The 127,355-nt window shown below is 36.2% G+C and overlaps 11 protein-coding genes and 1 pseudogene across 24 annotated transcripts; 5 read left to right on the forward strand and 7 right to left on the reverse strand.

Moving 5' to 3' along the window:
- Positions 1-4,883: 4,883 nt before the first annotated feature.
- Positions 4,884-13,601, reverse strand: LOC126752538 (ubiquitin carboxyl-terminal hydrolase CYLD). Of its 3 annotated transcripts, XM_050463425.1 has the most exons (11): positions 13,320-13,498; positions 12,565-13,121; positions 11,229-12,243; positions 7,349-7,640; positions 7,108-7,277; positions 6,892-7,046; positions 6,612-6,830; positions 6,306-6,540; positions 5,631-5,772; positions 5,356-5,552; positions 4,884-5,297 (listed from the first exon to the last, which is right to left on the reverse strand). In XM_050463425.1, the coding sequence occupies exons 2-11, from the start codon at positions 13,075-13,077 to the stop codon at positions 5,104-5,106; spliced, it is 3,132 nt and encodes a 1,043-aa protein (XP_050319382.1). In that variant the 5' UTR covers positions 13,078-13,121; positions 13,320-13,498; the 3' UTR covers positions 4,884-5,103. The 3 variants fall into 3 exon arrangements, with proteins under 3 accessions (XP_050319382.1, XP_050319384.1, XP_050319383.1); XM_050463427.1 differs by lacking the exon at positions 12,565-13,121 and having other exon boundaries at positions 13,412-13,601; XM_050463426.1 differs by lacking the exon at positions 12,565-13,121 and having other exon boundaries at positions 13,320-13,497.
- Positions 13,602-14,012: 411 nt separating this feature from the next.
- LOC126752622 (mitogen-activated protein kinase ERK-A) lies at positions 14,013-20,781 on the forward strand. The gene is made up of 7 exons (XM_050463559.1): positions 14,013-14,401; positions 14,635-14,761; positions 14,874-14,984; positions 15,046-15,180; positions 15,933-16,217; positions 16,299-16,487; positions 16,550-20,781. Exons 1-7 carry the CDS (start codon positions 14,154-14,156, stop codon positions 16,673-16,675), a joined length of 1,221 nt encoding a protein of 406 aa, XP_050319516.1. The 5' UTR covers positions 14,013-14,153; the 3' UTR covers positions 16,676-20,781.
- An 8,121-nt stretch (positions 20,782-28,902) lies between these two features.
- LOC126753677 (E3 ubiquitin-protein ligase Ufd4) lies at positions 28,903-49,216 on the reverse strand. 6 transcript variants are annotated; one of them, XM_050465352.1, is made up of 12 exons: positions 48,848-49,216; positions 47,716-47,787; positions 46,399-46,538; positions 44,555-46,301; positions 43,739-44,006; positions 43,275-43,490; positions 42,785-42,820; positions 35,512-39,036; positions 35,008-35,273; positions 33,003-34,190; positions 31,930-32,945; positions 28,903-31,113 (listed from the first exon to the last, which is right to left on the reverse strand). In XM_050465352.1, exons 3-12 carry the CDS (start codon positions 46,536-46,538, stop codon positions 30,831-30,833), a joined length of 8,685 nt encoding a protein of 2,894 aa, XP_050321309.1. In that variant the 5' UTR covers positions 47,716-47,787; positions 48,848-49,216; the 3' UTR covers positions 28,903-30,830. The 6 variants fall into 6 exon arrangements, with proteins under 6 accessions (XP_050321309.1, XP_050321310.1, XP_050321307.1 ...); XM_050465353.1 differs by having other exon boundaries at positions 35,020-35,273; positions 43,275-43,493; positions 48,848-49,215; XM_050465350.1 differs by having other exon boundaries at positions 43,275-43,493; positions 48,848-49,215.
- Positions 49,217-49,621: 405 nt separating this feature from the next.
- Positions 49,622-51,375, forward strand: LOC126753679 (uncharacterized). Its single transcript, XM_050465356.1, has one exon. The coding sequence runs from the start codon at positions 50,061-50,063 to the stop codon at positions 51,003-51,005; it is 945 nt and encodes a 314-aa protein (XP_050321313.1). The 5' UTR covers positions 49,622-50,060; the 3' UTR covers positions 51,006-51,375.
- A 700-nt stretch (positions 51,376-52,075) lies between these two features.
- On the reverse strand, positions 52,076-53,434 carry LOC126753680 (uncharacterized; annotated as a pseudogene).
- Positions 53,435-54,546: 1,112 nt separating this feature from the next.
- Positions 54,547-57,972, forward strand: LOC126752048 (malate dehydrogenase, cytoplasmic). The gene is made up of 2 exons (XM_050462587.1): positions 54,547-54,691; positions 56,734-57,972. The coding sequence occupies exons 1-2, from the start codon at positions 54,689-54,691 to the stop codon at positions 57,730-57,732; spliced, it is 1,002 nt and encodes a 333-aa protein (XP_050318544.1). The 5' UTR covers positions 54,547-54,688; the 3' UTR covers positions 57,733-57,972.
- Positions 57,973-58,880: 908 nt separating this feature from the next.
- Positions 58,881-60,336, reverse strand: LOC126752049 (ubiquitin thioesterase otubain-like). The gene is made up of 3 exons (XM_050462588.1): positions 60,164-60,336; positions 59,739-60,038; positions 58,881-59,673 (listed from the first exon to the last, which is right to left on the reverse strand). Exons 1-3 carry the CDS (start codon positions 60,239-60,241, stop codon positions 59,266-59,268), a joined length of 786 nt encoding a protein of 261 aa, XP_050318545.1. The 5' UTR covers positions 60,242-60,336; the 3' UTR covers positions 58,881-59,265.
- Positions 60,337-60,599: 263 nt separating this feature from the next.
- LOC126753066 (REPTOR-binding partner) lies at positions 60,600-61,704 on the forward strand. The gene is made up of 4 exons (XM_050464191.1): positions 60,600-60,776; positions 61,118-61,199; positions 61,266-61,387; positions 61,457-61,704. Exons 1-4 carry the CDS (start codon positions 60,732-60,734, stop codon positions 61,556-61,558), a joined length of 351 nt encoding a protein of 116 aa, XP_050320148.1. The 5' UTR covers positions 60,600-60,731; the 3' UTR covers positions 61,559-61,704.
- A 3,817-nt stretch (positions 61,705-65,521) lies between these two features.
- Positions 65,522-68,319, reverse strand: LOC126753693 (titin). The gene is made up of 4 exons (XM_050465369.1): positions 68,232-68,319; positions 68,073-68,128; positions 67,571-67,993; positions 65,522-67,294 (listed from the first exon to the last, which is right to left on the reverse strand). The coding sequence occupies exons 1-4, from the start codon at positions 68,317-68,319 to the stop codon at positions 65,522-65,524; spliced, it is 2,340 nt and encodes a 779-aa protein (XP_050321326.1).
- Positions 68,320-74,443: 6,124 nt separating this feature from the next.
- LOC126751971 (uncharacterized) lies at positions 74,444-105,997 on the reverse strand. Of its 7 annotated transcripts, none has more exons than XM_050462469.1 (10): positions 105,796-105,997; positions 104,218-105,156; positions 99,653-99,775; positions 86,061-86,539; positions 80,644-80,746; positions 79,270-79,408; positions 78,861-79,176; positions 78,280-78,789; positions 77,011-77,223; positions 74,444-75,616 (listed from the first exon to the last, which is right to left on the reverse strand). In XM_050462469.1, exons 4-10 carry the CDS (start codon positions 86,205-86,207, stop codon positions 75,392-75,394), a joined length of 1,653 nt encoding a protein of 550 aa, XP_050318426.1. In that variant the 5' UTR covers positions 86,208-86,539; positions 99,653-99,775; positions 104,218-105,156; positions 105,796-105,997; the 3' UTR covers positions 74,444-75,391. The 7 variants fall into 7 exon arrangements, with proteins under 7 accessions (XP_050318426.1, XP_050318428.1, XP_050318424.1 ...); XM_050462471.1 differs by having other exon boundaries at positions 104,218-104,283; positions 105,709-105,997; XM_050462467.1 differs by having other exon boundaries at positions 105,709-105,997.
- Positions 105,998-113,568: 7,571 nt separating this feature from the next.
- LOC126752383 (SWI/SNF-related matrix-associated actin-dependent regulator of chromatin subfamily A containing DEAD/H box 1 homolog) lies at positions 113,569-117,715 on the reverse strand. The gene is made up of 8 exons (XM_050463128.1): positions 117,415-117,715; positions 117,154-117,317; positions 116,499-117,094; positions 116,067-116,399; positions 115,730-115,997; positions 115,268-115,414; positions 114,909-115,208; positions 113,569-114,845 (listed from the first exon to the last, which is right to left on the reverse strand). The coding sequence occupies exons 1-8, from the start codon at positions 117,554-117,556 to the stop codon at positions 114,225-114,227; spliced, it is 2,571 nt and encodes an 856-aa protein (XP_050319085.1). The 5' UTR covers positions 117,557-117,715; the 3' UTR covers positions 113,569-114,224.
- A 2,566-nt stretch (positions 117,716-120,281) lies between these two features.
- LOC126752486 (3-ketoacyl-CoA thiolase, mitochondrial) lies at positions 120,282-124,994 on the forward strand. Its single transcript, XM_050463304.1, has 6 exons — positions 120,282-120,430; positions 121,165-121,331; positions 123,651-124,223; positions 124,293-124,493; positions 124,556-124,710; positions 124,776-124,994. The coding sequence occupies exons 1-6, from the start codon at positions 120,412-120,414 to the stop codon at positions 124,855-124,857; spliced, it is 1,197 nt and encodes a 398-aa protein (XP_050319261.1). The 5' UTR covers positions 120,282-120,411; the 3' UTR covers positions 124,858-124,994.
- Positions 124,995-127,355: the final 2,361 nt, after the last annotated feature.

The following is a 127,355-nucleotide window of genomic DNA, read 5'->3' on the forward strand; positions in this document are numbered from 1 at the left end:
TGCCACTCGGAAGATTGCCTCTTTGTCTCGGAATCATACTCAAAGATCCATGACTCGTCACCTGTTCTTCATCATATCAAACGTCTCTGTCGCAGATTTACCGAGTTTTACACAGAATTTAATCGCGTACCTCTACTCTAACGAACGTTACATTTTCGGCTTGCACCACTCACAGAAACACGTCTCGCGAAAATGTTTGTTCTGACTCTCCACGGGCTCAGAGACAACTGACCAGCCGCTCGTTCGTTAGCTAGGAATGCCCTCTCCCGAATTCAGTTCAGTCGCGGCGGAAGAAAATCAGTCTTATTATTTTGCGGGCAAACCCTACAGAACCATGATTAATGACTTTTTTGTGTCTAAATTGGAGAATATTGATGTGGACGACGAGACTGCGATATATGCCATACAACCCATGAAACAATCAATTTGTTGTATTAAACTTTTGTTGAGCGCACTATTTTGCATTGTGAGTCTGTGATCATGTCATGTGAAATCGCTTTTCTACGCAGATAAGCCCGAGGCGATTATAGGAAGAGAATATTCGACGAGTTATTGCTGACATTTGGACCTCTCGCCATATATTTATTCGATTAAACGTAAACTCTGTTAATCAAACCGGAAAGGAATCTTCATATGAGGTTCAATAGCCCTTCAAAGCGGAATTTAAACAAAGAGGCCTTCTAACAGTAATATCATACCCACAAATATTAATATCATGAACAGTGTGAGCTAAGTGGTTATTTTCAGAATAGCTATTCTTTGTCACAAGCCATTTGTACTTCCCCCAAATATGGCCTATGCACATCAAATTTCAAAAGTCAATTGCTCTCACCTTAGTAAAGCAAGTGTTACTCGCAGCCTCTCTCTGCTACAGCAAGCTTTTAAACATGTGTTTTCGGCATTAAATTTCAATGAATGTTACTCATACACACTAAATTACTCTTACTCTCTTGCGCTTTGCTTCTCATCTGATGGAGTTGCTCATTACCAGCACCGTAACTGGCGCCCATAGACTATGTGGCGCTAAACTGTTGTGTCCTTCAAGCACCAGCCATCACCAAACAACCAGCTAACCAGTTACATGTTGCTATAATCAAACGAGTAGGGAAACTCCCCACTTATCGTTAAGTGACTCTCCGTTGAGAATGCAGCAATTCGCTCTTTTGTGTTTATTTGTATAGATGAGATTGTTTACATTTCTGCTTTACATTGTGTCGCTTTTGTTGTTGTTGTGGGTGGTGTACAGTGCGTATGAGTAACATTATTTTAAGCGCCGCTTGTTCTTTCATTTTTATATGCGTGTGGAGGAGTTTCTTTCTTAACGTATTTTAATTTTTAAAACTTCAGCTAATAAATATAAGGATTTATGCTGATTTTCGTTTGCATTAAACCCGTTTACTAATAATTATTATATTATTAATTATCATGATACGTAATGTTGAGATACCAATAAGACAAAAACCGCTCGAAGTAATGAAAATATGGCTGCTGTTCAGGCAAGTGTTGCTGAAGGCCGCAATTTGTCGATTTCAAGAAGTTCTCAAGAATTTGGACTATCTCAAACTACAACGTGATGGAGTTTCAGAAAGGACTTGGGCTCGCATCCGTATAAAATTGTTCTCACTCAAGAACTGAAGCCATCTGACTACCGTAAAAGTCGTGAATTTGCTGATTTTGCCTTGAAACAAGTTGAAAACGATAACTATTTTTTTAAGAAAATCATATTCTCCGATGAGTCTCACTTTCATCTGAGTGATGGTGTAAATAAACAAAACTGTAGCTTCTGGTGCGAAGAAAATACACAAATTATTTATGAACAACCATTACATTCACCTAAATTGACAGTTTGGAGTGGTTTTCGATCTGGTGGAATCATCGGTCCGTACTGCTTTCGAAATGTTGCTGGCGACACCGTTACTGTCAATGAAGAGCGGTATAGAGCAATGATAACCAACTTTGCATAGACGCAATTGGAAGTTGATCTTGATAACACTTGGTTCCAACAAGAAGATCTTTGGAGATTCGATTTCAAGAAATTTTGACATTGAATGGCCTCGAAGAAGTTGTGATTTAACACCATTAGACTACTTCTTATGGGGTTAGTTGAAGTCATTGGTCTTTAACAATAAACCAGACCCGCTTCAAGCTTTAGAAGTCAATTATGAACGTGCTATTGTGGCATATAGTATGACTTAATTTAGTGAAAAAAATACTCGAAAATTTATTTCATCGAATTGGTGCCTGCAAAAGAAGTCGTTAAGGCCATTTGAATGATGTCATATTCAAAACTTAATTCTATCGATTGTACTTCACACTAAATAAAAGACATTTGAATTTCAATAACAATTAGTGCATTTTTCAATTACCTTCAGAAGGATTAAAATCAGATCTATTGGTCTATAGTCGCTCAAATAAAAGATGACTGCTTTGACCAGCTTCGGTATGAATACGACCCTCGCCGCTCTCCAACGGATAGATATACAATATAGTTGAGCCAAAAAAATCCTTCGTTTATTCTGATCAGGTAAGGTTCCAGCGCTGTTGTTACATTCTCCATCATGGCTGGAAGAATACAGTCCATACCAGGAGGTTTAAAAGGTTCGAGGCCGTTGATTGCCCAAAGTATTTTGTTCTCCATTATGATATTGGTGGGGACGTACTCTACGCTATCTCCTACAGGTTGGAGATTTATAACGTTCGTACAACCTGGAAATTGCGGTTTCACCAGATCTACCAGTGATTTGTCACTGCGAACAGAGCACTCTCTACATGTTTGTGTGGTAGCCTAAGAGTAGTCGGGTGGTTGGATAATAAGTTTCCAATCGCAGCTACCTCGATTGTGTTTTATAACTTCCCACAAAAGCTCTTCCATGACTCCTTCTTGGTTTTGCGAATTTAATTTTTTATTTTATATTCCCTCTAGCAGGACTCGACCGTCTGGTTCAATTGAAAAGTTCCGTAATACTACGCCTAAGTGATTCGAGCTCTATCTTCCATCAAGGTGGCCTCGTGCCGGGCGATGTAATACGCTTTTTTGAGAATGTTGGTGAGTATGATCTTAAGATCTCGTAGCTTGAAAAAAATTTCAGAAGGAGTTGGAGATTTGAGAGACAAGGAAACTTGTTTATATTCTTGAATTTAAAAGCAAAATATCCCTGTTTTTCTTCAAGCAAGTTCACACAGCCTACTCAATATCAGAAATTAATAGACAATCCATTCCTACATGATCACATTGCCTTACCTCGTGAATGCCAATGAGACAGAGTCCAGTTAGGACGCCTGTCATTGCGGTCATGTGTACCTTGCTAAAAGCTAGCAATTCAATGCACCTTTTACGTTCCACTCTGGGTCAGAAGACCTTGGTGATGAGATGATGACAAGTGATTTGTCCAGCGCTCGAATACGCGAAGACAAGGGAGCCCAATTTGGGTAAGGGTGCCTTTCCCTGCAAGCTCATCGATTTCACAATGTCCAACGTTTCCTCTGTGACCAGACACCCAGACAATATGGATGCTATTGCTAATGTGGTCATGCACTCCTTAACGAGCTTTGAACTTGCTGCTACCTTGTTGGATCCCACTTCTGTTTGAAAGACACTACAGTGATCTGGGAACTTGACACAATAGTTGATTGAGAGCTCACGGCAGAAGACTCTCCCACCAAACTTCCTTGACCTTGAGCTTCGATCCATCCGTGAGACAGCTCACTGCGCCACTTCTCCAGCGGCTCCATCCCTCACGCATATTTCTGCACTTCGGACTACGACAGGATGTCTCTTAATGTCTCCCATCCAACACCTGCATAGTGAGGCCCGTATGCTCCCAGTTAAGGAGCATAAAGAACTCCTTTCGAAGCAATTTCTGCTGGGGTACAGTCCTCCTAGGAGCATCAAGACGTTATTCCTGAACTACGTCGACGACATCAAACAACACGCCGACCAGACTTCGGACGCAACTAACTTCCGACAAGCACTGACAGCCATTCAAAGTGGAGCTATTAACACCTTCACCGACTTCCTCTCAGTGAATAGCGTACTTGGAATCAAACCACCACCCATTGCAGGGAGAGCTCGAGTTGCCGCGAGAAACGAGGGTCACTCCATTCTGGATACTGTGGCAGGTTCAACTGCTACTTATCCAGAATCGATCTTGCCATATCATATATACATATGTCCAAGGTGTAACGACTCCCCGCATGACACTAGCCACCTCTTTGCATGCCCTGCTAACCCAATACATCCGACATCCTTCTCCCTGTGGTCTTCTTCTTCTTCTTCTTAATTGGCGTAGACACCGCTTACGCGATTATAGCCGAGTTAACAACAGCGCGCCAGTCGTTTCTCCTTTTCGCTACGTGGCGCCAATTGGATATTCCAAGCGTAGCCAGGTCCTTCTCCACTTGGTCCTTCCAACGGAGTGGAGGTCTTCCTCTTCCTCTGCTTCCCCCGGCGGGTACAGCGTCGAATACTTTCAGAGCTGGAGTGTTTTCGTCCATTCGGACAACATGACCTAGCCAGCGTAGCCGCTGTCTTTTAATTCGCTGAACTATGTCAATGTCGTCGTATATCTCGTACAGCTCATCGTTCCATCGAATGCGACATTCGCCGTGGCCAACGCGCAAAGGACCATAAATCTTTCGCAGAACTTTTCTCTCGATCGCAACGTCGACATCATCGTCCAAGCCTCTGCACCATATAGCAGGACGGGAATTATGAGCGACTTATAGAGTTTGGCTTTTGTTCGTCGAGAGAGGACTTTACCCCGTGGAAACAGCGCGTTTCCTGGGCTTACTATCCTAACGGAGATTGATACCTGTTACAACAACAACAAAGACATTTAGTACGAAGTTTTTTTAACACCCAGAAGGAAACTTCGGAGAACCTATAAAATAGATATTTACTTCATTTTATTAATTTAACTTGTATGTATGAATATTGTTAAATATAAATTTTTGTTGTTGGTGTCATTTCATGCAAAACAATACATTATTAATATGATATATGCGCTTATGTAGGTATATCAAATATACTTATGTAAAGAAATAAAACTAAAATTTAGTTAAGTATGTACTTTTAAAGCTGTCTGTCTGATTGCACTCTCCTCGTTAGCGATACATCATCACATCTGTGCTCTGATACATGCACATGTAGGCATCACAGAAGAGTCGCTTCGCATGTTCCGGCAACATTTTGTCATTTGTCGATGTCTCATTGACAACGCGGGCGCCCTCCTCCGACAGCCACAGCGGCAAGTCGGGAACGGTGATCATTTCCGGTATATTGTAGCCATTTTTCTCGCCTGCAATTTGTCTTATATTTAGTCCCACATGCTTCAATATTAAATATATTACAGTTACCTTTACGATCAGCCATGGAATCGAAAAAACACCAAGGCGCATCTGGACCCGAACCGGCTTTTACGAAAGCGACATAATGTGAAGTTTCTATGCAGACAACAGCAAATAATTCCATATATAAACGCGGCACATTCATGTGATCGGCCATTATACGGAAATCTTGCGGCACAGACAATTTCTTTGGAGTATGATTTGTTCTAAAAACATAATGAGAAAACGATGGCGCAATGAGATAGACTGAAAATTATGTATGTTTGAGCAAAATTGTGAAATACCTGCGTGCATGCATATGTACAGTATCACAGCATTTGAGACAAAATGCTGTGCTCTCCAGGCCAACGCCACCTTGCAAAACACCATAGCAATCGCGGCACTCATACTCGGCTAACTTGCCACATACGGAGCATTGGCGGGGAGCTAGCGGAAGATAGCAATTAAGTTATACAATTAGCGTAGTGAAAACAACAAGAAAAAATTTAAAACACAAATAAGAAAATTTTTCATCAAAGAACTGAGCTTTCCTCGGTCACTTTGTATGACAGCTATATGCTATAGTGGGCCGATGCTAACAATTTGTTCGGAAGTGGTAGCATATCTTTGGACAATAAGCCATGCCAAATTTCGAGAAGATTACTTGTGAAGTTAAAAAGTTTTTAATTTAAGAACTTTACTTGGATCGGTCAGTTTATATGACAACTATATGCTACAGTGGTCCTATATCGGCGACTACGACAAATGAGCAGCTTCATGGCGTGAAAAAGACGTGTGGAAAATTTCAGAATGACAACGCAAAAACTCAGGAACTAATTCGCGTATACAGACAGACCTTCGGATATTGCTAAATCGACTCAGCTTGGTATGCCGATCAATTATATATATATACATCTATTTCTTTACGTCTAAAAATATATTATATAAATGCTATAAATGCCAGATATAGTCATACGTACAGTCCTCAATGATATCGGTGACATCCAGCAGCTGTGAGGGCAGAATCCTCGGATACATTTTGAAATTTTTGCCGAACCGCGGCATTTGTATAATCAAACATGACGGCACTTCCTTCAGTTTAATATCGGATGAATGAAAACTCTGCTCGAATAGTTGTTGTACTGTGGGGAAACACAAATGTTCATCCTTTTCCACGAACAGCTGATAGAAGTAGGCATCCTGACCCGAACTCAGCTAAAAAATTAAAGGAAAATTTTGAAATTTTTGTAAAAAATAAATAAAATTTAAATACTGCAAGTGGATACCTTCAAAAAGGGTTCTACACGCATTATTTGCGCCAACAAACTATTAAGAAATTCTTCTGGATCTTTCTCTTCACTGGTCAGACCACTAACGGAGCTAAGCTTGTCTAACAGCTGGCGTAATTTCATGACACGATCGGCGCGCACGAACACATTTTTACGCAGCGGATTAACGATCTCTTCGCGCAATACCTTTTGTACCTCCATATAGTTGGGAATATCCTAGAGGGCGTAAATAATAATTATTATAAGCACAACGGTGTTGAGCAATTTCAATATTTACATCAGCTTCTGGCGGTCGGAAAAGCAACGAATCGAAGACCGGCGTGAAAGTGAACATAGCAAATAATGTTGCGTCCAGATAACAGGAATTATGATGTCCTTGTATACCTTTAAACTTGCCACAATTTTCCTCCAGCTCCTCCAGACTTTTGATTTCTGTAAAATATTTTATACATATAGTGAGTTTTATTATAACTGGACATATTTTTAAACTCACTTAACGGTGCAACAGCGCCTGGCACCGACGGACACTCCACTTGTCCGAACATTTTGGAATCGGTCGGTATATTTGCAGCAGCCTTGCCATCCAACTCAATGAAGCGTCGATCCGTGCAACAACGATCAGAAGTGACAAAAAGTGCGCGACCGTCATGACATTTGAAATAACTGTGAAATTTTGCGTATAGCAAAAATTGTAAATATTTTATTGCATACAAATTTATTTTATGCTCCCCTACCGCACGCCTTTGTAAGTGCCATTTGTGGTCGGCAATGTACGATCGTCCTGATCCTCTTCCAGCTCCACACCAACCATTATTTGTTTTCGTCCCTGCGCTGTGCCAATCCAACGTATAACACCGTATAAGTTCTCTGACGCCTCTGGTATTGACACCTCTACCATGGAACCAACACCTAATGCGGTATCTGGTATATCTTGCAAGGGCGTATATTTTACCAAATCCACTTCGGCCGGCGTGTCGATATCAACCAAATTGTCATACACTGGCGAATCACGGGCATTAGCATATTCTGCAAAATCAAAAGTAGAAGTGGAAAAAGGCAAATAAACTTTTGAACTCTAATACTCTAAACTCTTACAGTAAGTTATAAATAAATCAACTTATAAAGAAATAGATCAACAACCTGGTGAGGCATTCGGTGTACAGTTGTATGGCACGCTTGGCCCAGACGCGAACAATTCCAATACAGTTAAGGGTATATTATTGTAAAGTGAAGTGTCACTGGGACTTAACGAACTGGTGCTTTGTGTTTCCATAATTAAATAATCAATTTAATAATAATAATTGTGAACTAGAACAAAAAAACAAGACCAAAATGTAAACACTGTCAACGAGCAGCAGTACTATTTATACCAAAACCGCACAAACATCTGAAAGGTGCCATCAAATGTTGTGCACTCTGTATTAGAATGGATATAAATATGTCAGAGCAGCGTGTAAAAAAGATTCGAAACTATTGGTATTCGGTTGAGTTGAAAGATTTGAAATGATCAGGAATAACCCAGTATTTTTACGGAATATAAATATATAAGAAATTTAAGTGCTTACATTAAAAAAATATTAATTAAAAGTATAAGTAAAAAAATAGAATATATTAAAAAATAAAATTATGTATAAAATAAATTAAATAAAAATATTAAAATATAATATTAATAATTAAATAAACTAAATTAAGAAATAAAATAATGAAATAAGATAAATTAAGAAATAAAATCAATTTATATTGTATATAAATATGCAAATAAAGAAAGTACAGAAATTACAGAAAGTATTAATACAAAATATAATAAATGAACTAAATTTTATTCCATACAGTGATGCAAATAATTCATTAAAATTCATTAAAATAACATTTGAATATTTTTTTTGTAATCACGAATATTTAAATACAATTATTTTATAAATTTCTAAGACAAAACGGATTAAAAATTTTTATTTATAATTGAAATAATATCTGATTTTTTTTTGCAATCATGAAAATCTTACATAAAATTAAATTATTATTAATATTATATACAAATAAATTTTTTATATTATTTTGTAGGTAATTAATTAAAATTAATATTTAAATTGTTAAGCCAAAATTAATAATTTAAATAACATTTGAGTTTATTTAGTTTTATTTTGTAGTACCGAAAATCTTAAATAAATTTTAAATTTCTAAACCTAAATAACAGATTAAAAAATTTAATATAATGGTTGAAACAAACCGTTATTTAGAAATTTAAAAATTAATTTTGATTAAGATAACAAAGTAAATAAAATGTAATTGATAACATTTGAATCAATTATTTTTTAAATATCTCAATAACGGTTTGAGACATTAATTTTTAATGCCAAATACTATACAGGATTGAAAAATAATAAACAAAAAACATTTGAAAATTCGAGTTGAAAACTACAAATGACATTCTAATTAATATTTTAAATAAAAATTCAAATTGAGATTTGAATCCCTCGTATCGGTTTGAAAAATACAAAATTATAATTTATTAATAAAAGAAACTTATCTAAAATTTCAATTTTTCGCTTTTATGTATATATTGGTTAAATTTTGAAAAACAAAACTTATTTTTAATAAAATATCAACTAGTTCACCACTTTTTGTCTTATTTAATTATAGTGTTTCAGTTAGAAATACATACATAGTTGTGTAAATCTTTCTTTATTTTAACCTCTTTTATTCCGGCTTTTAATTTGAAAAATAATTTTTTATTGTTGCTCCAAATTTTAAATAAAAAAATATTTTCTCAGTTTTTAATTCCTTTTGGGAATCTAATAATAAAAATGTAAATTAAAAATTAAATTTTCATTTTTTTAATCAGAAACAATTTCAACGAAAATTATATTTTACATTTTTAATCCCAAAATCAGATAATGCAGTTTTAAATTAAATATTTTGTCAGTTGTCAATACCGATTTCGGGATTAAAAATTGTAAAATAATTTTAAATTTTTACCTTAAAAGTGAGTAAGAAAAATTTAAATTAAGAGCTAAATTTTCAATTTTTAATAATTTAATAAAAAAAATAAATTTTGATTTTTATCAAAAATAATTGGATTGAAATTAAAATTGCTATTTTTTATCTCAAAAACTGAAAACTTAATTTTGAATCACACAATTAGAATTAAAAAATCTATGTATGTATATATGGTTTTGGTTAACTAAATAATTCACAAACCCGGTGTATGATGTCACAAAAATTTTTCTGAATTAATTACATATGTACATTATATGTACATACATTAAAAAAAAAAAAAAAAAAACAAGAAAAAAGTCAACTTCCGTTGCAGAAAAATAAGGAAATTGATTTAATAGTTCAGTTTGTATGGCAGCTATATGTATGCTATAGTGGTCCGATATCAGCGGCTCCGACAAATGACCAGCTGCTTTGGAAGAAAAAAACATGCTCAAAATTTCAGTTCGATATCTTAAAAACTGAAGGACTAGTTCGCGTATATACAGGCAGACAAACGGACGAAAGACAAATTTTTAATTTTTAAACCCAAACGTTGTGGATAAAAAATTAGAAATCTAATTTTACATGCCATCGGGATTAAAAAATAAATATCTAATGTTTAATCCAAAATTTTTTAATTAAAAAATTTGCAACCTTGAATGGATTAAATCATTTTGACCTTTTTTTTAATTTATTGAAAATTTTCGTTACATTTTATCAATTTTTTTCAATTTCTCTTTTTTTTAATCTACCAAAAACTAAATTTTGAAACAAGGGTGACCTAATAGGAAATATAGCCAAAAATAAAATATGTACATACATATGTAGCTAATAAAAAAATTGTTAGTTATATTTCGAACAAACTATAAAATAAACGAATTTTCTCTATGATTGAAACTAAAAAAAAAGCGATTGTGTTTGAATTACCTTAAATTGAAAATTTTCAATATATACATATGTATGTATGTAAAAAAATTTTAAGCCAAAAATATATTTAAATTAATAATCATAATAATTGTCACAAAATTTAATTATTATAGTATTAATTATTACACAATTATAATTCTGAATGTCCAATAAACATGAAAAAGTAAATATAGTTCAAAAATTGTTTGCCATTAGAATAATACTACATCACTAACCAGCTGGTTTGTGCTAAAAATAGCTTTTTGAAAACAGTTTCTAAATAGGTGTACATAAGTATATACATACATATGTATGTATGGAAACTACAAATGGTTTTGTTTAAAGGGCTGCGTGCATAAACGTCAATTAAACAAGAAAAAAAAACCAAAAGAATTAACTGTTTTAATTACGCATAAAAATAATTTAGTAAATAAATTGGTTTTTCGAAATTTAATTAATTCACTCGTCTATGGAGTTATTAAAGTGTTAATTTTATAAATTTTATCTTGCAGTTCAAACAGTGTTAATAGCTCTATGCTTTTTCGAAAGTTTATTGTACCTAAGAAGAATTCAATTGTCTTCTCGCACATAGATAGACATTAGAAGGAATTAGAATATATATATTTTTCTGTTTGTTATGTTTATACTTAAAAAAAAACAAGAAAGTAAATTATTGCATTGTTAAAAAAAAATCGTACAAAAATCAAACGCTTTACAATGCTAAATACTTACTATTTGTTCCGATGCTGTCGCTTGCCTGCTCACCGCCAATATAACCATCCATAGCAACATTGCCGGGAGTCTTAATGCCACCAAAGTGTGTCAGTGGATTTGGTGATTTATTACGTACACTCTTTATTTGCACTGAATCGATGTTAGCGTTAGCAGTTGTGTGCTGTTGTTTCGGCGGTTGCTTATTATTTAGTATACTAGCTGCGCCTCCCGCATTGATTGGCCAATTGCTACCCAATAATTCAGCCAAATCAACCTCTTGTTGCATTTTTTTGTCCACCACAATAACGTTCGACTCATTTTTCGTAGACTCACGTATATCGGCACGATCAATAACAATTATATCGCGATCTTCCATACTCATTAGATTTAATGGGTGCACCACAGTACCACTAGCGGCATCCTTACTATTACCAACATCTACACTGTTTGCTGGAGCAGCGGGCGGATGTCGGTGCTTTAATATTCCTACCGGTGCTGCTGTAGTTGCAGTTGATGTTGATGCTGTTGTACCACGTTGCCTTTCCAAGCTACGTTCATAATTTTCAATACTTTGCTTGTATTCATCACTTTCTAACGATATAATTTGATTACCGTTATCTAACTCATCCAAATTTTTCGGTTTATTACTGTCCCGCTCCATTTCGTGGTGTTGGCTGAAATCAAGCCCACCGTTTGGAACTAGTTTATTGTCTTCAGCAATTGGAGAACTTGGAATGTCATAAAATTGTGAAGTGGCTACCTTCTTTTTTGGTTTCTTTTGTCTGCGCAAAGAGTTTGTGTTGCTGCCGCCACCACCACCACCGTTCGCACAAGTCGATGGTACAATAGCAGTACGTACTTTGGTTAGAGTCTCTCCGATGATATTTTGCATAGAAAACTTTTTCTTAACCTCACTTGGTAGCTGCAATAGATTATCGGCTGTTGAGAATATGGATAGTGTCGGATCACATTGCATGTATTTTATTGAGTAAGGAATATCCTCGGACTGTGGTGAGAAGCCGCTGTCTAAGTGCTATAATAAAATATTATATTTTTATATGATAATATGCATAGTATAATCGTATCTCTTCCTATAAAATTTAATAATTAACTTATATTTAAACTAATACTTTTATAATGCACAGTCTTGGGATGTAGGTTTCTTTTTCTTCAATTGTATAAATTATATTTAAATATTCCTTGTTTTAGTTTATATTATGTAAAAAGATAAAGGTAGATATATAAAATCATAGCCCAAATGTACCATTAATAGAAATCAATATTATTACTAGCATATATGTAATTCCTTTCGTGTGTGTGAATTATCATACACAATCAAATTCACATTTCATACCAGCAACTCCAGACCGAAGATATAACCAACGGGATAAAGTTCAGCGACGTTGCCAATGTATCGTATGATGCAGTCGTAGAATGTCGATTTTTTTCCAAACGACGCACCGGAGACACGCACTAAATCATTCTTTTTCAAGTATATTATCCATTTACAATGTTCAACCTTCTTTACCAACTGTAATCGCCGTTCTGGTTCCATTATGGCAATTACATATGGCCACAACGCCTCACTCACTTTTAACAAATTTTCTTGTGGACATTCATAAAGATTTTCATATATCGGTTCCTGACGCACCAGGTCAAGAATTTGTACTGTACTAAATTTTCTGGAGCCTGCAACTTCTACTGGCGTTTGACTTTGATACATTTTTATGAGTGTTCCACCCACCATAGGAAATGTTTGTACTTCAGAAGGACGATCACAGGGCACTTCAGCAGAAATATGCATTCGCATCTCAGTTGTACGTGTTAGGATGGCAAATTTGGAGTAGATCGGAGGTTTTTGATCCATTGTTTTTAGTTTTAGTTACTTTCAATAAGTTAACTGGAGTACAACTAAAATTGAGACAAATTTTTTCAAATAAAAAATGAAAAGGAGAAAACGAAATCAGTTGAAAAATGAAGAAATAGTGGTTCGGGCAATTAGAAAGTGGAAAAAATGATATGAGCTGAATTATACGATTTTTATGAAAGCGGGGAATCACATATTAATTTAATTAAGTTCACCAACATCACTTTTATAAATTTACTCACTTCACTATATTCTACTGTCGTCAAGTTTGTTTTCCTCTTGTAAATTGCAAATATATACCGCTTTTTACATTACTTCAAATTGTTTTATTTACCTTATCATGGATTAAAGATAATAAAAACAGAAAATTCACGTCATTGATGAGTAAGGCCAATAAACAGCTGTTTTCAAGCAAGTGAACGCTATTTGTTTTTAAATAGAAGAGGTTGAATATACGTGTGTAAAGAATAAATATAACATGGTGAGCCCATGGAAGCTTTTCTAAATAAAAAGATGAAGTAAATATTTTATCACAATTATCGGATTGCAGAATATAAACAATTTACAACAAATATGAAAAATTGGGAAAATTTAGTTTGCCAAAATTACTGAATAAAAGATTTTAAATCCTGATTAATATAATGTTTTTTTAATATATAAAAACATTTTTTAAATAAAAAAAAAAACAAAAACGTAATTTTAATTCATTTTTACGTTTTATATTTTCTAATGATGATAGCTAGAATACATATATATTTTCATAGTGAAAAAGCTAAAATCGTAATATGCAGAATGATTGCATGTAAATGTAATTTCTCGAAAATCATTAACGTCAGATATTGTCAATACAACACTGCTTGCGAAAGTCACTAAAGCATGTGGTGAAAATGAATGGCTGTTCGAAAAGTATGTTAAGAAAATCAACCCGAACCTGCCAACTGGTGGTGACGAATTTCGCTTAACATTTTTTCAATACACATAATTGTGCGTATACATACGTATAGTAGCGCACTGCGTCGCATAATTTTTGTGAATTTTACGCTTTTTTAATAAATCGCACCGGAACAAGCGCGTATATGGCAGAGGCGGCAAGTAGCACACAGTCCACCACCGGTCCAATTGGTGGAAACAATGGTGCAGTTCCGGCTGCAAAAAACGCTGCTGCTGCAGCGGTCCCTGGCAATGCCAATAGTAATGCAGCGTCGACGGCTGTGAACGCCACCTCGAATCCTAATGCGGAAGTCATACGGTCACAAATTTTTGAAGTTGGACCTCGCTACAGGGACTTAACTTATATTGGCGAAGGTGCCTACGGTATGGTAGTGTAAGTATTACAAGTATTAATATTTGCTCAATTAATTCAATAATTCTTCACTGCATTAACCTCATACCCGAAATCCCTGCGAAGGCACAGGGTGTGGCTAATGTGAAAGCAAAAAAAAATCACAAAGTGGTATCAACAGGCCCAAGCTGTCACACCATATATCTGCATATTTTGTTATTTTCGCTTTGATTATTAACATTTTATCTAAAATTGTTTTTTTTTTATCTACACAGGTCGGCACTGGACACATTAACAAATATAAAAGTTGCTATAAAAAAAATTTCGCCATTCGAGCATCAAACCTATTGTCAGCGCACGTTGAGAGAAATCAAAATTTTAACCCGCTTTAAACATGAAAATGTGAGTAAGCAATCCCAGGTTGCTATTTCTACCCATAATGCCTCACCACCACACAGTTTTATTTGTAAAATGATTACTAATCACTCGTTTTCTTTTTGTTGTTATTTTGTAGATAATTGATATTCGAGATATATTGCGTGTAGATAGCATAGAACAGATGAGAGATGTATATATTGTACAGTGTTTAATGGAGACTGATCTTTACAAACTACTTAAAACTCAGGTATGTATTAAGACAATTATACTTTAAGTATCACTACTTATTTTATTTTATATATTTACAGAGGCTTAGCAATGATCACATTTGTTATTTCCTTTACCAAATATTGCGAGGTTTGAAGTACATTCATTCGGCGAATGTATTACATCGTGATTTGAAGCCCAGCAATCTATTGCTGAATACCACTTGTGATCTTAAAGTGAGTAAAATTAATATTTTTAATGTATTGCATTTAATATTGCAAAGGTTTTGAGTTAGTTATGAAATATTTATATCCTGACTAGGGTGTCTTAAGTTTGCCTCAGAAGGACATCCTATAATATATATATAATAGATCAATGTGAGCTGAGTCCATTTAGTTGTGTCTGTCCGTCTGTATGTAACCTGAACTAGTCGTGCAGTTTTTTTAGATATCGACTTGTAATTGTGCACAGGTCTTTTCTTTCCAAAAAAAAACCGGTCATTAGTCGGAATTACCGATATTGGACCAATATACTTATAACTGCCATAGAAACTGAATGATCAAATTCAAGTCCATGCATGGAAATCTTTTCTTTTTTAAGTGTATTATAGCTTGGGTGCAACCGAAGTTTACGTTTTTTTTTTCTTATTGGTTCAGAGTTGTGGCTGTTTAATTGCGACTAGATGTTTAAATATTGACAACTCGGCATTTTATACGTATAGACTGGTTCGCTAATATTAAAGTATATTAGCAACAATAAAAAAGTAATAATATTTTGACTGCAAATTAGATTTCATTACATTATACAATCATCCGCGAATTTATTGATTCAGCCAATTTTGCCATACAAAATATTTGTCTTTACAAAAGGGATTTTATTTATTCATTACGTCATAACAATTTTATATTGCAAAGATTATTGCTTATATGTATATATGTACATATATATATATATATATACTTTAATAAATTTCTCTCCAAACCCGCAGATTTGCGATTTTGGTTTGGCACGTGTGGCCGATCCGGATCACGATCATACTGGCTTCTTGACAGAATACGTCGCAACAAGATGGTACCGCGCTCCCGAGATAATGCTTAACTCAAAAGGTTATACAAAATCGATCGATATATGGTCGGTTGGTTGCATATTGGCGGAGATGCTTAGCAATCGTCCCATATTTCCAGGCAAGCACTATCTGGATCAATTAAATCATATTTTAGGCGTATTAGGATCACCTTCAAAAGAAGATTTAGAGTGCATTATAAATGAAAAGGTAAGTAGCAGGAGTATTTTACTTGATATATTTAATTTACAAAAAAAAAAATCTATATATGTATGTATTAATATTTGACAGGCTCGTAATTATTTGGAATCACTGACTTTCAAGCCAAAAGTACCATGGTCACGACTGTTCCCCAATGCTGATCCGCTAGCCTTGGATTTATTGGGCAAAATGTTGACGTTTAATCCGCATAATCGAATACCCGTTGAACAAGCGTTGGCCCATCCATACTTAGAACAGTATTACGATCCGGGCGATGAGGTATGTAAAAATTTTTAGAGTTTATAAATAAAATTCATTATAAAAAATTGTAATTTGTTTAGCCTGTTGCGGAGGTGCCTTTCAGCATCAGCATGGAGCTGGACGATCTTCCAAAAGAAACCTTAAAAACATTGATTTTTGAGGAAACACTTAAATTTAAGGAACGGCAACCAGATCAAGCGGTATAAATATTAATTAGTGTGTATAGTTTTCGATGGCGCTTAAGACACAGTGCATTTAAGTAAAAGAAAAAACATTAAAAAGTCTAAAAAAAAATAAAAACAAATCTATAAAAGAGCCATTTCATCAGTCATCCAGTCAGCCGGCTAAATGCGCGAAAACGTGGTTAATTGTTGAGTCAGACATTCGTAAACAACGCTTGCTGAGCATGCTTAGTGCACTCAGTCAGCCAATCAATTAAGCATACAAATTAACTTTCTCTAAGGCACGTTGCCGTTAATTTTTGGCATATTTTCATTGTGATTCTCGTTACATATACATATATATAAATTGCACTCTTCATCTTCGTCGTGGTCGTGGTCGTCATATAAAATTATTTTCTAAACTAATAAGATAAATCAAGTATTTTAAATGTTTTCCTGTGTTGTAAACATTGTTCTTACATACAATAGTAATACCTATAACTTACGAGCATTCAGCAAATGAAGTAAAACAAGCATAAGTAGTTACAAAAGTACGTAAATTTTATATCAAAATTCCATTTACCATTTAAAAAAGTTGTTTCTTCATTAGCAAATTCTATACATAAAAGAGAAAAATAATAATAAAACAAACATAATAATGCATTAAAAGTGAACGTTTTTTCCGTTTTATGCGGCTAAATTGTTGAGTGTCGACGAAAATAAATTTAGAAAAATCATAACAATAATATGTGAATATTATTAAATTAGCCAAAAAAACATTAATACAACAAATTTAAATAGTAAAAGGCGATACAAAGAATACTACAAATACAAGCAGCAGATGCACGAGAAGCAACCAGCGTATATAAAAAATGTGAATAAATTAAAAAAAAAATAAATAAAAAGCGAACGTTTATGTCTAGTAGAATTTACGTATTACATTTTTTTCGCTATTTGTGCACATATTTATATTTTAGAGTTTGGAAAGAAATAAAAAACAAATTCTTGCAGAAAACTACATAGTGAAATTAAACTAAAAATGGTAAATCCCGTAAATTTAATAAAAAAGAGAAAATAAATAAAAACAAAAAATGATAACAAAAAGACAAAAAATGAAGATTGCTTTAAGGTAATAAGATAAGAGTGATCGCAAAAGGCATACACATCATCATTTGATATGCGTAAAGAATGTAGTAGTGTATAAAAAATAAATAAATACAAATCAAATTCTATGCAATGGTTTTTTGAACACATAAATATGTTAATATTTGTATAAACTATACGTTTTTTAATACCATTCTATGCTGTAGCAAACTCCCCAACTTGGACTCGTTAAAAAATCAATGTACCGAGTATTATATAAATACATACATATGTAGATGACATATACATATATTACATATACATATATACAGTTGTAATAACTTTAATTACTAATTTATTTAATTAAAGTGTTGTTGTGGTCTGTGCAAACAACAAATTTAAGTCATAATATAAGATAATTTCCAAAGTTCTTAAAATTAACTTCTTAACTTTTGTAAAACTCAACCGCGACACTATATTACTAATAAGTGACACCACAGTATTAAAGGCATTCTTCAAAAACACCGTTCTAACTCTGCATATTTTGAAAACATAGATAAAATACTTGAGTTTTAGCTGTTTGTGCTGTAACTGCAACTTTTTTTGGTCTAAAATTGTAGCAAGTTTTTGGTAAAAGAAATATATTAGTATTTGGTTATGTAAAAAATAAAAGAAATTAGCTTAACAGTCACCATGGAAGCTCACAAATTTTGCTATTTAAACAACTTCAAGTTGTTGTAAAATAAAATATTAAGTTTGCCACGAAGCTGGTAATACCCAAAAGGGAGTTCTATAAAGTATGTATATAAATAATCAACGTGACGAGCTAAGTCCATTTAGCCATAACCATCTGTCCGTCTGTATATATTCAAACTAATCCCTCAGTTTTTGAGATATTGATCTGAAATTACGCATACGTCCTTTACAGCTCAAGAAGCTGTTCATTTTTGTGTTGCAATCGTCGATAAGAAACTACTATAGTATAGCTTATTCTTGTATGGAAAATTATTATATTGGAGAAGGTCTCCTCGCGAAATTTAGCATAGATTATTGCTTAAAGCAACGCTATAATATTCGAAATTAGATTTTTTTGATTTTAGATCGAACTACATACAAACTAATCAGTCCAAATCAGGTTGTTGTATGGATTTTTTTTTATTTCAGAAGATGTCTTCAAACTTAAAAATTATTGTCTAAAACAACGCTACAATATCCAAAAAAAAATGTCAGCTCGGACCACTACAGCATATACATACATAGCTGCCATACAAACTAACCGTTCTTGTTCTTGTAAAGAACATTTCTGTATTTGTGGAGGGTATTTTATCGGTGCTACCCGAGTTAACGACTTTTCTTGTATTTATGTTTAAATATACATACATACATACATATGTGGTGCTTTTCGTATAGTAATTATAAGATTGTAAGCAATTACTAAACAAGTTGTATGCCAAATTACTTTCAAGAAACGTGAAATTATTAATAAATCAACAACTATTACTTAAATTTCGCAATACAATTTAATTTTTATTTGTTTGCTACTGTATGTAATTATGTATGTAGTATCTACATTTGTAAAAATAAACAGTGTTAGAACTGTTTCGATTAGTAGGCGTTTTTGCAACCAATATCAGTGCTTTTATTTAAGTTTTTTTCTTAAGCATTATTTCTCACACTTTGATTGTATTGTATTTTTAGCGCGTATAGTTCTTGTGTAAACATATACATACATACATATATACAAGCTTACGTGTGGTTATTATTTTGTAAGAATTTAATGAAAAATAATCAGATCTCAAACGTATAGAAACCACAATTGAAAGCAAACACACTTGCGTATAGACAAATATACATAATGACATGTATAACGGTATATATTACATTAGCGTTATTGTTGCTGTTTGCCTAAGTACCTTATTGATGTGCGTGCTGCCAGCAATATTGCTCGCATTTGTATTCTCTTAGTTTGTATTGTATTTTATTTTTTCTTAATTGTCCAGTGTCACTTTATATCGCGGTTTGTTGTCTTTGTGGTGGATGCGCCTATGCTTTTCGCTACAACCAATATATACATAGAACTATATTTTTCTGTTTATGAGATCAAGTAATGAATTACTTCAAACTAAATTTTCATACATCATTAAATAAATACATATGTATGTCATGTTGTAAGAATCCAATGTATGTTTGTACTACGTAAAACTGTAGGTCGTAGGCATTTACATGAATACATTCATACATTACAATAAAAACAAAGGAGAATACACATAGAACGACGTATACATATATGTATGTAACATATTTACCAAGTTGATTTTTTTTTTCTCATATGTGCTCTGAAGCTTCAGTTTTTGCACTAAAAAAGTTGAAGTTACGCGTGAAATGTACTGTATTCATATAGTACACCTTGTCGTATGAGCAACACAGAATGTATAAATCCCTTTCATGAATACTCGGGTCATTTCATGCATTGTATAACTTGTAAAGCAATATTTTTATGAAAAAATAAAAACCGTTTTAGTAGAGCGGAAAGTAAAGAGATTATTCCCGTTTGATCCTTAGTATTAGGGCAAAAATTAAAACTTCAGTGGCAGTTTGCAAAACAAACAATCAACTTGGGAAATAACGGACACCCTAAAGTACATATACATACATATAATATATGCATATATCTATATATTTGCTTTAACTAACATGTGTATATGCAAACATACATACATATATGGAGTTTTACGTGTAAACATTAAAATTAATATATTGATTTAACTGATCTAAAACATTTTATTATAATTGCCACTTTGCTTACAGTTTGTAGTTTTACATATTACCATAATATTATTGAACGCAAACATTTTTATTCATATATACATATTGATAAATATTTTACATATTTAAGTTTTTAATTGATAAACATTGAAAAAATGCTGGAATCTGTACAAATTATCAGCAGTTATTTGGAAATATTTACATATGTACATATTGCGATACGTAAGACATGTTGCGCGAAAATTAAGCTAAAGCAACAAATAATAAAAACATTTAAATACATAATTTTTCGAAAAACTAAATTTTTTATTTCTTCTTTGTTTCCAAAAAATAGATTTCGACTACAATACCAAACATTTTTTTTTATTTTTTTTTTATATTTATTACTATTATTTTTAAATATGCTTTAGGTGAAAAAAAGTTGAAATTATTACCTAAATAATTTTTTGTTAGGGCTGTATTTGCAACTATTAAATAATGATGATTTATGAGCATTCAGCATCAAAAAAATTATTGTTGAAAAAAAAATTAATTGCAAATACATGTGTTAAAATGATTTGGCTAAAATTATAGCGACTGCCGCTGTTTACTGGCTATTTCCGTGTATTTTTTTACAAGAAACAGTTGGCGACAGTCATGTATGTATCTGATTTGTGTGATCACAAGGACTGCACCAAAACAGTATTTAATTAACGCTTTACTTTAATACATTTTTTAAATTTTAACAATTCCTCGAATTTTTTAATTGCAACATTTTTTCTCAATTTCTAATCCAGCATGTTTGGAATTTGAAATTCAATATTATTTGCTCAATTTTAATTATTGAATTTAAAAAAAACTTTCAAATTTCCAAAACTAAATTTTTCATTTCACAAATTCGGAATTAGAAATTGAAAAGCTAATTTGAATCAAAATTTTGTTTTAATTAAATAATTTGCAACCCTGATGATCACTAACGGTAAATATTCAATAATAATTTCACAATATAGCAGCTATTTTGTGTAAACTTATTTAATTCCAAAATTTGTCAAATCTTGAGTGGAAAATGGTATAAACTTGAAATAAAATGAATATTTTGTTTTTTTCAGCTTGAAGAATTCTCTATTGTATTAATAAGATTTTTCTATCTTCTCATAAAAAATTTAAAAGCAAGTCTCTAAATTTGGTTATTATTGGTGAAATGGGGAAACTGTTCCAAGTTATATTAGCTGTACTATTGCATTATTTGCTTAGGGAAGACATCTTAGGTTCTCTAGACATTAATTACATTTATTACTTAACTTGCTCTTCAATTATCCAACTTCATTGTTTATTATAATGACAGGTCTCCACTTTCTTTTCGCTAGTCAAGTGCAGTTAATTACTGTTAATATTGTTGTAGCGTTTCGCAAGACCGTGGTTTTTCGGTTAACAAATATGCTAACGGTCTGGGAAATGCAGTTGAGGCCTCGAGAACCAGATCTCACATATGTAGGTAGCTACGTAGACCCGGGCGCCAAGGGCACGGTAAAGCAATGTTTCTGAAAAACTTAAGGCTTTGACCAAGGCCACTTACAAATTGTCGGTATATTTTTGCGAATTTTGATGTTTAATTCTTTTTTCTCTATCTAAGAAATGGAGTACAAGAGACAAGCTTATGCAGAAGTTAGGTTACCTACAAGTGGCAATCTTTCATTAATCTCTCTTTTTTCTATATAAACTCTTTACTATATACAAAGTACTGCTTAGTCCGTAAAGAATCGAAGTGTTAACATTGCGTGCCAATACAATGTCTACAATTCATAGCAATTTATTAGACACAATAGCAAGACTGCCATATTCTGTTCAATATTTTAGTACATGATTAACACTACGTGAATTTCGAATTCATATTCAAAAACTCCAAATTTATAAAAAAAAAACTTTCAAATATCGGTTATTTGGTTGGTCACTGGCACTCGGAGCCTGTTCCTCAACCGAGTGCAGATATTTCTGACATGAATTTGTGTTTCAAAATCGATCAGTCAATCTGAGTCTGAAAGCTAATGGAATCCGCAATTTTTTCAGTTAATTTCGTAGCACAAATAAGAGTAGAAGAATAATTCTTTTTACTTCAGTTGCAAAAGTCGTCTATGAAATAGAATTAGAATAGAATTTCTTGCGAAGCTACTGCTGATTTTGCTTGCACCGAAGATCAATTTTTTTTTATAAGAGAGTAACGGTTTGATGTGTTTACCCAACCAAAAAGCAGTTATTTACAAGTTCACAATATAACAACAATTTCTAGAAAAAATAGTTATAGTGAATATGTCCGCCTAACTTAACCTCAAAATATTCTGCGTTGCAGCTGTTTAAAATTTATTCAGTTCAGTTCGTTATTTTCTTAAAAACATACTAATACCCTTTCGATTACTATAAAAATATAAAAAAAAAATAATAAATAGTCGCATGCTTACTGATCGACGTATGTATGTACGTATGAAGAATTGAAAAATTTAATATTAAACAATTAGACACATGTGTACATATATACAAATTACAACAATAGGACAATGAATCACTTAAATGTGCCCTTCTAAAATTTATATCAAACATATTTAGCAATATCCTTAAAATCTGAAAATTCTATAAGCGCGTGGATATGATGATTAGATTTTAGTTAATAAATAAAATAAATATATCGCTAATAAATTTATAACTTACATATTATACTGCTGTGGTAAAGTGCGAAATTAATGGATATGGGTTTAAATATACATATGTATGTACATACATATGTATGTAATGTGGAGAATTATAATTTAACAATTAAAAAGCAAGCATACCTTATTCTCTGTAATGATTTTTAGTTAAATTTAGAAGAATGTATTTTCAAATATTAATAAGTGAATACCGAAAAAGAATCAAATGTGACAATTGTACACTTACATAACAGACACACTGTAGTTTATTATCTACTATTCGATTACTGTACGGTATTGTATGTATTGCATTGTATTTTAATCTTTTTGATGTTAATTTACTTCAATCAATAAAATAAAATATCTAAAGCAGATAGAAAACAAAACGTATAGAAAATCATCTTTTCTTTCGGAATTGAAACAAGAAAAAACATTAACTTTCGCTGCACCGAAGCTACCTGTAGGGTGATCCATTAAGAGGTTTCTTACTTTTTTAAAGAAAAAACACAAAAACTTCAAATTTAATAGGGAATGTTTATTATCATTCGAAAGAACAAGCTTTGACATTTATTTTTTTTTTTTTTTTGAAGATTATCTCTTTTAAATATTGGACGCTGCTACGTCTCATATAGTCCATCCGTTAAGGTAGTAGGCTGGTAACTTATGCCTATTTGAATGACTTATTTAGAGTGTGGTTTTTTGTAGGAAAATATAAATGAATTATCTTGAATATTTAGAGTGTTTTTATTTACATATTGAAAATATAAAAAAAATTTATTTGAAAAAATTTAATACTTTATTCTATTATTACTATTGTCACTCGAAGTTGGAACCTCAATAAAAATGCACGTAGGTGGCCCGGGTGATTTTGACTCTTGATGTTATCTGAAATCAAATATTCTGGTTTATTCTTATTCAATAGACATGTCATTCTGGTCGGAACTACTGAAGTTAAATTTCAAGGGTAAATAATAAAATGGCGGACTTTGAAAAAGAGTCCTTTTATTTTAGCAAAGAAAGGGTTGTAAAATAAAAAGTTAGTGGTAAAAAAATTCTCGTTAGTACGAGGGCTGCTATATATATTTCTGGCCTAATCATGAAAATAGGAATATTTATCAACGAAAATGGTTTTATTGTTTTTCAAAATATTCTCCATCAAGACTTATACACTTTTGCATGCGCTCAAACCAATTTTCGAAGCACTTTTTCCACTCCGATTGAGACACCTCCAAAACATGGTTTTTGAATGCTTCAACAGCATCTTCTGGCGACGAAAATCGTTGACCACGCATTATTTTTTTGATGTGTGGGAATAAAAAGAAGTCATTGGGTGCCAAGTCAGGGCTGTACGGCGGATGACCCATCAATTCGACGTTTTGGCCGGTCAAAAAGGCGTTGGTTTGAGCCGATGTGTGAGAGCTCGCATTGTCATGGTGCACAATGATTCGTCTTCTCTTGTTCGTTTTTCGAATTTCTCCGAAGACTTCAGGCAAACAAATGGTGGTGTACCACTCAGAATTGACCAACGAGAACTATAAGTGTGTAGAACAGCCTGTTAAAATTTGAAAGCAATCGGTTCAGTAGAAAAAAAGTTAGAACCCGGGCCGACCAGAAAAACAATGTTTTGAGAAAAACGCGTTTAAAGTTCAACAACTCCGAGAGAGAGGACTCCGAGGCGCTCTAGGAAACTCGTTATAACTCCCGAAATATTTCGAATTTCTGTCTGAAATTTTCACAGTATATTCTCAAGACTTTCTAATTAAGCAGAAAACATTTTTTCGATTTTTTGAACCCAAGTTACAAAACCTTAAGTCCCATTTGCGATGACTTGTTCGAGCATTTCGACTGGTAACTGGCGAATGACACGCGTGATGTGCCTGAATCGAAGCGGGATTATCCGCATAGACCTTAGATTTTACATATCTCCACAGGAAAAGTCTAACAGTGTTATATCACATGTTCTTGTTGGCAAATCGACCGACCCGAAACGTGAAATTATCTGCTCACCGAAGTGTTCTCTCAGGAAATCCATTTATTGATGTGGTGTGTGGGAAGTGAAGTCGTCTTGTTGAAACCAAATGTCGCCGAGATCACGGGCTTCAATTTCAGGCATGAAATAGTCGGTTATCATGGCACGATAATGGTCGCCATTGACGGTTATGTTCTCACTGGTAACATTTTATGTATATGAAATACTTATCTGAATGAAATGGCAGCTCTTAAATTTCTTCAGGTTGCTCTCACCCCATCAAGCCAGAAATGGGACTCATCGCTGAAAAAAAATTTGCCTCGAGAACGTCGGATGTGCTTGCAAGTTTTCAAGAGCCCTTAGATCGAAGCAATGTTGCATGTGAAGGTTGAGCGGCTTCAGGTATTGCACAAGCTGTATTTTGTATGCTTCAATTTAAGATCTCGACGTAAAGCCAAGTCGTTACCTACGTCGCCCGAGTCGTTGCAAACGGCACCGAATCGACTATTCACGGTCTTCGTGTACAGCTACGGTTGCTATATTTCTTCACTGCGTGCTGGACGTGGTCTATTCGGTCAAATAATATCAAATAACGAATGCTGGGTCTCAAGATGGCTGATGGTGTTGCGAATAGTATATTGACCATAAGTTGAGTAAAGCGCACGAAACACATATTTTATAGAACGTGAATTTTCGTAATAAAGTTGAACGATTTGAACAAAAATAACATAACATCTTGAGAGGACTCACGCGTAATCTGTCAAAAAAAGGCCATTGAAAATAGTACCTCTACTGGATTGTCCGCTTTTTTAAGAAGAAGGACATTCGCACCGTGCATTGGGATCATTAATGACAACGCAGTATTGTTTATCGCCACATCGAACTACTTCCTTCCAATGCTTTTTTGGCTATATTTGTGACGGCATTTATAGCATTCTTGGAGCATATCCCTTTTCAGAAATCAAACCACAGTATTTTTGTATTTATTGTATTTTTCAATTTTTAATAATTTCCAGAACCTTTCCACCCGTAACAAGCATGCCGAAAGAACAATGCCATGAGGTTTTTCCGAAGACTTGTCAGCCTCTGAGAAGAAGAGGGAGCCGTTGACATTTCCAGCATGGGGAAAAACCCCTTCCCTCAAACAATTTGTATATGCTTGGGAAAATAGTGGGTTAATAATGACGTTGGGTATTCCTGTATGGATAGATATGTGTTATCTGCGTGGATGGTGTATGCTTGTATTAGAGTGTGGTGTTCGATATAGACGCGTTCGACAAATGTGCTGCTTCTTACACAGAAAATCACGTTTGCAAAATTGCGATTCGATATCTCAAAAACTTGGTCTCGTATATACAGACAAACGGAGAAACACGAGGCCTATTTGATCTTTGTATTATTTAAAGCTTCTAACTACTGAATTGAGTTGTGGAAACAGCCCTTACTTCTTGAAATATACTTCTGCCTCTGCTGGAGCCCTCAGAGCTATTGATCGGCAAATTAAACAACCGATAAAAGTCTTTGCTTGAATTTAATTAATGTGAAGATTTGCAGTTTGGAAAAAGAAGCGATAATACTCTGAACGATAGTTATACTTCTGCTCAGTTATTCGGAATAACTCTTCGTAAGTGGATTGCTTATTTTGGAAAGACTTTAAGGGCACAAATGACGTCTAGGGCTTAGTTCACCGTTATCGGAATTTATCCGGATTTTATTCGGCCAAAAACTTTTTTTTTTGCTATCTAACCCTGTTCGGATCGGTAAGTTTTAAAAGTTATAATCGGTGCATCAAGAGAGGGGTGCAAATAATGTATTAAAAGTATAGTTGAATTAAATTTAATCTCGAAAATCGGTTATACATACATATGGTCAAAGCGTCTTAAGCACTAATGGTGTACAATCGACTAGCTAGCAAATCCTGGGGCTACAATCCAAGGAGGTCAATGTTAACTTTAGCAGCAAGGCTGAATTGAATCATTCCACTTCATGCTACAATCAAGTGACACACGGTCTGCTCGAAAACGTCGAAGGAAATTGATGCAGGAGTCGCAGGACTACGCACAAAACTATCCATACCCATGGGAAGTTTTGCAACCATTTTTCAAGCGGAAGTCTTTGCCATATATCGGTGCGTAGAGATAAACCTCCAACGCAACTATCGCAACGAACGTATAACCATACTTAGTGATAGTCAAGCGGCACTTATGTAAAGCAATCTCTGCCTATGAAATCAAATCGTTACTAGTGCGGGAATGCAGAGAACGTAATAATCAACACTGTCCACTGCAAGCTAGAGATGTACTTACATAACACGGGCCTAGCTTCGTGCGCGAATTGGCGGTTCTACAGCAGGGAACCTGAAACTACAGAACACCTACTAATTGACTGCATAGCAGTCTGCAGACGCAGGATAAAGGCCGTGGGATCCATGTTTCCAAATAGCGATCACAACGCCTACGTGGACTTCTCCCCTCTTCTTCTTCTTAATTGGCGTAGACACCGCTTACGCGATTAAAGCCGAGTTAACAACAGCGCGCCAGTCGTTTCTTCTTTTCGCTACGTGGCGCCAATTGGATATTCCAAGCGAAGCCAGGTCCTTCTCCACTTGGTCCTTCCAACGGAGTGGAGGTCTTCCTCTTCCTCTGCTTACCCCGGCGGGTACTGCGTCGAATACTTTCAGAGCTGGAGTCTTTTCGTCCATCCGGACAAGATGACCTATCCAGCGTAGCCGCTGTCTTTTAATTCGCTGAACTATGTCAATGTCGTCGTATATCTCGTACAGCTCATCGTTCCATCGAATGCGATATTCGCCGTGGCCAATGCGCAAAGGACCATAAATCTTTCGCAGAACCTTTCTCTCGAAAACTCGTAACGTCGACTCATCGGTTGCTGTCATCGTCCAAGCCTCTGCATCATATAGCAGGACGGGAATTATGAGCAACTTATAGAGTTTGGCTTTTGTTCGTCGAGAGAAGGACTTTACTTTTCAATTGCCTACTCAGTCCGAAGTAGCATCTGTTGGCAAGAGCAATCCTGCGTTGGATTTCCAGGCTGACATTGTTGGTGGTGTTAATACTGGTTCCGAGATAGACGAAATTATCTACAACTTTAAAGTTATGACTGTCAACAGTGACGTTTCCCCTGCGGGTACGGGGGGACCCCTCCGGGTTTGAGGGGAAACCGAATATACCCGCGGTAAGGCATGCCTGTCGTAAGAGGCGACTAAGATCCTGGCCACCAGTCCAGGGCTGTATGGAAGCTCAACTGGTTTTTCAATACCAAAGACTTTAACCTGGTACCACGGGGAACAGTAGCCCCTGGATTCGCTCCAGTCTGCTCATTGGGTTTGGCCCTTTGTGGAGATTCGTGGTGGCTGTGGTTAAAACCCAAATCGCGGGAAGAACTGACTTTGTCAGTCGAATCTAGAGTTGCATTGCAACCGGGTGCATTGCAATATCATCGGCATACGCCAGCAGCTGTACTCTTATAAAAGATTGTACCTGCTCGATTAAGTTCTGCAGCTCGAATAATTTTCTCTAGCAGCAGATTGAAGAAGTCGCACGATAGGGAGTCGCCTTGTCTGAAACCTCGTTTGGTATTGAACGGCTCGAAGAGGTCCTTCTCTCCCTATCGAATAAAAATATTAGTTCATTGAACAAAGTGACCCAAAGCAAGGGCGATGGGATGCCTCCTTGATGGAAGCCACAAGTGATCTGATGTGCTTTTGTACCTTATCCATGCACAATGCCTCGATGTTATTTCAACAATTAAAATGACAAACACTTTGTTACATATTTGTTTACTACCGATAAGATTTTATTTGCTTTAAGAGAGTAACTTTTAAAATTATTCAGAAAAAATGTCTAATAACATTGTGTATGTGATCAATTATTAATTATTTTTGAAGCATAGCTTTCTCTTTTGCTGTGGTCGATTACCGCTGCGGCAAACATATACATACTTTTTCATAGCAACTGACCTGTTCACATTTTTCACTTACAAAAATTATGATTTTCAATAAGCACTGTGTGTATTTATGTAGATGTAAACATTATACAAACATATATAACTTGCTACTGTATTTCCCCATCTGATGCAATGGCATTACATATACGCCACTTTATGACTGCTATATCCTTTGACTTATCTATGTTTCTATTGTTTTTATTTTTTTTTATATTGTGTGTTACATACATTTTTGCTCAGTTTTGTGTAAATTGTATATTGAAACACTCGCATACAACCGATTACTTGCGCTCATTTCCCTTTCGCTCTCGCTAGTTCGCTTTATGCTTGTCTCTTTAGCTATAAAAAAAGCTCTATTGTTGTTGTTTTTGTTTTTGCTATTTTATTTTTACTTTTAGCATATGTATATATGTATGTATGTTATAAATAGTATGCACGAGTATGTGGTATAAGGATTTGGTGGTTATCAAATTGTGGGTACACTTCAGTAATGATATTTCTTGTTTTTGTTTTTTTTTTTTTTTTTTCAATATTAGTTTTTCAAGTATTCCATTATATAAGTTTTGAAAATCACCAAGCAGCGAAATGCTTTGAAAATTGCCTTGCTTCAAACTTTAATTTAAAAACATGTTCAGACATGTTTGCAGCACAAATTAATGCACTTTATTTTTGTATGCAAATACTCTGCATGACGATTTCTGGCCAGGTGTGTCAAAAGTAGGCACCGTTGTTGTTGTAGCTGCTGTTAATTTTCACAAAATAAAGTTTTAATTCAAAAGGAAATGTGCCAATTTCAACAAAAAATGCTTTGCTTTCGAATTTTACTTACAGTGCTCGTTGTTGTTGCAAATGCTAGCAAGCAATTTAATATTTGTGCTATTGGTGGTTTTCTGATATTAATAATACACCAGTATATAATTGTGTGAATATTGAAATATTGTATTGTAGTTGATTTTCTATATATGTATGTATGTATGTATCAATATTGTATATACGCGTAAGTTAGGTAGTCATCAACAAGTTAATTAATTTTTAATGAAAAGAAAACAAACAAACATATATATACATAATATAAGCTAGTTTCATCTGTGAATTTAATTTGCTATTTGCCGCGTATTTTGCTGTTTTGCTGTTTTGTTTTTTTATTTTTGCCTTTTCTCTCTATTATTTAACTATTTGTGTAATAATGTTGCAGCAGCTAGTTAGGAAATAGTTGAAGCGCCACTTGCAGTTTCATATTCAGCCAAAGTTTTTTTTTTGCTTTAGTTGGTGCACTACTTGGTTTTTTGCTCTACTTAGATTTGGTTTTTTTCTTCTTCTTTTATTACATACACACACAGTTTTAGTTGTTGTTTCTGCCTAACTTTTTTACACATTGCCACCACTTGGGTACAAAACAAGAATGCTCATGTCGTTTCGTTGACTTTTTCTTTCACGTGCTATTTTAAGAAAATTTCCTGTTTTTTTTAAATATATAGCGTATATATGTAAGTTACACTTCCTAAATTTATACATCAAAAAAAAAAATAATAATTATAATTATAATAATAATAGTAGTAATAAACTCAGCAGAGAAAAAAGATAAAAGATAAAACAATTTCATCACCATCAACTGAAAATTGTTCAATTGTTCTCGTAGAAACGCCTAACAATGTTAACGCCCAATTTGAAATTTCGGCAAATGCTTAAGATTAATATGTATAGAGACGTATGTAAGTAAATTATTTAAACACATATTGTATGTTATGTATGTATATTAATTCAAATGGAATCCTTTCTCTTTTGTTGCAGTCAACAAACGCTCTTTCATTATCTCCTCGGTCTGATAATCGGGCAGCTTGAGGTAATGCACGCAGGTGTTTACCGATGGATAACTACCATCGCCGGCATCTACTTTACGTACGACTGTTAAACGTGGATGCAAGTTAGCTAGACCGCCTGGTGGTAGACTACTGCAGCCGGTGGTGAATTGTAGGAACGCCTTACGCTCGGGTCCTGTCATACTCATTAGTACGTTGACAAAACGCAAGAAGCCAGGGCTGCCAAGAAAAAATACGTTTTAATTCCATATTAGTATATATGTATATATGAAAATATATTTGCAATATAAAAAGTGTGTATGTGTGAGAAAATAAATATCAATGTCATCAAATATCTTTGCAAATTTTTCAGATTTCTGTCGCCGCGTAAACTAGAGTACGTATCTACAAGTATTTATCTCAGAGAGAGTATCTGTCTATCTCAATCCTAATAGGGATGGGGGTAATTTCTCTTTTGGTATTGCTCGTTGCGTTCATGGAAGTCCATCAACTCGAGCCTCTCTCCTTCAATCAGAGATGCCCTACGTTACTTGCTAAATAAGCCATAGGGTAGAAATACATTATCAACACATAAAAAAGATTTCCGTACAAGAACTGATTTTGATCGTTCAGTTTATAAAGTAGCAATGTGCTATATTGGCCAGTATCAGTAGTCACGACAAATTCTTATTCCATTCCCACCACAGTTGGATCTAAGTAATCGGAACGGCACCTACAACCTTGCTACAACAACAACAACTACAAAAATTTCTTATTCAGGAGAAAAGGACGTATGCATATTATCAGGTCCATATCTCATAAACTGGGTGACAAGTTCGCATATATACTACAGACGAACATTGTTTAAGCGAGTCAGTTCGGCACTCTTAATACCAATATCCATACTGTGCATGCTATAACAACTGTATAAGTAGAGATAAGAAATGCTTGTCATCGATAAAGTCGAATGCTCTCTGACAAGCTTTCTACCCTACAACTCTAAAAGCCGTCAATAACTAATATATCTTTCGTATTCTCGAGTGTTCCAACACTTACCTGTCTTTGGAGTAACCAAGTTTGGGTTCTGTGTAGTTGATGAGATCTTCACGCGTCCATTGCGGATGTTGCTCACCGCAAATCATCATACGCGCCTCGGCCGGACTGAATGCGGCCAACTTTTTCAGTGGGAACACTTCACAGAAACCACGATGAAATGCTTCCAACTGTTTGGCAATGCCATCTTGCAAAACATAATTTATCAACAGATCGCAATATTCTTCCAAATTGTTAAGCGTAACATCAATGTTGGCGCCATTTGGTACCAGTTCAGCATACGGATAACCGTAAACAGAAGAACTGGGTAAATAGGTAAATGTCAAGGTTAAATCCTCCAAATCGATTTCCTCATTTCGTTTAGTACGTAATTTCAGTGCGGCTAAATATTCACGCCTCTGTTCGGGCGTGAGTGAAGCGTCACCCTCAACAGCCTGTTTGCGTGCAACCAACTCCTGCAATTCTCTTATAAACTCATAACGTATCGGATCGATTTCGGCGAGATTTTCATACGTCAAAATACCATCATACCAACTGGTAAGGGTGGCGTTGTTATATTCCGTGTTGGTGTTACCACCGACACCACTTAATAGTTTCGAGCAAGTTTCGGCCAATTCGGAATCCTCAGATACAACGGATGAGGTCATCGGATCTTCGGAGACAGGATTCGATTGAATCTGATGTACACCACGTGATAGCACTTTATTGTGGCATAACAATTTTAGGAACGAGTTCGAAAGTGGTAAATCCACTAAACGCATATCTTGCAGCACTTTAGCTAAAAATACACCAAGGAACCAAAAGTATTTCGATACACGGTCGCAAATTTCCGAATTTTGCGGTAATGGCGCTGGGAAAAGACCGTGCTCGCGACGATTCACATAATAACCGACTGGCTTAATATCATCGTTGGCTATTAGATGTTCAGTTTGATCGCTTTGAGCTTTGTCGGGTAACTCCAGATCGGCGTCATCACACAGCCACATGCAAAGATCGGTGCGCTGTAGTTCGGCTGCGACCTGAAAAAAAAAATAAATAGTAATTTTTTACGTTTTTTAGTGACAAGTTAAACTTACCAGTGCAAAGAACTCCAGTGTGGGTCCCAGACCAGTACCCTGTTCGCCCACAAATTCCACCTCGAGCACTGACTTGCGATTGCAGTGCACCTTCATCACCTGCATGGCCCACTCGAGCAGATTCTCATTGCGTGGCACCTTAACGCGCTCATGCTTCAAACGGCCGACACGGAACTCGTGCTGATCATCACGTCGTGGACTGAGTCCGGGCATGCGTTGACGCTCCAAGGTGACATCTCGTTGCGATTGTAGGCAAACAATACTACGCGAAGCTCCAAATGCAGTGAAATTGAAGTATAGCTGGCGTGTTTCGAATGGAAACAGGAACGGACAAGCCTGATTGAGATCTTCACACCAATTGGGCAAAGAATTGCTTGCCAACACCAAGGGGTCCTGTATCTGTTGTTGTAGTTTGTTTGTGATTTTCTTACTCATAAACAGTTCGTGTGGCAGATTGCCGCCAGTTGTTGCATTTGCATCAGCGCTAACGGTTGTTGTATTTACGACTTCGCTGATGCTCTCCTTTTGATTGAGCGCATTCAATTGGCTCAGCAATTGCAAAACATCATCAACTGAGCAGGTGACATTCTCAGATGTTGTGAATTCGCCGCGTATGGGAGAATTTGGTGAGAGTGTAGATGCGCCGCTCTTTGACGATACCACTGGTGTATTCGGACCATCGTCACACTCCATAACAATGCCACTGATGCCGCCGCTAATGCACTCTTGTGGCGTCACCTCGCGATAAACAATGGTGTACGTGGGTTCCCAGGCTTTGCGGAACTTATCTGTCTTGTTCAATTGCGAAACTTGCAAAAGCTCCTGCACGGCACGGAATATCGTCCACTCGCTATTACTCAATTCGATTTCGACATCTGGTACACCACCTATGCTGGGTCCACGCAGCACCAACGATAGTACTGGCTGTGGTAGCGGTACATGCTCATCTTGACGCAGCGATTCAGCACTGGTACCCGGTGCTGGTATATCCAAGTCTGATGTTTGATTGACATTAGTACGTCCAGGGCGGGGATCGAAGGCTGGTATCAGTGCGGAGAACTGACGCTTTAGCACAAATTCATCATCCCACGATTTGCGCTTGCTCACGCCGGCCAAACGATTCTCCAAGGTCTCATCGTCCATGAAGGTCAGCAAATTGCGGGAAACCATCACCTGCAGCAATGTGTTCTAAACGGCGAAAGAAAGACTTATGTAAGTTGACAATTCTGTTGCAAAATGTTAGCATTAAAACACACAAAGCTTTGCGAAAGACTGGAATACATTCTGTAACACAGGGGATAGACAGTAACCTTCGGCTGTACCGAAGCTCTAATACCCTTTACAAGTGAATTTTTTATAGCATAAAAGTGTATAAAAAGATATTTATTCTGATTTTGAACGATCGGTTTGAATGGCAGCTATAAGCTATAGTTGTCTGATCTGAACAATATGTACGGAGACTGTACTGAGACTGGAATACCTTGAATAGTAATGTATGCCAAATTTCGGGCAGACATCGTTTCTAATAAAAAAGTTTTTCATGAAAGAATTTGATGTCAATGTTAATTTGCAGCTTCTTGGAGAGGAAAGGACGTGTGCAAAATTTCAGAGCGATATCTCAAAAACTTCGAGTATATACAAACAAACAGACAGACTCACATGATTAAGTCGACTCAGCTCGGCACGCTGAGTTATAAACTTTATGAAGTATCTGACTTATGCTTCTGGGCTTTACAAACTTCGTGGCAAGCTTAATATATTCTGTTCAGAGTATAACAATCGTAAATACCAGGCAAGTAAAATTATTTAAAATACATACATCAAACAGACTACTAATAAGAACACAACAATTTCGTATCTATGAACAATTTAAACGATTCTAAAATCACGATTGCTGTGAATGTCTTAATCAGTAACTTTTATAAAAGTAAGAAGACGCATGCAGACAGGAAAAGCACATAAATAAAAAAAGTAAAAAAGTGCATTAAGATTGCAACAGAATTACCAATCGACTTACTCCAACTTCTTCGTATTCGTCTTCGTTCTCTTCATCATCGTTGTCTTCGTCCATTTCATCGTCATCGTCCATATCGCCAAGTAAAGCTGGTGCACGACAACTCTCCAAGAAATCTTCTAATGAAACTTGTTCGCTATCACTCGAAGTTGATGTGAGACTCATCGTTAGTGCCGGATTTATAGATGTTTGAACTTGTTGACCAGCCGAGGAGTTGCCATTACCAGCTGTGCCAGTATTTGAACCACTACTGTTGCCTATTATGGACAAACATTTGAAAAAATTAATTAATTACAAATTAATTAAGAATAATATTTAATTAAAAATTAGTTAGGGAAGATAATAATTAATCAAAATTAAGTAAGAAAAATAAAAATAGAAAAATTAAAAAAAATATCAAAAAAATTAATTAAAAAGTAAAATAAGGTATTTTATGTACAAGATATATATTGTTTTCATTATAAAGATTAATAATATGAAGCGCAAATGACATACCGGCATTATTAGATGAGAGACTTGGATAACTTTGGGCGGTGCTCAATAGACCCGAGTGAAAATTGCTCGATAATGCTAATTTCACGAGGCTCGTTACCGAATTCGGTCCACGTGGGAAGAAAGAGCTGGTGCCAACACTCTGATTATTGCGCTCATTCGAATTCGAATTGGAGCTGATCATTTGGTTGTTCTGCAGATTTGTTGTGCCTTGCGAGGTGCGACGTCGTGCCATGGCGGCAAAAGTCTCCAAAAGTCCAGTATGACTGGTCACTTCAGATTGTGAGGTGGTCTCCGAAACAGATGTCGTAGTCAGATTAGGCACACTGACACTCATTTGATTCGACACGGAGACATTAACATTATCGGCGGAACCGCCCAATTGCTGTGTATTGTCAACAGGCTGTAAGTCGCCCGTATGTTGTTGGTCAACTTCAAGCTGCGGTGGTGGTGGTTGTAGCTGTTGAGCTTGTTGTTCGCTAACACTAGACGATCTATTGGTGGTCAATGTAGTACTGGGTATACCGGAGAGGTTTTTATATTCTGCCAAATCAATGTTACTTCGTTTCTCTGTGTCGACCTTCAGAGCGGGCGTGCGTACAGACTTCTCGACTGCGGTAGCGCTGCAATCGACCACCACCGAAGTGCCCGAGGTGTCTGTAGAGAGCTGATCGGTGCCGCTTTCAGGCTTACCGGTCACATTTGAGAACTTAACGGCTGATGTCATTAAATTTGCTGCCGAGAGTGAAAGTATATCCGAAGATAGGATATTATTGGTGTTGTTGCGTATCATGTCGACACCATCGCGCATTTTATCGATCATCTCCAAAGCCTCCGACGAGAACTGTGACACACGCTGGCCAGCTGATGTATTCGCGCGTAAATTGACTAAAAGCCCCTTGCCCATGCTGCCGCTGGCGCTTGCCGAATTATTGGCATTCATTTTATTGTTGGCCTCAATATTTGTGGATTTCGGTTCATCGCTGCTTTGTTGCAACGATACACTACGCAGTAACGGACCAGTAGTGTTTGATGGCGTTGCTGATGTGCTTGAAACGCCACCCGTTGCTTGAGTGCCAACCACGCCGGCATTGCCAAATATAGCGGCCAAAGCATTGCGGCTACTACTGCCGCCGTAACCAGTTGAGGAACTCACTGTGCTGCCACTGACATTAGACGTATTCGCCTCAGACAACACCAAATTTTCGGTTATTGTAGCCAAGTCGGAGACAACATTCGCATTAATAGCCTGCATCGAGTTGTTAATGGCCGAAAGATCGGCAATATTTTCACGTTCACGCAATAAGCTAACACCGCTACCACCAGTTGTTGCCGAACTGCCCATGCCGCTGCCTTCACCATCATCACCACTATTGCCGGCTGTGGAATTGAGCATTTGCGTCTTGGCCGAACTAAAGACACTCTCAGTGATAGCCTCAACAGCTTGCTTCCAAGCCAAGTTATCAGCGGATGCTGCCTGATCAGAAGGCACTTCCGTGTTTCGATTGATTTCAGTAGCCTCGGGCAGTGATGGCGTCGAGCTGGACTTGCGTGATGTAAGCGTGCCGGCCTTTTCGAATTTTTTGCCACCAGCCGCACCTGCTGTTTGGCCGGCTGCTGTAACAGCAGTCACCGGTGCAATTGAAGTGCCACCCTCGAACATGGATAAATTGTCGCAGTTTGCCAATTTCAAATCATATTTACCCTCGGCACCCATACGATACGAATTACGTCCGCCATGATCCCACTTCACATCGATCCAACCATTGTGTATCTCGCCAGTAACGCTGCCCTCACAGCAACCATCCTGATCATCCCAATGCCAGTCAACGCCACGCACTACACGTGCGCCCGTCGTTATATGCTTGAGTTGTGCGCGTATTTGACGACGCTCCTTGCGTATTTTAGCCTCTGCTTCCTTGGCACCTTTACCAATGTCATCGCAGATGCTCACCACGCGTCCATAAATCTCGAAACCGCTAAGACTGAGATAATGTGTCTGACCCGAGGCATTACGTCCATTCTGTTGTACGCGTATGTGACGGAAGCCGTGCATCTCATCGGGTGCGCACACTATGGGCCACGTAGCAGTGCTACCGGGCTCCACCAAACTCTTGTCATCCGTGTGTGTAACAAGCGTAGTCCAAGTGATACCATCCTTTGAACCTTGTAACATCCAATTTCGTAGTGCCGAACGTCCGTAGCCGCGTGCATGACGCAAAGTGTAGGCATTGGGAATTATATAGACACCGAGGTCTATAGCGAACCAGGCTTTCTTATTGTCTTTTGTGTGACAGTTCACCGACACGCTATCACGCGAGAGTATGTCCTCCAACTTACCATATGGCAGTGTCTTGCCTTCCGAGCTGGTCACTTGCACCAGACCATACTGTGCCGGATTCACCCAATCACAGGTGCCACCATTTGAGCCGATATAGTACATAAGACCCTCTTCATCGAAATCGTAATGATGCTTAAAGACCATACCTTGACGATGTTCACGCAATTTCTTTAGATAATGGTACGTAGAACGATCCATGTCATACCATTGTTTGGCAACCATTTTCAGCAAATACTTAGCCAACTGACCAACTGTGGCTAAGGGTTCCATTTTCAAAGTGCGACCGGTGCGATCGAAAAGCGTCGTCTCACAGGCGGCACGCTCCAAACGGAAACGCAAACGTTTAGTTAAAATCTGTAAACCATAACTGGCGCCAGGCGCATCATACATATAGATAGGCAATTTTTCGGTGCTCTCCAAAACGGCCACCAACTTTTGCACCAATATGCTGGCGGTGGTGTTGCGTACATCGCCGCTGGGCAGCTTGGCATCAAAAATGCATTGTTTGAAAATATTTATGCGCTGTTTTAGCATTTTATTGGTTTTGTTGCGTGATAAGCCATTATCCCAATAATTCTTCGAGAGTACCGCCACCAAGGCTTGCACAAGCCCAGACGAATGCATCTCATACGCACTAACCACACCGTCTTCGTGCAACAGTTGTGCCAACTCATTCAGTGATGTGCGTAATTTCTCTTGCCAATTCGAGTGTGGCGACAAGCGTTGCTCCTCCAATGCGACTTCGATTTGCTTTACAATGGAGGTGAGCTTGGCGACAGCACCGCGCGGCACCGCTTGCGCTGCTTTGAAGTATTTATTATAAAGATCGCGTGCTAAATTCTTTACTTGTGTCTTCTGAACTTCGGTTTTGGTTTTTATTTTCTTCTTCTTGCCGGTGGACCAACCGGAGGCAAAGTCGGGACCGAGCGTATGCTCGGCAGTAAAGGTATGTTTGGTGCCACGATTGCTCTCGAATATGAAACCGGGCAACTCATCCTGTAAAATGGTCACTTGATGACCTTCAGTGTTGTGTATTTGTAACTGATTGGGTTTCTGTGATTGAAGCACCCAATTTCCGACGACCAGTCGCAAAACGCTTACAGTCGGCAGTATGGGTTGCGAAGGTGTGCCGGGGCGTACAGCAGAACGTGCACGCAACAATTTCTCGAGAAACTCTCCACGGTTTTCTGTAATGGTAATATAAATATATGTGCATAAGAAATGTTTTGAAAGAAAAATCCAAAAATATAAGGCTTTAATAAAGTGTGCTTCCTCTAATGCAGTTACTGCGAGTTTTATTAATATATCCACTATACTAATATTAAGGAACAGCGAACGAACAAATTAGTGGTGCTAATTTAGGGATTTAGATAAGACAAAATGACAATTGACAATGTTGTGGTGTTAAATGTTAGGTTAGATTGGATTTAGGTAACATAAGAATTTATCGAGTCCTATGTCTATTTTTAGTTCAAAATAGTATAATAAACAATTCATATTTTTGGTTTGAAAAGTAAAATATTCAACTGTAAACTATAAATGGAAAATGCGAATTAAAGAATCAATGATTTTATGGAAAACAAATGTTTGTTTCTCCAAAATATAAAATACGTTGTTTCTACTTAAAAAAAAAAATTTTTTAATTTTTCTGTATGAAAGAGAGCACATGACGCATAAATGTTATATTACATACATACAAGTATATATATACATACATACATATTACGATGTGAAAGCCGATACTCATCTGGGGACACGACTTGTAAATTCAAAACGTACAGCTAGTATCCAAGCAAATTTTGTTGCTAATTGGAATTTAACACCGTTAACTAATTTTGATATCTCGTCTAATTCAATCTGATTTGATTTTTAATACTTAAATAAAATTCTGACAATGCGTTGTTAAAAACATGCTCGTTTTTTAACTTCTATTAGTTACATAATTAAAACATTTGAATTTTTAAAGTGTGTAATGTGATGTTGCACAGGCCAGATAAGATTACAAGCAAATAAAAATATGATGACTGCATGAAAAATCAATATTAATTCTTTAAAAAACGAAACAAGTAAAAAAGTCAACTTCGGCTGCACGGTAGTTATAATACTCTTCAAAGGTGCATTTCTTTTAGTATAAAAGTGTATAAAATGAAAAAGAGTGATTTTGCCTCAAGACCACACGTTCCCACGACAGTCGGGTCTAAGTATCCGGAACGGACCTGCGTTTGTATCCGGCCAGGAACTGTCAACTCTGCACCATTCCTCGAAATTACTTCAGGAATATTTCTCTTACAACAAAACACACGATAACGCAAAAAGCTTTAGACCTATAAGTCTTACCTCCTTCATAATGAAGGTTCTATAAAGGCTGATTAACTTACATATAAGATCAATCCTAGCGGATACTTCGTGACAATCCTAATATACCCTGTCGTTAGAGTATACAAATTGTACACTCGAATATATGTTTAATAAAGTCTGTAGAAAGGAATTTGATTCCATATTCTTTACTCCAAACCAAACTTTAACCAAAAAGCACTTATCGGATATGTTGGATTTTCCAAATTGGATGATGTGCCTCGAATACCATTTCTGGACAGCAAATACTATATCTCCATTTCGTATAGACACCCACACTTTTTTCTTTAATTGTCGAGAGTGAATTTTGAATGAAGTATGAAAATTAGAATGCTCCAAAGCTTCTGGTTACGTCAACCCGACTGTCGTTCGTGGGAAAGAATATAAAGAAAGACGTCTTCTGGTTCTTACCAAAAATAATGTGGACTAGAGACGTCGCTCAACTATATTTTTTTGCATTCATTATTTTCTCCCTTGTACTTTTATAAGGAAAGAATACTGTTTATGCTGTTGCTTTCTAATTGAAATCGGTAAGTGTTTCCATGCGAATTTCCTTTTCCAGGATCGTATTGCAAGTAAAGTTAAAAGCTTGATGAGCAAATATGTAAACTTCAATTTTTTTCGACGAAATGTTTCCTAAATATTGTATTAGAAGCGTTATCTATTTAATGGGTGCTTAGTGTACTAACGCATGACTGACTCTCAAGTTTGATTTTGGGAATGTTTTCTTTCAAGTAAAGGATGTAGAGCTGATAAATAATATATTTTTGATATAGATTTGTTATGGACTTTTAGTATATGGTTTATATGGTAAATTTCCTCAACCTTAATGTTCAGATGTAGTTTTTTATAATATTATAATATGTGGTTTATCCACATTTTTGATATTTTTTGCTTTCAACCGATCAAAAGACACTTCAAATACATTTTGTGGTTCATATAAATGTATGTTTTTTTGTAGAATATAAATAGTAAATGAGCTTAAGGTCCAATCATTTATTTCTTTCAAAATATTTGTCAGCGATTTCTCGAGTTTTTTGCGTTTGACACTCAACGGAAACAAATGTACAATAGATACATACATAGGCATGAGGGAAGGTATCAAGTCCACTCGCTTTGCTTATTTGAGTTAAAACTTTTGAAAATGTTTTTTTTTTGGCTCTAGCATATTTATAAAAACGAAACCTGGCACATTTGCACTAAGAGTTGCTGATAAATTTATTTATATACACATATGTATGTATGTATGTATGTATGTACATATAATATGTATGCATTTCAAATTATTTGGATTACTTTTTATGGTTTAGATTTTTATTTATTTCCTTTTTACCAAATTTTAAAATAATGCAAAGGAATTATTTTATCACTAATATTTGTATAAAGGTGCAAAGTAATTCCTCAAGGGGTTATAGTACATTTCGAATGCACCACATATACCAGCCGATCAAATTTGGCTCGAAGTGGTCCATTTAAACTGCTCGCAAAAACTGAATCGATATTTTTTTCGATACAAATTTTTCCCTATATTATTGAAATCTTTTGTTTGTTTTGTGTGAAGTTTGATTTTCTTATGTCAATTAGTGTGTGTTTGACAGCTGTTTGTTTACAACGTGAAAAATTTAACAACAGATTTGCTTGTAATTTTGTGTTTAGAATGGAATCGCGTCTACGGAATCATTGAAAAGGCTGTTTTGCGGAGTCTACTTTCTTTCACGACCACAAGTATTTGAGTGGCACAAGGCATTCACCGAAAAAGTTAAAGAAACCGTACTTGAAAAAAGTCGGGTTGTCATTAGAGTGATAGCAGAGTATCTAAATATTTCTTATGGATCGACTCAACATATTTTGGTTAATATTTTGGGTATGAAGCGTGTACCAGAGTGAAAGGTCTCAAAAGATTTTCTTGACAACGTAGTTGAGTACTCTACATTCATCAAATACAACATAAATCGTGATAAGACGTGGGTTTAGCAATATGACTTCGAAACTGTCCAAAATCTAGCGAAAGTCGTTTCAAAAATGAGCGAAACCGAAAGAAGGCACCGAAGGCCATCACATCCGAGGCTTATAACAAGTGAATGGAAAATTTACTTAAGCGTTGGTATGCTTCTATTTGCTCAGAAGCCTATTTTGAAGGGATATTCAAGATTTTTAGTTTTTTTGTCAGTCCCTCTCAAATTTGATGAATATACACACATTTTCTCAAAGGATAATTATTGGATTAAATAATTGGTTTAAGTGTTAAGTAAAATAGAATCAATTAGTATTGTGAATAATGGACGCTACAAGTTAATGTCACTTTATACAATTGCATCGGTATTTTATTAAATAACACGAAAATTAATATAAATCAGTTACAAATTAATCACAAATAAGTTACAAAATTTAATGAAAATTTTAAAGCGAATTCAATTTAGCAAAATAATTTTATGGACGCGCAATTAGAATATTATAACAAAAGCACAAATGCAACGAAACATCAAATCAATTTAACAAAATAAACAACAACAAAGCTAAACATGAAATGAGGAACGTATACAAATGAACAAAAAAAAAATAAGGTATAAATTCTCTCACCTTCACTAGTAACAGAATCCATGCCACGACCCCTTCCTACGACGTAAAAACAGGTGTATTGTTTTTTTTTTAATGAATTGAAAACAAATGATAATAGTATAGAATCTAGTGTTATATATGTTCAAAATTCAGCACAGCTAAAGGCTATAGCCGTAAAAAAGTTACACCGAATTTTAAAATTTTAGTTTTTCATTGGTTTGGCGTTTAAAAATAGTGAAAATAAAGAAAAATCAAGCATTTGGTAGGGAACACTTAAAAACAATTATATTGTATATGGTATATTAGATAACAATTAGGCCCATGCAAGAGATTTTGGGTATTTACTAGTCACTTTTCTTTGTTTTGGATAAACTTTTAATTGTAACCGTGCACACTAAGCGCATATAATTTCTTAATACAAAAATAAAAATAATATTTATGCTATTTTTAACGAGTAGAAATATGGATTTGTTCTAAACTTGAGTGTAGGTGGTATGCTATATTGAATTACCTGAACTGTCATTGCCATTTTCAGGACTACCGCTAGAATACATTGTAGCCAACTTGCCGTCGAGTATAAAGCGGAACCAGCCATTCGAACCATTCGAAAGCTCCAATGCCGCTGAATCGGACCACACATACAAACAATCGCGTCCACGACAAATACTCCACTCATGCCAGTGATAAGCTTTGCCTTGAAGAATTTCTTTGGCATCCTCCATGGCGTCTTCTGTGCAAAAAGAAAAAGCATTAGATTAGGACATATAAAAAAATTGAATAATTTCGATACGATTTGGAAAATTTTAGTAATTTTTTAATTAAAAATCTGTTTATTTAGCTGTAATTAATTCGAGCCGCACTTGGTTAGCGGCATAGAAATATTTTTTATGCATTATTTGCAACCCTGATACCAATACCTAAACATTTCAAATATTAGTTAGAACTAAACTTACTAAATTATTCATATATGTATACCTGTTGCTGTAGTGGTCTGCTGCGTGGAACTGGTTATTCCACTGCTACTACTTTGATTTAGCTGATCTTCAACTGTCGTTGCTGTGATAGCGTTAGCTCCAACGTGCACAGTTGTTGTGGCATCATTGATTTCATTTTCCGGCTCCATTAGAGCCTGCACTTTAGAAAATACGCCAAGACGTGCAAAATGATCCAAAAATTCATCCTGTGTTTTACTCATTAGTTCTTCGATAATAGTTAACACCACCAAATGGCCATCATCGTCATCCTAAATAAAACGAGAAAGTAAAATAAATTAACAAATTAATATAATAAATGAAAAATATTTCAAGTTCTCAGTATTCTTTTTGAAACTAAATTTAAAGTTCTCTCAATAGAATAAAGGTATCAAGCACCAAACGAATTTTATGATCCAATCGGTACTCGGCGTATAAAAAACAAGAAAAAACGTTCACTTCACCACCAAAGCTATAATGCCCTACACAGCTAATATTTTATAATATAAAATGTTATAAAAGTATTTATATGTTGATATTGATCAGTCTGTTTGTATGCCAGTTATACTATGCTATAGTGATCCCATCTGAACAACTTGTTCGGAAATTATTGCGCTGTATTAAAGAAAAATCTACGCTAAATTTCGTGAAAATATATTGTCAAAATAAAAAAACTTTCACTCAATAACCTGATTTTGATCGGTCAGTTTGTATAACAGCTGTACGCTTTAGTGGTCCGATATCGACGTCTACGACAAATGAGCAGTTCTGTGTTGTTTAATTTATAACAAGCACTTATAAAACGAAAAAATGTACAAACCTCATTGTCTAACACGCTGGCCACCACTTCCACCAACAACGTTCCCAAATTTTGCGCGTTTGTGCTCGTAACAGCTATCGTCTCCAGCTGCAATTGTGGTTCACAAAGACCTTTTAAAACACCCGACTGCGCATACTGCACCATTTTCTTGATGAGACCAAGACTGGCACGCCTAACGCTGGCCAACATTGTGCCCTGGAAGGTGCGACAGAAAACCGGTAAAAATAATTTCAAATAAATTGGTGCCATTTCTGGATCACCACGCGGTTCTAATGTGCCATTATCGTCGGCGCCGTCCTTGTTGGCCGCCAAATTGCCGGCAGCCATCCATTCGCCGGGTGATTGCAATATGGCAGCCACCTCACGATGACCATCATCGGCGCGTTCACGTGCTTTATCTAGTGGTGTTTTACCATCTTCATCGCGCAAATCTGGATAAGCGCCATATTTTAATAGCACTTTCGCTATACTTGGTCGACCAAAGCAAGCGGCATAATGTAGGGATGAGCTGCGTTGTCCCTTATTCACATCAGCGCCCTTTTCGCACAAATACTCGACCATCTCAAGCGTGCCGAAGGCGGATGCCCAATTTAGTAAGGTCTGACCAACATCATCCATACAGTTGACATCGATGCCACCCGATTCGATAGCTTCTTGCAGCGCTTCGGTATCCTTTGAACGTATGCAATCGATCAATTGGCGATGTGTACGTTCGGCACTCGAATCATTGCGTCGTACACGTGCTGCCAGCTGTCCTTGAGCGCCACCGGCTGTGCCAACACGATTCAATGCTTGACGTCCCTCGAATAGTAATAGTAAAAGTAAATCGGCCAAACGCATACAATCTAACACACAGCGTTCATCACCCTTCAATGCACGTTCAATTGCGTCTGGCAATTGGGAGCGTAACAAATCGTGTGTAATAGACGGCGAACCACGACATAAGGTGGACAACAAAGATATGGTTGTTGAAATCGATTGTGATGTCCTTGAAGGATCACTTGTTGCAGTTGGTTTGTTCTGCGTAGCTGTTGTTGTTGTAACGCTGCTTATGCTGTCGTTATTGCTACCACTGCCAGTGGTGGTGGTCGAAGTTGAAGCGCCGGTAGTTGCCCCTGGACTGGCAGCGGTTGTTGTTGTATTATTGATGGGTCCCGCAGCATTGCCCAAACGTTTCAACAGTTCTTCCACAAGTCCGTACTCAGCCAAAGGGGCTGGATCTACCCATTTGCGCGTATAGCGATCAGCAACAGAAGCGAAACATTTAAGCGCACCATCTGCTACCATTGGATCCTCATGTTGCAGCAGTGTACTTAAACTTTCGACGCAATTTTGAATGCATGGTGCATTCGGTTCTACTTTGGTGCAGAGACGTGACACCACCGCCATAGCGGAGTGCAATGTATCCTTATGTACTTGTGAACCACAATCACGTATGAAGGTGAGTACACAATTTAAGCCGCCACCATCGAAGACGGCACCCGCCTCACGGGTACAAATCAATTCCAATACCTTGATGCATTGTTCGGCTAAATCGCGTGAGGTGCGCGATGATAAATCGGCGACAACCAAACGGTTGCAAATCGCTTTAATAGCACCATCGATAGCCACAATGCGGCGGGTGCATTCAGCTGATACGTCAAGATAATATGTAATAGCGCGTGCGGTAACCTCGAGGACATTTTCTGGTGCGAGATCATCCAAAAATATTTTACAAAGCGCTGGTAAGAATGTGCGTGGTGGACAACTGTTGCAATATGGTGAGAAATTGAACATGTTGAATTAATTGCAAATGCAAAAAAGAAAAGAAACGGATTTTCCAAAAATGCTTAGCAATAACTCACCTTTCAAAGCACCGATCAACGTTATCGGACATAAGCAGAAGCATACATAGTTGCTCCAAGGCTATCAATTGCATGTCGCGCTCATCCCCCTGACCCATGGATAGCCATTCTAAGAGTGTTTCTGGATCAACGTCCCCCATCTGCAATTGAATTAGTAAAAAAAAAATAATTTTGTATTGAAATTTTGAAGTTTTGATAAATTGAAGTTAGAAAATTTATTTATATAAACAATTCCTTTTTTGATTTGATTTTTAATACATTTGTATTTACTGCCACTAGAGTTGAAATGTTTGTGCAAACTATTTTATGACATGATTCGAAAGTAGTAGACTTAAAAAGTATTAAAATTCTTCAAATATATAAATTTATATACACAACATAATAAATAATAATTAATTTAAATAATAAATTTTAACGATATATACATACATATGTGCCATAAAAAAGCAGAACATTGTATATGGAACAAATAAATGTTTTTACAGAAATTTTAATGAAAAATTATTCAGAATACCGGTTTTGAAATTAAATCGGCTTTATGATGTTGTTATTGTAACGGTAGAACACATTCCTTCCGCCGAATTCAGCCTGAAGTAAATTAGTAAAATCCTTTATCCTTTATCTTTACCTCCGATTTTAAACTCAACTAGTAAACATTTACCTCGATTGCACCGTTGCGCTATATACTATAGTTGTCAGAACTGCACAATTTTTGGCAAACTTAGTAAAGATACTTTCTCAAATTAAAAAGATGGCTGTTCTCATGACAGTCGGGTCTATAAAATCACAGTGTTTCTTTTGGATTTCGCCAACATCGCGGTAAAATGAATACACCCTGATCAGGGTATAAAAAGTAATATGTATGTACATATATTTAAAAAAGTAAAATACAAAAATACAAATCGTACTGCGTATAAAGTATTGACTTGTTTGAGATTAGAAAAATAATTTGAATGTATTATGTTTGTACATTTATATACAAATCAAGGGTGTTTATACCCAGTGAAACACATTGAAAATATCATAATTGCGAGAGTCGTACAACGAGGGTTTTTCGCAACGCACTTTTATACAAATATACAAAATACGTGTATGTACATACATATATACACATAAAAGTAATTTGTAATCAATTATAAATTATTTTAATTGTTAAGCGGTTTTTGAATATGAATTCATCAAAATAACAGCATTATTACACGTAAAAGTAAGAAGTTACTTTCATTTATTTAATACTGTCACAAGCCTGCGATATAAACAAGTACGTTTAAAATAATGCTATAATATACATATACATTAATAAATTATTTTATATACCTTCGAATTTCTCGTGGTTCACTTCCACTTTTTGATGACTCGTTTTATCGATTATGTTTTACTGAGTGAAATCTGCAAAGAAAACATCATTCTCTTAAAGTTATAAAAATTGAAGTATAATACAAAATAATAATTAATATTACATTACAATAGCATTATACCCAAAGTGAAACGGTACCTTTCCGCCTTCCTGTCAAACGGTAAACGCAAAAAATAATAATAACGAAATTGTGGATTTTTTTCTCAAATTTTGTTTGTTTCAGTAAATAAATTCCAATGAGGTTAATATCCCAAAAATGTATACATAGGTAGGCTCTCATCTTGATAAGGTACATACTTGTATATAAATATGTAAATGTGTAAAAACTTCTCGAAGAGATCCAAATATTTTTGTCCGTTCATATTTATTCACATATTGTAAGACATCTAAAAGCTCAACAATCACTTCAGCACAACATTTCATGTGCACATGTATATATGTACATACATATGTAAGTAAGAAATGATTTGCACACCTTTTCCAAAAGATGAACACACATGAGCTAATGACTCTTGTGAATACACAAATAAAGACACGCGACGGACAAAGCAGACAGTGAAAACGATGGCACAAATCTTGGAACAAAGGCACACGTCTTTTTCATTAACTTTACTTAGCTGTCGTCGTTTAGTTAATATTTTTTTATTTAGTCCAAACCTATTACAAATTTCGTATGAACTCACTCATGCACAACAATCAAATATGTAATTCCTCGGATTTCGAGAAATGAAAATAAATAAGAATATGTTTGCGTAAAAAAACTGAAGAAATCAATTTTAATATGAATGTGCAAAGGGAATTAGATTTTAGCTCTTACCATTTGATGATTGGACTGTAGTGTGAAGGGAGGGCTAGCAAATAAAAACTCGAAAATTGGTTCGACTGAAGGGCAAAATAGAGGAGCGCAACGTCGAAGAAATCCAAATGGACGTTTTCACTATCGTTTCGTAAGATTTCCACAACTAACAATTTTTACGAAAAATTTAACATATTTTCTAATACCTTTTTAATGTTAATTATTACTGAGTACTTTATAGATTCACTATGTAATGTATAAAAATTATATATTAATTTGCAATCACATTCACTCACCACTTATTAAACTACTCCGTCATTTTCGTTGTTTTCCGTTTTTGTGTCTGCAAAATCCTCGGACAATCAGAGCTGCCAGACTACAATTGAATTATTGACAGTTATCACCGTTTATCATTCCCACTCTTCTAATTTTTTATTGGAAACTCTACTGACGATTGACATAAAGAAATTTTCCTAGATGAGTTTCACAACAGGATTACGATTTGCCTTTTGCTACCGAATTCTTCTTATGTATTAATTACACATCATAGAACACCACATAAATAAAATGATTTTTTTATTTTAGTTAACGAACAATATTATAATTTATTTTAGTTCTTCGTTTCACAATTTGAGATGAGCGAAAATTTCGCAGCAAAAAGTCACACACAAACTGATTCAACTTGATAAATGATGCCACATTCAAGAAAAATGTTATAATAAACATATTAAAACAACAACAGCAATGACACAAAAATTTATTTGCGCAAAAATAAAAATGTTACCAATTACTGCAATCGATATAGATTTATATATTTTGACTAATGTCTTTTTATTATTATGACGAATTAATACATTTTTAACATACTTGTTTTCTAATATTTACGAAACCATTATGATTTATGCCATAATTCTAGTGTTATGAAGCTTTAAAGCGAACCGAAAATATTAAAACTTTTATTATTATTTAATTTAGATAACGCTCTTATTATAAAAATGTAATCAAGAACATAACGAGGATATTTGATCCTTTTTTCTAGATCAATCCGGTGAATGTGTTTACGAAAATTCTCAATCTCACCATGTTTTAGCTAAACAGCATCTTGCACTGAACACACCACGTATGATAGAGAAAAAATAAAGAAAAGAAGATTTAGCAAATCACCCACAACAGAAAGAAAATTTTTGACTTAAATATCAACATAAAACCAATAATAAATATTAAGCGAAATAACAAAAATTACGCATTATCAAAAGGTTAATATTCTTTAAAATGCAAAAGATCAAATTAGGCAATAAGAACATAGTGAATAATCAAGTCAAATAAACAATAACAAATATGACTTGAAAACAAGCGAGACGAAGAAAAAAGTTGTGGAAGTGAAAATATCAAATTGTTGGCAAAAATTTTGTTAAAAAGCGTATTTTTCGTCGTAAATTTTCAAAAAGTTTAGGTCAATGTAAAGTCAAGAAATACAAAATAAATTGTGCAAATAACTTGTTGTACAGTATGAAAGCAAGTTCCAAAATGACGGAAGAAATTTCGAGCGAACTCCATAAATTGGAAATCAATTCAACGGATCCAGCACACTTAGGAGCGATGAATCTTATTGATACTGCACAGTTACCATTAAATTTAAATCCATTTTACGAAGATGATGCGAATTCGAATGACTTAAAATTTGAAGATGGAAAGATTGTTTCGAGTTCAACCCAATTGCAAAGAAATAATCAAGGTTGTCGACGTTGCAGATTACGTCGTCGGTCTGAGAGTAATGCAGATGCATACAAATCCGCAACGACGGTTCTATCTACAGATACTTCCGAAGTTTCATGTGAAACACACACTATATTAGGAGTTCAACGACAATCTTTAAAGCATCGACGCAGTATTTTGCGACCACCCGTGCTGCGTAAACTGCAAAATTTACAGAAGCTTCTGCACACATTGCCTAAAGTTGATAATGAGCAAACCTCTACAGCTGCAATGGGAAATGCTCTGAATTCGTCAATAAATAAGAATTTAGTATCGCCAGGATCGAGTAGAGGGATTTGCGATTTTCGTGATTTAATTCATGAATGTGAAAATTTATTAAATTTAGAAAATGATGTCAAAGGACGATTTGGTTTAGTGAGTCCAGATCAACGTGTTTCAAAAAATTTTACAACCATGCAGTCATCTATGCTATCACGAAGTCTGTTTAGTAACAAAGAGAGAAATAGTTTTGCACATACCGGTGCTCAAGCTTGTTCGCCAGAAAGAAATGTTGGAAATAATACCCGTTCCAATGCAAGTACATCATGCTCACAGCAAGCTGGAAACGGTGCCGCCGGGATTGCAAATAGCAGTGGCACCAGCGACGATGTAACGATCGATGAACTTGCCAGCTATTTTGACACATTTGTGCACATACCGAAGAAAATGTCAACTATGGCAGAAATGATGTATATATGAAGTGGTTATATTATTAGTCGAAGGCATACGGTTTTCATGCAGTTTTTAATATTTGGCGCCACTCTGGGCATAAGCGTTTACAAACGAACAAATTCAAATGGAGATCGCTGTAGCAACAATCAGTTAAACTAAGATTTTATTCAAGTATTCAAGCTGTGTAGACAGCTTTGTTGTGAAGCGATCATACAATTTATTCTCCTATCTTTATGTTTTTTCTTATAATGGCTATAAAATATGATTATGTATTTGAATTTGTAAGGTATATATGAATGGATTTTGCTTTATATTATTCGTAGCTATATGTAGCTTATAATAAATTATACTAAGCAGTGCGGTGAGCCTGTCCTTAGATAGTTTAATAAGTTTTAAATTGAAATTGTGTTTTCTTCAAAAACTTGCCAAGAAGCAATTGTTCCGAAGTTACGGCAAATTTAAACAGTGCGAAAGAATTAAATTCCACTCCCTTTTAAATATATTTAAGACTTTATTAAAAGCAATTTGCAAAAATTATCTGATGATTATTAGCTTGATGAAAAGATTGACACTTGTCCTTAAATGCATTTTTACATTAATTTAATTCGATTAACTAAATTTTCATTGTTTTCAATTTGATTACGTTGTAAAATAACACTGTCCAACAAATGAAGACCTTTTGAATGGAACAGAATAGCGACCCCATAATTCTGAAAGGGTATGTTGAGTAGATCATTTTTGTAGAACAAACTTATGGTCCAGCACGTCTGAGTTTTTTTTTACAGTGGGTCAAAGTTTTCATTTTTTGGTCGAAGGGAGCATTATACTATATGAAAAAAATGTTGTAAGTTAATGTCTGAGAGGATTCTTATGGTCAGAGTTGTATTGTGGAATTGTATGAGGATTATTTTTGTGGAAGATCTTAACCCTTTTAACTGGTTTCTTTATGGGTCAATTTGACACTTTTTTCGAGAAAATCAAAAAATATCCTTTAAAAAAGGACATTTAAAGATTAAAATATTCTACGAAAATGTTTGGCGGAAAATTTCAGTGGGAGTCCCCAAAGACACCATTGTTGTAAATAAAGCTCTTTACGATTGATAAAAAAATTATAATTTTATTTTAATAGTGGTTTATTATAGTATGTACATATGTATGTATTTATTTTTTTGCTTCAGCAGTAGTAGGACAATGGATTAAAGATTAAACTTAATATGCTTTCCTGTATTTAGCTTGACGTGAATGTTCCGATGTGTCAAGGTTTCTGTACAAGCCCCATACGTATTCAGCAAGCATAACACTTTGGGATTTCCCTTTGAATCTTTCTTCCAATACCTTTATATCCTGATGAAACCTTTCACCGTGTTCATCTGAAACCGCTCCAAGGTTTTCTTTAAAAAAATTGAGATGAGAGTGCAGAAAATGCAGCTTTAGTGACATCTTAACGCCAATATTGTTAAAACCGATTAGCATGTTTTCAATATTTTCTGCATAGTTTTGTGCTTTTGAGTTTCCAAGGAATTCTGATATAACCAGCTGCATAAAGTCAAATGCTGTCTTTTGCATATCCGACAGATGACCATAAAATTCTTCATCTTGTAATCATTTTCTTATATCGGGTCCAACGAGCATTCCTAGAAAAGGTAGTTTACATTAAATGAAATAAATTATTTCTTAAAATCGTATTTTACCTTCTTTTAATTTTGCTGCAGATAATCTGGGGAAAATTGTTTGAATGCGTTTGAAAGCATATCCTTGTGTATTTAAGCTTTTAATAAAATTTTTCACCACGCCCAACTTAATATGCAGCGGTGGAAGTATGACCTTATCTTTTGGGACAAGAGATTCATGGATTACATTTAAGTCTTTACGTTCTTCGAAATATTTAATATGATAATGACTGCTGGTAGCACGTGAATCCCATTTACAAAGAAAGCTCATATATTTTGTGTATCCTGTTTGCATTCCAGTCAATATTGCAATCATTTTGAAGTCTGCGCATACTTCCCATTTATATTTATAGTATTCAATTTTATTTAAGAGATTTGAAATATTTGCGTATGTTCCCTCCTTTTTTGTGGAATACGCAACCGGTATTGATGGATGCTGGTTTCCATTGTGCAGTAAAACTACTTTTAAGCTGTGTTTTGAACTATCTATAAATATTCGCCAAGCGGAAGAGTCCAGTGGAAGCTTTAGATATTTTAGAACCTCTTCAATACTGCAACAGTATACAAGTTCTTCTGATTTTTTAAAATAACTTTCCAAATCGGCGTGTCTTTTTCTTGGCGATGTAACTTTTACATCGGCTTTTATCAAATTCCTGTTTTTCAATCTGGAACATAATATTTCAGCTTTCTCTTTTGTTAGTCCTAAATCTCTTACAAGATCTTCAAAATAAGCTTGGTCTATCAAATTAGGACATATGTATGTTTAAACCACCAGGAGGCAAGTAACTTATATCTGATGTGTTTTCAACCGCCGCTGTTATTTCTGTATTGGCGTATGTCATATTGGCCGAAAATGTATGTGTAGGCGGTTGAGGCACTGGAAAAGACCACTTTCTCAAGTAGTACATACGGTTTTTGGTATCCAAGCTTCACATAAAAATCGTATTCCAAAGAAAAGAAAATATGGTTCTTCAATTGTAGGGAATATCTTTCTTCTGCTTTGAAGGTGCATAAAATGTCCACAAATAAAACAAAACCAATCTCTTAATTTGCAAACAGAATCCGCCATGCTTATTTAAGCTTTAATTGTTCTTTTTTTATATTAATTTTAGTAAAAATCACACCCGATATGTACTGCTTAGTAAGTCAATTATGCTTAATTTTATCACACCCGATTTGTAAGTCACAGCTGACTAGACGCGAGAACTCAGTGTTTGGCCCGGCCGAACTTGACGAGGTTTTCACCTACTTTGTATATGTTGGCGTGTAATTTTTTTTATCAATCGTAAAGAGCTTTATTTACAACAATGGTGTCTTTGGTGACCCCCACTGAAATTTTCCGCCAAACATTTTCGTAAAATATTTTAATCCTTAAATGTCCTTTTTTAAAGGATATTTTTTGATTTTCTCGAAAAAAGTGTCAAAAGGACCCATAAAGAAACCAGTTAGAGGGTTAAGATCTTCCACAAAAATAATCCTCATACAATTCCACAATACAACTCTGACCATAAGAATTCTCTCAGACATTAACTTACAACACTTTTTCATATGGTATAATGCTCCCTTCAACCAAAAAATGAAAACTTTGACCCACTGTAAAAAAAAAACTCAGACGTGCTGGACCATGTTTGTTCTACAAAAATAATCTACTCAACATACCCTTTCAGAATTATAGGGTCGCTATTTTGTTCCAAAAATGCTGTTGGACAGTGTAATAAATAAATTTTTAATAATGGATTTCTATCTTGATTCAAAACAATAAAAATTTTGAATTAACCCAAAGATTTATAGAAATTCTCACTTCTGCAATGTACTGGCCTTAAAAACAAAAATGCAACACTGCATGCTTCGTGTACCATCGGCACTCCAAGCAAAATATTAAATCTGACGTTTCAGCTGATTATTCTCCATTTCTCCATCCATTTGTGCGGTACTAACTGAAAAATTTCTTACGAATTTTCGGCCTATTGAATATTATTATTCATTTGATTTAATTTTAAACTCTGGTTTCCGAAAACTTTTTTAAGGAATTAAGCAAAAATGGTAAGTCCATAAACATATTCACATTTTGGTATAAGTAATAAACATACGCACCATACCCTAAGCCCTTCCACTTCATGAATTCTTTATATAAGAAAAATTCCTATCAGCCACATAGTAAATACTTTGTAACATTCATTTGACCTTTTTTCTATGTATTGAAGTGAAAATAAATAGTGCAAATGGAATAATAATAAATTACTCTGCCGGAATATATGTGCCAAATCCAGTACGTCAGCAAAAATGAACTTGAAATTTTCGGTTCGCTATTAATAGGGGACTTTGATTATCTGGACACACTAAATTACAAACGCATGCTGTTGTTGGCAAAATAGAGAAACCAACAAAAACCAACGCTTCCGCTTGTATTATGTATTTGTGTGTGTGATAGGACAAATGCAAAAATTTGCATATAAATTGATAGGAATATGTGGCGGATTGAGATAAAAAGATGACCTTGAAATCTTGACTATCTAGGGTAGTGATTAGGTATATGCAGTGAACCGGCCGGAAACTACATACATTCATGTACAGAAATTATATTTAGATGCATACTTATGCGTGAATACATTTCTCATTTGCCATAATATGTGCTTATCAAAGCCAAGGGTCACGTAACGGAAGATTGTGTATTATATAATAATTTTCTATATACCGAAATTCAATTATCAATGAAAAGATTTAGCTATAACTATATGGCTGATCGTCACATTAATACGGCCGTATGATTTTCGAACATGATACTGTAGAAAATATGCTTTAGGTAAATATTTAAGTGGTGGTAAGTTCTGTCAAATGTTTATGATGTTGAGAAATTGTTTTAAATAACTATCTAAGTACGTTTTGTCTTGTTATCTAAGATCAATATGTTTTGATAATAAGATTTTTCAAAATATCTTTGAAAAATAAAAACAAGATTAGTAAATACACTACGTCATATGGCAAAACACCTCTGTAAATAGGTAGTTATGTACATATATGCGTTCACGCATTAATTTTTACTTTGTGATTATATTTTGAAATGCCGATTCTGGGTATATACATATAACAAAGCACATTTGTCAACTATATACATATGTACATATAAAGTGATAATCCCAATCCAATTCCTAAAGATAAGCAATTGTTATTGTACGACTGTGTAACGGAGGCTCGTCTGTTTGACATTTGTTTTGTTGTCAGGCGTGGTGATGCTTTTAGTTTTAATTAATTGACCTGACGCGCATACGTACTTAAATTTGATTATTTTCACTTTATCAGCCAGACTTTGATTTTAATGGTGTTATTTTTATATTTTAATAGTTTTTTCATTTAAAATGGAATCCATTATTATTGAATAGTTCTGAATTATATATATATATATATATATATGTATATGTATATTTAATGTACATCCAGGATCTATGAACACAAACAAAATGAAAAAATGTGCCTTTAAAGAGTACATGCACCCAAAGCTATTAATAGTTGAGGAAGGTAATGTAATAAACAAATGCACCACTCTTTCTTTCTTGGCCCCACTACAACACTTATTATGCCAATAGCCCATAACACGACTTTACAAAGATTACCATGTCTCGGAAGGCATTATTTTTTTTATCGAGACAAAATCAGGGATATGTCAGCTGTTTGAAAAGAGAAGCTGAGTGGCAATTTGGCTATTAATATTTTTTTTCGCATCACCGCAACAAATTTCATATCTATAATTAGCAACTTGTTTATGTGGCAACGAAGAAAACTGATGTTTACTTAAAAACAAAATATTTTAGATTGCATTTCAAGAATATTTTAGGGGAATGGTGCGAATATTTAAAGCTATATTAATGGATGTATTGTAGAATAGATATAGAATAAATCATGCAATAAATCATTTATTGTATCTAAGTAGCGAGAATTTTATGTATTTAAATTTGTTAATAAATTAATGAATGAATAGGGTGTTTGAATTTTACAGCTATTTCTTACAACCTGCCCGTCTTTTCTATTTTCTTACTCATTTATTTCGATATTAAATTGGTGACGAAACTTTTTTCTTTTATCTACAGGCTGAGCCAATTCGTGTTGTTGTCACTGGTGCTGCCGGTCAGATCGCATACTCTCTGCTTTATATGATTGCACGCGGCGAGGTGTTCGGCAAAGAACAACCTTTAGTTTTGCATTTACTCGATATTCCCCCAATGATGGGAGTACTTGAGGGTGTTGTCATGGAGTTGGCCGATTGTGCTCTGCCACTCTTGCGTCAAGTTATCCCCACCGCTGATCCCGCTGTAGCATTTAAGGATGTAGCCGCTGCCTTTTTGGTCGGCGCCATGCCACGCAAAGAGGGTATGGAACGTAAGGATCTGTTGTCCGCCAATGTAAAAATCTTCAAGGCACAAGGTCAAGCTATCGACCAGCACGCACGCAAGGATATTAAGGTCTTGGTTGTTGGCAATCCAGCCAATACCAACGCATTGGTATGCTCACACTATGCACCATCAATTCCACGTGAGAATTTCACAGCCATGACCCGTTTGGATCAAAATCGTGCTACCGCACAAATTGCCGCTAAATTAGGCGTACCAATTAGTGCCGTTAAAAATGTGGTAATTTGGGGTAATCACTCGTCCACACAATTCCCTGACCCCAGCAATGGTATTGTTGAAATTAACGGCAGCACCAAACGCGTCTGGGATGCTGTCAACGATGCTGCCTTTTTGCAAGGTAACTTTGTGGAAACCGTGCAGAAGCGTGGTGCTGCTGTTATTGCTGCACGTAAAATGTCATCGGCCATGTCGGCGGCTAAAGCGGCTTGCGATCATATGCACGATTGGTGGCATGGTACCACATCTGGTCAGTTCGTTTCGATGGGTGTTCTTTCTGACGGTAGCTACGGTGCCCCAAAGGATGTTGTTTTCTCATTCCCAGTAGAAATCAGCAATGGTAAATGGAAGATTGTACAAGGTTTGCAATTGGATGACTTTGCCAAATCGAAGTTGGCTGTCACCGGCAAGGAACTGGAGGAAGAGAAAGGAGAAGCTATGGCTGTCTGTTCTGCAGATTGACTAGCTACAACGGATGCTAAGTTGTAAAAGCGCAAGCTACATGTGCAATTATAAATTATTTTATATACACATAACAGTAGTACAGCGCTCACACTTACACAAAATATAAATCATGTAATAAGTAAAAAAAGTGTTTCAACGAAAGTGTCCAATATAATAATAATAGAAATTGACTCATTAGTTCATTATTAAAAAAAAAATTAAGAGTAAAGCAATGAATAAATATATATATGTTCATAACTAGTTTGTTCATTTTTAGTGCAAGAGATTTAAATAAATTAGAGAATTTATTGTATAATTTTTATATACTTCGGGAAGGCAAATACGTTACTTGTTTATATAAATATTGTATAACTGCTACAGAAGAGTAGAATAAATATTCGTACAAACAAAAATCTAGAGTTTTTCTTAACAGGCGGCTTTTCAGGCGAAATAATTTGAAATTTTATCATTTGTCTGTGTTTATAGGCGCTATTATCCACAGTATTTTTATATATGCACATACCCATAAGTGTATATAAAAATTTATACGATGTAGGTATGTAATACCTAGAAGGAGACGTCAGAGACTATAAAATGTATATATGTATGTGTATAAGTGATCAGCGTGACGAGCCGAGTCGATTTAGTCATGTCCGCCTGACTTTATATACGCAAACCAGTCCTTTACTTTTTGAATTATCGTTCTGAAAATTTGCAACGGATTTTTATATGGCCAAGGACTGTCAACTCGGCCGCTACAACAATATACGAACTGAAGACAGATAGATAGACATCATTATATGTGACCTGGTCTACGGAAAGGGGGCTTAGGTGTCAAAAAATCAATTTTCTTTAATGAGATAACGAGAAACTGACGAAACGAGTTGTTTATTTTTAACAGCTGTTTCCCAGAAAACTAGTTTTCGCACGTTAGCTCCCTTTTCGTAGACCAGGTCACATATACCTTTTTATGCTGTAAGAAATTCACCAGTCAAGGGCATATGGCTTTAATGCAGCAGAAATTAAAGTTTTCCCTTGCTTTTTTTAAGAATATACTTAGAAGGGTCAGTTAAAGAAATGTTTGTCTTACAACTTTCGTGCGCTAGTTGGATCTGGAATAAAAATACTTATGTATGTAACTTATTTTAGTAATGGCAAAACACATATTTATATTGTTTTAAGAACATTTAGTTTTAATTTGTATTTTTAGGAAAATATTAATTTAATGAGTAATTATTGCAATATATCTTCATAATTTACTCCAGTGTGAAATATCGCAAAATTTCGAAAAGAATTGATTACAATGTTTTTTATAAATCCAAAATATAATTGCAGTTGAATGACTCGTATGATCATAATGTCATTTAAAATTATTTAAACCTCGTTAATGAACGTAAACAAGTAGGAAATCAATTCAAGCTGCCTAATACATATACAATTAGCGCCATAAATAATATACATACGTACATTTAACATATTCTTAGCAAATTAGAAAAGAAGCAGGCAGCTTAGCTCCTAGCTTTGAGGCATTGATATCTTCAAGTTTAGATTTTAATTGGGATACAGAATATCGTAGTGACCCGGTCGATAAATTAGAAAAACTTTTGGTGTACTACCCTCTGGAAAGTCGTGCGCCTTCACATGCGTGTCACCCCGATCCATATATTCTACGCGCACGCCTACACCTAAAGCGGTACAGAGCGCAATAATATGTATATGATCTGATTCCTTATACATTGGTTCCACTTCCTGGTGACGAAATTCCTCAATTGTAAAATTTCCTTCAATGAAGTGCTGATAAAAATCAGCCTCTTCTTGCAGCTTTCCAGAAGTGAGTAAGCGTAAATAGACTACTACATAATCAGAGTAGCCTTGCTCATTGAACACTTTATGCAGCTCGTCACATACTTGGTCTGTGGAACCGCTTGCAGGATCTACTCGTTTAACCACTTCCATAAACTATAGGAAAGTGAAAATAATTGTTATATTCTAAAAGTAATTTATGTATATAAAAGCATACGTACGGTATCATGAAAGTCCTCTAGCGTAAAGCTAGGGAATCCCAACTGCACTAGCTTATCTTTCGATTTTTCCGCCAAGTCTTTGAATCGTAGATATTCATCTTTGTTGGATATTAAATGCTCTAAGTACGCATAAGCGAATGCACGAAAAAAGCAATTTCCGTCAGGGCGGGTACGTCGTAAGAACTTATACTTGCCGGCAAGATCTTGAATTTTTGATGTGAAAACTTCATCACCCAGATACTCAGCATTAAGGCAAGTTATGGGCAGTTGTTCACTTACCAATGGTGTCGAATCACTTATCTGTGTGTAGACCGAAACAAAGTTTTAAGTGTTTGGCCTTTGTTGATTGGAGGCTGGACGACAGTTCTTTGTCAACACCAACAAACAAACCCTATATTTAATTAATGCTACAATTTTGCACATACCTCTTTTTCGATTTCACGCTGTTGCTGCATAATCAATTCATCACGATTAGTGCCATCATTTTGTTCGATTTTATCCATTTTACTATGAAATAAGCAAATTTTGTTTTTAAAATCAATAAGAACACAAGAACAAAACAGCAATATACGCGGCCCAAATCTATTGTGAATTGCCGCTAAAAACGGTATTTAGACATATGTACATGTTGCCACATTATATTGATGTAGAAAGAATATCTGTTTATGATAATATTGCAAATAAACATTTTTTATATAAAAAAACAAATATTTTGTTAGTGGATGAATACATTTATTAAAATCTTCTGACTTTATTTAAAAATACAAACGCTTATAATTATAACACTAGTGTAAATGCAACATTGTGAATTTATGTGACTCTTGCGACATCTGCAGTAACTTTGTAAAATTTATACTTAAGTTTGGCAGTCCTATTAGAACACAAAGAAAACAAACATTTTTTCGTAAACGCATTGTTGCTGAGAGAAAAACAATTTATTTTTTTGTGAATTTCAAGTATAAATCACTCAGATTAACAAACATTGAATAAATAATGGATTGTGATGAAATGCAAGTCATAGAAGAGCCAAATCTTTCAGTGAGTAATACTTATTAACTGTTGTGGGTGTCGTGAATTCAAGGACGTTAATGAGCTTTAATGCGTAGTTGCTCTTTTTTATATAGTCAAAAAGAACGAGTCCCTTTTTTTAATTAATAGTTTTTAATTTTTATAATTGAAACACCATTCGAATTTCACACATTAAATACTACGCAATAGTTTGGCTGTACCTTTGAGTTGGAATAAGGGCATAGCTTCGCTTAAGAACAAAAGAATCAACCCTTAAATAATATAACTTTTAGATAAAGGATTTCTTATGAGGTGGCGTATTGAATATTTGTATGAGATCGAATTAAATTCATTTTGTATGATATTTTCAGGAACGCAAAGAGACTGGCAAAAGGGGACGTAAACCAGGACGTAAAGCTTCCACGGAAAAAGTGGATATAAGAGCCAAATTAGGTTTGTAATGTCATCAGAGTGAAGCCGAATAGGATTATAGTAATAAAAGATTTCATTAAATTCCAGAACGCAGTCGTCAAAGTGCTCGGGAATGTCGAGCACGTAAAAAATTACGATACCAGTACTTGGAAGAGCTAGTAGCCGATCGAGAAAAGGCTGTATTGGCTTTGCGTGAAGAACTGGAGCGAGTAGGTCAATAAAAACAACTATTGTTCTGAAATAATCAAATTTATTTTAAAATGTTTTCTTTTTTTTAGTTAAAAAAATGGAGCACAGAACTTAGTGAAGGTAACATACCAGACGGCTTTCAGCAATTACTGGAAGAAGCAGGTGTGCTAAAACAAGAACAAGTGATGTGAAACTAAATACCTCGATACCTAGTTTTTATCTGTTTGTTTTTTATTTAATATAAAGTTAAAGTTATAATTTTAAGTTTTTCATTACTATATAAGTGTAGAAAGGTGTCATACATTATTTTTACTGAATTAAAAATGGTTTACAAATACGTAACGTCTTAATATATTTCAAAATTCAAATAAAAGGCTTAGAGAATGTACGTAAGTATTTAGTTAACAAACTAATACCGACTTTTATACAACAAATATCAATATTATTGTGTTATGGATCTGATAGTTGTCGGAATCAGAATATTATTGGTTTGATGTTCGAAGCAGAATTTGTATCGGTTTTGGGTGTCTCGGAAACCAAATTTATCGGTTGTCCTTACAGAAACAAAGTGACAAGTTAGTCGCTGACAGATTTGAAATATAAGTTAAGAAATCAAGTTATTTTATTATTACGAATTAATTTATCTTTATTACTATAGGGGCAAATATAAAATTAAAACACAAAATATCTGATATATTGCGTTTTTGGAAAAAAATTAGGTAATTTAAAGAAGATTTACGAAACATAGTTTAACGTCCAAATGCGTATTTATTCATTCGATAAATGTCATCTCTTATAATCTTCCTTTAAGTCAGAACTCATTAAAAACTTTAATAGGATTGGTTCAAAATGTATTCATTTGCAAGTGAGCTGATTCGAATATTGGTTTTGCGTATGCTCGAAAAGACAAAAATCCAATCAGATTCTGTAACACCATCGAAAATCAGAATTGGTTTGCAATTCCGATAACTATTCAAATCTGGCTTGTATTCCACATTGCTACTAGACTGTGGTGCTTACAAAATCCTTCATAGATTACGTCTAACCTGTTTAGAGGGGTGTTATTTAATAATGACAGCTATATTTAATATAACGCCTACTATTCCTCAAACGAATGTCGAAAATGAAATTACCAACCTTTATACATATGTATGTATGTATATTGGTCAGATCAACACTTTTGTATCTAAAAGGGACATCATCGTCGTCGAGCACATTAAAGAGCACATTAATAAAGTAAAAATAAATTCCGTGTCTGTCACAAATTTCAGATCAATAACTCATAAACTTAAGGAACTTACCGAATTCACCGAGAACACCTTGACCGCACTACCCATTCCTGCGGGCGTATACGTTGTCGAAAGTCAATCCCGCAAGGTGATCTAATCTCTGTGGATAAACTGGGTAGAGCACTTGAAGTTTTGCAATCTCTCCACCGGTGTGCGTAAAATCAAAGTAAAATCAAGACCTTGCGCAAACTGCCACGAAGCTACGCGCCACTTACTTTCACCGATTAGGGGGTACAGAATGTCATCAATAAGACTAAATCATCCAAATCCATTGGCCCAGGCGGAATTAACATGTTGATACTAAGACATCTAGGCTCGACGTGAGAAAGCTACGTAACAAAGATCTCAACCTGTCGATGACCTTTCTTCAAATACCCGATGTGTGGAAAGTTGGAAGAGTAATCTCGCCAACCAAGGGGAATCTTATCGTCCGATAACTCCCATTTCCCAGTAGTGAAGACATTTGACCGCCTTGTTACACCCAATGTTCACTCCTACCTGAGCCTAGAAAACCAGCAACATGGCTTCCAAAAAGTATACAGCAGCACCCTAACACATAGCGTCATAAACGTCCAAATAGTTCGTGGTCTAAATCAAAAACCATCCTGTGAGAGTAGGATCCTCCTAGAATTGGAATTGTCAGAAGCCTTTGACACAGTCAATCATACAACACTACTATAGGACATCGAACAATCTACGCACCCTCCAGGGCTGAAGAGGTGGATAATGATCTAGCTGAGCGGTCAGCAATCAGAAGCTTTTAAGAAAAGCCAAAAGCAGTTGTTAACAGCATATAAGGCCATGGGCCGGCCGGTCAGTAACCTACGCTGCACCGATATGGTTGCCTGGATGTAGTGAAAGGCAAACGAAGAATATTTAGATTGGGTTTTAAGAAATATGTAAATAGTGTCTCGCTTCGGGATATCGCTCGTCGATATTTATTTTATACCGTCACCCCTTTGACATATCGACTTACAAATCCGTTTCAGTTACGTACCGCCGAGTGTCGTGATTGGGTTTGTATACTTCAACCGGATATATGAATTCTAGAAAAATTAAGGTATCCGATCTTTTCTGTTTTATTTGAATGTATCAAACCGAACTATTTTCGAATCTTGAGATGACTCCATCTAAACACGATTTCTCTTCATTATGGTAGGACAAAGTATCGACATAGACCTTGCAAAGTATTCAATAAATAGTAATTTTGGTTATTTTCTGTAATTGAGCTATGAAGACCTGAAGAGGTGGTTCTATTAGCAAAAATATGACCACTGGTCCAATATTGCCAGCGTTTTTCTTTAGCTATCTAAAGTCAAGGTAGGTTAGGTTAGATGGCTCTTGTGTTCGAACTTATAAATTAGCAAAACGCTTAGTAGCCAATACAAGTTTCCATTCCCGCCAGCTCGTTGGGATGTCTGAAGGTATACTCTTCCAAATGTTTAAATCTTGACCTCCCAAACGGGGGAAGTGTTGAGTTTTTCCACCTTATCTTCTTCCATACAGCGTCTGGTAAGATTCCCTCACTTTTAATGACTTCAGCTAGAATCGCCGATTTGCTATGTGAGTGGATGGTCACTTCTCGAACGGAGGCTGCACTCCAGAGCAGTAAATCTACTGTTACCTTAATGGCTGCAACCTCGGCCTGGAAGACACTGCAATAGTCAGGAAGTTTGAAGTTGGAGTTGATAGAGAACTCCTGACAGTAGACCCCTCCACTAACTTTCCCCATGACCCATTCATGAAGAAGCTCACTGCCCCTCTCCTCCAACGAACGAGAAGGAGCCACCAGAGTTCGGTTTGGTGACTCTATGATCCAAGTGATCCGGTATGAAGTCAAAGTGAGTGAGGATATCCGAGAGTTCAGGCATGTGTTCCTTGTGTGTATCCGCTGGTTGCAAATGTCTCGCATTTGCGGCAGCGGTACCGGGATCTTGTATCTTCTAGTGAATAAAACTTTCTTTTGACATTAAGCGCTACATCGACTACATAGGCAATCACCCGGCAGCCATGATCTTCAAATTTTTTAGCAGGTTGACTGTAACGTGGAAGCCCCTCCCAGCCCTCGGGATGAACGTGACTTTTACTTGTCTTCAGCCTCCCGGGATGTAACAAGGCTTAAGCAGTTCGCATAGATAGGTGGCAATCAGTTGCATGACACCTTAACAGCCTGTTGCAATTGCTCTGGTATGATGCCATCCGGTCCCAGGGACTTGAAAGATTTGAACGAATTGATCGCCCAGTTCAAGTGCAGTTCATCCGGAAGGTCGACAAAGGCCGTGAAATCGTATTACAACACTCTATGAGATATCCTTCCACATGGCAGCCCTCCACTTTTTCGCAGAAGCTTTTACAAGAAGTCCTCTTTGCCTTCCTTAACTCGGACTTCTATATTGCAAGTCCCGTTTTATGCAACGCCCAGACGTCAGTTGACCCACTCCTACGGGCTTAAACGTCTGCAGGATGCTCTGATTTTCGAGAGTTTTATAGTCCACTAGAGAGGTTTCTTCCTGCTTTTCGGTGTTTTCAGTGGACAGCGCTCCAGTGCGGTTTTACATGCCGAGTTGAAGACCCATCCCTACCTGTGTCGGTGGTGACCAATGAGTCTATCCCCGGCGCGCGTGGGAGAGTTTGTAGAAGACTCTTGCGGTACATTTCCCAGTTTGTATTCCTAGGATTTTTAGGCAACATTCAAGCTCTTAATCATTAAAAAAAAATTATCAAATTTCAAATGCATATAAAGATTTTATTTTATAACAGTTAATTATATGGAAAATTATGTTATAAATCATGGCTTAAATCTATTTTGCGCGTTAAGTCTGCTCAGTCTTACGAACCATGTCTTTCATTTAATTTCTGTCATATTCAGGGCGTGCTGCTCGGCACTACCGCTCGTATGGCAGGCAATGAGAAACCGAGTGGTTGTTGGAACGGCATAGAATGCAATTGATATACCTGCAGTGGCATCGCGATAGGTTGGAGACGCGCCAGCATACGGAAACTATGAGTGCTGGCCTGAGCTTGCATATCATTGGCGGTTGCTGGTCCACCTAACGATGAACCGCCATCTCCCGCTGTCGCTCCATCATCTACGTGTATTCGAAAGGGTAGTGCCGTTGGCTCAAAATGTGTTACGACCGGTTTGTTTTCCGAGGCGGATGGCTCGAGATCTGACGGTGTTGCCGGTGTAGATTGTTTAACACCGAATTTATTTTCCGGTTTAGGCTCAAAATGCACAATTTGCGGTTTATTTTCGCTAGAAGATTGATTTAGATCCGTTGGCGTAGTGCTGGTGGCGATTTTATATCCAAAATTTTGTACTTGCTGGTGCAGCAGTTCGGCGCGTATCGCTGCAGCCGCTGCGGGTGTATGCGCTTTAGCTAACACTGCTTTAGCGCCATTTGTTATATGCCTAGGTTGCTGTTGTTGTAACCTGGCGTAATTGGCATTCTGATTGGTGGGATATCCGGAGAGGTCATGATGTTCAAAATGTTTGTGCTCTTCGTAATCGTGTTTCTCTTCATGATGCTCGTGTGCATCCTCTTTGTGCTCGTGTTCGTTGTGTTCGAACTTGTAGGGTTCATGAGACACATGTGGTGCGTGTATAAAAACGGGCACTTTCTTTTCTACTTCTACTTTATAAGGTACCGGCACCTTCTTTTCCACCTCGACTCTATAAGGTACGTGTACTTTCTTCTCCACTGGATATGGCACCGGCTTTTCGATGTGCACGGGTACTTTAACTTCGACTGGGTATGGTATGTGCTTTATCACTGGGAATGGTTTTGGTATATGCACTATCTTTTCAACAATTTTCTCTACCGGAAACGGTTTGGGTATATGTATAACTTTCTCGACAATTTTTTCCACAGGTACATGAATCTTCTTCTCGACGATTTTCTCAACCACTTTTTCAACTGGATATGGTTTCGGCACATGTACAACTTTCTCAACAACTTTCTCAACCGGATATGGTACCTTTTTCTCAACAATCTTTTCAACTATTTTTTCTACTGGATACGGTACCTTTTTCTCGACAATTTTCTCTACAGGATACGGTTTTGGCACATGCACAATCTTTTCAATCGGCACATGCACGATCTTTTCGACAATTTTTTCCACCGGATATGGTATCTTCTTCTCAACGACCTTTTCAACAATCTTTTCTACCGGATATGGTACCTTCTTCTCAATAATTTTCTCTACCGGATAAGGTTTGGGTACATGCACCAATTTTTCGACAATCTTCTCTACAGGCACATGTACGATCTTCTCGACGGGATATGGTTCGGGCACTTTTTTAATGATTTCCTTAACATGATTATGATGATGATGGTGATGATGATGCTTCACCTTAACTTTCTCAACATGATGATGCTCCTCTTCCTCGAGAATTTCATGTTCATGATGCTCCGTGCTACTCATGTGTGGTTCAACTTGCGGTTCCTTGCGGTCCTCTGGTGGTTTGAGAAAAGCATGCGTAGCATAACTATCCGAAGTAGCCTCCGGTAGAGGTTCATTTTGCGCGTGTGCTTTGGCTTTTGAACCGAACGTATGCGCATGCGCCGACGAAGCCACATAGGTATGCTTTTGGGCGGACTCCTGCTCTTCTGCTGCCTCCATCACATGCTCATGCATCTCCTCGTAGTTGTGGTATGGCTTTGTATCACCTTCATATACATTTTGGTGCCGGTTATTGGTTCTTGTTGTCGGCAGTGGCGTTTTTTTCTTTTGCTGTGCCGTTTTCACCGAATGTGGCTTGAGAAGAGCATGCGTAGCATAGCTATTCGAAGATGCCTCTGATAGCGGTTCCTTTTGCATATGTACTTTCGTTTTAGAGCCGGACGTGTGTGCATGCGAAGACTTTTGCGCGGACTCGTCCTCTTCTGCTGGCTCCATAACATGCTCATGCACCTCTTCGTAGGTGTGATATGGTTTTGTATCACCATCAACTGCATTTTGCTGACGATACTGCTGGTTATTGTTTCGTGGTGTTGTCAATGGCTTCTTCCGCTTCTGCTGTGCCGTTTTAACCAAATGCACGATATGTCGAATTTTCTTAGTGCCACGCTTGTCCCGTGTTGTGCCACCATTATTGCTGCCCTTCGGTGATGGCACCTGAACTTCCACGCGTCTCGATTCATCCGCATGCAAATCTGCTACGCTGCCGCTCGCCTCCTCCACGTCACGTTCGGCATAGTTGTAGTGATGTATCGCATACTCGTGTATCTCATCGCGCGGCAGGCGACGTGTAGTCCTTTTAGCTTGGCTGCTGGCGAAGTAGCAAAGGAAAAAGAGCAAAAGCAACGGTCGTAGTCGGCGCTGTCGGTGTTGATGCTGTGGGGATGAAAAAGATAAAAGTAGGGTAGAGTAGTGCTAAAAGCGCTCTCGTGATTTGAATAACGGTTGTAATTACAATCGATGGCTGCGGGTCCATATTATCCTTGCGCGTGTTGCTTGCCGCGTCTGCAACTGTTTAATCCAAATGAGTGAGCGCGTTGTTAGTTCGCGGTTATTACATACATATGTATGTGTGTTTACTTCGAAAAATAATCCACTTTGCACGACAAAGTACTTGACGCCTTGCCGCCGATATACAAACTGTTTGACGTGTTGCACATCATTTCGTTATTTATAACCAACGTTGGATATTCCGGCAGCATTGCGAATGCGCATAAAAGTAGAACGATTAATTCCCTGCAACACCTAAAAGGTACACACATACATATGTGTGTGTGTATGTGTGGGCGCATGTATGTATGTGTAGCGCGCCAAACACGCACTTCGCTCTAGCGTAACTTTTTAGAGTTTTTATGTTATGCACATACATATGTATGTATGTATTATATGTACATATGTACGTAAGTATTCATCTGTGTATATGTAAATAGTTGGCGTTAAGCTCAAGTGCAAGGCAAATGCTCTATCCCGTCGTGTTTGATTTAGCGCCAAATGCATTTACGCATACATATCTACATATATACACATATATGCACACATATACTCCCACCCACACAGTTATAAGCACCTATACACATAAAGGCATCTACATATTTGCGATTTTCTAGCGTTCGCGTTTTATTTTCAATAGTTTTCCAGTTTGTATGTTGCGCATGCGCCTGCGCTTTTCAGGCATACACACGCATAACATCGATAATATGCAATGTACAGTTATTTATGTAAGTGCATATGCATTTCAACGTTTGTTAAGTCATACTGAAAGTGATTTTAGCGCTTATCGAAGCTATAACGCTCTTCAGTACGGCGTTTTTCACATAACATTGGCGTTTTATTGCTACAAATACTGACACATAGAAAGAAATATATACATATGTATGTATGTATATGTATATGTGCGCATACCAAAATCCAATAGCATGTCTATCAACAGCCAGGCACCAAACGCTTGGTTGCATCCCCATCGATACACTTCCTCAACTTAGTTGGCTCACCTAAAGCATTTCCCACTTTGAAGCATTTAATATTCGTACTTAGCTATATTTATCACAACTTTTCGTTGGTTATAGTGTAAAATTAGCACAAAACTATTATCATATACTTATATGTAACTATTTCTGTTTATAAAATTGTATATCTTTGTTTACTGTTGTGAATATTACTTTCGCTCATGCATATTTGCGTATGTGGCTTTCCGTTTCACCAGCTTTGGCGTGTTCTTCCTGTAATAAAATAACAAAATGTTAATGAAAGTAAGTATGCAAACATGTCCGCACCAAATTGAAAATATTCCATTAAAAAGATTGGCCGTGTTTCTTAGTTGATTTAAATAGGCGCTGGCAAGTAAGTAGGCGAAAAATTGTTTCGCCTAATTATTTTGCTTATACTTAGTTTATTTTTATTCAGCAGTATATTTTAGGCGTATAATTATTTATATACATAGATAATAACGCTGATAGTTTTTAAAGTATATTGAATTTTTTTAACTTTCAAAATTAAAGTTATATGTGCTAGCCTTTAGCCTTGTAACTCATTAATATTCTTTTTTCGGTGGTCATCTATAACACCTGAAAAAATATGCAGTGAACGAAAAAAAAACTTGTACAGGGAGATGTTTAATTTTTTTAATATTTTCATCAGTTGAATAGGTCGATGGCCGTCCAGAACGAGGCATGTCCTCAACGTTCTCTCGACCGTCTTTGAATGCTTTTAACACTCGTACGCTTGTGTTTTTTATAAAGCTGGATCACCGTAAGCCCTTTCCAACATTCGCAACGCTTTCGCATACGAAATTTTGTTAGAAATACAAAATTTGAAGCGAATTCTTTCTTCGATATTTTTACACTTTGTTAAAATCACAACGCACTACTGAGGTGTACCGACTCATGCAGCTGCTGTAAACAAACTGGTTGACAGATCGTATATTTGGCATAGTAATTCAGGACAACTTAGAAAAATACCTTGAAGTTTTTGAAATATCATTTACCCGGGAAATTTAATTACAATTTTCGGTTGCTTGTTTGTCAAAATGTATTTCAGCTTTTAACCTGCACTAAAAAATAACGATGTGATAATCTTATGTATTTTTATAAAAATTTTAACAATACAATAATTTACACATCAAATGCAGTTATCAACTAGGCACCGTTGTTATACCTACTCTTACAAACATGTTGCTACATATTATAATAGTTTTGTTCATGTAATGGTTGTATGTATCACCTAAAACTAATCGAGTTAGATAAAGGGTTATATACAAGGTGCGTTCCAAAGTAAACAGGACTTTTTTAATCTAGCGCCACCTGGTGCGCCATCTATATGTCAACTGATGCGTTAGCATCTGCTATCTTTATCGATTGTCCAGTGAGAATTTCATGACATTTCATTGATTGGAAGTGAAGTTATTGCGTTTTAAGTGTCAGTATGTTTGTATTATCGGTGCGAAAATGAGCTTCGAACAAAGAGCCAACATTAAATTTTGTTTTAAAATTGGTAAAACTTTTACCGAAACGTTTCAATTGATGAAACTAGTTTATGGCGATGATTGCCTATCCTGTAGCAGAGTGCACGAATGGTTTCAACGTTTTCAAAGTGGTTGTAAGGACATAAATGACGATCAATATGTGGGCCAATCAAAATCCGTAATCACCGGAAATGCCATCGAAACTGTGCGTTAATTCAACAAAAATCAGCCGAAATCATCGTTGAAATTCATGGAAATGGAATTGAACATCTTCAAAACATCGATTTATTGCATTTTGACCGAACATTTGGGCTTATGAAAGGTGTATGCATGGTTTATTCCGCACAAATTGACTGACGACCAAAAATTGCTCAGAATCCAACATTCAAAACGATTATTTGACTAAAAATCACATTTTAAGCATTAACCACTCCCCGTATTCACCTGATATGGCGTGCGACTTCATCCTTTTCGGAAAAAATGCATTTGCCCATGAAAGGATCGCGTTATGCAGACGTAGAGGCCAATCAAAAGGCTTGCACCGGCATACTGGCGGCCATGTCGGCCAACGAGCTAAAACACTCGTTCGACATGCTTTTGAACCGTGCAAAAAGCTGTATTGAAGCCGAAGGAGACTATTTTGAATAAAATAAATTGATTTTCCGAAAAAAACCATTTGTTCTGTTTTTTTTTAAGACCTGTTTACTTTGGAACACATCTTGTATACATATATATGTACGTATAAATGATTAGGATGATGAGACGAGTTGAGTATGGGTGACTGTCAGTTTATCCGTTCATCCGTCCGTGCAAGCTGTAACTTGAGGAAACATTGAGATATCGTAATGAAACTTTGAATACATTTACCTTGGCAAAAAGTAAGGATTAGTTCGAAGATGGGCGTAATCGGACCACCGTCACGCCCACAAAACGCCATTAAAGGAAAACCTATAAAGTGCTATAACTAAGTACTTAATTAAGATATGGAACTGTAATTTGGCACAGGGGATTGCAGTTGCAAGGGGCACCTGTGGGCGATTAATTTGAAAAAGTGGGCGTGGCCCCGAACTCTACTAAGTTTAATTTATATATAGTATATTCCAAGCCATTTAAGCTACAAAAACCAAATTCGCCCAGAATAAAGCCGTTAAGCACCCCTATCGACACTGTAAAAATTTATGAAATTGGAAGATAACCATGCCCACTTTCTATATAACTTTACTGTTAAAAACCACTAAAACCGCGATAAATACGCGGTTTGGCGCCAAATCAAATACGACAGAGACTTGAAATTTTACAACCGCGATGGTATGAAATTGTATTTAATTGTATTATATACAATACCCAGTCCGGGTTGAATTTAATCACTTTAAAGCTCGTGACATGGATAGTTCTTAAATTGCTAATGGCCTATTTTCTTTTCACCCGCTTTGCTCCTTTGTAAAAATAAGTACCTCATTTTACTAGTTGCTTGTTCAATTTAAACTATAATGTTTGGCGAGGTGAATACAGCTTTTAGGTTAGGTTAGGTCATATTGGTTGGTTGTCAATTCATACATAGGCCTACAGATCTTTTGTAATGCCAGAAAGAGATTCATTATTAATACGAGCTGAAGTTTACGTTGTGCAAGACGGCTTAGTATCTAATTCTGATATTTCACCCAGTCCGTTGAACTGCGAAGCTCCTAGATATCTATGCCGAGTTCTAGATAAAGTCAGACAAAAGCAGAGGAGGTGTTCCAACGTTACTCTTATGCCTACTTTCCTGCACTTTCGACATATATACATATATGTGACCGTTAATAATATATTTTGTGACCGGTGACTAGGTCAACAGCCGTACCTCAATCTTGTCGATACTGTGTGAGAAGAAAGCTTGCGTGTTACCCTTCCACTCACTTACCTTTGATTTTGGCGATTTGCATGCTCTCACACTGATCCGTCTGTCAGTAGGTTTTGCGTATTTCCTTAAATGGTTCGGTTTCCGCGGTTTTGACTATCTCAGCAGCTTTTCTGACCGCAAAGACTTCAGCCAGGAAGATACTGCAGTATTCCAGCAGATTACTGAGTCGCTTGAGATCCTACTGCACGCAATAGATCCCGGTACCCACCCCATTACCCATTTTTGGTTCTTCGTTCAATTGGACTTGCAGCTACGTCTTTCATGGACTGATCGCTTCTCTGTAGATACATAACTTTCACCTTCAACCCCTCCTTGCCGGGTTTTGCCCTAGGCTTAGTCTTGTTTGCCAAACTTGGCATTATTAGAACTATTTTAAATAATCCTGACTGTTAGTTAGCTTGCTCTCTGAGAGCACTCATCAGCAACTTTGTATAAGGAAGCTGTGGGAAAGCATTTCACGCTCCTTACGTACAGCTGCAAACGAAACCCTTGGTTTTCGGAAAAGGCAAAAGAACAGTTGGTACGATGAGGAGTGCCGTGTCTCAGCGGAGAGAAAACATACTACCTACTTCGAACGTTACAATCGACAACAAGTCACAGCTTCTTAGTAGAATATGGTTGGGCGAAAGTATGTCCAACGGTTGGAATTTGAGTGTGCTCTGCCCAATCCACAAAAAGGGAGACCACACAATCTGCGCCAACTACGGTGGGATAAGACTCCTCAACATCGCGTCACATATAAGGTTCTATCGAGCGTATTGTGTGAAAGATTAAAACCCACTGTCAACAAACTGATTGGACCTTATCAGTGTGGCTCCAGGCCTGGAAAATCAACAACGAATTTTGGGAAAGACCCGTAAAAAGAGGATCGACATACACTTTTTCGTCGATTTTAAAGCTGCTTTTGACAGCATGAAAAGGAGTTGGCTTTAAGCCGCTATGTCTGAATTTGGTATCCCCCAAAACTAATACGGCTATGTAAACTGACGTTGAGCAATACCGAAAATTCCGTCAGGATCGTGAAGGACCTCTCCGAGCCGTTCGATACCAAACGAGGTTTCACACAACGCGACTCGGTATTGAGCGACTTCTTCAATCTAGTGCTGTAGAAACTAATTCGGGTTGCAGAGCTGACTAGAGCAGGTACAATCTTTAACAAGAGTGTACAGCTGCTGGCGTACGCCGATGATACTGATATCATTGGCCTCAACATCAGCGCCGTTAGTTCTGCTTTCTTCAGACTGGATAAGGAAGCGAAGCAAATGGGTCTTGTTGTGAACGAGGGCAAGACGAAATATCTCCCATCATCAAAAAAACAGTCGTCGCACTCATGACTTGGCTCTCACGTCACTGTTGACAGTCATAACTTCGTAGTCGTAATAGAATAACTCTTCCCAATAGGTGCTACTTCGGACTAAGTAGGCAATTGAGAAGTTAAGTCCTCTCTCGACGAACAAAGACCAAACTCTATAAGTCACTCATTATTCCCGTCCTGCTATATGGTGCAGAAGCATGGACGATAACAACATCTGATGAGTCGACTTTACGAGTTTTCGACAGAAAGGTTTTACGGAAGATTTATGGTTCCTTGCGCATTGGCAACGGCGAATATCGCTTTCGTTGGAACGATGAGCTGTATGAGTTATAAGACGACATTTGCGTTAGTCAGTGAATTAAGAGACAGCGGCTACGCTGGCTGGGTCATGTCGTCCGAATGGATGAAAACGTTCCTGCTCTGAAAATATTCGACGCAGTACTCGCCGGGGCAGTACTTGACTGCACTTGGTATCACGAATTGGCGTCGAATTGCGAAAAGATGAAACGACTGGCGCGCTGTTGTTAACTCGACTATAACCGTGTAAGCAGTGTCTACGCCAATAACGAAGAAGAAGAAGACCTGTTAGTTAGAGAGTAAAGTAGTGTTAATTACTCACGAGTCTCTCTTAAAGAAAAGTACCGCTGGTTTCTTGTTCTCTGACTAGTATTTAAAGTTTATTTTTTTCTTATTTTTTATTTGTTAAACATTTTTCACGTGCATTAATTAAAGAAATAGTTTTTACGCTTATTTCCTTAGAGAAATATTTTTATAATATTTTTGTAAGGTTTGTATACGAGTGTGCAGTGCAATTGTGTGTTTTTATAAATAATTTGAGCTTCTCTATCTTTCTACACATAAGAAACTTAATGAAGTTATAGGAGTACGATTATACAAAATAAATAAATTTAATTTTTTTTGTTAAATGTCTAAAGTTTCACAGACGAAAAACAATTAAAAAATTATAATGTATAGGTTCGCTATATACGATTTGTGTGTATGTATGTAAATGTTCTAAAACTTACTGACACGAATTGAAAAAATATTGCGTTTTTTCCTAAACAATGAAAATGTAAAAATTGTTTTCCAATGAAATTTTATTTCTGTCATGTGTCAAGAAAGTGTGTTATGACAGACTTTCTTTAGGGTTAGTACGTTTCCGAAATTACGATTAATATGTATATGCATAGTTTCAGCCTATATTTACTACTAATGTTGGCTTTTTTAGAAGCTTTTCGCAAGTCAGTGCAGGCGCTTAGCTTTTTTAATACAATTTGCATCATTTTCAATAAATGCTTTCACAAAAAATATTCACTCTTATCTTATTCCATAATAAAATAAATATAATAAAAGGCACAACTGCAATTACATACATATATGTATGTACATATGTATAAATATTAATCTAACAGTAAAGTGCCACATACAGTGTATGAGTACATAATAAAAATTGAAATGATTGCGTGAACACGAAGCCGCTGCGCAGCGTCCGGCGCACTGAGGAGTTTCAGTTTCAAGAAGAGTGCAAACAAAAGTTGAGTCTGGTTCAAGTGGTAGTTGAGTTGAGTTGAGTTGTGAGTGGTGTTGGCCTTTTCACTACTTTGCCGATGGATAGTAGTATAAGACAGTGTTTCCGGGCAATTGCCAGTGTGACGCTTGTAGCTCAATTAATTGCAATAAGGTGCGACGAATGGCCGGTGCGGCGTCACTTGCATTCAAGAAAGCATCACGCACCAGCGACAATAGCAATTCCAATTGTTGCGGCAACTGCAATTCCATATCTTGCCCGATACAGGTTAGAACATAGAAAAGGCATTCGATCTGCAAAAAAAAAAAAAAACAAAGAACAATGTAAAATTTCGTTTAATAATCAAATATGATATAAATTTGACGTAAGAGGGCTCAAACTGATGTAGATGACATATGTAGCTAAACTAATGATGGGAAAGTTCTTATGCACAATTGTTAGCTTGATGAACAGCGCTGAAGTCACACACCAACTAGCAATGTCCGCTAACCTAGAGGTAAATGCCGGTAAGGTGGAAATAGTGCTCATTACAAGGAGGTGCAAGATGCCGTCATAGCAACCCCCTAGTCTCAACGGTAGAGTTAACTACTAAGGGTCATATCAAGTACCTGGCAGTAACTAAGAACAACAAACTGATATGGAAAGTCAATGTGGAAAAGGGAAAGTGAAAAATGACAGTGGTGCTCTCTACTCATATAAAAGATGTAAGCGTCAACAACATGGAGACTATCAGTTGCCCTTCTGCATTACTGTTACATAGCACTAATCAAGTCAATCTTGTTTTACAGTGCTCTGGTGTGGTGTACCATTGCCAGTAAAATCTTATACAGGAAATCGTTGTAGCGAATGTAGCGGCCCACTGCTCTTTTCATAACGGGGTCACTAAGAACCACTCCAAAGGCTGCAATAGAAAGGTTACGCAACCTGACACCTACTAACATTGCAATAGAAAACTCTGCAGCATTAGGTGAGTTTTCCACAAGAATCTTCGGGCATAGCTCGATAAGCAGGGGATCGGTTTAGCTTGGTGAGAAAGTTTCAAGTCAAAAAGTGAAGCTAGATCTCAAGCTGCCCTATTACAACAATAAGGTTACAGGCAGAAGCCTTTGGAGTTAGAAAAGCTGATGAGACGGGTAATTAATCCCACATCGCTTTGTGTCCGGGAAGCAAAATAGCCGGTACGATTACTAAATGTGCCATCCACTTGGCTACCGTACCAGTTCAGGAAATACGCAAGTCGCTAAAAAGGACACACAATGAAATTTCTGTAAGTGCTAACAGACGTATCAGGGTGAGATGGAATGCCTTAAGGGCATGCAGAATCGCCAAGAACATGTGAATGGAGTAGAAGGAAAACACGCAAGCTTTCTACTCATACGGTCTCGAAAAGACGGTTGGCGGCCTAGCCTCAGGGCATAACATACTGGCATTACAAACAAAATGTATGGTCATTACAGGAATTCCGTACGCCTTAAGATTGACTCGAAGTTTAGTTATTCAATCTTAATTTAAAATTTCATTTATTTAAGATTGATGATAAAAGCCTGTAGAAGCCTTTCACCATAGTTCAGAAAGTTTTATTGTTGTGTATTGTGTAAATTTTTCTTCAACGTATACAAATTGTTTCCGGTTTTAGCCTTTTGCTTTATATTTCGACTTGACTTATAAAGTATGTATGTATACTCACCTCGGACAGCGAACGCACAGGTGGCTTGACACAGTCTTCGCAGCATTTGGATAGTAACGTCAGTAAGACCAATGGTGGCGGTGCACCTTCACGTTGAGTACGAAGTTGTAATTGACGACGCTTAAGTTGACAGAACATTTCGGTAAGGAAAGCCATGAAAGCGGTAAAGCGTAGACGGGACGGCGATTTCATGCCTTGTATGGAGTATAGTAACTGAAAGAGAAAAAATATGTTGTTGTTAAAAAGCACGTTGGTGCTTGCCGTGGCTTAACTAATCGTAATGGATGCAATCCAAATGGGTACACTTATTACATTTACGAAGTAAGAGGGATACCTCATAAATGCTACAATGGGGAATAGACGAATAAACCTTCGGTCTTACGCCCATTTCCTATTGTGGAAGTATGAAGATACCCATAACAGCAACACCGTAAGCCAAGGTAATCAGCCAATGATAATGACCTATAGGACTACAGGACCCCTAACGGAGTTCGTCGAAGACACCCTCCTTTCCTCCAGTTAAGAGACGATTAAGAATACTCCCGGATGTACCAGCCAAAGGACTCATAGTATAAATACGGAACTCCCACCTCTAGAGCAGCCATGAATACCAACCAAAGTACACTGGCGCCTAAAAAAGATGAACAGCGCAAGAAGAGAAAGAAAACCCCAAATCAGGCAAGGAAAAGGCGGTACCAGAGGGCAGTCTTTATTATAATCTAGATTGCCAAAGGCCAGGCTGACACCTCACTTGACAAAAGGCCAAAGAGCTATCAGAAACTCCTATTGTCCAAGTCTAAAAAAAAACTGTTCCAGTCCTTAGATACCGAATAAGTGGACTCCAGTACCTATAGTTGACTTTTCATCGATAATATAGGTCATTGTGTCAGATTCAGAATTCTTTCCTAATAGTTGTATGTCTGTGTGCGACAAATGGGTTGAGTGGGATCTTCCTTTAGCCACCATATACCTAGTAAAAAGGTTTCCAACTTTCGGGTTACTTTATACCGCATACAACGGTCAATATGTGAGTTATCTTAATAAAATTGAGAGTGCGCGTTTTTCTTATAACGGTTGATATTTGTGCTTATAATGCATAATATCAGGTAAAAACTCGCCCTAGACCCCACATAACTAACAGGCTTTATGTACCTGAAGGTATTCAATGTTCGGTTTTACCCGAACTTAGCTCTTCCTTATTTGTTTTTAACAACTTTTTGACACGCCAACTTGGTAGCTACGATCAAAATAAATGTACAGTTTATTTACCTTTTCACGCTCCTGATACCACTGTCGGCAAGTATTCAAGAGGGCTTCCAAGAAAGTCTCTTTCTGCTCCTTGGCTATAATATTTAGACAGAGACGTGAGATGGGCAAAGCATAGCGGCGACCCTCAACGGCACGTTTAATGAAGTGTGACGTCAGTTCCATAAGAGCGCGCGAATTCAATTTATTTGGATCGTCCAAAGCTGTATCGATCAATGCCTGTATGTCAGGGCTGAATTGACCGATGTCGGTCACCTCGTTGCCCAAAGCCAACCCAAGGCCAGCAATGCCGCGTGTCAATGCATCTGCGGAAGACAAAGATTTCGAACGCTGTAGCGGGCTCACATTTATATATGAATCGCTGATGCCATTGGCGGCGGCATATTGTGACATGGCATTCAATTGTTGTTGCTGCTGTTGATAGTCGTGACTTAGATGATTTTGTCCATTCTTATGGCTGTGATGTTTGTGTGGTTCATTGGCGAATTTTACACGATTCGTATTCGCTGTTTGCTGCAAATATAAATTTATTTAATTCATAATAATATTAGAAATACGTAACTGATAAAGCGTATTATACATACGTGTAATATATTGCCACTGGATGGTGAGTTAATTAGTGGTATTTGTTGTGACACACCACCCGAAAACCGATTCACGGCCAACGGATGTGAATGTGTGACCAAAATGGGTCGATGAGCGCCCACATGATGCATCTTGTTGCCGATCGGGTTCGTTGTCATCGGCATACTGCCCAGGGAGAGCCCCGCCTGTCGACGATTGGCCATCGCATTTGTGGCTGCCATATATTGCATTTGCTGATGCAGTGCTACCGATGATTTCGATTGTGGTACTAAGCCTTGAGGTGAAGTCGCCGTTGGATAAATAACCGCCGATGAACTGGAAGAATGTTGTAGGTTGAAGTTAAGTTCTGTAAATGGAAAATCGAAAGCGAAATTCTATTAGCAAAGCCTTGCGACAGGCAGTATTTACCGACTATCTCCAGCCCTATTTCCATCTCCACGTGGAGGTGTGGTGCGCGCGGCATTCGTACTACCCATTTGGAACTCCTGCGCATTAATGTTTAACCTATTTAAGGTTGCCGGTGAAGAGCCGCCATCATTGCGAACATCTGGGTATTTCATGCATTTAGAACAGATTTTTTTTGCCACAAACACATTTCGAATTGCATTCGATCATTGTGGTAAATTGTACCATCGAATATGATAAACACAGATAGTACGTTTTCGTAGATGGGTGTGGGATGCGGTATGCAAATGGTGTGAAATTTCGGAAAAATACAGAAAGGAAAAAATGCTTCGATTAAGAAAGTGTCGGCAATTTCATTTTGAAGTGAATTTCGAAAAGTGGAGCACATGCAATGTAACAGCTGAAGCATTCGAAGCCGCTTGGAGTAGATACTATTTAAGTTAGCGCAGCTTTTAAAAACGAAAACGCCTGGCTTAAAAAAAGAAAGCATTAGAGTTGTTCATTAATGTTGGGTGAGTCCAAAAAGCTATAGCGCAGGGTCCTCATATACATAAGAAATAAATTATGCAATAAAATAAAAAGTCGGTTTTTGGGTCCTTCGGTTTTTCAGAATGATATAATAAAATCTAACAATATATTGCCTGGATCAAACTAAACTCTAATCAGCCTCAGGGAAATTTTTCTTAACCTGATTGCATCCATGTTTGGTCAATCAATTAATTCAAAAAATGGGAAAACACTGTGTCATACATTTAATCATGGATATATCCCCGAATAAAATATTGTATATAGAATATAATTTAAGCAAACCAATAATCACTGAATGATAATGACCCTTTCTTAACGTCTAAACCTACTTCATGTTATGTCCAGCAATAGTGGTACTTTTCTCTACTTATCATTGCAGACATTGTCCAAGCCCTCGAAATTATTTCTTAACATAAATGAAAATTGCCTGCAAATTAGATAAAAAATGTGTGTGGAAACTCTGTTAACTGTAATTCATGTAAATTTTAACGTATCGGTTCCTCAGGTGGTCTACTGTTTTTAAAATATACTTCTAACATATCCAATTAAAACAAAGAAATATCTCTGGTATGCGGCTATAAACGTTAAACGCAGCTAAATGTATAACAGCTTTTTTCGTCTTGAGCCATCCTTTTTTCTAAACATCTATAGCTTCAAAAAGCACTAAAGACAAGAAGCTTTTATTATAAGGGGAGACGTATGTGAACCAATGAGATTTTCATGTTTTCGAATACTTTAGCTCTAAAGTATTGAAACTTAATTTTTATTGGCATTTTAATTATATCTGATTATTTCTAAATAACACTTTTAGTATAAGCTTGTCAAACATATTAAGAGCTTCACACTTACTCGGTGGTCTATAGATGTCTATAGCAGGTTTTCCACGCATTTGCCCGTGTTGATTTGCAGCAGTTTGTACATTGAAAGCGAGACTGCGCCTTTTGTTGATATTCTGTAAAAGCAGTTAAGAGTAAATTATTTGAATATTCTTTATATAAAATTTTATTATATTTGCAAAACTAAAACTTTCGTTACATCTGTAAACTTAATGGTGCCTAATTTAAAATTTTGATATAAATATGTTGTTGTACTACAATAATAACAAGAAAAAGCGTTAACCTCGGCTGCACCGAAGCTATAAAACTCTTACTGGTGCATTTGATCGCTCAGTGGGTATGGCAGATATAAGTTATAGTGATCCGTTTTGATCGCAGAATGTAGCGATGTTTTGGATAACAATCTCTGTGGTCAGTTCTACGGCAACTATGTATATGCTATAATACTACTGTGAGACATTTTAATTTAAATTTCGCGCAAAAACCCATTCGTCCACATCTCACGTCAAAATGATCATTAGTGTTTAGTATACGCTTACCTTTCTGAAGTACACATTGCATTCAGCGATTTTTACGATGAGTGAAATTATTCAACAAAAAAGTTCCATTAAATTTTATATGAGGACTCAAATTTCTGGTGCCTAAAACGTTCAGAATGTTGGAAAAGGCCTTCGGTTATAATTGTTTTTCGCGAGAAAGTGTTTTTGATTGGTATAAATGATTCAAAGAAGGTCGAGAAGGCGTGGTGACGAACCAAGTTCAGGACGGCCATCAACATCAACTGATGATCAACACGTTAATAAAATAAAAGAATTGGTGCTTGAGAATCGCCTATTTATAGTCAGAGACCTTACTGACATTGTTGGAATATCAGAAGGATCAGTGAAAACCATTTTGAAAGATCATTTAGGCCTAAAAAAGTGAAAAAACGATTGGTTCCAAAATCAACGTCTGTGAAACAATGCTTTCCGACTACCAGGATGTCAGGCAACGTATTATTACTTACGATGAGAATTGGACCTGGAAACAGACGATCAACCGACCGAATATCGTGGCAAAGGTAAACCGAATCCGTTCAAGCAAGTCGAAAATAGAGGTTACGTTGACAATTTTCGTCGATTATAGAGGCGTGGTGCACTCCGAATTCCTTTCGACCGGTCAAACTGTCAACATGAAATACTATTTGAGTGTTATGCATCGTTGGCCCGAAGCTATTCGTAAAGAGAGGCTGGAATTATGGGCCGACAAGTCTTGGTTTTCCCACCATGATAATGCACCGTCGCATACTGCATTTAATTTCCGAAAGTTTTTCGCCAAATTTTCAAACAATGTCGTGTCGCAACCTACGTAATCACCTGATTTAGCTCCGGGTCTCAAACGACCGCTAAGGGGAAACCGTTTCGAGTCAGTTAAGGACATTAAACGTGAATTACTACACGCATTGAAGGCTATTCCGGAAATTGACTTTAACAGCTGTTTCAAGAATTGGAAAAAACATAGGCACAAGTGTATTGGGACAAGAGGTATTACTTTGAGGTGGATTACATAGATTTTGAAGAATAAATTGAGAATTTTAAAATTATGAACAAAGTCATACTATTTTTGCTAATAGTAGTAGTTACATCTGAACAATTTATTTGAAACTTGGAGCGATGTATGTATTGGCTAATAATATATGCCAAATTTCGTGAAATTTACTTTTTAAATAAAAAAGTTTTCCAAACAAGGAATGTTGCATTCCAGTAAGTGAATCTGGAGAGTAAAGTTTATCAGACAAATTTAGAGTAGTTCTAAAGAACAGTAGAATAACTTGATTATTATTTCATTGTTCCTATATTCTTAGCATGCGTTGGAGAGCTACTGCCCTTGTGCTCTTTTTCTGTCATTCATTTGAAGCACAAACAACAGCATTTTTTTAACTTAAATACAAGTATGTCCAACTTTATACCAGGGAAAGTGTTTTCGCGGGATGTTCTTCATCATTACTTTAATATGAATAAAACTCTAGCAAAGTCATTGCACTTTGGTGGAAGTTTATGATGAAGATGCTCTATCTGAGCGAAATTTCTAAAAGTGGTTTGCTAAATACATTCAAATGCAAGAAAAATAAATGCTATGTGAATTAAAGCAAAGTAAAGTTGAAAGACGATTTTGCATCTCAGAAATGTTGCTTGAATGCTGCAAAAATAAAACGCTTTTGTATCAGATTATAACTGTTGATGAAAAATAGATCCATTCATACACCCCTAAATGCAAGAAAAATAAATGCTATGTGAATTAAAGGAGGATGGAGTCATGTGTAGAAGTTCACGTAAGTGAGGAAAGTTCTCTGATCGCCATTCACTTAGGAGTGGCCAGAAACGATTCTTTTACACATGGCTCAAGCAGCTCACTACTTCCGGTCTTTGACCAAGTATCCTCTGGGTAGCCTAAGAACATCCGTTCGAAGGCGAGCTAAAGTGAGAAGGCGAAACATTCCCTACAAGGGTTGTGCGCTGGGCTTGGGACCCGCCACATAAAAAAACAATACCAATGAAAACGTTGAAACAGTCTGCTGTTGTTAACTCGGCTATAATCGCGTAAGCGGTGTCTACGCCAATTAAGAAGAAGAAGAAGAATTAAAGCAAAGTAAAGTTGAAAGACGATTTTGCATCTCAGAAATGCTGCTTGAATGCTGCAAAAATAAAACGCTTTTGTATCAGATTATAACTGTTGATGAAAAATAGATCTATTCATACACCCCTAAATGCAAAAAATTGTATTTGTAAACTGAGCAACTGACTGATGGGATCAGAAGGGCATGCTGCATTATGAGCTTCTAAAATCGGCTGAAACCGTTATGAGGAACGCTACCGGAAACAACACTTCAAAAATCGTTTGCTGAAAACGCCGGGAATTCACCACTAGACGAGGCAATATTTTTCCACCATAATTACGCTCGGCTAGATATTGAAAGACCGGTTAAAAGCTATTTGGAAAACAGCGGCTGGGAAGTTTTGCTGTCCTTAAGGTCAGGCCTTGGCCTTCTGACTACCATTTGTTCCAATCGGTTCTGAACATCCTCACTGAAATACGATTCACGTCAGAACGTGGTATTAAAAATTGGTTTGATTTATTTTTGGCCGCCAAGCCGGCGCAGTGCTTTTGGGATGAAATTCACAAATTACTAGAAAGGTCGAAAAGAAGTATATGGCCTCAGATAGACAGAACTTTGAATAATGCTATTTTTCGTGTTTTTCATCCATAGACGTTCAAATTTTGATAAAATTTGCACTTTTTCGGAAAATATTTTTAGCTGACAACAATTTTTAATAGGTCAGTAGGGTAATCTGGCCTATTTTTTTGACATTTTTTTATAGAAATTTTTATTCTACAATAGAACTTTTTTCACATATCATGAGGTATATCGTGGAGTATATAAACAAATGTTTTCGGAATTTTTTGATGACATCTGTCGGAGAAATGGCTGAGTGAATGAGAAGCGTTTTTCACTGGCGGACACGATGTCTCATGTTTGGATCATCTGAAACACAAAAACCCAATTTATTCTTAAAAAGTACGTGAATGGTTATCGTCCCTACTAGAATCATGAAAAAATGTTGATAAATAAAACAGTAATTAACGTTTTTTTTTTAATTTTTCCCCATGTTTTTATACCCTGAACAGGGTATATTAAGTTTGTCACGATGAAGGAAGCGTCGGAGACCCTATAAAGTATATATATAAATGATCAGTATGTTGAGCTGAGTCGATTTAGCCATGTCCGTCTGTCTGTCTGTCCGTCTGCCTGTCTGTATATATACGCACTAGTCCCTCAGTTTTTAGGACACCGTTTTGAAATTTTGTAAATGTCATTTTCTCTTCAAGAAGCTGCTCATTTGTCAGAACTGCTGATATCGGAGCTGACATACAAACTGAACGATCGGAATCAAGTTCTTGTGTGGGAAACTTCCTCATTTATCAATATATCTTCACGAAATTTGGTATGAGTTATTGTTTATAGAAATAATGTAATATCGAAAGAATTTGTCCAAATCGACTCACTATAGCATATAGCTGCCATACAAACCGAAAGATCGAAATCAAGCGCTTGTATGGAAAACTTTCGTCACTCACGTCAAATGCGTGGTATCTTCACGAACATAATCACAATCCCGAAAAAATGTTCAGATCGGATTACTATAGCATATACATAGCTTCCATACAAACTGGAGACATAGTTACTAAAGAAATGCACCTGTGAAGGGTATATTACCTTCGGTGCAGCCGAAGTGAACGTATTTTCTTGTTTTACATAAATTTTGTCATAGAGTTATCAATAAATTATAAAAAAACGTTGGGACGATAGCCAGGCGTTTTGTGAACATTAAAAAGAAATAAGCAAATCGGTTGAGTAGTTCGACCGGAATCATGTCCGCCAGTTTAAAAAAGTGTGTTTTGAGAAAAACGCCTTTAAAGTTTGAGGTGTGCACTCCGAGCGCTCCGAACGTCGAACGGTATTATTATTTTTGGGCCTTTTTCGAAACCTTCCAATGGTAAAGTGGGTTTCTACATTAATTCTAAGAGTATAAGAGAACAAAAAATGCAAAAAAAAAACAAATAAAAAATACAAAAGATTACCCTACTGACCCCTTGAAAACATATTAAAAAATATTTCTAAAGCCTTCTTATATTTGAACTTGGTGATTAATTTGGCATTTTTTTACACAATTGAAATTTATTAATAATAGGTTAGGATTTTACAACGTAGCTTTATTCGACTCATTCCCTAAAAGGACAAGAAACCAAAGCACTATTTTAATTGAAAAATCACTAGCCCGCTATCCACCGCTACACACCATTACATTAGTCAACATGAAGAGTGTTGCACACAACACTATATACTACAACTAATGTCCTTTCAGGGATAAAGCCGCTCGTCTTACACGTCCAGCATGTTTTATAGAACAAACTACTTAATTTTCAGTTAGCTTCCTTACTGCAGTAATATAAGACCACCGACGCTTCATTTACCCATACTCTACTTTAAGTTTTGAGGCTTCAAAGTTTTTTTCTAAAACATGGCCTACATGAGATCTAAAGGTGAATAGCTCGAATACAGTTTAACTTGGATCGATTGATGGTACTTTTAGCCACCCTGTGAAATAGGTACTCAGAGAAAGAAATTAAACATAACCTCATGCTTAATGTTCGGTAAATTTTGCGGTAACGAGTGTTCTCTAAATAAATGTATCCGAAAAACCTAAATCACACACATTGCACAAGTTTCGAAAGTGAAGAAAACTCATATATGTATTCAAGTATGTATATACATATGCACATGTGTATGCAGACATTTGTGTTATGTATTCATAATACCTCGAGAATGTGTTTTCCATTCAAAATTAACTTACTATACATATGTATATGAAATTAATTGCATTTGCCTACCTGTTGATTGGAGGTGCGCACAAAACTGCGTTCTCTGAGTATGGCGCCAGGTGTGAGATTGGGCATCGGTTGAAATTCCGGTGATTTGCGTATTTTACGCGCGTCATTTTGTTGATTGTTGAGCGATTGTTCCACTTGTTCAGCCATTTCAATGTTTTATTTGTAATTGGCAACTTTGACCACGTGTCTAATATCGTTTAGTTTGCTAATTGTTTACAACTTACAACACTTTTTTGTGAAATTATAAAAATCTTTGGTTTTTTTGTTGTTTCAACACAATTTTCAAAATATAACTTTTTAATGTTGAAGCTTCAGTTCAATTAAAATGAGTGTTTTTTGTTTTTAAATATCACAAAGTAATTTGCATTACAAATCTAAATACAATTTGAATATATTTATGCTGTCATATACATAGTATATTGCTGAATGCCTAATGGCTTTAAGCGGCGCAAGTATATGAAGAATTCTCCTTGGTTCGACTGCAAAAGAAAGATATTAAAATTAATAAGTGCATATTTATAAGAAGTAAGGAAGAACTAAGTTCGGGTGCAACCGAAAATTTTATACTCTTGCAACTTGCAAGAATCAAAGCCAGAGAAATACATTAAAGAATAAAACCTTAACCAGAGGATCGGAATCGAAGCAATTTTGTATGTATATATTATTCTAATTCATACACTGACCGACATATTCGGTGTAAGGTGTGTTAGAAAAACGAAAATCATTATATGTAGTATTGGGTGTTTTTTTTTTAACTATTTTTTCAGTCCCGTCACGAAAATTCCTTGGAAATACCCTAAAAAAAATTCCCTGAAAATTTTAGCCCTTAATATTAACATTAAGAACTGGACCAAGGCATGTAAAAATTTTCCATAGAAAATACACTACAATCCTGATCAGAGGTATTTTATAGCATCGCTTTGACTTTAGACGCATGTTTCTCAGAATTGTTCACTCTACAAAAGTTCCCAGTGCAACAAAGTCGTAACTCACACCGGCGAGGTGGTACGGGGCTCTAAACCCGATTTTTCCATGAAATTCGCATTTTTTTGTATATATCTCGTAAATGACAAGAGCTATAGAAAAAATGTTCATCACAAATCATCACCGTTGGGAAGCTATACTTTCTCCGGTGAGCACAGACTATGTTATTAATATCAAACATTTAGGGATTCTTAAAAGCCAACAATGTGCGCTGCGAGTACTACTGATTATTGAACAAAAATGTATTACGACTAAGTAGAACATAAAATATGATTCTTCTTCTTCTTTACTGGCGTATAAAGCGCAGCGCGCCAGTCGTTTCTTCTTTTCGCTAAGTGGTGCCAATTGGATTTTCCAAGCGAAGCCAGGTCCTTCTCCACCTGGTCCTTCCAACGGAGTAGAGGTCTTTCTCTTCCTCTGCTTCACCCGGCGAGTACTGCGTCGAATACTTTCAGAGATGGAGTGTTTTCGTCCATTCGGATAACATGACCTATCCAGCGTAGCCGCTGTCTTTTAATTCGCTGAACTATGTCAATTTCGCCATATATCTCATACAGCTCATCGTTCCATTGAATACGATATTCGCAGTAAATCTTTCGCAGAACTTTTCTCTCGAAAACTCGCAACGTCAACTTGTTGTTGTCAGTTGTTGTCATCATCCAGGCCTCTGCACCATATAGCAGGACGGGAATTATAAGTGACTTATAGAGTTTGGCTTTTGTTCGTCGAGAGAGGACTTTGCTTCTCAATTGCCTACTCAGTCCGAAGTAGCACCTGTTGGCAAGAGTTATCCTGCGTTGGATTTCCAGGCTGACATTGTTGGTGGTGTTTACGCTGGTTCCCAAATATACGAAACTATTTACAACTTCAAAGTTATGACTGTCAAAAGTGACGTGAGAGCCAAGTCGCGAGTGCGAAGACTGTTTGTTTGATGACATGAGATATTTCGTCCTGCCCTCGTTCACTGCCAGGACCTATTTGCATTGCTTCCTTGTCCAATCTGGAGAAAGCAGAACTAATGGCGCGGATGTTGAGGCCAATAATATCAATATCAATCAGTATACGCCAGCAGCTGTATACTCTTATAAAAGATTATACCTTCTCTTTTAGTTCTGCAGCTCGAACTATTTTCTCCAGAAGCAGATTGAAGAAGTCGCACGATAGGGAGTCGCCTTGTCTGAAACCTCGTTTGGTATCGAACGGCTCGGAGAGGTCCTTCCCGATCATGACGGAGTTTTTGGTCTTGCTCAACTTCAGGTTACACAGCCGTATTGGTTTTGCGGGGATACCAAATTCAGACATCGTGGCATTAAGGCAGCTCCTTTTCGTGCCGTCGAAAGCAGCTTTGAAATCGACGAAGAGGTGGTGTGTATCGATTCTCCTTTCACGGGTCTTTTCCAAGATTTGGCGCATGGTGAATATCTGGTCGGTTGTTGATTTTCCAGGCCTGAAGCCACACTGATAAGGTCCAATCAGTTTTAATCTTTCACACAATACGCTCGATGGAACCTTATACGCGATGTTGAGGAGGCTTATCCCACGGTATTTGGCGCAGATTGTGGGGTATCCCTTTTTGTGGATTGGGCAGAGCACACTTAAATTCCAATCGTTGGGCATGCTGTCGTCCGACCATATTTTACAAAGAAGCTGATGCATGCTCCTTATCAGTTCTTCGCCGCCGTGTTTGAATAGCTCGGCCAGTAATCCATCGGCCCCCGCCGCTTTGTTGTTCTTCAGACGGGTAATTGTTATTCGAAATTCTTCATGGTCGTGCAATGGAACGTCTGCTCCATCGTCATATGATTATCTATAGAAAATGTCGCGACAACATAGGTCTAACTGTTATGGTTTCGTCACAATAAGTGTTCTTTCATTAAAAAAAAATGCCGCCTCTCTAAAAGCTCTTCATTTCTACCGTAGTATTAATACTCAAAATAAATTACTTCATATTCAATATTGTTTCAATACCTTTATATAACTTTTTTAACTATTTGATTCGAAAGATATCACGAGTTTTAAAATGTAAGTATTAGAAAAAAATCGCATGGTTACGGCGACCCACTTGACTATGCTGCAACTAATATGCGATATATGCTTCATTGGGTCAAGGAAGGGGAGTCAATGCCATGAAATAAAGTGCAGCGCGGCTCACTAGCCGAGGTGGCTCTCTACGCAGCCGTCGTGTGCGGAATTGAATACAAATAATATTAAAAGTTCACATCTCATCATCTGTATGAGGTCCTCTACCCACAAGTAGGATGGCTAATGCAGTGATCTGCTAATGATTAATAAAATATTTCTATTATTTTCGGTTTCAAAAAGATGTAAATGGAATTTTCTCGCAGAGTTTAACCTCTACCATATAGTATGAAAAAAATCAAAATTTTAGACTATCCAAGAAAAATCAATTTTGAATATTATGATGAGTTCTTCTGTTTTGGATAGTAAGTTTTAAGCACATCTGGATAGTTGCACAGTGTAAAATAGTACAATATGTTTCAAATATTCTCCCAAAACTTCAAATTGATTCGAGTTCGGAAGTTCCTCCCATCAAACCACGTCAATGCAGTGGTTCGCATTTAAACGGTTTTACCCCAAAACTCATTTTTTTAATTTTCTCAAATGGGTATGACGCGATGTTTTCGAATCGTTATAACTTAAAACTTTATGAGACTATGTGAAACCCCTAATTATATTAATTAAACAGCTTTAGTGGTTTTTTATTAAAACTTACTTATGGCTAAAGTTATATTTCAAAACGTAAAAAACTTAACAAAATGGCATTAAGGTTGTTACGTAAAATGTTTTATGTTTCGAAATTTGGACTATTTCCTAAAAAATTTAAAATTCTAGTTCTACAGAATCACTTTCAGCTGTTAGCAAAATATTCATTAAAAGCACTTATTCGGCATTAAACTATAGTGTGTATATTCAAGATATCTTACATACCGACGATGTAAGTATATGGTATAAAGCCAACCGGAAGTTTGAAATTCTTATACTTGTATTAGATATACTTGTATTATGTGGCTGCTAAGAATAGCATTTACCTTTTTGACGTCTTTTAGCACCACAGTATACTATTACCAGTTAAAGATGCTCTCTGGATTTCATTAAGATAACTCATATGTTGATCAATATATTTGGATAAAAGTCAACTTAAAGCACGAAAACTCTTATAACGCGTGAACCAAGGAGAGTTATTCTTTTTCAATAGCCTTTATTGACGGATCACATGTGAGTCGTGTCAGCATTCACTATTGGATAATATTCGACCGAATAGACCACGTCAAGCACGCAGTGAAGAAAATTTAGCAGCCGTAGCTCAGAGTGTACACGAAGACCGTGGAGAGTCGATTCGGCGTTTTGCGCCAGTCGATTTGCCACCAAGCATGTGTAATATCACACAATTCGACTTTTTTCTGAGAGGTAAAGTTTAAAGAGTAGGCGACAATCCCGCTTCGAATCAGACCTTGGAGCAAAACGGATGGACCATCTGAGACGTCGGCGTGGCCAACATTTGAAAGAGTAATCTCCAAAAAATAAATGTCAAAGAATATTCTTCCGAAAGATAATAAACATTCCCCATTAAATTTGTAGTTTCTGTGATTTTTCTTAAATAAAAGTAGGGTACCTTAAAATGGATCACCCTTTCTTAAATGTATGGGGCTAGGGAAGTCTTGAACGGATTTTACCCATACGAAATAAAGGCTAATTTAAGTTTTGACCCGATTTTGCTCATTTTTGACACAAGGGCACATTATGATCGGGAAAAAAATTCTCTGAATTTCAATAATATCCCAGCGGGATAATGGTTCACCGCTTACATTTTTCTTTGAAGAATACTTCGAAGAAAATTCGATGTAGAATTCTTCGATACCAGGTAATGCATAAAAGTAAGCTATACGGCTAAATTCTACTGTGTTCATATTTACAAGTCAAGTAAGTACATGAAAAACGACAAATACAAATTGATGGAATAAAATTTATAAGTAAATTTTTTCATTATTTCGTCAAATCATCAAGCAAAAAGTTGGTCGTGATCAGGTGAGCTGCTATTTTAATTAAAAATTTGGTTTATTTTTGTGTTTAAACTTAGAATAAAAAGCGACGACACCATCCAGCATTTAGAACAAAAGGAACGAAGGATTCGCGCACCTTTTTTCGTTACGACGTCGTTCAACCAACATCTCCGCTTTCGCAGCATCCCGGTTCTTTCCGCTAGTTACCCGCCTGTATATACATATATTTAACGTTTTTTAAAACCTGCTGTTTTCAACCTTTGATCATTTTATATATGTATATGTAATATGTTTTTACCTTTTTTAAACTATTTTAATTTGTAATAATTCAGTTCAGTTAAACACATTTTGTTATAACAAGTTTTAAGTGCATTTCGCATAAAATAAAACCTTTATAAAGTGCATTTCGCATAAAATAAAACCTTTATAACGATTGTATTGAATCTAGTGCATTTTTCTTCTAAACAAAAAGTTTAAATGGCCTATAAGGTGAGGTTTTGTACGTTAACTGTGGCATCAAAGAATTCTTCGTTAACTGTGGCATCGAAGAATTCTTCGTTAACTTTGGCATCGAAGAATTCTCCGTTAACTGTGGCATCGAAGAATTATTCGTCCCTATGGTAACCGAAAGAGGTGATCTGTTACTTTTCGTAGGACATCGCCGTGTTAATTTTCATCGGTCGGAGTAAGCGAAAATCATGCTGCATCGTCTTGCTCGCTTAATTTCAATAATATAATTCATAGATTGAGCGATATTTCGATAAAAAAAGTCGGCCATAAACACTTATTATTATATAAATATTCGGTATACATATATGGTATTCTGGGGGTTTGCACAGTTGTGGTCCGATCTGGTCTAGAAATTTAAAAAAATCGATTTTTTTTTTATATTTTCAAAGTTTAACTATTCAAAAATATGTGTACAAGAGGATTATTCAAAATTAAAATTATTTTCGGAGATATAGGCATTTTTCTGACCCGGCATCCAAACTGGTTCGGCCGGAACTAATCGAACAAAAGACTTTACGCGAAACTTTAAACGCGTTTTTCTCAAAACTGACTTTTTCGGAACGATACCCACGATTTCTCAAGTTCTACTGGACCGATTTACTTGAAATTTTTATAGAGTCTTCTTTATAGACTTGTCTATAGTTGGAACTAGCCCCATCACCAAATTTTTATTTTTATTATTTTTAAAAAATTCGAAATAGTCAGAAAAAGTGATCCAAAAAAACTTTTTTTCAGGCAGTCGTCATTTTGTGAAAAAAATTTTTCCCACTTTTCCGTAGTTCCAGCCATTGCGACATTATTCTAGATTAATAATCTTTTTTTTTGGTTTCAGATAACTAGGAGGGTTGAAATCATGGGTATGGTCACGTGGAAATTTTTAGAGACCCCCACTTCGTCAGCTCATAATTTTTGAAATTTTTTACTTTTTTAGTTTTTAATTTTTTTCTGTACTCTTCTAAAATTAACAAATAACTAATAAAAAAATGGATGGTAAAAATATTAATTGCCTTTCTTTTACGACACTTTAGAAATTACCTGAAATTCATGCTTCTAGATCAGAATACCCCCTTAACAGTATTTAGTCGTAAAATAAAATACTCAAACAATTATTTGAGCATTTTAATTCCGATAACTTTATTGTTGGTATATACTGTTAAGTGAAATAATGAAATGGAGCTTAAATCTGTGATATATGGAATGCAAGCAACAATTGATTGAACAATTCCAGTCGTGGTATGAAACATTTTTTTATTATCTACAAGAAACTGCAAAAAATAGTTTGGTCATTCATCATCCTACAAAGTGCCTAATAGGGAAAAAGAGTATTGTTCATTTTAATATATCTTTTTTTTTTAAATTGGATATCAGATTACACTAATATAATTGTCTTTTCGTAAATTCAGTTATCCTGTTTATTACACAAACGTATTTTAAAGTGATGTTCGCATTACTCGGATTTCGATCAATACAAAGATTTTCATAAAAACCCTTACCTTAATTCGAGTTGAAGGTTGTTCATATCAAGCAACGTGGCTAGAAGGAACGTTTTCCGATAGTTGCAAGCCATTTCCCGTTACTTTTTCGGATTTTTTTTAAACACACATATGTACTAATGTAATCGAAATAATCCAGAGAAAAGTGTTAAAGTAAAGGTGGTGACGTTTTTTCTTGTTTAATTAAATGCATACAAATTTTTGTACTTGACAGCACTTTCCCAAATAATAGTACTAAATTTGAGCTAGATATACTAAAATGTAAGAGATATTTTAATGGCTTTTAATTTTTAATGCAATTATTTAAGAAAACAGTTAATTGAACAGTCATACATATTTCTAGCCAAAATCATTCATTTCAATTGCGTCTTGCATAATTTCCGGTTATATACTAGGTACTAGGTCTATTCGTAGAAAATCGACATTATTCATTTTATCGAAATTCAATTCTAAAATTAAAATTTAGTCACCATAAGCATGTTGTTGCACTTTTATGTGGATATACATATTAATAAATTGTCGTTCCTGTATACTCATAGACACAAATTAATATGTCCAAATCCGCCAAAGATCATTAACGAAATAACAAGTATTGAAATTTGTGTAAAGCTTAGAAGTTCTAAGCAGTAAGTGACTAATAAGCAGAGATACATATACCTGCCGTAGTAAACTGCTCATCTATGAGTATAAAAACGTCGTGCAAGTTTGTGTAATCTCTTTTTTTTCACCTTCTGCTTGTCGGTCCAAAGAACTAATATTAATATTGTACATTTACGAGCACAGGCGCACTTGTAGACATTATTTGTGACACTCAATGGACTGGTTATGCATAAATATATTCATTTTGCAACCACGACTTGAAGTTGTACGCACATACTTAAGTTTATACCAAGTTTTGCTAATATTAAAACGCCGAAGTGAAGAGAACTCTTGCAAATATTGTTTTTATATACGACAAAATAAATAAATAACTTAACCTTGAGCAATCATATTTATAACTTTATATAACTAGTTATTTGCATATGGCATATACATATATGTATGTATGAGTAAGTGCATGTTAATTGTAAAGAAGATATTTATGGCATATATGTAAGTCAGAGCTCAGTTTCTTTGGAATTTTGCTTATGCGTTTTTGAGTGATTGGCAATTCAATGTGTAGTCACAACTGTGAAAAGTAACCAATTTTTTGCAAGGTAAAAAGTGACTTTGGTAGGAGTTGTGGTTTTGCTTTAGAAAATCTTTTGTAGCTCTTATATATTCTTCAAATTACTTTTTATTCAGAACAATTGAATTATTTGTGAATTGTTCAAATGTTAGAACAAAAACCAAATTTTATATGAAAGAAGTAAGATTAAAGCTGGGACATATTTTCCGAATGACTTAAATGTAGTATAAATTCAACCAAAAACATTAAATTTAATATATGGAGTGTATGAAAAAAGCCAACCAAACAAATTCATAGTATTAATGAAGAGTTCAAGATCAAAGTCTACATTAATTTCACTAATATTCAGCGCTACACCACATTATGTTTAAGATATCACTTGGTTGGTTGGTTAAAGAAGGACGCGAGAGAGCGCTAAACCGCAGGCGGTCGTACCTAGGCCATCATTAGAACCATTGTGCTCCCGTGGTAGCCAAATTAAGTCTTATCTGCAGATGAGATCTTTAGAGTAGGTGCCCTGTGATGACCTCTATAGTATTACTTGATTGCCTTTTTCTTAGAAATGAAAGCTTTTTGGTTTGTTTACCATCAACACTACCCCAAAGTAAATTTATGGAGTGTCCCGTGTTGCTAGTGTTCCAAGACCTGAGGTGTTTCTCTAGGGTTCGTTGCTTCAAACAACCTTTGAAGGAGCTGAATGGTTCAGGGCAGCTTAGGGCCAGCTCGATTTCCCTTTTATTTCCTTCTTCGAGTTACACACTGAGGGTCTAGATATAGCCTGCTTGCATAACCTAACGCAGATTAACATTGAAAGCAGTTCAAATAAAGCATATATGGACTTTCTGAATAACCAAATAGTGATATGTGGTTGTAAACGGCCGTCATTAGGACATAAAGAAACTCTTTAATAACAGGAAACTAATAGGAGTACAAAGACCAGCCTGTCAGGGTTACCGGTGCTATAAGGTCATGACCGACTGATGCACTCAATACACTCCTGCATCAGCTGCCCATTGACGTATTTACTCGGAGAATAGCTGCATGTTCTGCTATAAGAATACAGAAATTATAAGGTTGGCATAGGAAAGATTATGCACATAGGGCCATCTATAACTAGCTAAACATAAGTAAATCAAACTATATTTCTCCAAGGTTAGATTTTAATAGTCACTTTGGATGAGACTACCCTCTAGACGTGAGTGGAGAAGAGTTTTTGTAGAAGAGTATTATGCAGTTTCTACCTACACCACCAGGTCCAAAATGGACTACGGAGTAGGTGCGGGTGTATACTCCGATGATCTCGAAATCTATCTCTCTATCCGACTACGAAACTCAGCCAGCACCAGCACCAGATATGGTTCAGTCTCCCACTTCCTCTGTGAGTGTCCATCTCTAGCACAAACCAGACACAGAATATTTGGAACACATCAGACACCATACCTTGAATGACTGTCCACAAAACGCATAGCGGACATAAGTAGTTTCATCGAAAGCACAAAGTGGTTTGAGCGCAAAGATGAAACGAGACAGCAAGTTTATAGAAGTCCGACGATAATGCATCAATTCAGTCCAATGTGGCAGCACTCGTACCTACATACCTAGCTTTAATTGCCGCATGGCTATCAACTGGTGGTTTTATGTACTTGGTGGTTAGAGCAGAAGTCCACTTGGTACCTTCTGTTATGCCCACAATTTTATCTTGGTACACTAAAATGTAACCATTTAGTATGAAGCTCCCTTCTGTGTATGGACTACTACAGAAGAAGCCCGCTTTGTTCCTATTTCACTCTCTGAGCCAACGGTGAAAATTTCGTCCTTGGAACACAGTTCCATTGATTCATTCTTCTCTATTGAGTACTGTTGAATTCTTTATGGGTCTGCTTTTCTCGATGGCATTGCCAATTATTCACGAGTTAGAGCCAATTTTGACACCAGCTCTCAGGAAGCCGGTGAAATTTAATGCTTTTTTCGTACTTATTTAGTGAGTTATCACACTTTTTGCTATTTTCAATTGGGAACATGTGTACCAAGTTGCATGAAAAAATCTTAATTTTTACTCAAGTAATAGCTAACATGGATGGATGAACAGACAGTCACCCGAATTTCAACTCGTCGCGTCATTCTGATCATTTATTTATATTTGTATTTATGTATCTCGAATAGTTTCGGGTATAACAAACAAACATTTGGTGAACAAAGCTTTTATACTTTGTAGCAACAAGTATAAAAAGGCTAAATATTGTCTGTCAAGTTCAACTAGGTGCTCATAGTACTCAAGTACATAAAGTACGTCTCACTGCGCAGTGGTTCAAATCTAGCATCTAATTTAACTCGGAGAATTTTCCAGTTACGTAATTACACAGTACGCAAAAACTTCTCCTGGGTTTCTATTGTAATTATATACGAGTCTTCAACGGTTTGCTTCCGCTGCAACAACAATATAAATCTGGGGCAGAGAACTACGTTAATTACAACTAGTTTCTACAATAAAAATTAGCAGTTCACGGGAAATCCATGTGACTTTATGTTGAAAAAGGAAATCCACAAATTATGCCCACTTAATACCAAAAAAAAAATTTCAATTCTTATTTGGAACGAAACAAGCCAACCCGAGTTCTATCAATTGAGAGAAGTCTCAAATGTAGTGGATTTAAGTATGTATAATGACTAAGTACATGGATAATTGTAAGTCTTGGGACTTTACAAATAAAAAATAATTTGGTGAAGTTCTTAAAGTCAGCATAGAACAGAAAAACGTTCAAATTTAGGTTTAACCAATAGAGATTTAAGAATAATCCTTATTTAGGTAAAAAAAAAATAAAAAATAATATTAAAATTAATATTATTAAATCATTAACATTATTAATTCATTAATATTATTAATTTTATTTCATTCCAAAATCAGTTTCACTTATCGAAAACTTTTTTAACATAAAATTTATTTTACCAACTAATTGTTCTCAAAAAAATCACCCTTTATATACATTTGTACTTTTATATATCCACACTACTCATTTATATAGTACTTATCTTTTTGAATGACATGTGGGCGTGCAAGTTTCTCTAGCGTTGCTCTGTATATTTCTTTCGTATTAAACGTGAGATCAGCAAAATCTAATAAATTACTTTTGCTACCTACGATGCTAAAAATCTTAAGAAATTTACTAGTTTGTTTCGCTTTTTTGCAAAATTTGCGGTCAAGACTACTTAAGTATAACCACATATGAATATGTGGGTTAGAAACCGGCATCAGACGGCAACCCGAGCTAGTTTAATAAAAGTGTCTAATAATAACTTTCTTTTGTGAATATAAAACAAATGTGATTATAAGCTATTAATAGAATAATGCATAAGTTAATAATTAGTAATTGCAAAAAATTATGTATCAGTCTACTAAGCATATTTGTAGTCAAAGATAAATTATTACATATTTACTTTAAAGTTATGTATTTATAATGGAAATTTTTATTAAATTATTGTATTTGGAAACTTGGGAATTATTAATTAGTTCGACCATTGTTGAGTATTCTATTGTTTAGTGCTGATTCCCACTCTTGGTACATTGAACATTCACAAATACACTATCTTAAATGCAATTGGAATATATTTTTAAATGCCTGCTGAGTATTTTCACGTCCAACTGTTACTTTCTGTATTGCTTTTAATCAGATACTGTAACCTGGTCATGAACGATTCGCTGAAAAGCCGATGAGTTCGTAAGAGAGGGCGCCCTTTTTTCGATTGCACCGGTTTGGAAGGAATTGGACCTCTGTTGGTCTTTTGCATTCTAGCGGCTGGACCTCTGGACTTCGCATGAGCTTAGCATGCCTTGGTCAACGGCTAGCTTCTGCGAAAATCTTCTGGGCTAGTGTAAAACGTAGGTAATTCACTGATCTTTTTGCTCTTGATATGGATACTTTTGCCAGACATAAAGAGATGCCCAACTCATCTCCCATTGGAAGTGAGAGAGCACTTGCTAAACGTCAAAACCTCCTGAACTCGATCAGCTGTCAAAGTTCATTAGGTTTTGACGTTTAACAATTGGAAACGTGGGATGGCCAGATTGAAATCTTAACAAAAAAAAATGTTAACGGAGGAATTTGTGCCTCGCTCTAGAACATTAAAAAATTGGAAAACAACGATAATTAAAGAAAACACGAAAAATAAATGTATTTGATGAAATGTTTTGTCATGTGATGCATCATACTATTCATTTTCAATGGAAAATTATTAAAAACTTTTACTAATTGAAAGCTAACAAGCTTAATGCCCTTGTTAAGTATTGAATGTTCAAAAGTCAGTTATTTTATAGCATAAAAATATTTATATAGTTTCTCCATATATTAAATGACTACTATTTAGTAATTTTCAATTGTAATAAATATTGGGTGTTTTAATTTAAATGCCCAAAAATTATTATTTTGTCCGATCTGGCTATAATGGAAAATGTTATAAAATTTTGAATTTTGTGGCGCTCTAACTTTCCCCTCCTCTTTCCAGCTTTTGCAAGACTGAGGTTGAAATATCTTGTCAGTCATATCTGCGGCGAAATAACCATTTGCCAACTCAACAAATTCGGAGCTTGAGGAAATTCGGAAATTGAGAGTCTTTTCAGTCAATAATACCAGCCGTCTATGGGAGATTCGTTTTTACGACTTTTTAACCTAAACTAACCTCATGGCAGTAATAATAATTAGTAATTTTAATTTGCGACTAACAAATTGTGTTTTGACTTTAAACTGTCAACGTTACATGTTACAGGGAGACTCATATGAATAAAAATATAATTAAGCGACACGTTTTAATTTTTTGCCAAATTTATTTTGATATGCACAATTTAGTCGAAATCAAAGCAACTTAGAGCATGCAGTTTATTTTAATTTTTTTCCAAAATTATTTTGTCGAAATTCTTTTTCCAAAATCTGTTATAAAATTTGAATCCATTTAGGTAATGAAGATATTGAACAAAAGTTATACATAACATAATTCAGTAAATATATGTGAGAATTTGCGCACTCTTGCACTTAAAATTATTACATTGCTTACAACTCGAAACAATCATAGAACATCAAACGAAATTGCAGACATGACAGCACTATTTATAATTCATACGCCCCGTGGTACCATATTTGTCGCCGCCACGCGGTTCACTTGAAATATACAAACTAAACATGGTATGCATACTTCCGCTTGAAAAACGCTTAGCACATGTAAATTTTGTGAAAAAAGAGCCGGTGGTAGTTAATGGAATACAAAAAATATATGTACATATATTTACAATGAAGAATTTAATTAACATTTAATTATGAGCTCAGATGGAAGAAAATGTGCGTTTATAATTCTATAAACACACTATACTTATGCATATACACACAAACATATTTAACTGAATTGAAATTTGTTGTTGGTACTTACTTTTATTTGAAATTGACTGTCTTATCAAATTCTTCCTTACTCCGATTTTGTCGATCGTTGGCGTATATGTTCAGAATTTTTGTTGCTTTTTATTTTGTATTAATAATTCGCAAATCGTTTTAGCTAAAAGAATGCGTAGTTTTGCATATAAATATATAATTAGTCGAAAATTATAAGAATATTTTTTAAATTTTATTTTGGCGTATTATTAATTAATTTTTTATATTCATTTCTACTGAATTTATTAAATCAAAAATACCACACAAAACCAATTATAATGCTAATAAAACATTTTGTCTAATTTTGGCGTATTTATTATTATTAATTATAATTTTTTTAATTTTGTTTTATATTTTGACCGTTCTTTTTAAAAAATATTATACCAATTCACTTTAACATTCACACAACAACAGCAATATTGACAACATTATAATATTATAAAAAAGAAAATTTTATATAAATTATTTACATTTAAATAAAACTCCTTTTGTATGCAATGTTTCGCAATTTTCATTTCCCCATACTACCTTTCACATTTTCCAAAAACTTTTCGTTTTTGTTTACGCTGTAAATGCTATTTGTATGTACATATTTAAAGATTATCGCTAATGTCTAGCAAATAGTAAATTAGCATTCGTTACACTAACTGCCCGTAGACAGCTGGACTGATGAGTCAGCGAGTGGGGAATGTCAAGTAGGCGGCTTGCGTATGACCGCCTTCTTGCGGCTAGAATTAATAATTGAAAGAATTATCTCTATCAAAGAAATAATCGAGCGAAAGTGTGCATTTGCTCTCACATAAAATATCGCAGAATATCAACGGAAGAGTGTGCTTGCAATTTACATAAATTATAATAGCTCGTACTGCAGAAATTGCGAAGTATTTTATGTTGTATAGTATGTAGCTGCCATTACGTTATAGCATCAACTGACAAATTCCTTGGCAGATAAGATCAATACCAACGAATGCATATGTAAACAAAGTATTTGGTACTCGTATAATGAAAAACCACCAACGAAAATTTGGTTCTGTGACGCCAACTGGCTGAAATGATTGTCAATGAGTCTTAAATAAAAGTACTGAAAAATATGCACATATTTATTTAAACAAGTGTCACCTCTGACTAACCCTTTAAACAAGATCGGTTTATTATTATGTATATTTTATTTAAATTTTTCTCTAAAAACAAAACGCATATACACAAGTTGCATATATAATTATTAGAGTAAAAAAATTAACACATTGTCTCATGTCGGCAGTCTTTTTTCACCTTAACCACACCGCATACTCATTCATCTAATCAAATGTCATAAGCAGGTAGTGTTTTATTTTGTGGTTGTCGTTTGCTTTAGTTGTTTTTTTTTTCTTTATCTACATATTGCAATATATTTATTTATAGATCATACGTCGTTAAACGCATTTTGTTATTACTTTCAACTACTTTCTTGTGTTTTTTGTTGATAATAAGTATTTTTTTTATTTGCTCACATAATATTTTTGGTATATTGTAATTTTATGTTTTGTACTCCGTAAAGTGCTTTGCATAATTATAGCGCGACATACGCTTTTTCATATTTTTAAAAATATAAAAACTAGGAAAATTTTAACTTCGGCTGCATAGAAGCTTTAATACCCTTCATACATGCATTTCTTATAGTAAAAAGTTATTTATCTTGATTTTAATCGAACAGTTCTAATGGTAGCAATATGATATAATGGTTCCATCTGAACAATTTCTTCGGAGCTCATAGATTTGCCTTGGGGCAATAAATATATGCCAAATTTCGTGAAAATAATTTGTCAAACGAAAAAGTTTTCCATATAAGAACTTGATTTTGATCGATCAGTTTGTATGTCAGCTATATCTTGTATTTATTGACAGTTCAGTCAAAGTATTACTTTCTTGAGGAAAAAAGGACGTGTGCAAATTTTTGAACAGACGGACGTATCTAGTATTAGTATAAAGTATTTTATGGGATCTCCGGAGTTCTCTTCAGGATGTTACAAACTTCGTGGTCATATACCCTATTTTCTATCAGGGTATATACCCTATTCAGTGTATACATATTGCTTTTTAATATAAATATTGTATGAGTAATTATAAATAATAATTCAGCTGACGTAATGTGGAAAGAAAACCAAAGTTAAACAATTAAATCCAGCATTGATTAGATTAAACTTTATACCACTCTTGTTACGTTATAAAAGGGGAAGATATTTTGCTTTCAACTCGATGTCTAAAAATGTCTGAATGTGGTATCCCTGCAAAATCTAATACGGCTGTATAAACTGACGTTGAACAATACCAAAAGCTCTGTCAGAATCGAGAAGGACCTCTCCGAGCCGTTTGATACCAAACGCGGTTTCAAACAAGGCAACTTCCTCTCGTGCGACTTCTTCAATCTACTCCTAGAGAAAATAATTCGAGCTGCAAAGCTAAATAGAGAAGGTACCATATACTATAAGAGTGTACAGCTGCTGGCCTACGCCGATGATATTGATATCATTGGTCACAACAACCGCGCCGTTAGTTCTGCGCTCTCCAGAATGGATCGGGAAACGAAGCAAATGTGTCTGGTAGTGAACGAGGACAAAACGAAATACCTCCTGTCATCAAATAAACAGTCGTTCCACTCCCGACTTGGCTTCCACATCACCGTTGACAGTTATAACTTTGAAGTCGTAAAAAATTTCACCTATATTGGAACCAGCATTAACAACAACAATAATGTCAGCCTAGAAATATAACGCAGAATAACTCTTGCCAACAGGTGCTATTTCGGACTAAGTAGGTATTTGAAAAGTAAAATCCTCTCTCCAGACATAAAAGACCAAATTCTACAAGTCACTCATCATCCCCTTCCAGTTATATGGTGCAGAGGCTTGGACGATAACAACATACGAGTTACGAGTTTTCGAGAAAAAGGTTCTGCGAAGGATTTGTGGTCCTTTGCGCGTTGGCAACAGCGTGTACCGCAGTCGATTGAACGATGGGCTGTACGAAATATACGAAGACATTGGCATAGTTCTGCGAATTAAGAAACAGCAGCTACGCTGGCTAGGTCATGTCATCCGAAAGGTTGAGAACACTCCAGCTTTGAGCGTATTCGACGCAGTACCCGCCGGGCGAAGCAGAGGAAAAGGAAGACCTCCACTACGTTGGAAAGATGATGTGGAGAAGGACTACACTTGAAATCTCCAATTTGCGCCAAACAGCGATAAAAAAGAACGACTGACGCGCTGTTAAAGAGTAAACTCGGCTATAATCGCGTAAGCGATATCTTCGTCAATAAAGAAGAAGAACACTTACGAATATTTGCATTCCCTGGTTCGCAGTCCGTTATCACATCACTTTTGGGTAATACAAAATATATTTTTTTGTGTTAAAAATTTGACTTTATATCAATCTATCTCAGTAAATCTCACTCAGCAATTCCTCGACAGCTGTGAAATTTGAACATGTGTCTTTTGAAGGTTAGATCTATCTAACTATACGAAATCTTCAGCCTGCTTGGTATGTGTGAACACTTGCATACATACTTGTGTGATAGCGATTCTTTTGATTATTAAATTTTTCAAAATCTTCTGTCGAAGTTTAAAATAAATAATAAAATAGGTCGTGTATAAACCCTTTTAGGAATTATAACTGATGGAATATATATGTAAGTAGAATAAAAGAAATTTTGCCGGTTTATGTATATACATACATACATATGTATATGTATGAGAGATAAACCATGATCGAGTCATTGTTGGCGTAAACTGTATAGTGTGTGCCTCCCATCATATACATACATACATCGTCACCTAAAATGCAAAATAACGTAACAACATTTTCGAAAATTTACAGTGGCGTGAATGAAACACGAAATAAAATGGAACAAGAGCGAAAAAAAATTTAATATTGGTTAAAACTGGTACATATTTGAGCGCAGAACCTGAAAATGTTGGACATATGTATGTAATATTATGTATGTAATTTGAAGTAGTGAATCGTAATCAATAAGATACTCAATTTCGAATTTTTTGATGATACGTTATTTTGCATTTTAGGTGACGATATGTACATTAGGGTGCACCTTAGCTATACGGGAGAAAAAAAAATATAGCGTACAGGGCATCACACCCCCCAAAAGTTGCATTAGAGTATAATATTATGTTCTGCAAAAAATTTTGGCGATTGGATAATGGGAAGACGTGCCGCAACGAGGGTAAAGTGACCATGTTTTACAAATTTTGAATAACTACTATGTACATTGTACATACATATTTCTTGCTTGATCATTCAAAAATTTTTATTTAATTTTTAACAATTTTTTGTTTTAAAAAATCTAACTAAGTTTAATAGTTTAAAAAAAACAAATACTTTTACTCTTCACATTTTTTTTTTTAATTTGCGCACTCTTCCAATTTTCGAAACTTAACTTTTACTTTCAAAACTTTTTGAATAAGCAGTGTAAACTATAATTATGCAAAGTACTTTTAGAAAAAAAAAGTTATTTTTTTGTTATTTTTTTACAACTTTTGCTCTTTATTTATTTTATTATGCTGACTTTTTACTTACTTTCGTTCGTTTTGATCGTAATCGCACCGGAAGAAATACGAATAATCGGTTTCTAACGCAATAGCTCTGAAAGTGTATTTATAAACTTTATATTTTAGCTGTTTTGAATTATTATTAATTAGTATACAGTGACCACACGCCTGAGAACTGTGCGGTATTACGTATTTTTATTTTTTTGTTCTGTTTCTGAATGCTGTTTTAAGTTTAGTAGGCTGTTGCTAATGAAGGCACATGCGTCGTTTATATATAATGTATATATATTTAAAAATTATGTAGTTTTTTTTTTAATAATTTTTCTTAAAATTTTAATACTTTCAAGCACGCTTTTTCGTTTCGATTTATTTTATTTCTGCACTTAATTTGTTTTTGCATTTAATTGTCGTGGTGTTTAGAAATTTTTGTGCGCCCAACTTCGGGTATTACGAAAAAATAAAAATAGATTTTTGCCTCGTTCCGTTCGCAGTTCTCGGTTCTCGATCTTACACACACATATGCATAAAGTTGTACAAATTTGTTTGAATGTGCATATGTGGAGTGTGCGTACGTCGTTTGTATCTATCTATTGGTAGTTGTAGTTGTAGTGCCGCCTTCTTCCTGCGCTGCACCGTTCTATTTGTATGCTTCGTTAGTCGTTGTTTTTGTTTTTGTTTTTTATCTGTGGCCCACCAGATCGTTTTCGAATACTCTACGGATCTTCCGTTCGTTGTTTGTTGGGTTGTGAGTTCTGTGTCGTTTATCCGTTTAGTAGATTTGTTTGGCTGCTAAAAATTCTTATTTTCGCTATACTTTTCAACTTTTGTTTTTCTCTTGATTTTCTGTTTTCTTGCGCTAATCACAGTAGGTAACAAATTTCGCACTTTTCATCTAATAAATATCGCTGTATGTTTGTATGCGCATAGTATGTATGAAAAAGTTTTGTTACTTGTGGGTCGGCGGTATCTAAAGTATATATAACTTTATGTTAGCCAATGCCACACGCTTTTTCATATGCATATATGTATGTATGTATGTATGTATGTCTGTATGTATGAATTTATGCTTGTACATATGTATGTATGTACATACATATTTTAATTAAGGCGTACTCAAAGTCGTTAAAAGTTTCGTGCGAATGCGCGCTGGTCTCTGCACACATGTGTATGTACATATACATATGTATGTATGTATGTATATGTAGCATATCCAACTTTTATTTATTTGTTTTATTTCACTTTTAATATTTTCTTTTGTATTTCTATGTACATATTATAAGTGCGCCAGCCAATTTCTTTAGTGTATCTTCTTTTCCTCCTAATCGGCTATTTCGAGCACAGGCATGAATCACTGCTCAACGTTGTGTTGCTTATGAAAAAAATTTTAAACTACTACATATACATTCATACATACGTATTTACATACATACATACATATACGCGCAGATTTATAATTATTTGGCATTTAAGCAGACTTCGTGTTAAATTTTAATATTTTTTTAACCTTAAAATTTCGTACGTTTCTATTTATTGGTCACTGCCGTTATTTCCTTCTTTCTGATTTTTGTTTCGTATTGATTATTTAGTATATATTTTTTTCAATTACTAATTTATTTTTCGTTAACTCGTTATTGTTGGCTTCAAACTCGTTTATAATATTTATATTTTCTATTTTCTATATAATTTGTGTAACTTTCAACTGCATTAGAATTGTCCAAGAAAATTCACTTCGCGTGGGAATTACAGAACAAACAGTGCGTTAAGTTGTAGCTTAAATTAAATCATCGGGGCGATCAGAGAAAGACTGACGGTAGAATTTTCGCTCAGCACAGCGTTGACTGCCAATTGAGAGTTTCCGTTTTCAAGCTCAATCTCTTTCATATCCCTTTGCGCTTTTCATCGCTGCGACCGGCGGTGCATACATATGTACATGTATGCACAACTAATCGTGGATACTCGCGAGAGTTGATATGAAGATCGCGCGAACGCATGCGATCGCAATGTTAGCCGCTAACAATGACATAAGCGCTCCACTGCCGTCACCGCCTTGGTGAGCCATGAATGTCAGGCAGCAATTATTCCATACTTATCTACATATTTATGTACACTAATAAATGATTTGCCATCGCCAAATGAGTCAAGAAACCACAATTGCATAAAAATGCGTACATACATACATACGTTAATAGAGTCATATGTATGCGTATGTATGTATGTGCATGAATAAGTGTATGAGTGTAAGATATTGACGCGCCCAAGCTTTGTTTTAAGCAAAAGCACTTTACGTTCTTAGCGCGCGCCAGCTGATAAGTCAAACAATGTGCTTACGTACAGATGTACATACATACATACACACACGCATTATAATACACTCATATGTAAATTCGTATAAATTCTGCTGCACGAAAGACATACATAAGTATGTATAATTGAAAGCAGCGGTATCCAAACTGTGGAGATTGAAGAAAAAGTGCTTAGATATTTAGTATATAAAATAAATACAACGTTTAGCTCTAGTGTTTAGAATCTTGCAACATGTTATTACAGAGTATAATAGTTTTGTCATGGAGTCATGTGTAGAAGTTCACGCAAGTGAGGAAAGTTCTCTGATCGCCATTCACTTGGGAGTGGCCAGAAACGATTCTTTTACACATGACTCAAGCAGCTCACTACTTCCGGTCTTTGACCAAGTATCCTCTGGGTAGCCTAAGAACATCCGTTCGAAGGCGAGCTAATGTGAGAAGGCGAAACATCCCCTACATAGGGTTGTGCGCTGGGTTTGGGACCCGCCACGTAAAAAAAACACCCCCAATGAAAGGAAGCAACAAGCCTCGGATGAGTAACCCCCCTTTTGATGACGACCATGGCAAACGAATAAAGGATAATGATTTAAGGGCATGCACCTGGAATGCCCGGTCTCTTAATTGGGAAGGTGCCGCTGCCCAGCTGGTTGATGTCCTCGCGAAAATAAAGGCTGACATCACCGCCGTCCAAGAAATGCGATGGACGGGACAAGGACTGAGGCGAGTAGGTCCTTGTGACATTTACTACAGTGGCCATATAAAGGAGCGCAAGTTTGGTGTGGGATTCGTGATGGGGGAGAGACTCCGTGGCCGAGTACTATCATTCACTCCGGTGAATCAACGTCTAGCCACAATCCGCATCAAAGCGAAGTTCTTCAACATATCGCTGATTTCCGCCCACGCCCCGACGGAAGAGAAGGACGATGTGGCCAAAGATGCCTTCTATAAGCGCTTGGAGCACACCTATGAGCGCTGTCCCTGACATGATGTCAAAATCGTGCTTGGCGACTTTAACGTCAGGGTGGGCAAAGAAAGTATCTTAGGCACGACGGTCGGTAAATTCAGCCTCCACGAGTAAACATCCCCAAATGGGTTGAGGCTACTAGATTCCAGCATAAGAAGATACATCAAGGTACCTAGCTGTCTCCGGATCGGAAAACTACCAACCAGATCGATCATGTTGTGATAGACGGAAGACACGTCTCTAGTGTTCTAGACGTGCGTACGCTCCGAGGTCCTAACATCGACTCGGACCACTATCTTGTTGAAGCCAAGATTCGCACCCGCCTCTGTGCAGCAAAAAACGCACGTCAACAAACACAAGGAAGGTTCGACGTCGAGAAGCTGCAATCACAACAGACAGCCGAACGATTTCCTACTCGACTTGCATTCCTGCTCTCTGAGAGCACTCGTCAACATCTCGGTATAAGGGAACTGCGGGACGGCATTTCAAACTCCTTACGTACAGCTGCAACCGAAACCAATGGTTTTCGGAAAATACAAAAGAACAGCTGGTACGACGAGGAGTGCCGTGCTGCAGCGGAGAAAAAACAGGCTACCTACCTCGCAACGTTACGATCGACCACAACACATGCGGGATGGGATAGATAACGAGAGTTGAAGAGGTAAGCGAGACGCATTTGCAGACAGAAAAAGAAAGAGGCCGAAATGCGTGAGTATGAAGGGCTTGATAAGCTGGCCGACAGGCTTAATACTCGAAAATTCTACGAAAAGATGTGGCGGCTAACAGAAGGTTTCAAGACCGGAGCATACTCTCGTAGAACCCCCAAAGGTGATCTAGTGACCGATGCACAGAGCATACTTAAATTATGGAGGAAACACTTCTCCAGCCTGCTGAATGGCAGTGAACGCACAACGCCAGGAGAAGGCGAACCCGATTCCCCAATCGATGACGATGGAGCAGACCGACCATGAAGAAGTTCGAATAGCAATTACCCGTCTGAGGAACAACAAAGCGGCGGGGGCCGATGGATTACCGGCCGAGCTATTCAAACACGGCGGCGAAGAACTGATAAGGAGCATGTATCAGCTTCTTTGCAAAATATAATCGGACGAAAGCATGCCCAACGATTGGAATTTAAGTGTGCTCTGCCCAATCCACAAAAAGGGAGACCCCACAGTCTGCGCCAACTACCGTGGGATAAGCCTCCTCAACATCGCATATAAGGTTCTATCGAGCGTATTGTGTGAAAAATTAAAGCCCACCGTCAACAAACCGATTGGACCTTATCAGTGTGGCTTTAGACCTGGCAAATCAACATGATATTGATATTATCGGCCTCAACACCCGCGCCGTTAGTTCTGCTTTCTCAAAGCTGGACATGGAAGCACAGAAAATGGGTCTGGCAGTGAACGAGGGCAAGACGAAATATCTTCTGTCATCAAACAAACAGTCGTCGCACTTGCGACTTGGCTCTCACGTCACTGTTGACAGTCATAACTTTGAAGTTTTAGATAATTTCGTCTATTTAGGAACCAGTATTAATACCACCAACAATGTCAGCCTAGAAATCCAACGCAGGATTGCTCTTGCCAACAGGTGCTACTTCGGACTGAGTAGGCAATTGAAAAGTAAAGTCCTCTCTCGACGAACAAAAATCAAACTCTATAAGTCGCTCATAATTCCTGTCCTGCTATATGGTGCAGAGGCATGGACGATGACAGCAACCGAGGAGTCGACGTTACGAGTTTTCGAGAGAAAGGTTCTGCGAAATATTTATGGTCCTTAGCGCATTGGCCACGGCGAAAATCGCATTCGATGGAACGATGAGCTGTACGAGATATACGGCGACATTGACATAGTTCAGCGAATTAAAAGACAGCGGCTAAGCTGGCTAGGTCATGTTGTCCGGATGGACGAAAACACTCCAGCTCTGAAAGTATTCGACGCAGTACTCGCCGGGGGAAGCAGAGGAAGAGGAAGACCTCCACTCCGTTGGAAGGACCAAGTGGAGAAGGACCTGGCTTCGCTTGGAATATCCAATTGGCGCCACGTAGCGAAAAAAAGAAACGATTGGCGCGCTGTTGTTAACTCGGCTACAATCGCGTAAGCGGTGTCTACGCCAATTAAGAAGAAGAAGAAAAAGAAGAAGAAGATTTGTTTACAGCAAAGGGAAAACTCATATTGAATTTAAAATTGTGCTATATGGGAAATAGGCGCGGTTATAGTCCCCCATTTTCACAATGTAACATGGGATCGCCAGTATAATATTGTGTACCGAATTTGGTTAAAATTGGTCGAATAGGTCCGGAACTATGTTATTTAGCCTAAATGTGGGAGGTGCCATGCCCATTGGTGGCGGCTCCTATAAAGCCCCCTTGTACCATTCCAGATTGAATGTGACTGGCGCTTTATCGAGCTTTAAGTAGTTTTTAACAAAACTGTTATGTGGTGAGTGGGCGAGAAGGGGTTCTTATAGGATTTGTCCTTAGTTAATATCGTTATTGTAGCTTTACTGGTTTGAGTGTTATGTATGTACATTAAACCTATTAGGTGGCAGGGCCACTTTTGTAACTCCCCTATACCAAATCAGTTTTATATTCTAATTTAGTTTTTGCATTATAAAAGTTTTCAAATTCGTTTTGTGGGCCCTCTACGAACTCGTCCTTCCTTTTTTGTCAAGGAACACGTGTACCAAATTTAACTAAGATATCTCAATTTATACTCAAGTTGGTCATTCGGAATTCAACTCGTCTCGTTAGGTGAACAAAACTATTATACTTTGCAGCAACATGTTGCAAGAGTATAAAACCCCAATTTTGATCGTTTTTGGCCTGCCAAAATTTTCTTTTTGAATAGATAAAAAACCGATAGGTTATTGTATGTAGAATTATATATGATATTTTTAAACATATAAAATATTGAAATGTTTTCTTTCACCGTAGAGAAGCTACACTATTTCCGGTGAACATAGGAAAGAAACATGGAAAATTTTCAGAAAAGTTAGGATCTTATTGCTCGCCAGGTTACACAGTACTCCAGAAGTTATGTCATTATTATTAAATGGTACAAGCTTACGATAGGGGGTAGGGAAAGCTTCTTAGAAAGCAGACTTGGACGCTAGAGTAAAAAAAAACAGCTACACATAACACCAATAATGGAAAATAAATACGCGGTAAGGCACATCGAAAGCATACAAAGAATAAATAGTATAATATATATATTATGCATCAGTGAAACTCTTAGAACAACACCACGTCAGGCTCTAAAAGTCTGCCAACAGATTTGTTCTATAAACAATTCTGGCAGCGAAATCAGCACTTAGACTGTGGGAACATAATCCTATAGAATTGAATTCGGTTCCCAATATTGCCTTTCTTTCCAGAGAAGGGCGGGAAAAGGGCGCCGTGGACAGGAACCTAGGGATAAGCATCTATACGGATGGGTCCAAACTTGATAATGGAGTGGGAGGTGGTGCTTTTTCAGGAAAATTCGACAAAAAATCGATTTTCGTCAACTAAATAACTGCAATGTCTTCCAAGCGAAGATCTCAACTTATAAAGAAAGCCTTATTGTTCTGATAAGGAGTATGCGCACAAGAAGGAATATATTTATATATATACACAAAGATAGTGAAGGAATGCAAATGTTATAAATATAACGGAGTCGCGCTAGAGGCAAATCCCACACATTTTTCAACAAGCAGGCAAACGTGGCATGAATGTAGATGCCGCCTATTAAAATTCAAACGGAATGGCATAAAAACTTCGGTAGGAGTGCTAACAGGTGTCTAATTGGTAGCCATGCCAGCAGGTTAGGAACGCCATATAATGACTGTTGTAGAAGCTGTTTGGCGTCAATTCGAGATACCAAGTGCAGCCAAGTCCTTCTCAACCTAATCTCTCCAACGGAGAGGAAGTCTTCCTCTGCTTCCCTCCACAGGTACTGCATCGCAAACTTCCGAATCTGGAGTGTTCTCTTCCATTCAACTAACATGAACTAGTCAGCGCAGTCACTGTCTCTTGATTCGCTGAACGATGTTAATGTCACTCGACGTTGCCAATGCGCAGGACTCCCGACTCATCAGATGTTGTCATTGTCCATGCCTCCGCATAATATAGCAGGACGGGAATTTTTAGATACTTATAGAGTTTGGTATTTTACTTTTCAATTGTCTACTCAGTCCAAAGTAGCACTTGTTGGCAAGAGTAAGTCTGCATTGGATTTCAAGGCAGATATTGTTGTTGGTGTGGATGCTGGTTCCAAGATAGACGAAATTATCTACGACTTCAAATTTATGACGTGCGAACCAAGTCGCAAATGCGATTACTGTTTGTTTGATGGCAGGAGATATTTTGTCTTGTACTCGTTCACTACCAAACCCACGCGCTTCGCTTTCTTATCCGGTCTTGAGATCGCAGAACTGACAGCGCGGTTGTTGAGGCTATCAATATCATAGACGTACGCCAGCAGCTGTACACTTTTATAGAAGATTGTACCTTCTCTTATTAGCTCTGCAGCTCTCCAGTAACAGGTTGAAAAAAACACACGATAATGAGTCCCCTTGTCTGAAACCCCGCTTTGTATCGAACGGCTCGGAGAGGCCCTTCCCGTCCCGGAGAGAGCTTTTGGTGTTGCTCAACGGCAGCTTACACAGCCGTATTTGCTTTGCGATTTCAGACATAGCGGCAGTTCCTTTTCTTGCTGTCGAAGGCGGCTTTAAAATCAACGAAGAGGTGTTGTGTGTTCCTTTAATATAGCCCTTGGCTAGATAAAAATTCGGGGCTGTTCAGGTTATCTATACCCGACTATCGGGGGAACGGAAGTTATTTAAATAAATCTTACTGGTAAAATATGATTTCAAGCAAATTAGCCCAGGATAAATAATGTTTGAAAACAAAATGTCTATAACTTTTGTATAGACTTTTTTCACATAACCACAAAATGTATGTGAAAAATTCACATAACCAAGTTTTTGGGTTTCTTAGTTTCATATTGAACAAAAGTTTGTTTCTTTCACGAAAATGTTGGAATTATGGAAATTATGTTCCAAGACCACTGCATTTTTATACCCTGAACAGGGTATATTACCACCACCCAGAAGGAATCGTCGGAGACCCTATAAAGTATATAAAGTAATATAAATGATCAGTATGTCGAGCTGAGTCGATTTAGCCATGTCCGTCTGTCCGTCTGTCTGTATATATACGAACTAGTCTCTCAGTTTTTAAGATATCGTTTTGAAATTTTGCAAACGTCATTTTCTCCTCAAGAAGCTGCTCATTTGTCGGAACGGCCGATATCGGACCACTATAACATATAGCTGCCATACAAACTGAACGATCGGAATCAAGTTCTTGTATGGAAAACTTTCACAGTTGACAATATATCTTCACCAAATTTGGTATAGATTATTTTCTAAGGCAGTAATGTTATCTGCGAAAAAATTGTTCAGATCGGATGACTATAGCATACAGCTGCCATACAAACTGAACGATCGGAATCAAATGCTTGTATGGACCACTTTCACATTTGACAAGATATATTCACGAAATTTGGTATATGTTATTTTCTAAGGCAATAATGTAATTTCCGAAGAAATTGTTCAGATCGGTTAACTATAGCATATAGCTGCCATACAAACTGAACGATCGGAACCAAGTTCTTGTATGGACAACTTTCACATTGGACAAGATATATTCACGAAATTTGATATATGTTATTTTCTAATGCAAAAGAGTAATATTTGAAGAAATTGTTCAGATCGGTTAACTATAGCATATAGCTGCCATACAAACTGAACACATAGTTACTAACAGAAATGCACCTGTGAAGAGTATTTAGCTTCGGTGCAACCGAAGTTAACGTTTTTTCTTGTTTTAATTTAAAATATTTATTTTTTTCCTTATATTGACGTAATAACGAAAAAAAAACTCTAATTTTTAATTTAAAAAAATCTCAAGTCTCATTCCATTCTCTCATTCCCGACCACAGATCCCTTAATGTTTGTTATTTTATCTTTCGTTGCCGATGGTTTTCAACTTACTATGAACTTTTTTTTTCATCAATTTCGAAGACTTCTGCAATAATCTAAATCGAAAATAATAAGACAATGTTTGTAGTCGACTATTTGCGTTCAACTTTATTACTTTTTTAAAAAATTACTTTTTTATGTATATAATAATTTAAGCCTTTATTTTTAGATGTCATACTTTCCATTTATTATTTTCTTTTATCTTAGCACAAATTGCTCGACAAATGCTGTTGCAACGAACATATGAAATTCCGTATTGAATATGATTTAGAGTTTTGCTTTGAACCAATAAATAAAAACAATATAAATAAATATTTGAGAGTTTTGATGCTGAGACACTGACACAACTAAAAAATTTAAGTTCAAATTTAGTTGCAATTAGCGATTTAATATATTAGTTGAGCATGCTTTAACAATAATTATTATTGCTTACATCTCTCCTTTAGCCAAGCGCTGATAGGGCGACTAAAAGAAACATAATTCTTGCATGGAAAATTTTGAACTTTACGTGTAGCAACGCATGCAAATCGGATATTTTGGATCTTATCGCTACAACTCGTCACAAATGTGTGTATTCGGCATTTTTTAGGAATGTGATTCATTGTTGCGCGCAACATATACAAATACAATTCGAACAATTAATCTTTAAAAAAATTACAATAAATGACCACCTAACTTTACATACTCTTATGCTGCTTTACTGCTTACATTCTTTATATGGAATTGTTTACACCAATCTACTGGGAAGTCATTGAGTTGTTCATAGAATTATTTAAACGTTCTTCCTCGTCTTTATCCAGGCCCAGTGCCATGGTGAGTAGCCTTACAACGCATTTTTGTTCATGCACTTCACCCTTTTCGTTTGCGGTGATCTCCTTTTCTAATTTCAGTTTCTCTTCTGCCACCATTTGCATACCCTCCTCAATTGTGCTCTCAGCGATCAGCCGATATATGGTGACTGGACGTGTTTGTCCCATACGATGACAACGATCCTCTGCCTGCTTATCGTTATATGGATTGAAATCAATGTCATGTATAATGCATGTGTCAGCTGCCGTCAGATTAATGCCTACGCCACCAGCTTTAGTGGAAAGTAAAAATATAAATATATCGGAGTCGGCATTAAAGTCGTTTATCATATCTTGACGTTCGTCGACAGCAGTCGAACCATCGAGTCGGAAAAACCCATGTTTCCTTATCTTCAAGTAACGTTCCATAATATCTAAAATCATTGTAAACTGGCTGAAAATTAGGACGCGATGACCCTCCTCTTTCAATTTTGGCAACAGTGTGTCAAGATGTTGAAATTTGCCAGAATTACAAATTAAGCTAGGCGGTATGGTAACATCATAGAGGTCCTATATATGGAGCATGTAATGTATTAAGAGCGAATAAATTTGATTTTGAGAATTTGTACATACATGCTTATTACATAACTGCATCACTTGGAAGTCAGACATTATAGCCAATTCTTCGAATATATATTGTGGATTGGTTTTCTTCAGTGACGGTGCGCAGGCTAAACGTTCGGAAAGATCATGCAGTGTATCGTCACTAAAATAGTAACGCATTAAAAGCGGGTGATTGGCAACTTTACGCATTTCCATCATTATAGTAACACCCGCGCGATCACCACTACAAATTTCACCTTTTTTATTTGAATAGTAGTCAACTAATTCGTGGTAGTACTGTTTTTGCGTTTCAGTCAATGGAACTTTGACCTATAAGATGAGCAATAGTTAATGCCATTTGGAAAACTAAAGCAATTTTTTGAACTCACAATAAAAGACTCTTTTTTGGGCAAATTATTTAGTACATCCTTTTTAAGACGCCTTAACACAAAAGGCTTCATAATACGCTTAGCGCGCTCAACTTGAGTTTCCTGGAACTGTGACACATCCTTATTAGCATTCTCCGCTTTGCCTTTCTGAAATTAGGAAAATGATTTAATATAAATGATAATAGAAAAAGAAAACAACACAAAGATGAGGAGAGTGGGTAGTAATTGCTTAGAACGGAAGAACATATTTTGTTTTTTTTTTCCAACTTCCAGAGTGTCAAAACTTTCCAACCATTTTGACATTATAGAAACGAAATATTAAAATTGCAACGCTGTTGTTGCCAAAGTATTGAATACACTTTTGCTTTAGATACATAATCAAAGAGACAAATATACATTGTATTTTCTAAATGTCTATTTTTATAGATCTAATAACAGTAAAAGATATACATTTTCTCATACCTTGGCGAAAAGGCTCTTTATGTCCTCAATGCTTTTGGCGAAGAACGACGGCATCACAAAGCAAAGTAGTGACATTAATTCCAGTAAATTGTTTTGTAAGGGTGTGCCAGTTAATAGAATACGCATGTCAGCATTTATTTTTATTAAATTCGCATAACGTTGCGTAGTCATGTTTTTCAACATGTGCGCTTCATCAAAAATCACGTAATGCAACTTGCATACACGAAACATTTTGCACTCCTCTGGCGTTGAGCTGACTATGTGATAACTGCAAATACAAATATACATTTGTGAAATACAATTGCAGAAATAAAAAATAACTATATTTTTATCTCACGTTGTCAACAGCACGTCAAAACCGGTGAAGCCGTCTTTGGCGTAACGCACACGCATGCGCCTTCGTTCGTCTTGTGAGCCGTGATATTTTTCCACAACTAAACTTGGACACCATTTACTTATTTCTGCTTCCCAATTGTCAAGCGTGGAAGATGGCACAACAATCAAATGTGCGCCTTTAGCCAAATTGTTCTCTTTAAGATATGCCAGAAATGCTATAATCTGTATAGTTTTTCCAAGACCCATCTCATCAGCGAGAATGCCGTTCATTTTTTGATTATGCATCACTGTTAACCAATTGAGACCAATCATTTGATAATCCGCTAGTTTCATTCTACAGAGCAATTAAGTGAAGTAAATAATTAGCACTACAAATGTTCAAGTCATATACATATGTACAACTAAGTCAGAATGAAGTGAATTTTTTACTTACTCGTCATTAAGTATTTTTGGCTGCTCCACTATGCCTGCACCAGTTTCAATTGCAGCCTCTAAACGCTTTACCATTTTGTTGCATTTTTCTAATATATTAGCCACATTATTTTGTTTGTTAATCAATTCCTGTGCCATATTTAGTAGATCTGCTGACAGCGCCTTATTCGATTCCAACTTCTTTAGTAAGTCCTTCCAATCTTTAAATGGGCGCAATTCCATAATTAGGCTTGCTTTCTTTTCGGACAACGTTTTCACCGTCTGCAGTTCCATTAATGTGGCTTTATTCATGAAATCAAAGACTTTCTTCCTTTGTCCTGTCATTACGTTTGAACTTTCTGTATCGCTTTCTTCACTGTCGTATACTTGATCAGTGGATGCGCGTATATCGTCATCAGAATCATCACAATCGGAATAGTTCTGCGCTTTGGAACGAGAAGAGCTGCCATTTTGCGAAGGTTTGCTATTGCTGCGGGCATTATTTGTTTGCATTGTTTTCTTTGCGTATGAATTCGGTTTTGGCTTAAAATTTTCTTTTAAATAACGCAATGCCTCGGAAACGTTCCAGCCGTTACGCACAAGAGCATCTTGTATATCCTAAACAATAATAAATATATGTATATTATAAATTTAATTCAAAATTCTGATGACCTCACCATAGCATCGTAGTCGGGTGCTATTTTCACAGCCGCTAAGTATCTGTCTTCCTTTTCCTTGACAGATAACTCCAATTTTACTTTTTTTGGTGTATGAATGTCAGCTGCACCATCGCTGTCACTATCCGCCATTACCTGTATTCGTTTTTTACCTGGCACACGTTCTATAAAAGTTTTAAGTATTTGAATACAAGTTGGAAATTAAAGAGCATCATTAAGTACTCCTTGTTAAAACTTTAAAAATGTATCAGCTGTTCTCACCTGTCTTATTGATTGTAGGATTTACCGATTTGTTTAGACGAAATTGTCGCAAATCACTGGCAAGACTCGTGGATTTCGCTGGCGGGGGCTTTACTTCTGCATCAGAAATGTCACCTGTATTTAACTCACCAACTGCAGCCATTATTAATGTGTTTAATAAATAATTCTACTCAATTAACATTTAAAAACTTCACAACTGATGGTAAATATATACTATTTAGCTTTATTTTCACAACTCTTCATGAAATCTTTCCAAGCACATAACTTTCCAGCAGAACTCATAAATGCTGCCGCTGAGTTAAGTAAAGTGCTTCTTCTTTTTATTCTCAGTAGCGGCGGTATGCGTTCCGCGGGAACACGGTTGTAACAATCTGAAACCAAAACCTTAAAGAAAAATATTAAAAATATTTTTATTAAAAATAATCTCAATATGCTTTCCACTATAAATAACATTTTTTACTATAGTTTATTATAAGAAAATGATCATTATTTAGTACTGAGAAAATATTGGATGATTAATATAATGATTTGGTAGTTGAAACGCAATTGCGTTTATTAATGAATGTGAACAGAGAACGTTAGCAAAAAAAGTTTTTTTGTATGACCTTTCGCATTTTATTATTTTATATAATTTTACATCAGAAATAGAAAAATATGACATATGTACGTAAATAAGAGTTGAACTAATTTCATCAATTCTGTCTTTAGGTTTTTTTTTCAGTGTATAGATATTCAAACAATATCTTCTTCTCTTCGGTTGAACATTCACAATAATTAAGTTTAAAAATTTAATTTAAAAAGTGTTATTTAGTACGAATACTATGAAATCCTTGAAAAGTGTATATTTATTATATTTTTATACATATACACAATATTTCAATTATTATTTTCCTTTATTTTGAGCAGATCCTGGTGATTTTAGTTGCTCCTACCTCCTGGATTTTTATAGCTTACCGCAGAGGCATGTTTCGAAGTAATGAAATCATCATTTGCATCCTGAAATGAGCTGATTCAATTAATTCGTGGTAAATGAGATGGGTAAGACTTTCATACTGAAAAAGTTAGTGAGCTTTTTAACTATAGGAGAAACTGGGAATATAGCGCTATATTGTGTCATATAAACTAGAAAATAGTAAGTAGTTACCAGAAGTTATACTATGAATACATTTGAATAACAATTCCTTTATTTATCAGAGTCTTAATCGTATTTGCTGCAACTGATAATTTCTAATATAATAAATGCGACAACGCGGTGTTTTGCACAATATTTATAAAGGAAATATTAGGAATGGGTCGTAATAGAATATAGACATTTGTAAGGAGATACGTGAAAGTTTCGAGCTGATTAATCGTCTGTAATTCACATATGAAGTAGTCTTTCCATTTCTATATAGATATTAAATTTTTAAATACTTACGTTTTTGTTGGTAGTTAATAAGAAATAGAGTAAATCTTAACCCATACCTGCCGCTGCAATATTTGAAAGGCATACATACGAATATACAAGATCCTTTATAATTGCCGTTCCCACAACGATCGGATCTACGTAACCGGAATGGAGTTTTTATCCAGCCAAAAACTGTCGATCGGAAGAATTCCGGCGCTCTACAACGACAAAAGCTTCCATAATAATTGTTCACTACAACTACAACAACCTCCCTATCTGGATTGAAATACATATAATATTAATCCTTTGATATTTTTGCAACATGAAATTAATTACGTGGTTTAAAGATAAGCCCATGTTATTGTTTGACAGTCTCCAAAAGAGCTAAAATCTGTGAAATATCATAGAAGGTCAATGCCAGTATCGCATCACAGGCTGTTGTAAAAATTTACCTCAGTTTTTGTCTACTTTCATTAATATATTATCCAATATAATCACTGATACTAATAATGTCCTCCCAAAATTTTCTAAATTATACAATTTTTAACCGATAGATAGAATAAGCTTAACGGTCGCTAATAAAAATATGTTTAGCACGCCAGGTTTATGAAAATTTAATCTATTTTAGGTATATGTTACAATATGTATGTTGCTTTTTTGCACATTATTTAGTTTTTTAGTTGTTTGCCGGAAACGCTAAAAGTGTAAGCGGAAGTTTGTCATTTGTTGGTTTCAATAATCATAAGTCGGATGTACGTAGCCGGAACTGAATTTTTATCCGGCCAAGGACTGTCGGACCGACTCGGCAGCAAACCTCCAAATTACTTTTTGGATGTTTTCTGGCGATACAACAACAACATGTAGACATAACTTCATTGGGAAACATCACTAACATATATTTATGGCATATAGTCAACCGATTTGTATCATTTTCAAACTATAAAGAAGACATTATTTGAATGCTATTAATCATTTTTGGTTCAGAGCAGTCGTTTTCTAAAATTTAAAACTCTGATTCAGAATGATCCAAAACTGTTGTGTCGACCTTGAAGGTTAATTTAACGTTTCTAAGCAGTTATCACACATTTAGTAGCTTTGTCCATAACCGTTATAGATATTACGTGTTTATTTCGGGTTTTCACACTTACTCAAAAAGTCAAGTTCGCTATTTTCATCATTATATCTCAACCTCTTCTTCGGTTATCTTTTGGATGGATAGACAGACAAATAAATTATTGTCGACACCTTGAGTACTTTAATTTACATATAGAACGCTATCTATTATACATATGTATAATAGTCTGGTGTTACAAACAGCGGTTAGTTGAGAAAAAACTTTTATACCTTGTGTAATATGTTGCGAGTGTATAAATATTTTCTCTGGTATCTCCTCTTTAAGCGTATGTTATTTTATGCATTTAATTCGTCGTTTCTATAGCCGAGCAATGGAGACCAACTCGATGCTTCTCTTGTCGTGGCAAACTCATAACATTCGTAAACGTCAACGCGTACAGAGGTCTCAGTGTGGTGCTCTTTTGTGTTTTTGAAATTATATATTTTATACTTTAAATTATAATTTATTTCTTAACAATTATTAGTCAATATTAATTATGTCTGCAGTAACTAAAGGTATGGAAGCAGTAAATAAATTGTTTTATTATTATTATTTATTACCTTCGTTGACTTTGTACTCTAGCGCTATTGCAACGAGAATGCATACATGTACATACTATACATACGTATGCGGTGAGGCTCTTCACAAATGAGGGCAATTTGTTATTGCAAAGAAATGCATTTATTCGTTTTTTGGTTTTTTATAAGTTTAAACTAACATATGACTTTTTAATTAAATACTGATATATCTACATTCTCAAACGATTGTTCAGTTAGGTATATACATAGATATTAATTACTTTGTCCTCCGTGACCCAACAAGTGGGTGTGTAATATCTGGCCAATCGGACCGATTTTTTTTATGTACAATATGTTTTGATATAAACGTTTGTATGTATGTATGTATACATGCGAGAACCGGTGCCTTTGTTTTGATGATATTAATGCTTGCACTTTGGACTCTTGAAATCACAAGCCAATGTCTCAGATAAATTGTTTTTGTTTGTTGACATAGCCTTGCATATACATATAGTCAATGTGTGACGTAAATATACATACATACATATATACTTATAACCAAATATCAAAACATATTTTTATACATACTAATGTTTATTTTGAAAGCAGAGATAACAAAAGGGACCTAACTCATCTATTTTAAATTTGAACTTTGAACATATTTGTGTGTACATATCATTTTTTTTGCAATCAAATTCACAAAAGCATTTTACTTTTTAATTGCATTGCAGGAATTTACATAGTAGGTGCAAAGCGTACTGCTTTTGGTACTTTCGGCGGTGCCTTAAAGAATATCAATCAAACACAATTACAAACTGTCGCTGCCAAGGCTGCACTAGATGCTGCTGGACTACGCGGCGAACAAGTCGACACTGTGATCATTGGAAATGTTATTGCCGTGAGTTGAATTTACTTAAATAATTTAATAACGTAATTTATATCTTTAAAAGAAAACAAAAATTGTACAATAATTCATGCCAAATTTTGTCTGATATCGGCGGTTTCTATAATCTATCTATAATCCTGGAGAGAAAAGGACGTGTGCAAAATTTTAGAACTACATATATCTGAAAACTGAGAGACTAGTTCGCATACAGAAAGATAAGCGGATACACGGAAAGCTTGTCATGTTTATGATGTAAATACACGTGCAGTTAAATTCCTCAAAACCAGACATCCACCGGCGCAGTGTTTTTGTCCTACATGCGTAATAAAATGTTTTCCTTGAGTCAGTTTCTGCAACTCGGATCTATATTTCTACTGAACTAATAAATGCGAACCAATGTCACCCAGGAGTGATTGAAAGACAATTATCCCATTAGTCTTCCTTAAGCAAAGGTTATGTGTATAGGGCGCCGAGGGACTTCATAAAGCAGCTACCAAAATTTGACATAGCATCGCCCACCTTAAGGTGAAATCCGATTTTAACCATATTACGTGTGTTATCCTATCTCACATTGTGATAATGGGCGAATTCACGCCCACTTCGCATATTTAACAATTTTAAATTCCATCTGATTCTCTCATTTTACAGTTTCTAAATAGAGAGTCAAGAAAATTGTGACTTTTTCGTATTCCATCTCGCGTCTAAAAATTATCGAAATCGGAGTATAAGAATTTCAAGGTCCCATATAACGAATATGTGCACTCCAGTGCCTGTGGCTAACTTATACCGGAAGTAAAGGTCTAGTATCGGAATTCGGAGAGAATATTTTCACGATAATGACATTCCCCAATATAAGGTTTTCGAACTTCCGGTTAATTTTATACCGATCCATATTTGAGATATCTTAAAGAAATTATTATCTGGTAATATGTCGTAATACCAAAACTTGAATAAGATCGGGTCAATATCTCTATAAGAATCTCAAGTTTCCGTTTGGTTTTATAACATATATATACCCAATATATCGGTCAATATACAAGATATTTAACAAAACTAAGTGAACGTATAATATTAGATATTCTATACTTCAATGTCGAAAATATAATTGGCCCATATTATAATGAATGCTTAACATAATATACTATAAATGAAAAAATTAGTAACTAGTGAGATAAACCCGTGTTTTATAACTTAAACAAGCCTTCTGGACATGGAAAGCACAATTTTCATTGCCTCAACCGCGGATGTTTTGGACCGTTCTTCCAAGAAGTAATTTTTCAGCATCTCCTTGCTTGTAATGTTATGAATGCGAATTCTTCGTTCCAAGAGTGCCCACAAGTGCTCTATAGGGTTGAGGTTCGTTGATTGTGGTTGAAGTAGCCAAAGACCCATGACGTCAGCAATGTGCTTTAGGTTGTTGTCTTGAAATAAAAACTCTCTACGCAGCCCCAATTTTCTAGCACTTTCTTTCATACTTTGCTTCAAAATGTTTACATAAACCTTTCCATTCTGGTGTCAATAAAATCTATTCCCGCTGTCCGACATACACCCCCATAGCAAAATTACATCTCCACCACGTTTCACTGTCGAAGAGAGATTGTGTACATCCAAGGCTGTACCCGGTTTTTTGACTACATATTCTTCTGCCTGAAAGTTTCTGCAGTATTCTGGCAGTTTGAAGGAATGCTTGAGATCTAGCTCCGCACAATAGATCCCGGTCCTCACTCCATTAGCTATTTTTAGTCCTTCATTGTAGATGTTGAAAGTTCCGCAGGTGGGTCTCAGATAAAGTGTAAGGGTATGTGGTCTTTTTGCTCTACCGACCCCCTACTTATCGAGCAATGCCCGAAGGTTCTTGTTTTTGTCTTAATTTAACGTCGTCAACCTTTTCACTGCCGATCTGCAAATTTTTTAACGCAGCAGTTTCAGCTGCTCTTAGCGCTCGTGTTATGCAGACAGAGATGAGCATTGTATTCGTTTAACGGTTTCCTGTAAGAATATGAAATAAATTTTTCTAGACCTTGATCTTAACATCCTTATCATAATACTGATTTCCGATCTTCTGGTTGATATTTTCCTCATATACCCCATATTTAGCCCCTTTGGTTGACTTTATATTACTTATATCTCATTTGACGTAATTAGTTTTATGTTAATATAAATATTTCGGACGAGAATATTAATGATACTAAGTGAATCTATAATCAATAATATATGTAAGTTGTTTTTTAGAATAATCCATTTTGAATTCTTAAATATTAAATATAAACAAAAAATTTATTTTATGTTAAGCGAAATGTCATTTATTTAATGCTCTACATCCTTTTGCAGGCTTCCGCCACAGATGGCATTTACTTGCCACGTCACGTCAGTCTTAATTGTGGCATACCAATTGAGACACCAGCACTAGCAATTAACCGTCTATGTGGCTCTGGCTTTCAATCTATTGTGAACGGCGCACAGGACATCTTGGTGGGCAGTGCTAAGGTCGCGTTAACCGGTGGTGTCGAGAATATGTCACAGGCACCATTTGTTGCACGCAACATCCGTTTTGGCACCACTTTAGGCGCTAACTACAATTTAGAAGATTCTCTGTGGTCTGGACTAACTGATTCATACTGCAAATTACCAATGGCGTTAACTGCCGAGAATTTAGCTGAACAATTCAAAATCACACGTGAGCGTGTCGATGAATTTTCACTTCGTTCGCAGCAAAATTGGGCACGAGCACAAAAGGAAGGCGTTTTTAATAGCGAAATTACACCCATTAAATTGAAAGTGAAGGGTAAAGAAGTCGATTTTGTTGTTGATGAACACCCAAGGCCACAAACCACAATTGAGGGATTAGCTAAGCTGCCATCACTGTTCAAGAAAAATGGCGCAGTCACTGCTGGCACAGCTTCGGTAAATTAAATATTTTCGTTATAATCATTTGGTACTTTATTATATGTGATAATAATGTTCTCATTATAGGGTATTTCTGATGGTGCGGCTGCTGTTATTGTCGCCTCTGAAGAAGCTGTGAAGGAGTATAATTTGAAGCCACTTGCACGACTTGTTGCTTACTCATTCGTTGGTGTGAAACCAGAAATTATGGGTTATGGTCCAGTGCCAGCCATCCAAAATGTACTCAAAGTTAGTGGCAAGAAATTGGAGGACATTGACCTAATTGAGGTGATTGCTGTGAAACTTTCAAAGAAATATTTATTCTATGTATTCTTTCTTGCTTTTAATAGATTAACGAAGCCTTTGCCGCTCAAACCCTTGCCTGTGTTGATGCGCTGGGTCTGGATGTATCAAAGTTGAATGTTAATGGTGGCGCTATTGCCGTTGGTCATCCATTGGGTGCAAGTGGTTCACGCATTACTGGTCATTTGGTGCATGAAATGAAGTAAGTATTTAACGCATTTTGGTTGTAGTGAATTGAAATTTTATTGTGCAATCACTTATTTACAGGCGCAAGAACTTGAAGTACACCATTGGTTCGGCATGTATTGGTGGCGGTCAAGGTATCGCCCTGTTGTTGGAGTCTGTTTAAAAAGCTGTGAAGGTCAAACTACTATTTTGCATTTAATTCATTTGCCAATACTTCTAAAGTGTAGCAATATAGCTCTAAGCATTATTAATATTATTTTTTATTTTTAATATACATACATATATAGAATTTTTACCAAATTATCGTTTTTTAATGCTTTATTATATGTACAATGGAAGGTTAGTTGCCTTTGACAACAAGAGAGGAAATCTATTTTTTTGTTTTTTTATTAAGGGGCTCTTTTGTAACTATTATTTTATCTCTACACCTAGTATATCTACTATATCTTTGATAGAAGAAAAATTATTATATTTTTAACTAATATTAATGTTGCTGGTGTTTTCGTACCAGCTCCTTTATAGTTTTTCGAGATTAAAATTTCCATTTTTCAATTTAGTATTTGGGAATAGAAATTAAAAAAATAATAATATTAATTGTTGATTCAATTGTATTTTCAATGCATTATTTACAAACCTGATACAATAATATTTACACGCGGACATCAAGCCCCGCTAATTTATGGATCCTAAGGAAGATATTAATATAAACACGAATATTTGAATATTTCAACCTTCGTAATTTAAGCACAGTAAGTCCTCGGAGGATGGGGTCATGTGTAGAAGTTCACGCAAGTGAGGAAAGTTCTCTGATTGCCATTTTCTTTTACATATGGCGCAAGCAGCTCACTACATCCGGTCCTAGACCAAGTATTCGCTGGGTAGCCAAAAAGCATCCATTTAAAGGCGAGCTAAAGTGAGAAGACGAACCATTCCTCCGAAGTGTGTGCGCTGGGTTTGGGACCCATCACGTAAAAATCGCCCCACAGTGAAAAGTAAAAACAGCCTCGCAAGAGAAACTCCCCTTTTGATGACGACCATGGCAAACGCATTAAGGATAATGAATTAAGGACATGCACCTGGAATGTCCGGTCCCTTAATTGGGAAGGTACCGCTGCCCAGCTGGTTGATGTCTTCATTAGAGTAAAAGCTGACATCACCGCCATCCAAGAAATTCGATGGAAGGGACAAGGACTGAGACAAGTAGGTCCTTATGGCATTTATTCGGTGTGGGCCCACGCCCCGACGGAAGAGAAGGACGATGTGACCAAAGATAACTTCTATGAGCACTTAGAGCGCACCTATAAGAGCGATTTTACGCCAGGGAGGGCAAAGAACAGTCGGTAAATTCAACCTCCATGAGGAAACATCTCCAAATGGGTTGAGGCTGATCGACTTCACCGGGCCCGAAATATGGTTATCTGTAGTACTAGATTCAAGCATAAAAAAATTCATCAAGCAACCTGGCCAACAACCAAATCGATCATGTTGTGATAGACGGAAGACACATCTTAGTGTTTTAGACGTGCGTACGATCCGATGTCCTAACATCGACTCGGACCCCTATCTTGTTGCAGTCAAGATACGCACCTGCCTCTTTGCAGCAAAAAAACGCACGTTAACAAACAAGGAAGATGTGACGTCGGGAAGCTGCAATTACAACAGACAGCCGAACGATTTCTACTCGACTTGCACTCCTGCTCTCTGAGAGCACTCGTCAGCAACTTGGTATAAGGGAATTTGGTATAAGGGCATTTCAGGCTTCTTACGTACAACTGCAACTGAAACTATTGGTTTTCGAAAAATGTGAATGAACAGCTGGTACGATGAGGAGTGCCGTGTCGCAGTAGAAAGAAAGCAAACTGTCTACCTCGCGACGTTACAATCGACCGCAACACGTGCAGGAATGCGGCACTAAAAGAAGGTTTCAAGACCAGAGCATATTCTTGTAGAACCCCCAGAGGTGATCTAGTAACCAAGGCCCAGAGCACACTAAAATTATGGAGGAAGTACTTCTCCAGCCTGCTGAATGGCAGCGAAAGCATAACACCAGGAGATGTCGAACCCGATTCCCCAATCGATGACGATAGAGCAGTCGTTCCATTGCCCGACCATGAAGAAGTTCGAATATAAATTACCCGTATGAAGAACAACAAACCGGATGGGGCCGATGGTTATTCACCATGCGCCAAATCTTGGAAAAGACCCGTGAAAAGAGGATCGACACACACCACCTCTTCGTCGATTTCTGGAGCAGTGAAGGATTAAAGACAACAAACTGAAATCAGGTGGCTTTAGACCTCTATCAACAAACGACCAGATGTTCACCATGAAATCTTTGAAAAAAAAAAAACCGCAATGCTAATGGACGGCAACACCTGTGTAATTTCTGACGTTGAGCAACACCAAAAGCTCCATCAGGATCGGGAAGGAGATCTTCGACCCGTTCGATACCAAGAGAGGTTTCAGTCAAGGAGACTCCCTGTGGTGTGATTTCTTTAATCTATTGTTGTAGAAAATAATAAGAGCAGCAGAGCTAAATGAATGATTGTGAACGAGAACAAGACGAAATATCTCTTGTCATCGTACGTCACTGTTGATAGTCATAACTTGGAAGTCGTAGATAATTTTGTCTATCTTAGAGCCAGTATTAACACCAACAAC

Source organism: Bactrocera neohumeralis, chromosome 3, assembly GCF_024586455.1.
Source record: "Bactrocera neohumeralis isolate Rockhampton chromosome 3, APGP_CSIRO_Bneo_wtdbg2-racon-allhic-juicebox.fasta_v2, whole genome shotgun sequence".
In the NCBI taxonomy this organism is placed as follows: Eukaryota; Metazoa; Arthropoda; class Insecta; order Diptera; family Tephritidae; genus Bactrocera; species Bactrocera neohumeralis.

Bases quoted from the DNA above. Each gene is read 5' to 3' on its own strand.
- LOC126752538 (XM_050463425.1), bottom strand. From the start codon at position 13,077: ATGGATCAAAAACCTCCGATCTACTCCAAATTTGCCATCCTAACACGT. The intron at 6,831-6,891 runs GTAAATATTGAA...TACGCCCTCTAG, and splicing joins TCCGACCGCCAGAAGCTGAT to GATATTCCCAACTATATGGA. The intron at 5,553-5,630 runs GTATTTCACAAT...TTATGTTTTTAG, and splicing joins GTACATATGCATGCACGCAG to AACAAATCATACTCCAAAGA.
- LOC126752622 (XM_050463559.1), top strand. From the start codon at position 14,154: ATGGCAGAGGCGGCAAGTAGCACACAGTCCACCACCGGTCCAATTGGT. The intron at 14,762-14,873 runs GTGAGTAAGCAA...GTTATTTTGTAG, and splicing joins CCCGCTTTAAACATGAAAAT to ATAATTGATATTCGAGATAT. The intron at 15,181-15,932 runs GTGAGTAAAATT...CCAAACCCGCAG, and splicing joins ATACCACTTGTGATCTTAAA to ATTTGCGATTTTGGTTTGGC.
- LOC126753677 (XM_050465350.1), bottom strand. From the start codon at position 46,538: ATGGGGGACGTTGATCCAGAAACACTCTTAGAATGGCTATCCATGGGT. The intron at 46,302-46,398 runs GTGAGTTATTGC...ATATTGCAACAG, and splicing joins GTTGATCGGTGCTTTGAAAG to TTGTCCACCACGCACATTCT. The intron at 31,114-31,929 runs GTAAGTGTTGGA...TTTTCTTGGCAG, and splicing joins CTTGGTTACTCCAAAGACAG to CCCTGGCTTCTTGCGTTTTG.
- LOC126753679 (XM_050465356.1), top strand. From the start codon at position 50,061: ATGAAAGCAAGTTCCAAAATGACGGAAGAAATTTCGAGCGAACTCCAT.
- LOC126752049 (XM_050462588.1), bottom strand. From the start codon at position 60,241: ATGGATAAAATCGAACAAAATGATGGCACTAATCGTGATGAATTGATT. The intron at 60,039-60,163 runs GTATGTGCAAAA...GTCTACACACAG, and splicing joins AGCGTGAAATCGAAAAAGAG to ATAAGTGATTCGACACCATT. The intron at 59,674-59,738 runs GTACGTATGCTT...ACTTTCCTATAG, and splicing joins TAGAGGACTTTCATGATACC to TTTATGGAAGTGGTTAAACG.
- LOC126753066 (XM_050464191.1), top strand. From the start codon at position 60,732: ATGGATTGTGATGAAATGCAAGTCATAGAAGAGCCAAATCTTTCA. The intron at 60,777-61,117 runs GTGAGTAATACT...TGATATTTTCAG, and splicing joins TAGAAGAGCCAAATCTTTCA to GAACGCAAAGAGACTGGCAA. The intron at 61,200-61,265 runs GTTTGTAATGTC...ATTAAATTCCAG, and splicing joins GGATATAAGAGCCAAATTAG to AACGCAGTCGTCAAAGTGCT.
- LOC126753693 (XM_050465369.1), bottom strand. From the start codon at position 68,319: ATGCTGCCGGAATATCCAACGTTGGTTATAAATAACGAAATGATGTGC. The intron at 68,129-68,231 runs GTACTTTGTCGT...TGGATTAAACAG, and splicing joins TATCGGCGGCAAGGCGTCAA to TTGCAGACGCGGCAAGCAAC. The intron at 67,994-68,072 runs GTAATTACAACC...TCATCCCCACAG, and splicing joins TGGACCCGCAGCCATCGATT to CATCAACACCGACAGCGCCG.
- LOC126751971 (XM_050462469.1), bottom strand. From the start codon at position 86,207: ATGGCTGAACAAGTGGAACAATCGCTCAACAATCAACAAAATGACGCG. The intron at 80,747-86,060 runs GTAGGCAAATGC...CTGCTTTTACAG, and splicing joins TGCGCACCTCCAATCAACAG to AATATCAACAAAAGGCGCAG. The intron at 77,224-78,279 runs GTAAATAAACTG...TTTCTCTTTCAG, and splicing joins GGTATCAGGAGCGTGAAAAG to TTACTATACTCCATACAAGG.
- LOC126752383 (XM_050463128.1), bottom strand. From the start codon at position 117,556: ATGGCTGCAGTTGGTGAGTTAAATACAGGTGACATTTCTGATGCAGAA. The intron at 115,998-116,066 runs GTGAGATAAAAA...TTGTATTTGCAG, and splicing joins TTTGACGTGCTGTTGACAAC to TTATCACATAGTCAGCTCAA. The intron at 114,846-114,908 runs GTATGTACAAAT...CTCCATATATAG, and splicing joins TGCAGTTATGTAATAAGCAT to GACCTCTATGATGTTACCAT.
- LOC126752486 (XM_050463304.1), top strand. The intron at 124,494-124,555 runs GTGATTGCTGTG...TGCTTTTAATAG, and splicing joins AGGACATTGACCTAATTGAG to ATTAACGAAGCCTTTGCCGC. The intron at 124,711-124,775 runs GTAAGTATTTAA...ACTTATTTACAG, and splicing joins CATTTGGTGCATGAAATGAA to GCGCAAGAACTTGAAGTACA.